Raw genomic sequence first — 138,430 nt, 5'->3', positions numbered from 1 at the left:
GGTTTGGGGTTTCATATTTGGTGTTTCGGGTTGGGACTTCGGGTTACGGGTTTCCGGTTTAGGGTTTCGAGTTACATGTTACGTGTTTCGGGTTTCGGGATTCATGTTTCAGGTTTCCGATTTTGGGTTTCGGGTTACGGATTTTGGTTTACGGTTTATGGGTTTCCAGATTAGGGTTTCGAGTTACATGTTTCTGGTTTCGGGTTTTGGGATTCGGGTTTCGGGTTTCGAGTTTCGGGTTTCGAGTTTCGGGTTTTGGGTTTCGGGTTTGAGGTTTGAGATTTTGGGTTTCGGGTTTGAGGTTTTGTCTTTTGGGTTGGGCATTTCGAGTTTCGGGTTACGGCTTTTTCGTTTCGAGTTTTGAGTTTCAGATTGTGGGTTTGGAATTTCGGGTTTCGGGTTTCGGGTTTGAGGTTTCGGTTTTCAGGTTTTCGGGTTAGAGGTTTTGAGTTACGCGTTTCGAGTTTTGGGTTTGAGGTTTGGAGTTTCGAATTTCAGTTTACTGGTTTGGGGTTTCAGGTTTAGGGTTTGGGGTTTCAGGTTTGGTGTTTCGGGTTGGGGATTTCGTGGTACGGGTTTCGGATTACGGGTTTGCAGTTTAGAGTTTCGAGTAACATGTTTCTGGTTTCAAGTTTCGAGAGTCATGTTTCAGGTTTTTGGTTTTGGGTTTCGAGTTTCGGATTTCGGGTTACGGTTTCCAGTTTTGGGTTTCGAGTTACATGTTTCCGGTTTCGGGTTTCGAGTTACATGTTTCCGGTTTCGAGTTTTGAGTTTTTGGTTGAGTTCAGAATTTCGGGTTTCGGGTAGCGGGTTTCGGATTTCAGGTTTTGGGTTTGAGGTTTGAAGTTTTGGGTTGAGGATTTCAGGTTACGGGTTTCGAGTTTTGAGATTCAGGTTTCGGGTTTCAGGTTTCGAGTTACGTGTTTCGAGTTTCAGGTTTAGAGTTTGAGGTTTCGGGTTTCGGGTTTGAGGTGGGGTGTTTCGGGTTAGGGAATTCAGGTTACGGGTTTCGGGTTACGGGTTTCCGGATTAGGGTTTCGATTTACATGTTTCCGGTTTGGGGTTTTGGGTGTGAGGTTTGGGATTTCGGGTTTCGGGTGTGAGGTTTGATTTTTCGGGTTACGGGTTTCGAGTTTCGGGTTACGGGTTTTGAGTTTCGAGTTTTGAGTTTCTGGTTGTGGGTTTTGAATATCAGGTTTCGGGTATCGAGTTTCGGGTTTGAGGTTTTGGGTTTCAGGTATCGGGTTTGGGGCTTCGTGTTACGGGTCTCGGGTTACGGTTTTCCAATTCCAGGTTTCGAGTATCTGGTTTGGGGTTTCGAGTTTCGGGTTTAGGGTTTCAGATTTTGGGTTTCGGGTTTCAGGTTTTCGATTTTGGTGTTTGGGGTTTAGGGTTTGGTGTTTCGAGTTTCGTGTTACTATTTAGGGTTATGTGTTTGGGGTTTGGGGTTTCGTGTTTCGGGTTTGAGGGTTACGTGTTTCGGGTTTCGGGTTTGAGGTTTCGGATTTCAGGTTACGGGTTTCGAGTTACGCGTTTCGGGTTTCGGGTTTGAGGTTGGGAGTTTCGGATTTCGGGTTACGAGTTTTGGGTTTCAGGTTAAGGGTTTGGGGTTTCAGGTTTTGTGTTCCGGGTTGGGGATTTCGGGGTACAAGTTTCGGGTTACTGGTTTACAGTTTATGGTTTCGAGTTACATGTTTCTGGTTTCGGGTTTCGAGATTCATGTTTCAGGTTCCCGGTTTTGAGTTTCGAGTTTCGGATTTCGGGTTTCGGGTTACGGATTTCCGGTTTTGGGTTTCGAGTTACATGTTTCTGGTTTTGGGTTTAGGGATTCGTGTCCTGGGTTTCGAGTTTCGGTCAGTTTTCAGGTTTGAGGTTTGGGGTTTCGAGTTTCGGGTTACGGGTTTCGAGTAACGCGTTTCGGGTTTCAAGTTTGAGGTTGGAGTTTCGGATTTCGGGTTACGCGTTTTGGGTTTTGGGTTTAGGGTTTGGGGTTTCAGGTTTCAGATTTCGGGTTACGGGTTTTGGGTTTTGGGTTTCGGGTTTCTGATTTTGGGGTTTGGAATTTAGGGTTTGGTGTTTCGAGTTGAGTGTTACGGTTTAGGGTTACGGGTTTCGGGTTTCGGGTTTCGGGTTTGAGGTTTCGAGTTTCAGGTTCGGGATTTCAGCTTACGGGTTTTGAGTTTCGTGATTCGGGTTTCAAATTTCGAATTACAAGTTTCAGGTTTGGCGTTTGGAGTTTCGGATTTGGGGTTTCAGGTTTTCAATATGGGGGTTTCGCGTTTCGAGTTTTGGGTTACAGTTACAGGTTTCTGGTTACGGATTGGTGGTTTGAGGTTTCGTGTTTCGGGTTTCGAGATTTGTGTTTCAGATTTCGGATCACGAGTTTTGGGTTTCGGGTGTAGGGTTTGGGGTTTCATATTTGGTGTTTCGGGTTGGGACTTCGGGTTACGGGTTTCCGGTTTAGGGTTTCGAGTTACATGTTACGTGTTTCGGGTTTCGGGATTCATGTTTCAGGTTTCCGATTTTGGGTTTCGGGTTACGGATTTTGGTTTACGGTTTATGGGTTTCCAGATTAGGGTTTCGAGTTACATGTTTCTGGTTTCGGGTTTTGGGATTCGGGTTTCGGGTTTCGAGTTTCGGGTTTCGAGTTTCGGGTTTTGGGTTTCGGGTTTGAGGTTTGAGATTTTGGGTTTCGGGTTTGAGGTTTTGTCTTTTGGGTTGGGCATTTCGAGTTTCGGGTTACGGCTTTTTCGTTTCGAGTTTTGAGTTTCAGATTGTGGGTTTGGAATTTCGGGTTTCGGGTTTCGGGTTTGAGGTTTCGGTTTTCAGGTTTTCGGGTTAGAGGTTTTGAGTTACGCGTTTCGAGTTTTGGGTTTGAGGTTTGGAGTTTCGAATTTCAGTTTACTGGTTTGGGGTTTCAGGTTTAGGGTTTGGGGTTTCAGGTTTGGTGTTTCGGGTTGGGGATTTCGTGGTACGGGTTTCGGATTACGGGTTTGCAGTTTAGAGTTTCGAGTAACATGTTTCTGGTTTCAAGTTTCGAGAGTCATGTTTCAGGTTTTTGGTTTTGGGTTTCGAGTTTCGGATTTCGGGTTACGGTTTCCAGTTTTGGGTTTCGAGTTACATGTTTCCGGTTTCGGGTTTCGAGTTACATGTTTCCGGTTTCGAGTTTTGAGTTTTTGGTTGAGTTCAGAATTTCGGGTTTCGGGTAGCGGGTTTCGGATTTCAGGTTTTGGGTTTGAGGTTTGAAATTTTGGGTTGAGGATTTCAGGTTACGGGTTTCGAGTTTTGAGATTCAGGTTTCGGGTTTCAGGTTTCGAGTTTCGTGTTTCGAGTTTCAGGTTTAGAGCTTGAGGTTTGGGGTTTCGGGTTTGAGGTGGGGTGTTTCGGGTTAGGGAATTCAGGTTACGGGTTTCGGGTTACGGGTTTCCGGATTAGGGTTTCGATTTACATGTTTCCGGTTTCGGGTTTTGGGTGTGAGGTTTGGGATTTCGGGTTTCGGGTGTGAGGTTTGATTTTTCGGGTTACGGGTTTCGAGTTTCGGGTTACGGGTTTTGAGTTACGAGTTTTGAGTTTCTGGTTGTGGGTTTTGAATATCAGGTTTCGGGTATCGAGTTTCGGGTTTGAGGTTTCGGGTTTCAGGTATCGGGTTTGGGGCTTCGTGTTACGGGTCTCGGGTTACGGTTTTCCAATTCCAGGTTTCGAGTATCTGGTTTGGGGTTTCGAGTTTCGGGTTTAGGGTTTCAGATTTTGGGTTTCGGGTTTCAGGTTTCCGATTTTGGTGTTTGGGGTTTAGGGTTTGGTGTTTCGAGTTTCGTGTTACTATTTAGGGTTATGTGTTTGGGGTTTGGGGTTTCGTGTTTCGGGTTTGAGGGTTACGTGTTTCGGGTTTCGGGTTTGAGGTTTCGGATTTCAGGTTACGGGTTTCGAGTTTCGAGATTTGTGTTTCAGATTTCGGATCACGAGTTTTGGGTTTCGGGTGTAGGGTTTGGGGTTTCATATTTGGTGTTTCGGGTTGGGACTTCGGGTTACGGGTTTCCGGTTTAGGGTTTCGAGTTACATGTTACGTGTTTCGGGTTTCGGGATTCATGTTTCAGGTTTCCGATTTTGGGTTTCGGGTTACGGATTTTGGTTTACGGTTTATGGGTTTCCAGATTAGGGTTTCGAGTTACATGTTTCTGGTTTCGGGTTTTGGGATTCGGGTTTCGGGTTTCGAGTTTCGGGTTTCGAGTTTCGGGTTTTGGGTTTCGGGTTTGAGGTTTGAGATTTTGGGTTTCGGGTTTGAGGTTTTGTCTTTTGGGTTGGGCATTTCGAGTTTCGGGTTACGGCTTTTTCGTTTCGAGTTTTGAGTTTCAGATTGTGGGTTTGGAATTTCGGGTTTCGGGTTTCGGGTTTGAGGTTTCGGTTTTCAGGTTTTCGGGTTAGAGGTTTTGAGTTACGCGTTTCGAGTTTTGGGTTTGAGGTTTGGAGTTTCGAATTTCAGTTTACTGGTTTGGGGTTTCAGGTTTAGGGTTTGGGGTTTCAGGTTTGGTGTTTCGGGTTGGGGATTTCGTGGTACGGGTTTCGGATTACGGGTTTGCAGTTTAGAGTTTCGAGTAACATGTTTCTGGTTTCGGGTTTCGAGAGTCATGTTTCAGGTTTCTGGTTTTGGGTTTCGAGTTTCGGATTTCGGGTTACGGTTTCCAGTTTTGGGTTTCGAGTTACATGTTTCCGGTTTCGGGTTTCGAGTTACATGTTTCCGGTTTCGAGTTTTGAGTTTTTGGTTGAGTTCAGAATTTCGGGTTTCGGGTAGCGGGTTTCGGATTTCAGGTTTTGGGTTTGAGGTTTGAAGTTTTGGGTTGAGGATTTCAGGTTACGGGTTTCGAGTTTTGAGATTCAGGTTTCGGGTTTCAGGTTTCGAGTTTCGTGTTTCGAGTTTCAGGTTTAGAGCTTGAGGTTTGGGGTTTCGGGTTTGAGGTGGGGTGTTTCGGGTTAGGGAATTCAGGTTACGGGTTTCGGGTTACGGGTTTCCGGATTAGGGTTTCGATTTACATGTTTCCGGTTTCGGGTTTTGGGTGTGAGGTTTGGGATTTCGGGTTTCGGGTGTGAGGTTTGATTTTTCGGGTTACGGGTTTCGAGTTTCGGGTTACGGGTTTTGAGTTTCGAGTTTTGAGTTTCTGGTTGTGGGTTTTGAATATCAGGTTTCGGGTATCGAGTTTCGGGTTTGAGGTTTCGGGTTTCAGGTATCGGGTTTGGGGCTTCGTGTTACGGGTCTCGGGTTACGGTTTTCCAATTCCAGGTTTCGAGTATCTGGTTTGGGGTTTCGAGTTTCGGGTTTAGGGTTTCAGATTTTGGGTTTCGGGTTTCAGGTTTCCGATTTTGGTGTTTGGGGTTTAGGGTTTGGTGTTTCGAGTTTCGTGTTACTATTTAGGGTTATGTGTTTGGGGTTTGGGGTTTCGTGTTTCGGGTTTGAGGGTTACGTGTTTCGGGTTTCGGGTTTGAGGTTTCGGATTTCAGGTTACGGGTTTCGAGTTACGCGTTTCGGGTTTCGGGTTTGAGGTTGGGAGTTTCGGATTTCGGGTTACGAGTTTTGGGTTTCAGGTTAAGGGTTTGGGGTTTCAGGTTTTGTGTTCCGGGTTGGGGATTTCGGGGTACAAGTTTCGGGTTACTGGTTTACAATTTAGGGTTTCGAGTTACATGTTTCTGGTTTCGGGTTTCGAGATTCATGTTTCAGGTTCCCGGTTTTGAGTTTCGAGTTTCGGATTTCGGGTTTCGGGTTACGGATTTCCGGTTTTGGGTTTCAGGTTAAGGGTTTGGGGTTTCAGGTTTCAGATTTCGGGTTACGGGTTTTGGGTTTTGGGTTTCGGGTTTCCGATTTTGGGGTTTGGAATTTAGGGTTTGGTGTTTCGAGTTGAGGGTTACGGTTTAGGGTTACGGGTTTCGGGTTTCGGGTTTCGGGTTTGAGGTTTCGAGTTTCGGGATTTCAGCTTATGGGTTTTGAGTTTCGAGATTTGGGTTTCAAATTTCGAATGACAAGTTTCAGGTTTGGCGTTTGGAGTTTCGGATTTGGGGTTTCGAGTTTTCAATATGGGGGTTTCGCGTTTCGAGTTTTGGGTTACGGTTACGGGTTTCTGGTTACGGGTTGGTGGTTTGAGGTTTCGTGTTTCGGGTTTCGAGATTCGTGTTTCAGATTTCGGATCACGAGTTTTGGGTTTCGGGTGTAGGGTTTGGGGTTTCAGATTTGGTGTTTCGGGTTGGGACTTCGGGTTACGGGTTTCCGGTTTAGGGTTTCGAGTTACATGTTTCTGGTTTCGGGTTTTGGGATTCGGGTTTCGGGTTTCGAGTTTTGGGTTTCGAGTTTCGAGTTTCGGGTTTTGAGTTTCGGGTTTGAGGTTTGGGATTTTGGGTTTCGGGTTTGAGGTTTTGTGTTTTGGGTTGGGCATTTCGAGTTTCGGGTTACGGCTTTTTCGTTTCGAGTTTTGAGTTTCAGATTGTGGGTTTGGAATTTCGGGTTTCGGGTATCGAGTTTCGGATTTCGGGTTTCGGGTTTGAGGTTTCGGTTTTCAGGTTTTCGGGTTAGAGGTTTTGAGTTACGCGTTTCGGGTTTTGGGTTTGAGGTTTGGAGTTTCGGATTTCAGGTTACTGGTTTGGGGTTTCAGGTTTAGGGTTTGGGGTTTCAGGTTTGGTGTTTCGGGTTGGGGATTTCGTGGTACGGGTTTCGGATTACGGGTTTGCAGTTTAGAGTTTCGAGTAACATGTTTCTGGTTTCGGGTTTCGAGAGTCATGTTTCAGGTTTCTGGTTTTGGGTTTCGAGTTTCAGATTTCGGGTTACGGTTTCCAGTTTTGGGTTTCGAGTTACATGTTTCCGGTTTCAGGTTTCGAGTTACATGTTTCCGGTTTCGAGTTTTGAGTTTTTGGTTGAGTTCAGAATTTCGGGTTTCGGGTAGCGGGTTTCGGATTTCAGGTTTTGGGTTTGAGGTTTGAAGTTTTGGGTTGAGGATTTCAGGTTACGGGTTTCGAGTTTTGAGATTCAGGTTTCGGGTTTCAGGTTTCGAGTTTCGTGTTTCGAGTTTCAGGTTTAGAGTTTGAGGTTTCGAGTTTCGGGTTTGAGGTGGGGTGTTTCGGGTTAGGGAATTCAGGTTACGGGTTTCCGGATTAGGGTTTCGATTTACATGTTTCCGGTTTCGGGTTTTGGGTGTGAGGTTTGGGATTTCGGGTTTCGGGTGTGAGGTTTGATTTTTCGGGTTACAGGTTTCGATTTTCGGGTTACGGGTTTTGAGTTTCGAGTTTTGAGTTTCTGGTTGTGGGTTTTGAATATCAAGTTTCGGGTATCGAGTTTCGGGTTTGAGGTTTCGGGTTTCAGGTATCGGGTTTCAGGTATCGGGTTTGGGGCTTCGTGTTACAGGTCTCGGGTTACGGTTTTCCAATTCCAGGTTTCGAGTATCTGGTTTGGGGTTTCGAGTTTCGGGTTTAGGTTTTCAGATTTTGGGTTTCGGGTTTCAGGTTTCCGATTTTGGTGTTTGGGGTTTAGGGTTTGGTGTTTCGAGTTTCGGGTTACTATTTAGGGTTATGTGTTTGGGGTTTGGGGTTTCGTGTTTCGGGTTTGAGGGTTACGTGTTTCGGGTTTCGGGTTTGAGGTTTCGGATTTCAGGTTACGGGTTTCGAGTTACGCGTTTCGGGTTTCGGGTTTGAGGTTGGGAGTTTCGGATTTCGGGTTACGAGTTTTGGGTTTCAGGTTAAGGGTTTGGGGTTTCAGGTTTTGTGTTCCGGGTTGGGGATTTCGGGGTACAAGTTTCGGGTTACTGGTTTACAGTTTATGGTTTCGAGTTACATGTTTCTGGTTTCGGGTTTCGAGATTCATGTTTCAGGTTCCCGGTTTTGAGTTTCGAGTTTCGGATTTCGGGTTTCGGGTTACGGATTTCCGGTTTTGGGTTTCGAGTTACATGTTTCTGGTTTTGGGTTTAGGGATTCGTGTCCTGGGTTTCGAGTTTCGGTCAGTTTTCAGGTTTGAGGTTTGGGGTTTCGAGTTTCGGGTTACGGGTTTCGAGTAACGCGTTTCGGGTTTCAAGTTTGAGGTTGGAGTTTCGGATTTCGGGTTACGCGTTTTGGGTTTTGGGTTTAGGGTTTGGGGTTTCAGGTTTCAGATTTCGGGTTACGGGTTTTGGGTTTTGGGTTTCGGGTTTCATGTTTCAGGTTTCCGATTTTGGGTATCGGGTTACGGATTTTGGTTTACGGTTTATGGGTTTCCAGATTAGGGTTTCGAGTTACATGTTTCTGGTTTCGGGTTTTGGGATTCGGGTTTCGGGTTTCGAGTTTCGGGTTTCGAGTTTCGGGTTTTGGGATTCGGGTTTCGGGTTTCGAGTTTCGGGTTTCGAGTTTCGGGTTTTGGGTTTCGGGTTTGAGGTTTGAGATTTTGGGTTTCGGGTTTGAGGTTTTGTCTTTTGGGTTGGGCATTTCGAGTTTCGGGTTACGGCTTTTTCGTTTCGAGTTTTGAGTTTCAGATTGTGGGTTTGGAATTTCGGGTTTCGGGTTTCGGGTTTGAGGTTTCGGTTTTCAGGTTTTCGGGTTAGAGGTTTTGAGTTACGCGTTTCGAGTTTTGGGTTTGAGGTTTGGAGTTTCGAATTTCAGTTTACTGGTTTGGGGTTTCAGGTTTAGGGTTTGGGGTTTCAGGTTTGGTGTTTCGGGTTGGGGATTTCGTGGTACGGGTTTCGGATTACGGGTTTGCAGTTTAGAGTTTCGAGTAACATGTTTCTGGTTTCGGGTTTCGAGAGTCATGTTTCAGGTTTCTGGTTTTGGGTTTCGAGTTTCGGATTTCGGGTTACGGTTTCCAGTTTTGGGTTTCGAGTTACATGTTTCCGGTTTCGGGTTTCGAGTTACATGTTTCCGGTTTCGAGTTTTGAGTTTTTGGTTGAGTTCAGAATTTCGGGTTTCGGGTAGCGGGTTTCGGATTTCAGGTTTTGGGTTTGAGGTTTGAAGTTTTGGGTTGAGGATTTCAGGTTACGGGTTTCGAGTTTTGAGATTCAGGTTTCGGGTTTCAGGTTTCGAGTTTCGTGTTTCGAGTTTCAGGTTTAGAGCTTTAGGTTTGGGGTTTCGGGTTTGAGGTGGGGTGTTTCGGGTTAGGGAATTCAGGTTACGGGTTTCGGGTTACGGGTTTCCGGATTAGGGTTTCGATTTACATGTTTCCGGTTTCGGGTTTTGGGTGTGAGGTTTGGGATTTCGGGTTTCGGGTGTGAGGTTTGATTTTTCGGGTTACGGGTTTCGAGTTTCGGGTTACGGGTTTTGAGTTTCGAGTTTTGAGTTTCTGGTTGTGGGTTTTGAATATCAGGTTTCGGGTATCGAGTTTCGGGTTTGAGGTTTCGGGTTTCAGGTATCGGGTTTCAGGTATCGGGTTTGGGGCTTCGTGTTACGGTTTTCCAATTCCAGGTTTCGAGTATCTGATTTGGGGTTTCGAGTTTCGGGTTTAGGGTTTCAGATTTTGGGTTTCGAGTTTCAGGTTTCCGATTTTGGTGTTTGGGGTTTAGGGTTTGGTGTTTCGAGTTTCGGGTTACTATTTAGGGTTATGTGTTTGGGGTTTGGGGTTTCGTGTTTCGGGTTTGAGGGTTACGTGTTTCGGGTTTCGGGTTTGAGGTTTCGGATTTCAGGTTACGAGTTTCGAGTTACGCGTTTCGGGTTTCGGGTTTGAGGTTGGGAGTTTCGGATTTCGGGTTACGAGTTTTGGGTTTCAGGTTAAGGATTTGGGGTTTCAGGTTTCAGATTTCGGGTTACGGGTTTTGGGTTTTGGGTTTCGGGTTTCCGATTTTGGGGTTTGGAATTTAGGGTTTGGTGTTTCGAGTTGAGGGTTACGGTTTAGGGTTACGGGTTTCGGGTTTCGGGTTTGATGTTTCGAGTTTCGGGATTTCAGCTTACGGGTTTTGAGTTTCGACATTCGGGTTTCAAATTTCGAATGACAAGTTTCAGGTTTGGCGTTTGGAGTTTCGGATTTGGGGTTTCGGGTTTTCAATATGGGGGTTTCGCGTTTCGAGTTTTGGGTTACGGTTACGGGTTTCTGGGTACGGGTTGGTGGTTTGAGGTTTCGTGTTTCGGGTTTCGAGATTCGTGTTTCAGATTTCGGATCACGAGTTTTGGATTTCAGGTTACGGGTTTCGAGTTACGCGTTTCGGGTTTCGGGTTTGAGGTTGGGAGTTTCGGATTTCGGGTTACGAGTTTTGGGTTTCAGGTTAAGGGTTTGGGGTTTCAGGTTTTGTGTTCCGGGTTGGGGATTTCGGGGTACAAGTTTCGGGTTACTGGTTTACAGTTTATGGTTTCGAGTTACATGTTTCTGGTTTCGGGTTTCGAGATTCATGTTTCAGGTTCCCGGTTTTGAGTTTCGAGTTTCGGATTTCGGGTTTCGGGTTACGGATTTCCGGTTTTGGGTTTCGAGTTACATGTTTCTGGTTTTGGGTTTAGGGATTCGTGTCCTGGGTTTCGAGTTTCGGTCAGTTTTCAGGTTTGAGGTTTGGGGTTTCGAGTTTCGGGTTACGGGTTTCGAGTAACGCGTTTCGGGTTTCAAGTTTGAGGTTGGAGTTTCGGATTTCGGGTTACGCGTTTTGGGTTTTGGGTTTAGGGTTTGGGGTTTCAGGTTTCAGATTTCGGGTTACGGGTTTTGGGTTTTGGGTTTCGGGTTTCTGATTTTGGGGTTTGGAATTTAGGGTTTGGTGTTTCGAGTTGAGTGTTACGGTTTAGGGTTACGGGTTTCGGGTTTCGGGTTTCGGGTTTGAGGTTTCGAGTTTCAGGTTCGGGATTTCAGCTTACGGGTTTTGAGTTTCGTGATTCGGGTTTCAAATTTCGAATTACAAGTTTCAGGTTTGGCGTTTGGAGTTTCGGATTTGGGGTTTCAGGTTTTCAATATGGGGGTTTCGCGTTTCGAGTTTTGGGTTACAGTTACAGGTTTCTGGTTACGGATTGGTGGTTTGAGGTTTCGTGTTTCGGGTTTCGAGATTTGTGTTTCAGATTTCGGATCACGAGTTTTGGGTTTCGGGTGTAGGGTTTGGGGTTTCATATTTGGTGTTTCGGGTTGGGACTTCGGGTTACGGGTTTCCGGTTTAGGGTTTCGAGTTACATGTTACGTGTTTCGGGTTTCGGGATTCATGTTTCAGGTTTCCGATTTTGGGTTTCGGGTTACGGATTTTGGTTTACGGTTTATGGGTTTCCAGATTAGGGTTTCGAGTTACATGTTTCTGGTTTCGGGTTTTGGGATTCGGGTTTCGGGTTTCGAGTTTCGGGTTTCGAGTTTCGGGTTTTGGGTTTCGGGTTTGAGGTTTGAGATTTTGGGTTTCGGGTTTGAGGTTTTGTCTTTTGGGTTGGGCATTTCGAGTTTCGGGTTACGGCTTTTTCGTTTCGAGTTTTGAGTTTCAGATTGTGGGTTTGGAATTTCGGGTTTCGGGTTTCGGGTTTGAGGTTTCGGTTTTCAGGTTTTCGGGTTAGAGGTTTTGAGTTACGCGTTTCGAGTTTTGGGTTTGAGGTTTGGAGTTTCGAATTTCAGTTTACTGGTTTGGGGTTTCAGGTTTAGGGTTTGGGGTTTCAGGTTTGGTGTTTCGGGTTGGGGATTTCGTGGTACGGGTTTCGGATTACGGGTTTGCAGTTTAGAGTTTCGAGTAACATGTTTCTGGTTTCAAGTTTCGAGAGTCATGTTTCAGGTTTTTGGTTTTGGGTTTCGAGTTTCGGATTTCGGGTTACGGTTTCCAGTTTTGGGTTTCGAGTTACATGTTTCCGGTTTCGGGTTTCGAGTTACATGTTTCCGGTTTCGAGTTTTGAGTTTTTGGTTGAGTTCAGAATTTCGGGTTTCGGGTAGCGGGTTTCGGATTTCAGGTTTTGGGTTTGAGGTTTGAAGTTTTGGGTTGAGGATTTCAGGTTACGGGTTTCGAGTTTTGAGATTCAGGTTTCGGGTTTCAGGTTTCGAGTTACGTGTTTCGAGTTTCAGGTTTAGAGTTTGAGGTTTCGGGTTTCGGGTTTGAGGTGGGGTGTTTCGGGTTAGGGAATTCAGGTTACGGGTTTCGGGTTACGGGTTTCCGGATTAGGGTTTCGATTTACATGTTTCCGGTTTGGGGTTTTGGGTGTGAGGTTTGGGATTTCGGGTTTCGGGTGTGAGGTTTGATTTTTCGGGTTACGGGTTTCGAGTTTCGGGTTACGGGTTTTGAGTTTCGAGTTTTGAGTTTCTGGTTGTGGGTTTTGAATATCAGGTTTCGGGTATCGAGTTTCGGGTTTGAGGTTTCGGGTTTCAGGTATCGGGTTTGGGGCTTCGTGTTACGGGTCTCGGGTTACGGTTTTCCAATTCCAGGTTTCGAGTATCTGGTTTGGGGTTTCGAGTTTCGGGTTTAGGGTTTCAGATTTTGGGTTTCGGGTTTCAGGTTTTCGATTTTGGTGTTTGGGGTTTAGGGTTTGGTGTTTCGAGTTTCGTGTTACTATTTAGGGTTATGTGTTTGGGGTTTGGGGTTTCGTGTTTCGGGTTTGAGGGTTACGTGTTTCGGGTTTCGGGTTTGAGGTTTCGGATTTCAGGTTACGGGTTTCGAGTTACGCGTTTCGGGTTTCGGGTTTGAGGTTGGGAGTTTCGGATTTCGGGTTACGAGTTTTGGGTTTCAGGTTAAGGGTTTGGGGTTTCAGGTTTTGTGTTCCGGGTTGGGGATTTCGGGGTACAAGTTTCGGGTTACTGGTTTACAGTTTATGGTTTCGAGTTACATGTTTCTGGTTTCGGGTTTCGAGATTCATGTTTCAGGTTCCCGGTTTTGAGTTTCGAGTTTCGGATTTCGGGTTTCGGGTTACGGATTTCCGGTTTTGGGTTTCGAGTTACATGTTTCTGGTTTTGGGTTTAGGGATTCGTGTCCTGGGTTTCGAGTTTCGGTCAGTTTTCAGGTTTGAGGTTTGGGGTTTCGAGTTTCGGGTTACGGGTTTCGAGTAACGCGTTTCGGGTTTCAAGTTTGAGGTTGGAGTTTCGGATTTCGGGTTACGCGTTTTGGGTTTTGGGTTTAGGGTTTGGGGTTTCAGGTTTCAGATTTCGGGTTACGGGTTTTGGGTTTTGGGTTTCGGGTTTCTGATTTTGGGGTTTGGAATTTAGGGTTTGGTGTTTCGAGTTGAGTGTTACGGTTTAGGGTTACGGGTTTCGGGTTTCGGGTTTCGGGTTTGAGGTTTCGAGTTTCAGGTTCGGGATTTCAGCTTACGGGTTTTGAGTTTCGTGATTCGGGTTTCAAATTTCGAATTACAAGTTTCAGGTTTGGCGTTTGGAGTTTCGGATTTGGGGTTTCAGGTTTTCAATATGGGGGTTTCGCGTTTCGAGTTTTGGGTTACAGTTACAGGTTTCTGGTTACGGATTGGTGGTTTGAGGTTTCGTGTTTCGGGTTTCGAGATTTGTGTTTCAGATTTCGGATCACGAGTTTTGGGTTTCGGGTGTAGGGTTTGGGGTTTCATATTTGGTGTTTCGGGTTGGGACTTCGGGTTACGGGTTTCCGGTTTAGGGTTTCGAGTTACATGTTACGTGTTTCGGGTTTCGGGATTCATGTTTCAGGTTTCCGATTTTGGGTTTCGGGTTACGGATTTTGGTTTACGGTTTATGGGTTTCCAGATTAGGGTTTCGAGTTACATGTTTCTGGTTTCGGGTTTTGGGATTCGGGTTTCGGGTTTCGAGTTTCGGGTTTCGAGTTTCGGGTTTTGGGTTTCGGGTTTGAGGTTTGAGATTTTGGGTTTCGGGTTTGAGGTTTTGTCTTTTGGGTTGGGCATTTCGAGTTTCGGGTTACGGCTTTTTCGTTTCGAGTTTTGAGTTTCAGATTGTGGGTTTGGAATTTCGGGTTTCGGGTTTCGGGTTTGAGGTTTCGGTTTTCAGGTTTTCGGGTTAGAGGTTTTGAGTTACGCGTTTCGAGTTTTGGGTTTGAGGTTTGGAGTTTCGAATTTCAGTTTACTGGTTTGGGGTTTCAGGTTTAGGGTTTGGGGTTTCAGGTTTGGTGTTTCGGGTTGGGGATTTCGTGGTACGGGTTTCGGATTACGGGTTTGCAGTTTAGAGTTTCGAGTAACATGTTTCTGGTTTCAAGTTTCGAGAGTCATGTTTCAGGTTTTTGGTTTTGGGTTTCGAGTTTCGGATTTCGGGTTACGGTTTCCAGTTTTGGGTTTCGAGTTACATGTTTCCGGTTTCGGGTTTCGAGTTACATGTTTCCGGTTTCGAGTTTTGAGTTTTTGGTTGAGTTCAGAATTTCGGGTTTCGGGTAGCGGGTTTCGGATTTCAGGTTTTGGGTTTGAGGTTTGAAATTTTGGGTTGAGGATTTCAGGTTACGGGTTTCGAGTTTTGAGATTCAGGTTTCGGGTTTCAGGTTTCGAGTTTCGTGTTTCGAGTTTCAGGTTTAGAGCTTGAGGTTTGGGGTTTCGGGTTTGAGGTGGGGTGTTTCGGGTTAGGGAATTCAGGTTACGGGTTTCGTGTTACGGGTTTCCGGATTAGGGTTTCGATTTACATGTTTCCGGTTTCGGGTTTTGGGTGTGAGGTTTGGGATTTCGGGTTTCGGGTGTGAGGTTTGATTTTTCGGGTTACGGGTTTCGAGTTTCGGGTTACGGGTTTTGAGTTACGAGTTTTGAGTTTCTGGTTGTGGGTTTTGAATATCAGGTTTCGGGTATCGAGTTTCGGGTTTGAGGTTTCGGGTTTCAGGTATCGGGTTTGGGGCTTCGTGTTACGGGTCTCGGGTTACGGTTTTCCAATTCCAGGTTTCGAGTATCTGGTTTGGGGTTTCGAGTTTCGGGTTTAGGGTTTCAGATTTTGGGTTTCGGGTTTCAGGTTTCCGATTTTGGTGTTTGGGGTTTAGGGTTTGGTGTTTCGAGTTTCGTGTTACTATTTAGGGTTATGTGTTTGGGGTTTGGGGTTTCGTGTTTCGGGTTTGAGGGTTACGTGTTTCGGGTTTCGGGTTTGAGGTTTCGGATTTCAGGTTACGGGTTTCGAGTTTCGAGATTTGTGTTTCAGATTTCGGATCACGAGTTTTGGGTTTCGGGTGTAGGGTTTGGGGTTTCATATTTGGTGTTTCGGGTTGGGACTTCGGGTTACGGGTTTCCGGTTTAGGGTTTCGAGTTACATGTTACGTGTTTCGGGTTTCGGGATTCATGTTTCAGGTTTCCGATTTTGGGTTTCGGGTTACGGATTTTGGTTTACGGTTTATGGGTTTCCAGATTAGGGTTTCGAGTTACATGTTTCTGGTTTCGGGTTTTGGGATTCGGGTTTCGGGTTTCGAGTTTCGGGTTTCGAGTTTCGGGTTTTGGGTTTCGGGTTTGAGGTTTGAGATTTTGGGTTTCGGGTTTGAGGTTTTGTCTTTTGGGTTGGGCATTTCGAGTTTCGGGTTACGGCTTTTTCGTTTCGAGTTTTGAGTTTCAGATTGTGGGTTTGGAATTTCGGGTTTCGGGTTTCGGGTTTGAGGTTTCGGTTTTCAGGTTTTCGGGTTAGAGGTTTTGAGTTACGCGTTTCGAGTTTTGGGTTTGAGGTTTGGAGTTTCGAATTTCAGTTTACTGGTTTGGGGTTTCAGGTTTAGGGTTTGGGGTTTCAGGTTTGGTGTTTCGGGTTGGGGATTTCGTGGTACGGGTTTCGGATTACGGGTTTGCAGTTTAGAGTTTCGAGTAACATGTTTCTGGTTTCGGGTTTCGAGAGTCATGTTTCAGGTTTCTGGTTTTGGGTTTCGAGTTTCGGATTTCGGGTTACGGTTTCCAGTTTTGGGTTTCGAGTTACATGTTTCCGGTTTCGGGTTTCGAGTTACATGTTTCCGGTTTCGAGTTTTGAGTTTTTGGTTGAGTTCAGAATTTCGGGTTTCGGGTAGCGGGTTTCGGATTTCAGGTTTTGGGTTTGAGGTTTGAAGTTTTGGGTTGAGGATTTCAGGTTACGGGTTTCGAGTTTTGAGATTCAGGTTTCGGGTTTCAGGTTTCGAGTTTCGTGTTTCGAGTTTCAGGTTTAGAGCTTGAGGTTTGGGGTTTCGGGTTTGAGGTGGGGTGTTTCGGGTTAGGGAATTCAGGTTACGGGTTTCGGGTTACGGGTTTCCGGATTAGGGTTTCGATTTACATGTTTCCGGTTTCGGGTTTTGGGTGTGAGGTTTGGGATTTCGGGTTTCGGGTGTGAGGTTTGATTTTTCGGGTTACGGGTTTCGAGTTTCGGGTTACGGGTTTTGAGTTTCGAGTTTTGAGTTTCTGGTTGTGGGTTTTGAATATCAGGTTTCGGGTATCGAGTTTCGGGTTTGAGGTTTCGGGTTTCAGGTATCGGGTTTGGGGCTTCGTGTTACGGGTCTCGGGTTACGGTTTTCCAATTCCAGGTTTCGAGTATCTGGTTTGGGGTTTCGAGTTTCGGGTTTAGGGTTTCAGATTTTGGGTTTCGGGTTTCAGGTTTCCGATTTTGGTGTTTGGGGTTTAGGGTTTGGTGTTTCGAGTTTCGTGTTACTATTTAGGGTTATGTGTTTGGGGTTTGGGGTTTCGTGTTTCGGGTTTGAGGGTTACGTGTTTCGGGTTTCGGGTTTGAGGTTTCGGATTTCAGGTTACGGGTTTCGAGTTACGCGTTTCGGGTTTCGGGTTTGAGGTTGGGAGTTTCGGATTTCGGGTTACGAGTTTTGGGTTTCAGGTTAAGGGTTTGGGGTTTCAGGTTTTGTGTTCCGGGTTGGGGATTTCGGGGTACAAGTTTCGGGTTACTGGTTTACAATTTAGGGTTTCGAGTTACATGTTTCTGGTTTCGGGTTTCGAGATTCATGTTTCAGGTTCCCGGTTTTGAGTTTCGAGTTTCGGATTTCGGGTTTCGGGTTACGGATTTCCGGTTTTGGGTTTCAGGTTAAGGGTTTGGGGTTTCAGGTTTCAGATTTCGGGTTACGGGTTTTGGGTTTTGGGTTTCGGGTTTCCGATTTTGGGGTTTGGAATTTAGGGTTTGGTGTTTCGAGTTGAGGGTTACGGTTTAGGGTTACGGGTTTCGGGTTTCGGGTTTCGGGTTTGAGGTTTCGAGTTTCGGGATTTCAGCTTATGGGTTTTGAGTTTCGAGATTTGGGTTTCAAATTTCGAATGACAAGTTTCAGGTTTGGCGTTTGGAGTTTCGGATTTGGGGTTTCGAGTTTTCAATATGGGGGTTTCGCGTTTCGAGTTTTGGGTTACGGTTACGGGTTTCTGGTTACGGGTTGGTGGTTTGAGGTTTCGTGTTTCGGGTTTCGAGATTCGTGTTTCAGATTTCGGATCACGAGTTTTGGGTTTCGGGTGTAGGGTTTGGGGTTTCAGATTTGGTGTTTCGGGTTGGGACTTCGGGTTACGGGTTTCCGGTTTAGGGTTTCGAGTTACATGTTTCTGGTTTCGGGTTTTGGGATTCGGGTTTCGGGTTTCGAGTTTTGGGTTTCGAGTTTCGAGTTTCGGGTTTTGAGTTTCGGGTTTGAGGTTTGGGATTTTGGGTTTCGGGTTTGAGGTTTTGTGTTTTGGGTTGGGCATTTCGAGTTTCGGGTTACGGCTTTTTCGTTTCGAGTTTTGAGTTTCAGATTGTGGGTTTGGAATTTCGGGTTTCGGGTATCGAGTTTCGGATTTCGGGTTTCGGGTTTGAGGTTTCGGTTTTCAGGTTTTCGGGTTAGAGGTTTTGAGTTACGCGTTTCGGGTTTTGGGTTTGAGGTTTGGAGTTTCGGATTTCAGGTTACTGGTTTGGGGTTTCAGGTTTAGGGTTTGGGGTTTCAGGTTTGGTGTTTCGGGTTGGGGATTTCGTGGTACGGGTTTCGGATTACGGGTTTGCAGTTTAGAGTTTCGAGTAACATGTTTCTGGTTTCGGGTTTCGAGAGTCATGTTTCAGGTTTCTGGTTTTGGGTTTCGAGTTTCAGATTTCGGGTTACGGTTTCCAGTTTTGGGTTTCGAGTTACATGTTTCCGGTTTCAGGTTTCGAGTTACATGTTTCCGGTTTCGAGTTTTGAGTTTTTGGTTGAGTTCAGAATTTCGGGTTTCGGGTAGCGGGTTTCGGATTTCAGGTTTTGGGTTTGAGGTTTGAAGTTTTGGGTTGAGGATTTCAGGTTACGGGTTTCGAGTTTTGAGATTCAGGTTTCGGGTTTCAGGTTTCGAGTTTCGTGTTTCGAGTTTCAGGTTTAGAGTTTGAGGTTTCGAGTTTCGGGTTTGAGGTGGGGTGTTTCGGGTTAGGGAATTCAGGTTACGGGTTTCCGGATTAGGGTTTCGATTTACATGTTTCCGGTTTCGGGTTTTGGGTGTGAGGTTTGGGATTTCGGGTTTCGGGTGTGAGGTTTGATTTTTCGGGTTACAGGTTTCGATTTTCGGGTTACGGGTTTTGAGTTTCGAGTTTTGAGTTTCTGGTTGTGGGTTTTGAATATCAAGTTTCGGGTATCGAGTTTCGGGTTTGAGGTTTCGGGTTTCAGGTATCGGGTTTCAGGTATCGGGTTTGGGGCTTCGTGTTACAGGTCTCGGGTTACGGTTTTCCAATTCCAGGTTTCGAGTATCTGGTTTGGGGTTTCGAGTTTCGGGTTTAGGTTTTCAGATTTTGGGTTTCGGGTTTCAGGTTTCCGATTTTGGTGTTTGGGGTTTAGGGTTTGGTGTTTCGAGTTTCGGGTTACTATTTAGGGTTATGTGTTTGGGGTTTGGGGTTTCGTGTTTCGGGTTTGAGGGTTACGTGTTTCGGGTTTCGGGTTTGAGGTTTCGGATTTCAGGTTACGGGTTTCGAGTTACGCGTTTCGGGTTTCGGGTTTGAGGTTGGGAGTTTCGGATTTCGGGTTACGAGTTTTGGGTTTCAGGTTAAGGGTTTGGGGTTTCAGGTTTTGTGTTCCGGGTTGGGGATTTCGGGGTACAAGTTTCGGGTTACTGGTTTACAGTTTATGGTTTCGAGTTACATGTTTCTGGTTTCGGGTTTCGAGATTCATGTTTCAGGTTCCCGGTTTTGAGTTTCGAGTTTCGGATTTCGGGTTTCGGGTTACGGATTTCCGGTTTTGGGTTTCGAGTTACATGTTTCTGGTTTTGGGTTTAGGGATTCGTGTCCTGGGTTTCGAGTTTCGGTCAGTTTTCAGGTTTGAGGTTTGGGGTTTCGAGTTTCGGGTTACGGGTTTCGAGTAACGCGTTTCGGGTTTCAAGTTTGAGGTTGGAGTTTCGGATTTCGGGTTACGCGTTTTGGGTTTTGGGTTTAGGGTTTGGGGTTTCAGGTTTCAGATTTCGGGTTACGGGTTTTGGGTTTTGGGTTTCGGGTTTCATGTTTCAGGTTTCCGATTTTGGGTATCGGGTTACGGATTTTGGTTTACGGTTTATGGGTTTCCAGATTAGGGTTTCGAGTTACATGTTTCTGGTTTCGGGTTTTGGGATTCGGGTTTCGGGTTTCGAGTTTCGGGTTTCGAGTTTCGGGTTTTGGGATTCGGGTTTCGGGTTTCGAGTTTCGGGTTTCGAGTTTCGGGTTTTGGGTTTCGGGTTTGAGGTTTGAGATTTTGGGTTTCGGGTTTGAGGTTTTGTCTTTTGGGTTGGGCATTTCGAGTTTCGGGTTACGGCTTTTTCGTTTCGAGTTTTGAGTTTCAGATTGTGGGTTTGGAATTTCGGGTTTCGGGTTTCGGGTTTGAGGTTTCGGTTTTCAGGTTTTCGGGTTAGAGGTTTTGAGTTACGCGTTTCGAGTTTTGGGTTTGAGGTTTGGAGTTTCGAATTTCAGTTTACTGGTTTGGGGTTTCAGGTTTAGGGTTTGGGGTTTCAGGTTTGGTGTTTCGGGTTGGGGATTTCGTGGTACGGGTTTCGGATTACGGGTTTGCAGTTTAGAGTTTCGAGTAACATGTTTCTGGTTTCGGGTTTCGAGAGTCATGTTTCAGGTTTCTGGTTTTGGGTTTCGAGTTTCGGATTTCGGGTTACGGTTTCCAGTTTTGGGTTTCGAGTTACATGTTTCCGGTTTCGGGTTTCGAGTTACATGTTTCCGGTTTCGAGTTTTGAGTTTTTGGTTGAGTTCAGAATTTCGGGTTTCGGGTAGCGGGTTTCGGATTTCAGGTTTTGGGTTTGAGGTTTGAAGTTTTGGGTTGAGGATTTCAGGTTACGGGTTTCGAGTTTTGAGATTCAGGTTTCGGGTTTCAGGTTTCGAGTTTCGTGTTTCGAGTTTCAGGTTTAGAGCTTGAGGTTTGGGGTTTCGGGTTTGAGGTGGGGTGTTTCGGGTTAGGGAATTCAGGTTACGGGTTTCGGGTTACGGGTTTCCGGATTAGGGTTTCGATTTACATGTTTCCGGTTTCGGGTTTTGGGTGTGAGGTTTGGGATTTCGGGTTTCGGGTGTGAGGTTTGATTTTTCGGGTTACGGGTTTCGAGTTTCGGGTTACGGGTTTTGAGTTTCGAGTTTTGAGTTTCTGGTTGTGGGTTTTGAATATCAGGTTTCGGGTATCGAGTTTCGGGTTTGAGGTTTCGGGTTTCAGGTATCGGGTTTGGGGCTTCGTGTTACGGGTCTCGGGTTACGGTTTTCCAATTCCAGGTTTCGAGTATCTGGTTTGGGGTTTCGAGTTTCGGGTTTAGGGTTTCAGATTTTGGGTTTCGGGTTTCAGGTTTCCGATTTTGGTGTTTGGGGTTTAGGGTTTGGTGTTTCGAGTTTCGTGTTACTATTTAGGGTTATGTGTTTGGGGTTTGGGGTTTCGTGTTTCGGGTTTGAGGGTTACGTGTTTCGGGTTTCGGGTTTGAGGTTTCGGATTTCAGGTTACGGGTTTCGAGTTACGCGTTTCGGGTTTCGGGTTTGAGGTTGGGAGTTTCGGATTTCGGGTTACGAGTTTTGGGTTTCAGGTTAAGGGTTTGGGGTTTCAGGTTTTGTGTTCCGGGTTGGGGATTTCGGGGTACAAGTTTCGGGTTACTGGTTTACAATTTAGGGTTTCGAGTTACATGTTTCTGGTTTCGGGTTTCGAGATTCATGTTTCAGGTTCCCGGTTTTGAGTTTCGAGTTTCGGATTTCGGGTTTCGGGTTACGGATTTCCGGTTTTGGGTTTCAGGTTAAGGGTTTGGGGTTTCAGGTTTCAGATTTCGGGTTACGGGTTTTGGGTTTTGGGTTTCGGGTTTCCGATTTTGGGGTTTGGAATTTAGGGTTTGGTGTTTCGAGTTGAGGGTTACGGTTTAGGGTTACGGGTTTCGGGTTTCGGGTTTCGGGTTTGAGGTTTCGAGTTTCGGGATTTCAGCTTATGGGTTTTGAGTTTCGAGATTTGGGTTTCAAATTTCGAATGACAAGTTTCAGGTTTGGCGTTTGGAGTTTCGGATTTGGGGTTTCGAGTTTTCAATATGGGGGTTTCGCGTTTCGAGTTTTGGGTTACGGTTACGGGTTTCTGGTTACGGGTTGGTGGTTTGAGGTTTCGTGTTTCGGGTTTCGAGATTCGTGTTTCAGATTTCGGATCACGAGTTTTGGGTTTCGGGTGTAGGGTTTGGGGTTTCAGATTTGGTGTTTCGGGTTGGGACTTCGGGTTACGGGTTTCCGGTTTAGGGTTTCGAGTTACATGTTTCTGGTTTCGGGTTTTGGGATTCGGGTTTCGGGTTTCGAGTTTTGGGTTTCGAGTTTCGAGTTTCGGGTTTTGAGTTTCGGGTTTGAGGTTTGGGATTTTGGGTTTCGGGTTTGAGGTTTTGTGTTTTGGGTTGGGCATTTCGAGTTTCGGGTTACGGCTTTTTCGTTTCGAGTTTTGAGTTTCAGATTGTGGGTTTGGAATTTCGGGTTTCGGGTATCGAGTTTCGGATTTCGGGTTTCGGGTTTGAGGTTTCGGTTTTCAGGTTTTCGGGTTAGAGGTTTTGAGTTACGCGTTTCGGGTTTTGGGTTTGAGGTTTGGAGTTTCGGATTTCAGGTTACTGGTTTGGGGTTTCAGGTTTAGGGTTTGGGGTTTCAGGTTTGGTGTTTCGGGTTGGGGATTTCGTGGTACGGGTTTCGGATTACGGGTTTGCAGTTTAGAGTTTCGAGTAACATGTTTCTGGTTTCGGGTTTCGAGAGTCATGTTTCAGGTTTCTGGTTTTGGGTTTCGAGTTTCAGATTTCGGGTTACGGTTTCCAGTTTTGGGTTTCGAGTTACATGTTTCCGGTTTCAGGTTTCGAGTTACATGTTTCCGGTTTCGAGTTTTGAGTTTTTGGTTGAGTTCAGAATTTCGGGTTTCGGGTAGCGGGTTTCGGATTTCAGGTTTTGGGTTTGAGGTTTGAAGTTTTGGGTTGAGGATTTCAGGTTACGGGTTTCGAGTTTTGAGATTCAGGTTTCGGGTTTCAGGTTTCGAGTTTCGTGTTTCGAGTTTCAGGTTTAGAGTTTGAGGTTTCGAGTTTCGGGTTTGAGGTGGGGTGTTTCGGGTTAGGGAATTCAGGTTACGGGTTTCCGGATTAGGGTTTCGATTTACATGTTTCCGGTTTCGGGTTTTGGGTGTGAGGTTTGGGATTTCGGGTTTCGGGTGTGAGGTTTGATTTTTCGGGTTACAGGTTTCGATTTTCGGGTTACGGGTTTTGAGTTTCGAGTTTTGAGTTTCTGGTTGTGGGTTTTGAATATCAAGTTTCGGGTATCGAGTTTCGGGTTTGAGGTTTCGGGTTTCAGGTATCGGGTTTCAGGTATCGGGTTTGGGGCTTCGTGTTACAGGTCTCGGGTTACGGTTTTCCAATTCCAGGTTTCGAGTATCTGGTTTGGGGTTTCGAGTTTCGGGTTTAGGTTTTCAGATTTTGGGTTTCGGGTTTCAGGTTTCCGATTTTGGTGTTTGGGGTTTAGGGTTTGGTGTTTCGAGTTTCGGGTTACTATTTAGGGTTATGTGTTTGGGGTTTGGGGTTTCGTGTTTCGGGTTTGAGGGTTACGTGTTTCGGGTTTCGGGTTTGAGGTTTCGGATTTCAGGTTACGGGTTTCGAGTTACGCGTTTCGGGTTTCGGGTTTGAGGTTGGGAGTTTCGGATTTCGGGTTACGAGTTTTGGGTTTCAGGTTAAGGGTTTGGGGTTTCAGGTTTTGTGTTCCGGGTTGGGGATTTCGGGGTACAAGTTTCGGGTTACTGGTTTACAGTTTATGGTTTCGAGTTACATGTTTCTGGTTTCGGGTTTCGAGATTCATGTTTCAGGTTCCCGGTTTTGAGTTTCGAGTTTCGGATTTCGGGTTTCGGGTTACGGATTTCCGGTTTTGGGTTTCGAGTTACATGTTTCTGGTTTTGGGTTTAGGGATTCGTGTCCTGGGTTTCGAGTTTCGGTCAGTTTTCAGGTTTGAGGTTTGGGGTTTCGAGTTTCGGGTTACGGGTTTCGAGTAACGCGTTTCGGGTTTCAAGTTTGAGGTTGGAGTTTCGGATTTCGGGTTACGCGTTTTGGGTTTTGGGTTTAGGGTTTGGGGTTTCAGGTTTCAGATTTCGGGTTACGGGTTTTGGGTTTTGGGTTTCGGGTTTCATGTTTCAGGTTTCCGATTTTGGGTATCGGGTTACGGATTTTGGTTTACGGTTTATGGGTTTCCAGATTAGGGTTTCGAGTTACATGTTTCTGGTTTCGGGTTTTGGGATTCGGGTTTCGGGTTTCGAGTTTCGGGTTTCGAGTTTCGGGTTTTGGGATTCGGGTTTCGGGTTTCGAGTTTCGGGTTTCGAGTTTCGGGTTTTGGGTTTCGGGTTTGAGGTTTGAGATTTTGGGTTTCGGGTTTGAGGTTTTGTCTTTTGGGTTGGGCATTTCGAGTTTCGGGTTACGGCTTTTTCGTTTCGAGTTTTGAGTTTCAGATTGTGGGTTTGGAATTTCGGGTTTCGGGTTTCGGGTTTGAGGTTTCGGTTTTCAGGTTTTCGGGTTAGAGGTTTTGAGTTACGCGTTTCGAGTTTTGGGTTTGAGGTTTGGAGTTTCGAATTTCAGTTTACTGGTTTGGGGTTTCAGGTTTAGGGTTTGGGGTTTCAGGTTTGGTGTTTCGGGTTGGGGATTTCGTGGTACGGGTTTCGGATTACGGGTTTGCAGTTTAGAGTTTCGAGTAACATGTTTCTGGTTTCGGGTTTCGAGAGTCATGTTTCAGGTTTCTGGTTTTGGGTTTCGAGTTTCGGATTTCGGGTTACGGTTTCCAGTTTTGGGTTTCGAGTTACATGTTTCCGGTTTCGGGTTTCGAGTTACATGTTTCCGGTTTCGAGTTTTGAGTTTTTGGTTGAGTTCAGAATTTCGGGTTTCGGGTAGCGGGTTTCGGATTTCAGGTTTTGGGTTTGAGGTTTGAAGTTTTGGGTTGAGGATTTCAGGTTACGGGTTTCGAGTTTTGAGATTCAGGTTTCGGGTTTCAGGTTTCGAGTTTCGTGTTTCGAGTTTCAGGTTTAGAGCTTTAGGTTTGGGGTTTCGGGTTTGAGGTGGGGTGTTTCGGGTTAGGGAATTCAGGTTACGGGTTTCGGGTTACGGGTTTCCGGATTAGGGTTTCGATTTACATGTTTCCGGTTTCGGGTTTTGGGTGTGAGGTTTGGGATTTCGGGTTTCGGGTGTGAGGTTTGATTTTTCGGGTTACGGGTTTCGAGTTTCGGGTTACGGGTTTTGAGTTTCGAGTTTTGAGTTTCTGGTTGTGGGTTTTGAATATCAGGTTTCGGGTATCGAGTTTCGGGTTTGAGGTTTCGGGTTTCAGGTATCGGGTTTCAGGTATCGGGTTTGGGGCTTCGTGTTACGGTTTTCCAATTCCAGGTTTCGAGTATCTGATTTGGGGTTTCGAGTTTCGGGTTTAGGGTTTCAGATTTTGGGTTTCGAGTTTCAGGTTTCCGATTTTGGTGTTTGGGGTTTAGGGTTTGGTGTTTCGAGTTTCGGGTTACTATTTAGGGTTATGTGTTTGGGGTTTGGGGTTTCGTGTTTCGGGTTTGAGGGTTACGTGTTTCGGGTTTCGGGTTTGAGGTTTCGGATTTCAGGTTACGAGTTTCGAGTTACGCGTTTCGGGTTTCGGGTTTGAGGTTGGGAGTTTCGGATTTCGGGTTACGAGTTTTGGGTTTCAGGTTAAGGATTTGGGGTTTCAGGTTTCAGATTTCGGGTTACGGGTTTTGGGTTTTGGGTTTCGGGTTTCCGATTTTGGGGTTTGGAATTTAGGGTTTGGTGTTTCGAGTTGAGGGTTACGGTTTAGGGTTACGGGTTTCGGGTTTCGGGTTTGATGTTTCGAGTTTCGGGATTTCAGCTTACGGGTTTTGAGTTTCGACATTCGGGTTTCAAATTTCGAATGACAAGTTTCAGGTTTGGCGTTTGGAGTTTCGGATTTGGGGTTTCGGGTTTTCAATATGGGGGTTTCGCGTTTCGAGTTTTGGGTTACGGTTACGGGTTTCTGGGTACGGGTTGGTGGTTTGAGGTTTCGTGTTTCGGGTTTCGAGATTCGTGTTTCAGATTTCGGATCACGAGTTTTGGGTTTCGGGTGTAGGGTTTGGGGTTTCAGATTTGGTGTTTCGGGTTGGGACTTCCGGTTTCGGGTTTCCGGTTTAGGGTTTCGAGTTACATGTTTCTGGTTTCGGGCTTTGGGATTCGGGTTTCGGGTTTCGAGTTTTGGGTTTCGAGTTTCGAGTTTCGGGTTTTGAGTTTCGGGTTTGAGGTTTGGGATTTTGGGTTTCGGGTTTGAGGTTTTGTGTTTTAGGTTGGACATTTCGAGTTTCGGGTTACGGGTTTTTCGTTTCGAGTTTTGAGTTTCAGATTGTGGGTTTGGAATTTCGGGTTTCGGGTATCGAGTTTCGGATTTCGGGTTTCGGGTTTGAGGTTTCGGTTTTCAGGTTTTCGGGTTAGAGGTTTTGAGTTACGCGTTTCGGGTTTTGGGTTTGAGGTTTGGAGTTTCGGATTTCAGGTTACTGGTTTGGGGTTTCAGGTTTAGGGTTTGGGGTTTCAGGTTTGGTGTTTCGGGTTGGGGATTTCGGGGTACGGGTTTCGGATTACGGGTTTGCAGTTTAGAGTTTCGAGTTACATGTTTCTGGTTTCGGGTTTCGAGAGTCATGTTTCAGGTTTCTGGTTTTGGGTTTCGAGTTTCAGATTTCGGGTTACAGGTTTCCAGTTTTGGGTTTCGAGTTACATGTTTCCGGTTTCGGGTTTCGAGTTACATGTTTCCGGTTTCGAGTTTTGAGTTTTTGGTTGAGTTCAGAATTTCGGGTTTCGGGTAGCGGGTTTCGGATTTCAGGTTTTGGGTTTGAGGTTTGAAGTTTTGGGTTGAGGATTTCAGGTTACGGGTTTCGAGTTTTGAGATTCAGGTTTCGGGTTTCAGGTTTCGAGTTTCGTGTTTCGAGTTTAAGGTTTAGAGTTTGAGGTTTGGGGTTTCGGGTTTGAGGTGGGGTGTTTCGAGTTAGGGAATTCAGGTTACGGGTTTCCGGATTAGGGTTTCGATTTACATGTTTCCGGTTTCGGGTTTTGGGTGTGAGGTTTGGGATTTCGGGTTTCGGGTGTGAGGTTTGATTTTTCGGGTTACGGGTTTCGAGTTTCGGGTTACGGGTTTTGAGTTTCGAGTTTTGAGTTTCTGGTTGTGGGTTTTGAATATAAGGTTTCGGGTATCGAGTTTCGGATTTCAGGTTTCGGGTTTGAGGTTTCGAGTTTCAGGTATCGGGTTTGGGGCTTCGTGTTACGGGTCTCGGGTTACGGTTTTCCAATTCCAGGTTTCGAGTATCTGGTTTGGGGTTTCGAGTTTCGGGTTTAGGGTTTCAGATTTTGGGTTTCGGGTTTCAGGTTTCCGATTTTGGTGTTTGGGGTTTAGGGTTTGGTGTTTCGAGTTTCGTGTTACTATTTAGGGTTATGTGTTTGGGGTTTGGGGTTTCGTGTTTCGGGTTTGAGGGTTACGTGTTTCGAGTTTCGGGTTTGAGGTTTCGGATTTCAGGTTACGGGTTTCGAGTTACGCGTTTCGGGTTTCGGGTTTGAGGTTGGGAGTTTCGGATTTCGGGTTACGAGTTTTGGGTTTCAGGTTAAGGGTTTGGGGTTTCAGGTTTTGTGTTCCGGGTTGGGGATTTCGGGGTACAAGTTTCGGGTTACTGGTTTACAGTTTAGGGTTTCGAGTTACATGTTTCTGGTTTCGGGTTTCGAGATTCATGTTTCAGGTTCCCGGTTTTGAGTTTCGAGTTTCGGATTTCGGGTTTCGGGTTACGGATTTCCGGTTTTGGGTTTCGAGTTACATGTTTCTGATTTTGGGTTTAGGGATTCGTGTCCTGGGTTTCGAGTTTCAGTCAGTTTTCAGGTTTGAGGTTTGGGGTTTCGAGTTTCGGGTTACGAGTTTCGAGTAACGCGTTTCGGGTTTCAAGTTTGAGGTTGGAGTTTCGGATTTCGGGTTACGCGTTTTGGGTTTTGGGTTTAGGGTTTGGGGTTTCAGGTTTCAGATTTCGGGTTACGGGTTTTGGGTTTTGGGTTTCGGGTTTCCGATTTTGGGGTTTGGAATTTAGGGTTTGGTGTTTCGAGTTGAGGGTTGAGGGTTACGGTTTACGGTTACGGGTTTCGGGTTTCGGGTTTCGGGTTTGAGGTTTCGAGTTTCGAGATTTCAGCTTACGGGTTTTGAGTTTCGAGATTCGGGTTTCAAATTTTGAATGACAAGTTTCAGGTTTGGCGTTTGGAGTTTCGGATTTGGGGTTTCGGGTTTTCAATATGGGGGTTTCGCGTTTCGAGTTTTGGGTTACAGTTACGGGTTTCTGGTTACGGATTGGTGGTTTGAGGTTTCGTGTTTCGGGTTTCGAGATTCGTGTTTCAGATTTCGGATCACGAGTTTTGGGTTTCGGGTGTAGGGTTTGGGGTTTCAGATTTGGTGTTTCGGGTTGGGACTTCGGGTTACGGGTTTCCGGTTTAGGGTTTCGAGTTACATGTTACGTGTTTCGGGTTTCGGGATTCATGTTTCAGGTTTCCGATTTTGGGTTTCGGGTTACGGATTTTGGTTTACGGTTTTGGGTTTCCAGATTAGGGTTTCGAGTTACATGTTTCTGGTTTCGGGTTTTGGGATTCGGGTTTCGGGTTTCGAGTTTCGGGTTTCGAGTTTCGAGTTTCGGGTTTTGGGTTGAGGGTTACGGTTTAGGGTTACGGGTTTCGGGTTTTGGGTTTCGGGTTTGAGGTTTCGATTTTCGGGTTCGGGATTTCAGCTTACGGGTTTTGAGTTTCGACATTCGGGTTTCAAATTTCGAATGACAAGTTTCAGGTTTGGCGTTTGGAGTTTCGGATTTGGGGTTTCGGGTTTTCAATATGGGGGTTTCGTGTTTCGAGTTTTGGGTTACGGTTACGGGTTTCTGGGTACGGGTTGGTGGTTTGAGGTTTCGTGTTTCGGGTTTCGAGATTCGTGTTTCAGATTTCGGATCACGAGTTTTGGGTTTCGGGTGTAGGGTTTGGGGTTTCAGATTTGGTGTTTCGGGTTGGGACTTCCGGTTTCGGGTTTCCGGTTTAGGGTTTCGAGTTACATGTTTCTGGTTTCGGGTTTTGGGATTCGGGTTTCGGGTTTCGAGTTTTGGGTTTCGAGTTTCGAGTTTCGGGTTTTGAGTTTCGGGTTTGAGGTTTGGGATTTTGGGTTTCGGGTTTGAGGTTTTGTGTTTTGGGTTGGACATTTCGAGTTTCGGGTTACGGCTTTTTCGTTTCGAGTTTTGAGTTTCAGATTGTGGGTTTGGAATTTCGGGTTTCGGGTATCGAGTTTCGGATTTCGGGTTTCGGGTTTGAGGTTTCGGTTTTCAGGTTTTCGGGTTAGAGGTTTTGAGTTACGCGTTTCGGGTTTTGGGTTTGAGGTTTGGAGTTTCGGATTTCAGGTTACTGGTTTGGGGTTTCAGGTTTAGGGTTTGGGGTTTCAGGTTTGGTGTTTCGGGTTGGGGATTTCGGGGTACGGGTTTCGGATTACGGGTTTGCAGTTTAGAGTTTCGAGTTACATGTTTCTGGTTTCGGGTTTCGAGAGTCATGTTTCAGGTTTCTGGTTTTGGGTTTCGAGTTTCAGATTTCGGGTTACAGGTTTCCAGTTTTGGGTTTCGAGTTACATGTTTCCGGTTTCGGGTTTCGAGTTACATGTTTCCGGTTTCGAGTTTTGAGTTTTTGGTTGAGTTCAGAATTTCGGGTTTCGGGTAGCGGGTTTCGGATTTCAGGTTTTGGGTTTGAGGTTTGAAGTTTTGGGTTGAGGATTTCAGGTTACGGGTTTCGAGTTTTGAGATTCAGGTTTCGGGTTTCAGGTTTCGAGTTTCGTATTTCGAGTTTCAGGTTTAGAGTTTGAGGTTTGGGGTTTCGGGTTTGAGGTGGGGTGTTTCGAGTTAGGGAATTCAGGTTACGGGTTTCCGGATTAGGGTTTCGATTTACATGTTTCCGGTTTCGGGTTTTGGGTGTGAGGTTTGGGATTTCGGGTTTCGGGTGTGAGGTTTGATTTTTCGGGTTACGGGTTTCGAGTTTCGGGTTACGGGTTTTGAGTTTCGAGTTTTGAGTTTCTGGTTGTGGGTTTTGTATATAAGGTTTCGGGTATCGAGTTTCGGATTTCAGGTTTCGGGTTTGAGGTTTCGAGTTTCAGGTATCGGGTTTGGGGCTTCGTGTTACGGGTCTCGGGTTACGGTTTTCCAATTCCAGGTTTCGAGTATCTGGTTTGGGGTTTCGAGTTTCGGGTTTAGGGTTTCAGATTTTGGGTTTCGGGTTTCAGGTTTCCGATTTTGGTGTTTGGGGTTTAGGGTTTGGTGTTTCGAGTTTCGTGTTACTATTTAGGGTTATGTGTTTGGGGTTTGGGGTTTCGTGTTTCGGGTTTGAGGGTTACGTGTTTCGAGTTTCGGGTTTGAGGTTTCGGATTTCAGGTTACGGGTTTCGAGTTACGCGTTTCGGGTTTCGGGTTTGAGGTTGGGAGTTTCGGATTTCGGGTTACGAGTTTTGGGTTTCAGGTTAAGGGTTTGGGGTTTCAGGTTTTGTGTTCCGGGTTGGGGATTTCGGGGTACAAGTTTCGGGTTACTGGTTTACAGTTTAGGGTTTCGAGTTACATGTTTCTGGTTTCGGGTTTCGAGATTCATGTTTCAGGTTCCCGGTTTTGAGTTTTGAGTTTCGGATTTCGGGTTTCGGGTTACGGATTTCCGGTTTTGGGTTTCGAGTTACATGTTTCTGATTTTGGGTTTAGGGATTCGTGTCCTGGGTTTCGAGTTTCAGTCAGTTTTCAGGTTTGAGGTTTGGGGTTTCGAGTTTCGGGTTACGAGTTTCGAGTAACGCGTTTCGGGTTTCAAGTTTGAGGTTGGAGTTTCGGATTTCGGGTTACGCGTTTTGGGTTTTGGGTTTAGGGTTTGGGGTTTCAGGTTTCAGATTTCGGGTTACGGGTTTTGGGTTTTGGGTTTCGGGTTTCCGATTTTGGGGTTTGGAATTTAGGGTTTGGTGTTTCGAGTTGAGGGTTGAGGGTTACGGTTTACGGTTACGGGTTTCGGGTTTCGGGTTTCGGGTTTGAGGTTTCGAGTTTCGAGATTTCAGCTTACGGGTTTTGAGTTTCGAGATTCGGGTTTCAAATTTTGAATGACAAGTTTCAGGTTTGGCGTTTGGAGTTTCGGATTTGGGGTTTCGGGTTTTCAATATGGGGGTTTCGCGTTTCGAGTTTTGGGTTACAGTTACGGGTTTCTGGTTACGGATTGGTGGTTTGAGGTTTCGTGTTTCGGGTTTCGAGATTCGTGTTTCAGATTTCGGATCACGAGTTTTGGGTTTCGGGTGTAGGGTTTGGGGTTTCAGATTTGGTGTTTCGGGTTGGGACTTCGGGTTACGGGTTTCCGGTTTAGGGTTTCGAGTTACATGTTACGTGTTTCGGGTTTCGGGATTCATGTTTCAGGTTTCCGATTTTGGGTTTCGGGTTACGGATTTTGGTTTACGGTTTTGGGTTTCCAGATTAGGGTTTCGAGTTACATGTTTCTGGTTTCGGGTTTTGGGATTCGGGTTTCGGGTTTCGAGTTTCGAGTTTCGAGTTTCGAGTTTCGGGTTTTGGGTTGAGGGTTACGGTTTAGGGTTACGGGTTTCGGGTTTTGGGTTTCGGGTTTGAGGTTTCGATTTTCGGGTTCGGGATTTCAGCTTACGGGTTTTGAGTTTCGAGATTCGGGTTTCAAATTTCAAATTACAAGTTTAAGGTTTGGCGTTTGGAGTTTCGGATTTGGGGTTTCAGGTTTTGAATATGGGGGTTTCGCGTTTCGAGTTTTGGGTTACAATTACGGGTTTCTGGTTACGGATTGGTGGTTTGAGGTTTCGTGTTTCGAGATTCGAGATTCGTGTTTCAGATTTCGAATCACGAGTTTTGGGTTTCGGGTGTAGGGTTTGGGGTTTCAGATTTGGTGTTTCGGGTTGGGACTTCGGGTTACGGGTTTCCGGTTTAGGGTTTCGAGTTACATGTTACGTGTTTCGAGTTTCGAGATTCATGTTTCAGGTTTCCGATTTTGGGTTTCGGGTTACGGATTTTGGTTTACGGTTTATGGGTTTCCGGATTAGGGTTTCGAGTTACATGTTTCTGGTTTCGAGTTTTAGGATTCGGGTTTCGGGTTTCGAGTTTCGGGTTTCGAGTTTCGAGTTTCGGGTTTTGGGTTTCGGGTTTGAGGTTTGAGATTTTGGGTTTCGGGTTTGAGGTTTTGTGTTTTGGGTTGGGCATTTCGAGTTTCGGGTTACGGCTTTTTCGTTTCGAGTTGAGTTTCAGATTGTGGGTTTGGAATTTCGGGTTTCGGGTATCGAGTTTCGGATTTCGGGTTTCGGGTTTGAGGTTTCGGTTTTCAGGTTTTCGGGTTAGAGGTTTTGAGTTACGCGTTTCGGGTTTTGGGTTTGAGGTTTGGAGTTTCGGATTTCAGTTTACTAGTTTGGGGTTTCAGGTTTAGGGTTTGGGGTTTCAGGTTTGGTGTTTCGGGTTGGGGATTTCGGGGTACGGGTTTCGAATTACGGGTTTGCAGTTTAGAGTTTCGAGTAACATGTTTCTGGTTTCAAGTTTCGAGAGTCATGTTTCAGGTTTCGGGTTTTGTGTTTCGAGTTTCGAATTTCGGGTTATGGGTTTCCAGTTTTGGGTTTCGAGTTACATGTTTCCGGTTTCGGGTTTTGGGATTCGGGTTTCGGGTTTCGAGTTACATGTTTCCGGTTTCGAGTTTTGAGTTTTTGGTTGAGTTCAGAATTTCGGGTTTCGGGTAGCGGGTTTCGGATTTCAGGTTTTGGGTTTGAGGTTTGAAGTTTTGGGTTGAGGATTTCAGGTTACGGGTTTCGAGTTTTGAGATTCAGGTTTCGGGTTTCAGGTTTCGAGTTTCGTGTTTCGAGTTTCAGGTTTAGAGTTTGAGGTTTGGGGTTTCGGGTTTGAGGTGGGGTGTTTTGGGTTAGGAAATTCAGGTTACGGGTTACGGGTTACGGGTTTCCGGATTAGGGTTTCGATTTAAATGTTTCCGGTTTCGGGTTTCGGGATTCATGTTTCAGATTTTCGGATTCAGGTTTTGAGTTTCGGATTTCGGGTTTCGGGTTTCCGATTTTGGGGTTTATGGTGTAGGGTTTGGTGTTTTGAATTTCGGGTTACGGTTTAGGGTTTGAGGTTTCGGTTTTCGGGTTTGAGGTTTCGGGTTTCGGGTTGGGGATATCGGTATACGAGTTTCGAGTTTCGAGTTTCATGTTTCGGATTTCGGATTTCGAGTTTCGGGTCTGAGGTTTGGAGTTTCGAGTATCGTGTTTCGAATTTCGGATTTCGTGTTTCGGGTCTGAGGTTTGGAGTTTCGAGTTTCGTGTTTCGGGTTTCGTATTTCCAATTTTGGGGTTTTAGGTTTGCAGTTTGTGGTTTCGGGTTTGAGGTTTGGTGTTTCGGGTTTGGGATTTCGGGTTACGGGTTTCGGGTTTCAAGTTACATGTTTCCGGTTTAAGGTTTCGGGATTCATGTTTCATGTTTTCGGTTTCAAGTTTCGAGTTTCGAATTTCGGGTTTCGGGTTTCGAGTTTCAAATTTTTGGGTTTGGGGTGTAGGGTTTGGTGTTTCGAGTTTCGGGTTACAGTTTAGGGTTACATGTTTCGAGTTTCGTGTTTCGGGTTTCGAGTTTGAGGTTTCAGGTTTCGAATTTCGGATTTCGAGTTTCAGGTTTTGGGTTTCGGGTTTTGGGTTTTGGGTTTTGGGTTTTGGGTTTCAGGTTTCGGGTTTCTGATTTTGGGGTTTGGGGTTTAGGGTTTGGTCATTCGAGTTTCGGGTTACGGTTTAGGGTTACGGGTTTGGGGATTGGGCGTTTCGGGTTTGAGGTTTGGAGTTTCGGGATGGGGATTTCGGGTTACGGGTTTCGAGTTTCGGATTACGGATTTCTGGTTTCGAGTTTCAGGTTGTGGGTTTGGAATTTCGGGTTTCGGTTATCGAGTTTTAGATTTCGGGTTTCGGGTTTCAGATTACGGGTTTCAAGTTACGCATTTCGGGTTTCGGGTTTGAGGTTTGGAGTTTCAGATTTCGGGTTTTGGGTTTGGGGTTTCAGGTTTGGTGTTTCGGGTTGGGGATTTCGGGTTACGAGTTTCAGGTTACGGGTTTCCAGTTTAGGGTTTCGAGTTACATGTTTTCGATTTCGGGTTTCGGGATTCATGTTTCAGGTTTCCGATTTCGGGTTACAGATTTTGGGTTATAGGTTTCCGGTTTAGGGTTTCGAGTTATATGTTTCCGGTTTCAGGATTTGGGATTCGAGTTTTAGGTTTCGAGTTTCGGATTTCGCGTTTCGAGTTAACGATTTCATGTTACGGGTTTCCTATTTAGGGTTTCGAGTTACATTTTTCTGATTTCGGGTTTCGAGATTAATGTTCTGGGTTTCGGGTTTCGTGTTTCGGGTTTCAAGTTTCAGATTTCGGGTTTGAGGTTTGGGGTTTGGTGTTTGGGTTACGGGTTTCTAGTTACGCGTTTCGGGTTTCAAGTTTAAGGTTGGAGTTTCGGATTTCTGGTTACGCGTTTCGGGTTTCAGGTTTTCGTGTTTCGGGTTTCGGGTTTCAGATTTCGGGTTTCAGGTTTCGAGTTTTGAGTTTTGGGCTTCGTGTTACGGGTCTCGGGTTTCGGTTTTCCAACTCTGGGTTTCGAGTTTCGGGTTCGGGGTATCGGGTTTTGGGTTTCGTGTTTCGGGTTTGAGGTTTCGGGTTTCGGGTTAGGGATTTCGGGTTACGGGTTTCGAGTTTCAAGATTCGTGTTTCGGGTTTCGGATTTTGGATTTCGAGTTTCAGGTTTGGAGTTCCGGGTGTCGGGTTTCCGATTTTGGGGTTTCGGGTTACAGTTGCGGGTTTCTGGTTACGGGTTTGGGGTTTGGGGTTTCATATTTCGGGTTTCGGGTTTCGAGATTCGTGTTTTGGATTTTAGGTTGCGAGTTTTGGGTTTCGGGTGTAAGGTTTGGGGTTTCCGGTTTGGTGTTTCGGGTTAGGGATTTCGGATTACGGGTTTCCGGTTTAGTTTCGAGTTACATGTTTTCGATTTCGGGTTTCGGGATTCATGTTTAAGGTTTCCGGTTTTGGGTTTTGAGTTTTGGATTTTGGGTTACGGATTTCGGGTTACGGGTTACGGATTTCCGAATTAGGCTTTCGAGTTACATGTTTCCGGTTTCGGGTTTTGGGATTCGGGTTTCGAGATTTCGGTTTCGAGTTTCGGATTTCGGGTTTGAGGTTTGGGATTTCGGGTTTCGGGTGTGAGGTTTGGTTTTTCGGGTTACGGGTTACGGGTTTCGGGTTACGGGTTTTGAGTTTCGAGTTTTGAGTTTCTGGTTGTGGGTTTTGAATTTCAGGTTTCGGGTATCGAGTTTCGAATTTCAAGTTTCGGGTATCGGGTTTGGGGCTTCGTGTTACGGGTCTTGGGTATCGGGTTTCCAACTCCGGGTTTCGAGTATGCGGTTTGGGGTTTCGAGTTTTGGGTTTGGGGTTTCGGATTTTGGGTTTCGATTTTCAGTTTTCCGATTTTGGTGTTTAGGGTTTAGGGTTTGGTGTTTCGAGTTTCGGGTTACGTGTTTGGGGTTTGGTTTTCGTGTTTCGGGTTTGAGAGTTTCGTGTTTCGGGTTTCGGGTTTGAGGTTTCGGATTTCAGGTTACGGGTTTCGAGTTTCGAGATTCGTGTTTCGGGTTTCGGATTTCAGATATTGAGTTTCAGGTTTGGGTTTTGGAATTTCGGGTTTCGGGTTTCTGATTTTGGGGTTTCGGGTTTCGAGTTTCGTGTTACAATTACAGGTTTCTGGTTACAGGTTTGTGGTTTGAGGTTTCATGTTTCGGGTTTCGAGATTCGTGTTTCGGATTTTGGGTTGCGAGTTTTGGATTTTGGGTGTAGGGTTTGGGGTTTCAGGTTTGGTGTTTCGGGTTGGGGATTTCGGGTTACGGGTTTCTGGTTTAGGGTTTCGAGTCATGTTTCCGGCTTTCGGTTTCGGGATTCATGTTTCAGATTTCCGGTTTCGAGTTTCGAGTTTTGGATTTCAGGTTTCTGGTTGCGGATTTCGAGTTACGGGTTTCCGGATTAGGGTTTCGAGTTACATGTTTCCGGTTTCGGGTTTTGGGATTTGAGTTTCGGGTTTCAACTTTCGGATTTCGAGTTTCGCGTTTGAGGTTTGGGATTTCGGGTTTCGGGTTTGAGGTTTGGTGTTACGGGTCGGAGATTTCGGGTTACGGATTTCTAGTTTCAAGTTTTAAGTTTCGGGTTGTGGGTTTTGAATTTCAGGTTTCGGATTTCGGGTTTTGGGTTTGAGGTTTCAGGTTTCGGGTATCTGTTTACCGGTTTCGAGTTACACGTTTCAGGTTTGAGGTTTGGAGTTTCAGATTTCGGGTTACGGGTTTTGAGTTTCGAGTTAGAGTTTGGGGTTTCAGGTTTGGTGTTTCGGGTTGGGGATTTCGGGTTACGGGTTTCCGGTTTAGGGTTTCGAGTTACATGTTTTCGGTTTCGGGTTTCGGGATTCATGTTTCAGGTTTCCGGTTTCGGGTTTCGAGTTTCGAATTTCGGGTTACGGATTTCGGGTTACGGGTTTCCGGTTTAGGGTTTTGGGTTACATGTTTCTAGTTTCGGATTTTGGGATTCGAGTTTCGGGTTTCGGGTTTCGGGTTTCGAGTTTCGAGATTCGTATTTTAGGTTTCGAGTTTCAGATTTCGGGTTTGAGGTTTGGCGTTTCGGGTTTGAGGTTTGGTGTTTCGGGATGGGGATTTCGGGTTACGGGTTTCGAGTTTCGGATTACGGATTTCTGGTTTCGAGTTTCAGGTTGTGGGTTTGGAATTTCGGGTTTCGGTTATCGAGTTTTAGATTTCGGGTTTCGGGTTTCAGATTACGCGTTTCAACTTACGCGTTTCGGGTTTCGAGTTTGAAGTTTGGAGTTTCAGATTTCAGGTTACGGGTTTTGGGTTTCAGGTTTAGGGTTTCGAGTTTGGTGTTTCGGGTTACGGGTTTCGGGTTACGGGTTTCCAGTTTTGAGTTACATGTTTTCGGTTTCAGGTTTCGGGATTCATGTTTCAAGTTTCCGGTTTCGGATTTCGGGTTTGAGGTTTCGGGTATCGGGTTGGGGATTTCGGGTTACGGGTTTCGAGTTTCGAGATTCGTGTTTCGGGTTTCGAGTTTCGGATTTCGGGTTTCGGATTTAAGGTTTCGGGTTTCGGATTTCGGATTTGAGGTTTGGTGTTTCAGGTTGGGGATTTCAAGTTACGGGTTTCGGATTTGAGGTTTGGTGTTTCAGGTTGGGGATTTCGGATTACAGGTTTCGAGTTTCGAGATTCAGGTTTTAGGTTTTAGGTTTCGGGTTTGAGGTTTTGGGTTTCGGGTTTGGTGTTTCGGGTTGGGGATTTCGGGTTGCGGGTTTCGAATTACGAGTTTTCGATTTAGGGTTTCGAGTTACATTTTTCCGATTTCAGGTTTCGAGATTCATGTTTCAGGTTTCCGATTTCGGGTTTTGGGTTTCGGATTTCAGGTTACGGATTTCGGATTACAAGTTTCCAGTTTAGGGTTTCGAGTTTCAGGTTTTGGGATTCGGGTTTCGAATTTCGGGTTACGAATTTCAAGTTACGAATTTCCGGTTTAGGATTTCGAGTTACATGTTTCCGGTTTCGAATTTCGGGATTCGTGTTTCGGGTTTCGAATTTCGAGTTTCGAATTTCAAATTTCGAATTTCGAATTTCAAGTTTGAGGTTTGGGGTTTCGGGAACGACAAAACTTATTTTTCAAACTTCTTCATCATGAGTTTATGTTTGTTCAATCTAATCAAACCAGAGTTTATGTTTGTTCAATCTAATCAAACCAGACAATCACCGTCAATAATTTGGTGGATTACATATCACATGGGGGATGGTTAACTTTATAGTTCAGACCCATCCAACCAAGTCAAAAACTCCCCTAAGAAGATTTACACAGGCATAATATATAACATAGTAACATGTCATTTAAAAAAACTAAAAGAAAAATCAAAGCGATAGCAGTTTCTATTACAATTTTGAATTTTCAGAGCAGGCTAAAAATTCTACCAAAATATGTCAACATGCATTTTACAAACTGACCATATTGCTTTGCCTTACATATTTAAGGCGGGCAAATCGTCTACAGCAGGCAAGAGTTGAACATAAAGGCAGTCTCGAAAAAATCATACGCGTCTTCCAAACATAAAAGAACATCAATAATCCTATACATTTTACGCCCCCTCTGCTAGAGTCCTCTTTGAGGTACTGATGTATAGAACTGCATCAAATAAAATAAATTTTCCAATTATTTCTTCAATCAAATATCTATTGTGAATAATAAACAATATCTCAATTTTCCATATATATGTGTGAGTCTGTGTGCGCGTGTTTATAATATCATTGCATTTCAAATATTAGTGTACCATTATTTCCTCGGATGAAAGCGTCACCATACTTGTTCTTCAGTTGTCCATTGACATATTCCTCTGTCTGCTCCATTGCAATATTCATATAACCATCTAGACAAGCAAGTATACCTGCGACATTTAGCCAAAAAGAGTGAGCCTACGTCATGCATACACAGAAGCATAACATAACAGATACAAACTATACAGTGGAGAAGACCAATAGGCAAATTCACAAAGTAAATCCTCCATTAAACATTGAATTTGATAATAAATTGAAGGTCATAATTTGAACTACTTTTCCTCGTTTTGTCACTTAAATAATCAATTCCTTTTCAAATACCCACAGAAACGTATCATAAAGTAAAAAACTATGATCTTCAATAGTTAGTGAAAAACGTGTCTATATGAAAAGAAGAACCCAGCGTTTGATATATATATAAAAAAGTAAGTAAATTCCATCCTTATTACTCCAAGTATGCAACAATTTTGGGCATGGCTCAAACACAGCTTGCCCAGAAACCTAAATCAATATACGAGATCAAAATCTAACAATAATTACCATTAGACTAAATGAAGAAGTTTCCTTCTCATCCAATCAACCAAATCATTAGATTTTCTCTCAACAAAGCAGAAAAAGCTGTGGCAAGAAAATATGGACCACGCACAACATATCGATGAATCATATCCAGCCCAGATATACCCATTAATTCACCAATATTTTAAAGAATCATGAGACAACGACTTGCACAAGCACACTAACCCATACATACCCCTTACAAAAATATGACAGAAAATAAACCAAAACATGTCGGCACTAACAGTCTCTAACTTTCTATCAACATTTAGCAAACAATCTTGATCAGCGTATCTAGGGAAGACGAAAAAAAGTAGTAAACGAAGAAAGAAACCTCGGTAATCAACACCGGAATTGAGCTTGACGACAACCGGCCTTCCACGAATGGATTTGAGGAAATCAGCTGGGGTTTTTGTGGTTCCTGATCCTCCTTTCTCTGTTCCACTCATTTTATCTCAACTTCAAAAACCTGACGGAAAAAGAGAATAACTTTAATCAATTACACACTCTGGCACCGTATAAGGCATCCAAGTTCCCTCCTGACTGAAGCATTTTCACAAACAGCTTACGGGGAGTTAAAAAAAAATGGAGTACGCTGGTAATTCTCTCTCGAAATTCTAATTGACCCTCTCTAATTCGGTCTCAAATTAAAGCTCTGGAATTTGACCTCAGCCAGGTGCATAAAAAGGCTACGTAATCCAGATTCACAAAAAGAAGATAATATACAAGAAAAGTAAAGAAAAGAAACAGAAAGAAGGAACAGTGTTGTGATAGTGAGGGTTAAAATTTGAAGAATGGTTTAGAAGGGCGTACCTGAGATGAAGTGAATTGATTTTACACAGCGATCCACTCTCTATTCTCTTCCTCAGATGCTTTTGAAAACAGAGAGATGGCAAAATAAGAAGACACAAGAAACGTGAAAAAAGCCCAAAAAAACCCTAGGGTTTCAAAATCAACCAATCTAATTATCTAACGCTCCTCCCAAACAGTGTGAAAAAGGAACTCAAAATATAAATAAATTTATATTATCTAATTATTTTTTTTCAATCATATTATTGGTACCAGTTTTATTTATGTAACTACAATATTTGAACTTGATAGAAGCTATATATCAACCACTATTAATTTTTTTTCTCAAATAAAATATTATTATGATATAAAAAATATTAGTTTTAAACCGTTAGAAATGAAAACAAGGCCCTATGTCGTCTCTGTTTTCTTCAATTCAAAATTTAACCTTCGTGTCGGAAGTTAACTGTAATAATAATTTAATAAAAATTAGACAAATCATATTTTATCTTGTAAATCAAGCTGAAATTATATGTTTCAATTCAACTCTTTGTCTTTATAATTTTTTTAATATGCAAGCTTAATTTAATTAAATTTTAATATAGAGTGTGGAAATACATTTCTTTTTTAGCATTTTAAAGTCAAACAAGTCTAGTCTATCTTAAGTTAAATATCATCTAATTATTAATACAGAATACTAACATGTTATTTTGCGTATTAAATGATAATAATTATTATTACTACCTCTACTTTATCAGTACCGATTCAACTACAGTTTAATATGAAAAAACAGAACTTTTTTAGTTTCTAAAATCTGAAATTTATATGTTTTTGGTTTAAGAAATTAAAAATTATTGGTAAGAAAATAAAGACGAGAATAAAACATAGAAAAAAGAATAGTTATAAACACGACACAAGTGTCACCTTTATTTTCACAAGTAAAAAAATTGAACCATTTTGGTTTGTAAAATATCAAGTATATATACAATGGAAGTGTTCTATGATCAAATTGATAACGTTCAGAATCAAACAACCACATTTTATCATAACTCAACACAAATGAGATATATGAACTCAATTTTTATAAGCTTGATAAGTTATTGACGTCATCTCCAACTTACAATCTTAACATAATAATTTTATGAGTTTTTATATTCAATTTTCCCATCTCTACTTTATTAAAGAATTATAAGCATGCAAATTAAATTTCAATGACTTGGGGATTGCAAGTGCCGTCTACAATATCCAAATCCAAAAGGAAATCGGTGAACATGTTTTTGTATTTTGTAAAGACATACTTTGACACTGTTCATAAGTAATTACTTTTCTTATACTAATAATTTCTTTGAACAACTTTTACTTGTAATATTCTTATAGCATTCCCACCTTTCACTAGTGTAAAATAGGCTTTTTATACCGATTATAAAAGGCTTTTTATACCGGTTCTAGCATAGGTATAGATGCAGGTGGTATAGAAAGTTTGATCTTTTCTACATCGGTTCCATGACAGGTATAAAAAATTATATTTTATACCATTTCTAAAACCGGTATAGAAAGTCCTCTTGGAAATGGAAAGTCATGTAAGAAAAAATGACTTATTATATCGATTATAGTTCCAACCGGTATAAAACATTACACATTTTACACCAAGTATGACCTCAACCGGTATAAAAAGTGATTTATTATTTTTTTATGAAGAATTCGTTTATGCTTCTTACCACATACCAAACCTGTATATAATTACCCAAAACATCCAGAAAACAAATCTCATTCAATCTAATATTTACTTGAAATAAAATCTAATGTTTATATGAAATATAATACTACTCCAAAACGAATATAAGTCATAAAACACCTAACATCATCTTATATACTGTATGTAATAACCCAAAACATCCAGAAAACAAATCTCATTCAATCTAATATTTACATGAAATAGAATCTAATGTTTATATAAAATATAATACTACTCCAAAACAAATTACTATATAAGTCATAAAACACCTAACATCATCTTATATAAACACTTAAAAGAAACGAAGCCCACTGCTCACGAACTTCCTTCAAGACTCCTTGATCCATTGGAGATGTGTCATTGAAAATCTACACAATGAATAGTTGAGTCAACAATCTTTTAGTGATAAATACTTAAGATGTGATTTATAAATTGTACATATTACCATATCCCATGAGTCAACAATGTTTGCGGATATGATTCTATGCATGTGCCTCATGGTATAATATCCACACTCATAGCTTCCCGGTTGACGTGAGCACTACAAGTTAAATTCATATAATATCATAAATTTGATAATTGTATTTCAACAGTTTGAAGATTAACTACTTACAGTTGGCGCAATGAACTGTAACTTCTTTCTAGAAGTGATTTGTTGTCCCTGCAACCTAGAATGAGCCTCAACCGCTCTGTAAAATTTAATGTATATTGAAATTTTGCCTAATATGGAACTTAGTAAAATTAAGTTATATAACACAAAAAATAAGTTAATAAAAAAAACTTACGCTTGTAAAGTACTTTTAATTTTCAGAGTGTTAGGCTTCTTGTGTAATGAACACAAAAGAACCACAACAAACTTCTGAGGAAGAATTACCAACAACTGCCAATGACCCCTACAGATTCAAATACCATTATATACAATTAAGTTCTACATAAATATAATTTAATGTATAAAAGACATTCTTACTGCTGCAAATAAGGCGCTAAGTACACTTCTTTTTTCCCAACATCAAATGCCTCTAATAGGTACTTTTGAACCTCTTCACTTTTATTCCCAACACCTTGAATGGCAATAGGATCAATAAATCCATATATGTGATCATTCTTCTTCTCAGTGCATCTACGATGTAAATACCTTAAACATTGAAAATAAATAATATAAGAATAACATATTGAATATATTCAAACTTCATAAAAGTAATAAAAGTTTACTTACAACAACCAAAGTTGTATTACTGATATACATAACATATCAGTGCCAGAGAGAACTTCAAAAATATCCTTTTGACATATAAAAAAAGGGGTGTTGAAGGTCCTATTTGTGGCTTGGGGAGACATTTCTAATTGTATAGGTTGCAAGGCGATAGTCGCTGCCATTGCACCAAGTCGTTCTAGAATTGTCTGTTGTGGTAATGATTCATTCACATCTTCCTTTTCTTGTACTCTAATCTGCTATACATATTTAAAGTATTAAATAACATTAGTATACACCGATGTAAATAAATGCATAATTAAAACAAGTAAGGACAATTACCTCCTTTGCAATTACTTTTGCTAATCTAACTGGCCAAAGGATAAAATTTCCAGGGGCCTGCCCCACTGTCTTAACCTCTTGAGTGGGCACTGGGACTGGAGCAGTAGCATCTCGAACATCTACAACCACTACTCTCATCATATCATCTGCAATGGTTGCATGGTGTATGGTTGACCCCAATGCATACATTTTACCTAAGGTAACCAAATAATATTTGTAAAATAAATAAGACAATATAGTTAGGCTAAAACAAATACATGCAAAACAATATAATTAGACAAATTACCTAAAGCCACCAAGGACTGCAGGAGATCATCAATGAACAACTCGTAATCTGCATCACCAATGAGAGAAGCCTCTTCAAGAGGAACATCACAACTCCCCTTTGTGCTTACACAAATAATAGAAGGTTGTTGATGAGGATTACAAGGTTGGGCTGAGGGAGAGGCTAACTCTGCTCTCATGTCTGATAACAATTGTGCCTTCATATCAAAGTACTCTTTCTTCATCTCCTTCTTAATCTCCTCCCTAATTTCTTCCCTCATTTGTTCTCTCATTTCTTCTTTGATGGACATGATAACTTCCTCATTGATATTTACTTTATTATGATTAGCTGATGGAGGACCAAAGAATTGACGGATGCCTACAAATTTTCCAACACCACGAACACGTCCAGGATGCTCTGGACGACCAATGGCAACTGCCAATATGTCCTCACGCCCCTGTGGAATGAATGATCCTTGTGTGCTTTGCTCGACCAGTTCATCCTACAACACAAAAACTTTAAGTTAAGATTAAAAAAAATATATTAATACACATCTAAAAATAAATTAGTTTGAGTTACTTACAATACGCCTAGCTACGCTTTCTGTTTCTGCAGATATGTAATCCCCTGTTGGTTTTTGACGAGCTCTTTTCCATTTATCATGGCGAGGAGGATGAGTAACAGTAGTCCCACTGGAATTAGAGGCAGATGCCTCTTTCATCATCTTCTGCTCCAATTTATCATAACCCCCACGAGACAATCTATGGGGGTGGACATTCTTTCTTGCTATCTCTTGTGCAGCTTTCCTCTTAGCCTATGAGCACCAAAGTATAAAGAATGATTTATTTTAGCAATATGTTCAATTAAATAGTTAAACCTACATATAATATGAATTTACCTGAAAGACAGGATTTAATCGCCTTTCCTTAAAAGCCTGCCATGTGTCTTCATCAAGGAACGGATACTTCTCACAAGGGTTTTTATCACTTAAGGGACCATAGATATAACGACTTGTAAGGTCCGTCTTAAAACCCTTCCATCGTTCCCCAGCAAATGAAATCCATTTCGTCCTCAACAGATTACTATTTGGGACATCATATGTGACCTGTATAATAAGAATGGATTACATATGTTAAATATCAGTTATATGTACGTAATAAATTATATAAGTTAAGATTTCATACTTGGACACTTAGCCAAATCTGATTCTTTACTGTCTCTGGAACATGGTCCCAATCATCTATAAGAATGGATGACTTGCTCCTACCAAGCAAGGCCACATAGCTGGTGAATTTTGTGCTATTATCTCCCAAAGCTTTACCAGTTTGCATATCAAATTGGATAGGCAATCTTTGATCCGCACTACGACTGACTGTTAACTCCCTCAACCTAGTTCCACGCCTACCATTTTTTTTGGTACATGTATGAATCTTGTCCCCACCTTGTGAAGGTGGAAGGTCACCAAATGGTGTGTCACCGGGCATTTCCCTATTCAAATAAATAATTGTTAGTGAAAATTAATAAATAATTTCTATTTAACATTTACATGCATCAATTAGTCTCCAGCTAAGTCATCCACAAACTCAATACAGTGAATCATCAACAAAAGTAATGAAACTCGGGGTATTCCCTCAAACTGATAATAAATCAAGTCAATAACTTTTCTTTTCAATTTCACAAACTAAACTTAATCTCTGTGCCAGATTGTAGCTGCATTAGCAAAAAACTGTTCAGTAATCGGGGAGAGTTGTGACTATGTAGGTCAAAAAGTAAGTGACAAATAAGCATGACAGATGATTCTTCAAAATGAATTATAAAGAAGTACTGCTAACATTTTTACGTATCAATTTAGACATTTATAAAAATGTTACTAGAACATTTTGTTAGGGGAAGATGTAGGAAGGCAAGTAAAAAAGTTTAAAACTAGAACATATAAGCATAAGTAAATGAACAGGTTTTGAACTGTTAGCAAAGGATAAAAATTTTGCTATTGAAGTGATTTGTACACAAGTCCAAGGCTAGAAACACATTGGTAATTGTCATCATGCACAGGTGTAGATCATGATGTCGTTGAAAATTTTATTTTGAGAAATAAATAGATGAAATTGAATGACAAAAGGATACATAATGAACAATAGACTTATAATATCAATTTCAAAATTTACATTGGATGTAACAGAGGAATCAAGACAAGAAAAATGATTAGAGTTGTGTACTTACTATCAACTGGGATCTAATGTGCTTAAGAGATGAGAAGTCTTTATTTGGATGGATTCTGGAAACTTCAATGAAAATAATTTAATAAACGAAGATAAAAGTACATTTCAATTATCAGCAAAAGAAAAACCATCTGCAAGAGAATCGAAAAGAGAATAAGAGAAACAAATAAGGATATGTTAGAGGGTGTGGGAGTGTTTATTTTTGTTTTAACTCGTACTCTCAATTTTGATAAGCATGCATACAATGATACAAATGCATGGCAAAACTTAATCATGAGAAGCTTAGTAAAAACAGTAATGGTGAGTTAGAGCATGATTGTGCTCTTCGGTCTTCTTCCGTACTCAACCTGGTGAAAATTTTAGTCTAGACATTGAAACATCTTAAGCCCTGTTTTGGGTGATTGTGAGTTTTCAATTCAACTGCAATTTTCAAAACAAAATGCATTTAGCCAAAATGGAGCTGGAATAATTTTTCACTTAATTTTGAAACACATACACTATCATCATTATTGCTACTACTACTATCGTTATTTCTGCCAAAATAATCATCATCTCTACTACTAATATTGTCTTTGTTTCGAGACTTACAACTGAAAACAGTGCTGAAAAACTAAAATCCATTCTGAATGAGGCCATAGGACATTCGTTCAAATTTTAAAAGAACTTTGTCGGTGACTTTTTGCAGTCTTAGCACCTTATGATGATGTTTGCAATTAAAAACACTGCAACTGGCATGATTGGTATATTGAAATATTGATATTTTAGAGAGGCTGTAGAAATAAAGAAGCGCGTGGATAATTATTATTGTCGTTATTATTATAATTTTAAAAGTTTACTTCATGTTGTAACAACAAAAAGAACAATAATATTATAATACCTAAATTTTGATAATTTTCTGAATTGATATATTTTAAAAGTAAGTTTGGAATATAGAAAAAATGAAAAATTACTTAAAAAATATTAAAAAATAATAACTTAGATCGTAAAATAAAGTTGTGAAAGTATAATTTTCTCATTAAAAATTGAAAACTTTTATCCTTTATCATTGTCTCATGTTGGCTAGCCCACCATGTTTCAACTTTTAAGCCATAGACACAAAAATTCATATTCAGATTCATCACTCTCTCTCTCACACAGAATGGTTTTGTGTTGTGGGCTCCCATTCCCATTCCCAACAAGTTAAGCCTCACGGACACCATCATCACCTTATCTCTCTTCCTTCTTTCTCTTCAGATTTAAATTTCCTATTACATTATTATGAATTAGTGTTTTCATAGTTGCATGTAATCTGAAACTAATGGACTTAACTTTGTTTCTATATTCAACTTAGGTATATTAAATTAATATACATATTTTATGTTAAAAGGTAGTACACGTACTTAGATGTAACAGTTTCTATATATTACAAAAAATCTTTGATCATATTATAATTTTTTTACAAAATATTATCACCAGATTGTAATTTATTTTTTATGTATAAAAGACAAAACTGCCGGGAAACAAGAAAAGAGTTAACTGGTGAATAAAAAAAGATGATTGCATCATCATCAGCCATGAAAGAAAATATGAGAAACATGACATCCCATGTTTTGCCAAACTATCTGTGCTGGGAAATTTGTCTCCCAGAATATGTGTTCCTCAGAAATTATAAACCTCTGATTTCATCAACTAGCTAGAGCATATATATATATATATATATATATATATATATATATATCTTAGGGCTAAACCACATAATCTTAGTTGAACTCATATTATCTACCTACCTACCTTCCTATTTATCTATCTGCTATCTATATATTCACATAAAAAATTGATATGCAACTTTAAGGTTTTAAAGAATATTCACGTAATCATATAAAAAAAGTAGAATATAAAAGTTACCTGAAAGCAATGGATATTAGGTTATCTTGTTTGTAATGGCTTCAGATCAAAACTTTGAACCTACCCACCTATGAAGAATATGAAAGAAATAAAGATGAAGTGAACCACATGAATCGTAGTTTTTAAAACAATGAACAAGAAGGGATAAAATGTACCAATTAACTTGAACTGAGAAAGATGAAGAGCGTGAAGAAAAGTCACACACAAGTTTATGTGCACATAAATAAATGGGTCAAGTTAGAATGTTCTCCCATAACCCTTCATTGTGGCCATCACGTACGGCATGAACATCATCTACATCATTGTCGACATTCAAGGTCGGCATATTTGATGAGAAGGATGGAGTTTTGCTAATATCAAGTATCAATTCATCATTGTAATCAGTATAATGTAGGGTTCTGCCTTGGAGAACCACTGACCATCTTTTGTTAGCGGGATCAGTGACATAAAACACTTGTTTTGCTTGAGATGCCATGATGAATGGCTCTTTAGTATAACCTTCCTTTTCTAGGTCAACCAAGGTAAAACCTAGATCATCAGTCTTCACGCCAGTATTACCATCAACCCACTTACATTTAAAAATAGGTACTCTGAAACTTGTGTAATCTATTACCCAAATATCTTCAATTACACCAAAGTAGCACATTGAGGCCATAATCGGATATTTATCCTTTGAACTTGAGAAATGCATTGATTCAGCTACAACCATTACTCCACTATTCTGTGTGGTGCTTTTTTCATCTTCGTCTTTTGTATGAAATGTATAATTGTTTATATCATACCCACTCCAGCATAAGACATCATAGTTTGGCTCACTTGCTAGCCAATTTAATGTATCAGAAGTTGTGTTGTCATTTTGAACCTATTGTTTGAACCACTTCAAAAAAGTTTTGTTGTGCTCATTAATGACCCACTTTTGAGACATTCGTGGATTATTTCTCTTCACAATATCTTTATGAGCACTTAAATAAGGGATGACTTCTTTAGTGTTATTCAATAGATATAAATGTGCTTGGAGAACTTCATCTCTACTCAGAGTTCTAACTTTTGCACTTCGAGTACCCTTACCAGCACCTCTTTCATGGTAACGAGACTTCGGTACCCCTATAGCTTCAACTTGTGATAAGTAGTTTGTACAGAACTCAATAGCTTCCTCTGCAATATATCTTTCAACAATTGATGCTTCTGGACGATATTGGTTCTTTACATACCCTTTCAATATCTTCATGTATCGTTCAATAGGGTACATCCATCGTAAGAATACTGGACCACAAATTCTAACTTCTCGGACTAAATGAATAATCAGATGGACCATAATATCAAAGAATGATGGAGGAAAGTACATCTCCAACTAACACAATATGAGTACAGCCTCATTTTCTAACTGATCCAACTTCTCAATATCGATAACCTTACTACATATTGCATTAAAAAAGAAGCACAATCTTGTTAAGGTATATCTAACATTCTTAGGCAATATGCCTCGAATAGCCACTGGTAGAAGTTGTTGCATCAATACATGACAATCATGAGATTTTAACCCAAGTAATTTTAGATCTTTCATGGATACAAGTCTTTTAAAATTGGAAGAGTAACCTAGTGGAACTTTCACACCTTGTAAAATCTCACAAAAACTTCTCTTCTCTTGTTTAGACAATGTGTGACATGCTGGAGGCAAGTATGTTCGCTTACCATATGATTGTGGAGCTAATTGTTCTCTTATACCCATTTCAACTAAGTCCAAACGAGCATTTAGACCATCTTTCGTCTTGCCTTGAATATTGAGGAGTGTTCCGATAATACTATCACACACATTTTTCTCTACATGCATAACATCTATACAATGTCTCACATCAAGCACCCTCCAATATAGGAGATCAAAGAAAATTGACCTTTTCTTCCCCAATGTCTTTCACACGCTCATACACTTGTGACCCACTTAAAACCATTGGAGCTAATTCATTTTCTTGACACCCATTAAATGCTTTCTTCAATTTACGATATGGATGGTTTGTACTAAGAAATCTCTGATGTCCAAGGTATACTGTTTTCCTTCCATGTTGTAGTTGATGGTGACATGTGCCTTCTTCACATATAGGGCATGCTTTGTGACCCTTAATGCTATATCCACTTAAATTACCATATGCTGGAAAGTCGTTGATTGTACAAAATAACATGGCATGCAACTTGAATGAATCACTAGTGTACCCATCAAACATATCAACACCCTCCTCCCATAACATCTTCAAATCTTCAACTAATGGGGTTAAATAAATATCAATGTCGTTTCCTGGTTGTCTTGGACCCGAGATCATCAAGGATAACATAACATATTTGCGTTTCATGCACAACCAAGGAGGTAAATTATAAATCACTAATAGAACAGGCCATGAACTATGTTTACTGCTCAAGTTACCATATGGATTCATTCCATCTGTAGCAAGTCCAAATCTAATGTTCCTTGAATCATTGGAGAAATTTGGGAACATGGAATCAATTTTCTTCCATTGCAAACCATCTGCCGGATGTCTCAAATGGCCATCTGTTGTACGTCCATCTGCATGCCATCTCATGAGTTTTGCATCATTTGCATTGCTGAATAAACGTTTCAACCGTGGAACTACAGGAAGATACCACAAAACTTTTGCTGGAGGACCCTTACTATCAGATTCAAACTCACTATGTTTCTGTTTGTATCTTGACACCCCACATCGTGGACATTGATGTAACATGGCTAACTCCTTCCTGTACAAGACACAATCGTTTGGGCATGCATGAATTTTTTGATACTCCATACCCATCGGACACAATATCTTCTTCGCATCATAATTGCGTGTTGGCAACGTGTTACCTTTAGGAAGCATGTCACTCAACAACTCAAGTAATTCTGTGAAGCTTTTATCAGTCCACCCATTTCTTGCCTTCACATTGAACAATTTTAATACCGCTGACAATCGAGTATACTTAGTGCATTCTGCGTACAGAGGTTTTTCTGCGTCATTACACAAATTGTCATACACATTCGCACGTTGAAAGGAATCATGTCCAATATCATGAATCATTTCCTCCATTCGATCATCCATCTCTAAATCAACTTCTTCTGCTTCAGACACATCTACACTTGGCATGTCTATTAATTCACCATGCCATATCCACTTTGTGTAGCTCTTTAAGAAACCATCACAAAGAACATGCTCCCGAATAATGTCAGTTGGTAGTTTTCTCTCATTCAAACAATTAACACACGGGCAGTAGAATTTTCCATTATTATCCAGAACATTCATATTTGCAAATTCAAGAAATTCTTCCACTCCGTTCTCATATTCATTTGTTGTGCGTAAAAAATTTATCCAACTCCGATCCATTGTTGTGTGTATAAATTAACACCACTGCTTTTGGTTAGAGCTCAGAAACAGCCAAACACGTAGTCCAATCTGTGAACTCAACACTACCACCATTTAATATAACATAACAACTCATTTGACTTTGGAACAGTTCACACAAAGGAATTCTAAGCAACAAAAATTCTATGAGCACAAGTTATATAACTCATTAATGAAGATAGAACAAAAGAATCTCTCAAACAGTTCAACTACAATTTTTATTGATAGTAGACATCATAATTATGGGTCAATAATCCAATTATAGGTAACTGATTTGACTCCTATGATATATCAATATCTAAATTATTTTCTGTTTTATTTAAAAGATATATGAATTATTATAAATTTCAAAAATTGTTATTATTATTGTTGCTATATATCTTTTATCATAATGGTTATAATAAAACCTATATAATAATATATTTATAAAAGGGGAGTATTACAAAAAATTTAGATTCGATCTGTATAGTATTTTTGTTTAATGTAACTCTCTTATTAATTCAATTAAAGATGATAAATTATGTCATTTCAGATCCTTTCAATTCACTATTAACCCATCACAAGTGAGATGGGGAAAATAGACTTATTACAATTATGTGAACTTAATTTTGACTCGCAACCAAATTTCAAAAAATAAAATTGTTATTTTTTACTTAATATATATATATATATATATATATATATATATATATATATATATATATTATAAGACTTCAATTTATAATTAATATTTTTAATAAGATAAATTAAAAAGATTATTGTCTTTACATATTAAATTAATTCATAATTAATAATAGAAAATTAAATTAAAGGTGTTGATTAATACAAATTTTTTTAACTATTTTTTATATTAAGGTATAGTTGAAAATCATCCAACTCTCTCAAGTTGGCAAGTTATTGTTAGGTGAGTTTATTTGACACTTCTATATTTAAGCAACAGCTAAACACTTCAGTATTGTTGAAATTTACTTATTATTTATTTACTCTTTTTATTGATGATAAGTATTGTTTTACTTCATTATAGTTTCTCACACCCTCAGATGGTTTCCATAAATTTAAAAACAGATTGAATTTTTTATATTTTCTAATTTTTTTAATTAGTTTGTACCATTACTAATAGTAAATTTCTAGAAACTTTTTATTTTATTTGCAGTAAGAAATTATAGTAGCGTGTTTTCCTATGTAGGTGATGATTATGAACATGTGTTGTTTATTAAGACCTAAAATAAGTGGGTGGTGCATATTAATGTATAAATACTGCTAGACCACCCTTTTACTTTCTTCTTCTTTCAATTACTTATTTACCCCATTGAGTTAATTTAATTAATTTCATCAACCGTAAAAAATTTCCTGTACCAGACTTAATTTGCTTTAGTTTCACTAAAATAAAGGCATAGAAGTAAAATGTCAGTGACAGTGATTATTGGCAAAATGTCACAAAATCAGAGGCAGAGAAACAAGATATTACGCTTGAGTTCAAAGTATATATACATATAGGAAGCTACCTCAAGTCTCAATCTCAAGTGTTAATCACAACAACTTGTCATGGCTCTATACAGGTTCTTTGGAAAGCACAGTGGGTATTATTGGGGGTGGTGTTTGTTTGATGAACTCAACTAACAGGAAAACGAGCAGTGTTTCTCTGAATCTGTGTTTGTGCTGCAATCTATCCCAACTTTGTTTTGAATTGTAGTTTTCATCATGTACCGAGAAAAAGGTAGGATGATGAATCTTTTGCTTCTAAAAAGACTTGGTCTCTATAGTCTCAATTCCCGTGAGAGTGAGCTATACTCATTGTATCCGATACAGAAAAGCAGTGGATACACATATACATATATACTAACTAGTTCGTTTTCAGCTTTTTTTTTTTCCTTTTGCCTCTCTTCCAACAAGTACCCTGTAGCTACCACTTCGAAACTGTTTCTATCACTCTCCCCAAACAATGCAATGAAACTGAAACAGTCACACCCCCCTCTCCCTCTCTCATATAAACTGCATCTACATTCACATTCACAACAACTTGCATGCATATATATAAATTTTAATAAAATGTTCTATTATTATTCATTGTTTAAACCAATAGAATTGAACTAGTCTTGGTATTCCTCCATTGATGTGAAGTTGAGCAAGAAGAGACTGTATTCAGAGTATCTTAGTATTATTCAGCCTCAGGGCTGTTGCGGGAGACTGCATTTTGCTTTTGGGAATGCCTCAGGGCTCATCCACTATTCTCTGCTTTTAGGTGTTTAGTCCTTTATTTTTAATTTCTTAAGTTTTGCTACCCATGTTATTTTTAAGTTTTATATTCTTGGTATATTTCATCACAGAGAGACATAGCTCTATCAGGTTTCAAATAGACCTGGGTGAGGGTGACTGCGAATAAAATGTTATGAAGAGGAATGTACTATAGTTATAAAGTTGCAGAAAGGTCATGAATTATTGAAGGTGATAAGAGGATATGTTTATTTGCAGAAAGGTCTATCATTGCTGAAGATTCAAATGGATAAATGTGACAGTACTAATAATGTAAGCAGAGTGACTCATAGGGGACAAGATTTTGTATATGCTTCCTACTTTTTATGTTGCTGATGTTAGTGAATATGAGCCAGTTTTTATCTAATTTCAAATATTCAGCTACCTTGTTGCACAAAAGGAAGAAAAAAAGAAAAGAGATTCAGGGACAAGAGATATACAGAGTAGTTATATGAAAATTTTACCAGTTTACACCTACCACTAGGATAGTGGCATCACAACTCCTGCAGATATCCCCCAACCAATGTCTGAACAGGTGAAATTGGACGCTTAGCCCCTACAGAAGCTGACCCCAAGGCTTTCAAGTTATTCAATGCTTCTTCCTTGATTGATTTCACTCCTTAAGACTTGAATTTCTAAAACCACAAAAGTTAGCAATTAATAAAAAATAAAAAAACTCAGGAGAATTTGGACTTTTAAAAAAATAATACATACATTCTTATATACTGTCATCTAACCATCAAGCATTGAAGAAAACAATATTGCTTCAGGAACCATGATAAAACTATGGCGTGATTGAAGAAATTAAATATTGAATAAACTGATTAAGGGAATTCTATTATCTTAGCATAGATTCTATAGAAACAACAACTTGTGTGGACAATCATCAACATCATTATGTTTCTTCTTTACTAAGTATATAGTTGATATTAATTCAGGCTAGCAACATGAACAGTTAGGGTTCCATCAGTTAGCAGTAATTAACTAAAGCTAGTGATATTACTTCAAGCTAGCAACATGATGAACAATTAGGGTTCCATCAGTTAATAGTAATTACCGGTTAGCAACATGATGCTAGCAAACGAAGAGCACATAAACAACACGCGAGGGTGACGAGGTGACTTCACATGGTGACGGCGACTTCGTAGGCGACTCCGCACGGTGATGGCAACTTCGCAGTCCACTTCGCAAGCGACTTCGCAAGCTACTTCGTAGGCGACCGGTGACGGTGATTGTTGGAAAGTGGAAGCGACAAATGTTGGAAACGAAGAACTGTGTTAAGGTATGCTGGAAACGAAGAATAAGGAAAGGGAAGCAACGAACTATGTTTGAAACAAATGTTAAGGAAAGGAAATGAACGAAAGAAATGGAAAATGAAAAACATACTATGCCGGTCAAAAGGTCAACAAGTATAATATCTTTTTTAAAAATTAAAAAAATAATATATATATATATATATATATATAAAATTTATACCAATTTTAGCTATAACCGATATAAAAAGTATTTTTCAATATTGCTAAAAATGTCATCGCGTTAATTTTTATACCAGTTGAAAGTATAATTGGCATAAAAGATCTCACATTATTTACAAAATTGTCATCCGTCTCTTGTTTTATACCTGATAGATTTGAACAGGTGTAATAATGTAGGTATAAAAAGCTTATTTTGCACTAGTTCGTTAATTATGATAGTGAAGACGGCAATTGATTCCAATCATGCAGTTGAAAAACCATAACATGATACATTGTAATTAACAAACATCCAATTAAGTGTTGTGTGTATTTCTTAATTCTTATTTTGAACAAAGAAAAAGGCCAAAGTTGGAGAATCACTGCTTATTAATAAGGTTCATCATTGTGATGAATTGAACGAACACACTGGTAGTAGAAAAAGTTATCACCTTGTAATTTCTGTGCAATGGGAGAGGAAGCAAAAAGGTTTAACTTTTGTTTCTGAGTATATTAGACTGACATCTGAGACTTTTGTTTAACTTAAGTTTTTGTATAATATTTTCAAACAACTAAGAACTAATGTAGGACAGAAAAAGAAAGAATATGAGAAGTAATTTGAGAAATTCTGAGAAAGTATCAATATGATTTACTCTTTTTTCTACTAGCTGAATAGACTTTCTAAGTTCTAAGCACATAGTAATTACTTTCTGAACTATCTTTCAGGTATGCTGTAGTGACTGGAGCAAACAAAGGGATTGGTTTTGGGGTGTGTAAGAAGTTAGCTTCAAATGGGGTTGTGGTTGTGCTAACAGCTAGAGATGAAGAGAGAGGTTTGAAAGCAGTTGAATCACTGAAAGAGTTTGGTCTCTCAGACCTTCTGGTTTTTCATCAGCTTGATGTGAATGACCCTGCTAGTGTTGCTACCTTAGCTCATTTCATCAAAACCAAATTTGGGAAACTTGATATCTTGGTTTGAATCATAATTGCTCATTTTTCTCGTGTTAGTGTAAAACTCTTTGATTGTCATACAAAGATACTGAGTTATACACCTGAAGTATTTAAAGTTCATATTACAGTCAGAATAATGTATCAAAATTTTAGGAACTTCTTCTTCACCATGTTATGCAAAATTTTCACTCTTTTGGTACTGATGCAGGTGAATAATGCAGCTGTTACTGGGGGTAAATTATTAGATGGTGACGCTTTACTTAGAATGGTTGGTTTGCTTCTTCTTCTGTTTCTGAATTAATACAATTCCATTTTATTAATCTATCTACTCCTGTTCTGCATCAAGCTATAAAATGTTGTACTCTAAAGTCAAGTATAACATATTTCTGAGTTAGCTAGCTAGATTAAGATCACTCTCCTCATTACTCAAAATCAACAAGTTATGTGTTCATTTCCTTGTTATAGAGCCATGTACAATGCAGGTATGTTCCATATATTAGTCTCTGTGTATTGTAATGGAGAAGAAACTAACTATAAATGTCATATTTGTTGTAGAGAAATGGTGAAAAAGTTGATTTGAGTGAAGTAGGGTATGCAACTTATGAGTTAGCTCAACAATGTGTAGAAACAAACTTCTATGGTGTGGAAAGGATAACAGAAGCTCTTATTCCCCTTCTACAGTTGTCTACTTCACCAAGAATTATCAATATTTCCTCAAGAGCAGGGTTCTTGAAGGTACATTTAGGCTGCAACTCTTCTACAGAAAACAAATTTATTGTTCTAATCTTATATTACTATTTTATATTTAAAATGGTTTTATTCTTTTAGTAAATAGAATAGAAATTGGAAAGTGACATATGATAGAGCATGTTAAGGTGGCTTATTATTTTTGTACTATGATTGTTTCAGAACATACCTAATGAGTGGGCTAGAACAGTGTTCAGTGACATTGAAAACCTTACAAGAGAAAAAATAGATAGGGTACTGAAAGAGTTTCAGAAAGATTTGAAGGAGGGGTTCTTGGAAATCAAGGGTTGGCCAACTTTTGCTCCTGCTTATACAATGTCAAAAGCAGCTTTGAATGCTTACACAAGAATTATGGCCAAGAAAATTCCACATTTTCACATAAACTCTGTGTGCCCTGGCTTTGTCAAGACTGATATGAACAACAACACTGGACAATTGAGCATTGATGAAGGTTCTGAAACTCCTGTAATGTTGGCACTGTTGCCAAATAGTCTTCCTTCTGGTTGCTTCTTTTATCAGGGTGAAGTAATACCCTTTTGATCATTGAAGTAAAATCCATTTATGTAGCAAAAAGTTCTGAATAAGAAGTAAGTAGATAGTCACGAAAACATTGATTTAGTTCTATGCAGAGTCTACATTAAGGCTATTTTCTACATCAAATTTATGTAGGTTCTGTTTCAGCAAGCAAGCTTGCAACATGTTTGAGGAATAAAATTTCTGTGCCTTCATGCTTTTCTGTGTCTTACAGTTTTCTTCAATACACACCAGACAGTGGAATTAATTAAGAACAACTTCTGCATAGAATTTCATTATTAACTTATTATTCCTAAGGAACCATGTAACAGTTGATGAAGGGACTGCAGTTACTGAGTGGCTGACCATGTAACAATAGATTTGAATGTGTAACTCTTTTAAATATGTTTAACATGATGATGTTTTTCAATCAAATAATGATAAGAACTTGAAATAATATATCTATTTAAATATTAAGTATATTATTATTACTATTATTATTAACTAGCGAACACATAGGCGCGACAGTACATGTGTATTCGTATTTTTTAATTTTTAAAAAATTTAAGTTGAGATAAATAATAAATATATAATTTTTAAAATAGTTGTTAAATATAAAATTAAAAAAAAATAAAATATGTAAAAAGAAAATTTAAATAGTGATTTAAGACAAAAGAGATTTGTAAAAAAATGATTAAAATAAATTATTTATAAAATAATTAATTTTTAAAATAACTAAAAGTAAAACGGATATTATGAAAAAATAAAACATTGCTATAGAATAGATAATAATAAATTTTAGTGTGATATAAAATAAATTGAGCGGTTAATTATGAAAAAATAAAACATTTCGCGTTTTATAAATCTGGGCACTTGTATGAAATCTAAGTAAATTAATTTCTAATATTTATTCACACGAAACCATTACTAGAATTTACTAATAATTTTTCAGTTTTGAGAAATAGGATGGAAGAAGTATAAACCAGAGATAACTTTAAGATGCCAAAAAGTTTTTTTGTTTTTGCAAATAATATTATCAAGTAAGGAAATTTTTTGTTTTCAAAATAAACACATTAATTTCTTAGAAAATAGTAAATAAATGGTGACTTTTTTTCCCAATATGAAAGTCAAAGTAAGTCAAAGTCCAGATGTGTCCTATCCAGAAGTAGTAGAAAACTTTGACATAAAAGAACAGAGCAGGTGAACTTACCTCTTAAAAAGTGGTGTTAAATTTCAAAAAGCTCACAAAGATTTGTTGCATCAACAATGGCAGCAGCAACAACAAGGTACACGTTTCTTCAAGTCTCAAATAATCCATATTATATGATGCCCAAATTTTAATCAATCATAGAATAACAAAGAATTTTAAGTGCTTATTTTTCCAAATTTTGATGGATTGATGTATGTTACAGGTATGCAGTTGTCACAGGAGCAAACAAAGGGATAGGATTTGGGATTTGCAAACAATTGGTTTCTAATGGTGTCACTGTGGTGCTAACGGCAAGGGATGAGAAAAGGGGTATTGAAGCTGTTGAAAAACTGAAAGAGTTTGGTGTGTCTGACCAAGTGCTGTTTCATCAGCTTGATGTGACCGACCCTAAAAGCATTGAATCCCTTGCAAATTTCATCAAAACCCATCTTGGGAAACTTGATATCTTGGTATGATTAAGTTTTACCATCGTATTATATGTTTCCACATCCTTTTTTCTTGTGCTTCTACTCGGATGTGACTTGATATATTATCCTGTGTGTTAAAAAGAGAACGCTATCACAAGATGAAGATTATTGTATGGTTGTATGGATTAAGATGGTAATACTGTAAAGAAGGGTTGGAATTTGACGTTTATGCAATGAGTTGGTGAAGTTTGGAGGATGAAATACAGTTTCAGCTATTGATATGAAAATTAACAGTTTAAATTATAACATCTGCAGAATTTGTTACACATGGACTGATATTTTGTTACAGTGTTAACCCTTAATTTCCAAACCAAGGATTATAATTGCATTTCTTCACAAAGCCAAGTCGTGAATGAGAAAAAGGTTATTAATATTGTAGTTTTTGGTAAAGAAAATGAAATCCATATTCTGGTCATTCTGTACAAATTTTAAAAGCAGGAAACAGATTGAAAATAATAATACTTTTATAATTAAGAAATGAAATTTAGTTTTTTGGAATGCTTAAAATCAGTTTCAAAAAATAAAAGTAAAATAAATTGATCGCATTTTTTAATCATTTTTGGAGATTTGGGTCCTCTCTTTAAGAAGAGAAAGACAATTTGTTTTTGTTATATGATCAACCATGCTAGTTTCTAGTAGGACATAAATTGTGTATTTTCTTTTTCCCAATAATCCGGCCATTTATGTTGTTTAAGAACAGGGGAGCATCCAAATCCTCATTTTTGGAAGTTCATTGTGCTTCATGACTTCATCCCTATTCATATTCATAATTGAAATTTATAGTTAACAAGCACTTGTCCTGCACCAACTCTTAGATCAGTTGGATCTTACTGTTCTTGTGCTGTGTGTTCTCTAGTATAGTTCATTTTTCTTCCCATTATCATACATACACTAATTTGGAATTTGGAATGAATATTGATTAATGTTTGAATTCTGATTAGGTGAATAATGCAGGAATAAGTGGAACTAATGTTGACCATGATGCTTTAGCTGCTGCACGGGTATGTATTCCTAGTTATATAGAATATTTCCTCTGTCTTCTAACCTGAAAGCTGAAAGTTTACTAGGAAATGTTAATCTATAGTAATTTGAGTGAAGGCTTGAGTTAGGACATAACTGATCTGTTGATCTAGTTTGTGAATGGTTTTCTGAAATGTGTTGTCTTCAGCTTTTTAGTGTGCATAGACCATAATGAGTCAAATTTTAGCACAATTTAACACTTATTAGCATAAGATCCATTATGGTTGAGCTTTTAATCATGATAATGGGCATAATCTAACGTAAGTTTCCAAACTATATACTCACTCTTAGAATTTGGATTTGGACTTCACCCTAAAGTTAGCATGAGAGTTTAGGGTTGTTCTTAATTTATATACGTTATTTTGATCATACCACCCCTAAGTTATTTTTCTTTGGTCAATGATATTCTCGTATCCATGTTTCTATGTCATGTCTGTTATAAACATTTATTTCTCCAAGAAACAACTGGGCTAACATATATTATATTCAAATTTCTTTGGATAGTACTTAGTCTTTGTTCTTGCAAAGGTTTATTCATGAAAAAGACATATTAATCATAAAAAGCCCTGTTTTTTTTTATTATTTAAAGATGTCTGCCCCTTTTTGCGATATGGAAAGAGGTTAACTTTCTTCTCTTTGACTACAGGAAAAAGCTGACAGTGTCGATTGGAGAAAATTCGCATATGAAAATTATGAATCTACAGAAGCATGCATTAGAACAAATTACTATGGAGCCAAATTAATGTGTGAAGCATTTATTCCCCTTCTAGAATTGTCAGACTCACCAAGGATTGTCAATGTTTCCTCCACCATGGGGAAGTTGGAGGTATATGTGACTAATATGCATGAACTTGTTACTGTGTCTGGAATCACAATCTGAGTAGCCAACTTTTGCTATGCACTGTTCTTCAATCATTGTGATGTATTTGATGCTGTTGTTCATGCAGAGAATACCAAATGAATGGGCTAGAGGAGTCCTAAGTGATGTTGAAAGCTTAACAGAAGAAAAAGTGGATGAAGTTCTGAAAAAGTTTCTAAATGATTTTAAAGAGGGTTCATTAGAAACCAATGGGTGGCCACCTGGGCTTTCTGCATATATAGTCTCAAAAGCTTCTTTAACTGCCTACACAAGGGTTCTTGCCAAGAAGCACCCATCTTTCTGCATCAATGCTGTTTGCCCTGGTTTTGTGAAAACTGATCTCAACTTCAATATTGGTTATCTTGGTGTTGATGAAGGTGCTGAAAGTGTTGTAAGGTTGGCTCTGCTACCTAATGGAGCTCCTTCTGGTCTCTTCTTTTATCGAAGTGAAGTTGCATCAGTTTGACAAAAGGTTTGCTAAGCAGTTGAAGAGAATGAATAAATAACAAGCTATGTGTCATGTTAGGACATGACACATTTCTACCCATCATTACTGAGAACAACCCTACAGTGAATTGCATCAAGCTATTCTGCATCAAGCTATTAAATGTTGTACTCTGAAGTCAAGTATAATATATTTCTGAATTAGCTAGCTAGATTAAAATCAGTCTCCTCATTACACTGCAGGTATATTCCATATATTAGGTCTCTGTGATGGAGAAGAAACTAATTATAAATGTCATATTTGTTGTAGAGAAATGGTGAAAAAGTTGATTGGAGTGAAGTTAGGGTATGGAACTTATGAGTTAGCTGAACAATGTGTGGAAACAAGTTCTGTTTCTGCAAGCAAGTTCGCAGCATGTTTGAGGAATAAATTTTTTACGCCTTCATGCTTGTGTCTTACAGTTTTCTTCAATACACACCAAATAGTGGAATTAATAATCACGAACAACTTCTGCATAGAATTTCGTTATTTATTATTCCTAAGGAACCATTTAGCAGTTGATGAAGGGACTGCAATTACTGTGAGTTTGACCATTCAACACTAGATAAAGGAATTTTATCTTGACATTGTTATGTGGAAAACAAATTCTCCGTTCTGATGAAGTTTAAGAGTCTAACAGATATGAATTTTTGGCACTGTAATCAAATAATTGTAATATACTTTTTAAGGATATATATATATATATATATATATATATATATATATATATATATATATATATAGTCGTAAGAACTATTTACATATTTAAATTTGAATACAATGAAAATATGAATGAAAATTATATTTAATATATTATTATTTATAAATTTGAGTAATGAATGCTATAAAATAAATTGAGTGATTAATGATGAAAAATAAAACATTACGCGTTTTATATATCTGTGCACCTGTATGAAATCTTAGTAAATTAATGTCTAACATTTTAGTAAACCTTAATTTCTTAAAAAATAATAAGTAAATGGTAACTTTTAGTCAAAGTCCAGACATATATCCTATGGTCCTATGGAGAAGTTGTAGAAAACTTGAACTCTAACAACAGAGCAGGTAAACTTTCCTGTTAAAAACTGGTGTAAAATTTCAAAATGCTCACAAAGATTTTTTGCATCAACAATGGCAGCATCAACAACAAGGTACACGTTTCTTCAAGTCTCATAAATAATCCATATTATATGGTGTCCAAATTTTAATCAATAACAGAATAACAAAGAAATTTAAGTGCTTATTTTTCCATAATTTTGATGGATTGATTTATGTTACAGGTACGCAGTTGTCACAGGAGCAAACAAAGGAATAGGATTTGTGATTTGCAAGCAATTGGTTTCTAATGGTGTCACTGTGGTGTTAACTGCAAGGGATGAGAAAAGGGGTATTGAAGCTGTTGAAAAACTGAAAGAGTTTGGTGTGTCTGACCAAGTGCTGTTTCATCAGCTTGATGTGACTGACCCTAAAAGCATTGAATCCCTTGCAAATTTCATCAAAACCCAGTTTGGGAAACTTGATATCTTGGTATGATTGAGTTTTAGCATCTTATTATATGTTTCCACATCGTTTTTTCTTGTTGATCCTGTGTGTTACAAAGAGACCGGATTAAGAGGGTAATATTGTGAAGAAGGGTTGGAATTTGATGTTTATGCAATGAGTCGGTGAAGTTTGGAGGATGAAGTACAGTTTCAGCTGTTGATGTGAAAATTAACAGTTTAAATTATAACATTTTCATAATTTGTTATACATGAACCGATATTTTGTTACAGTTTTAACCCTTAATGATCAACCATGCTAGTTTCTTCTAGTAGGACAAAAATTGTGTATTTTCTTTTTCCCAATAATACGGCCATTTATGTTGTTTAAGACTTCATGCATGTTCATATTCATAATTGAAACTTTAGTTAACAAGCACTTGTTCTGTACCAACTGTTAGATGGGTTGGATGTTACTATTCTTCTGCTGTGTGTTCTCTTGTATAGTTCATTTTTCTTCCCATTATCATATACACACACTTATTTGGAAATTGGAATGAATGTTGATTAATGTTTGGATTCTGATTAGGTGAATAATGCAGGAATAAGAGGAACTACTGTTGACCATGATGCTTTAGCTGCTGCTCGGGTATGTATTCCTAGTCATGTAGAATATTTCCTTAGTTCCTTAGTCTTTTAACCTGAAAGCTGAAGGTTCACAAGGAACTGTTAATTTATAGCAATTTGATATAAGGCTTAGGTTAGAACATAATTGATCTGTTGATCTAGTTTGTTAATGGCTTTCTGAAATGTATTGTCTAACATTTGTTAGCATAAGATCAATAATGGTTGAGCTTTTGATCATGATGATGTGCATAATCTAACATCTAACGTTAATTTTCTTCTCTTTGACTACAGGAAAAAGTTGAGAGTGTTGATTGGAGAAAATTCTCATATGAAACTTACGAAGCTACAGAAGCTAGCATTGGAACAAATTACTATGGAGTAAAATTAATGTGTGAAGCATTTATTCCCCTTCTAGAATTGTCAGACTCACCAAGAATTGTTAATGTTTCCTCCACCTTGGGGAAGTTGGAGGTAATGTTATGTGACTAATATGCATGAACTTGGTACTGTGTCTGGAATCACAATCTGACCAGCCAAATTTTGCTATTTACTGTTTCTTCAATCATTGTGATGTATTTGATACCGTTGTTCATGCAGAACATACCAAATGAATGGGCTAGAGGAGTTCTAAGTGATGTTGAAAGCTTAACAGAAGAAAAAGTGGATGAAGTTGTGAAAAAGTTTCTGAATGATTTTAAAGAGGGTTCATTAGAAACCAATGGGTGGCCAAGGCCTTCTGCATATATAGTCTCAAAAGCTGCTTTGACTGCCTACACAAGGGCTCTTGCCAAGAAGCACCCATCTTTCTGCATCAATGCTGTTTGCCCTGGCTTTGTGAAAACAGATCTCAACTTCAATAGTGGCTATCTTGGTGTTGATGAAGGTGCTGAAAGTGTTGTAAGGTTGGTTCTGCTACCTAATGGAGGCCCTTCTGGTCTCTTCTTTTCTCAAAGTGAAGTTGCATCAGTCTGATATAAGGTCTGTTGTGTACTTGAAGAGAATGAATAAATAACAAGCTATGTGTCTCAAATATGTATCTTGCACAACAAGAAAATAAGGCACATATCCACCCATCATTGCTGAGAACAACCTTAAGGTGAATTGCAGATATTACAGGATTATGTTGCCAATAGTGGCTAACTACAGACATTAATAATTTGAGAAATTTAATTGAGACACAGTTTATTGTTTGTTAAGTTATAATCAGTTTATGGAAGACTTGAATGATCTTTACTAAATTTGTGAAGCTGGTATGTTAGTACTTCTCTGTTTCAAAAATTGTTATGCTCTTACTATTTATGATCCTAACCAGTTGATGAAACTGAACATCCTCTAATGTCAGCGAACACTAAAGCCAGATATGGTAGCAACTTGCTTTCCAAGCCTTGTTTCTTTTAACACTAATCAAGTGCCGCAATTTTAGCTCAAAATATTTTTGTTTTCATCAGAGTGTGAGCAATATGAATACTCTTGTTAACTCTTTTTGGACTCTTACAGGTATATGATTCTTGTTGGAGACTAAGTTAACTATTGATTTATATGTCTTACAATAATCCTATTCAAATTTAATATGAAGTAAAAATGATTAGTTTTTAAAATATATATGACATTTTCATTACGTTAATGAATTTAACAGTTAAAATATCTTGAAATATAATGATAAACACAATATAACAGAGTCATGGTTAAAATACACAATGTAGTATCACCTTGCTTTAAAAAAAAGACCATATATCAACATCAATGTCTTAAACTATAATCCTTAAATAATGGAAAAAAATTATAAAAATATAATTTTAACCATTGAAAGGCCTTTTCTAACCTAAAATATTATAATATTTTAAAATAACTTAAAAGACTTTTATGTGAAAACAATAAAAAGGTGTTTCAATTCAACGCCCTTGTCCCTGTTGAAAGGTGAATTTGTATGTAAAATTTTCAAGTTTGAAAGCTTATTTCGAGGAAAATGGGAAGAAGTTTCCTTCCAACGTAAAGCCAAACTATACTTTGGCCTAAAGTATGCAAAATTTGGCTTATGAAAAATCATATATAGCATACACAAACACCTTAAATATTTGCCAAATTCTTTTGCTGAAAACATTTGAATAAGCCTTAATTGTATAATTTAAAAATATTTAACATTTGATTGTTTCTTACAAGTATGGACATTTTCACCTTTGCTTGGGAAAATAAGGATTTCTTGTTTTTGCATCAAAAGTAAATGTCTCCCATGGACTTTGCCAACTTTGCGTGCTCAATCCACAACCATTTCAATGACCAAGTTAAGGCTTTTGTGAGAAAGAAGAATATATAACTCAGCCATTGAATGAAATAATAAATACCATTTATGGTTATATAAGCCACATGTATAATAATTAGGTCAAACTTTAAATGTAATTTCTTAATTTTTTATTTTTCATATAAAGTTTGATTTTTATTTTATATTCTTTGTGGATCTCAATACAAAAACTTGTATGAAATATGCTAAAATAAAAAGCTTATCATGATAAGTGAAAAATAAAAATCCTTAAAATCCATATGAATTGGATAAACCGTTCTCTCTTTTGCACCACAATATATGAATTATTTTGTAAAACAAAAACCCTGAAAGACGTTGCAAAATTGTTGGATGAAAATGATCAACAAATTGCACATAAGTTGTTTTTTTTTTTTTTTCTCTGAAAGGTGAAAATTAACCCTAATCCTGCAAAAGAACAAGGATTGATTAACACACAATTCATGACAGAAAAGTAAGCAGCATCGACGTGATTGATGAATTCTTTTACATGTACGTCACTGATGAATTAGTTGTTGAAGCTTCACTTCGGAAAGTTTTAATGTTACGAGGCACATGTGTCTCCAACTTGTTGGTCCCACAGAGAGTTTCTTCCTCTGTCCATTTCCCTCGCAGATCTCAACCAGTTCTTATAAACCCCTTTGGAGATCTGCTTCAAACTCTGTCCCCTTCTTCAACTTCCTCACTCCCCTCACAGGCAAGTTCTCACCTTTCAACTCCAATCCTGCATTTGCATCAACTTGGATGGTGTATTTGTTTGAAGTTTGATAAAATAATGGTTTAAAATTTTTCAGGCTTTTGTGGATAAGAGAGAGAGCTATAATGGCTGCCCCGAAACCTGGTGTTATTGCTTTGTTTGATGTTGATGGGACTCTTACAGCTCCCAGGAAGGTATCTGTTTTCTCTAGAGCTAATTACAATCACTGGCTGTTATTTTGACTTTAAATTCAAGTTTTTGGGTTACCAATGGATGCGAACGCTCGCTGTCCTCGTCGCCGATCACTCGCCGCCGTCGTCACCGCCCTGGGCGCCACCCATCCCTGCAACTCTATTCTTCTACTCTGCTCCTTTTCTTTTTCTCCTCACGTCGCCTCTCTTTTTCTTTCCCCTTACGATCGTCGAGTTCGACAATATTGGTTACCATGGCCACAATTGTGGCTGCAACAGCGACAATTATTTGCAATTTTCTGCAATATCATAGCCACAATTATTTGCAATTTTATGCAATGTCAAGTTAAAACCTTCATTACTGAAAATGTGCATGCTACAATTTGATATAGTTCTAAGACAGATCTGTTACCAATATGCCACATGAGTTTATTCATAATTTTATTGATTATCAAATGCTGTTGTTCCCCTTGCCTACAAAACTAGAAAATCTGTTCTTTCTGATTGTTTAGTTTTGCATCACCTCTACTTATTGTTTCGTACTTGAATGCAAGGTGGCCACTCCAGAGATGTTGACATTCATGCAACAACTACGAAAGGTGTGTGATTTAGAATTTTTTTTTTTTTTTAATATACAGTGCATTTCATTACTTGGCGTTTTAGTTCAACATCTACTTGGCCACGCATAAATCTGTGCTGATATTCTGTCTTTTTTGTTGTTGAATTTTGTGTTGTCTGGGTACAGGTTGTAACAGTGGGAGTTGTTGGGGGTTCTGACCTTATAAAGATATCAGAACAACTTGGAAACACAGGTTAGCAATAGATTCATGTCACGACACTATAATGCTATAGCAAGTAGGAAGCTGCGTTGAGGATATTGATCTTAGCGTTTCTTTCATTCCTTCATATGTATTATTTTCATGTTCTAGTTGTACGTAAGTGAACTTATAATCATTGTTACAAACTTTTCCTTTACATTGTATTTGTTCTTCATTTCTTCTATTTCTGAAAAAGCATACATTATCTGCTTTGTAGATTAGCTATTAAAATGAAATAATGAAATAAAGAAACAAACAGGAGGGTTTATATTTGTGAATATTTGTCTGTTGCAGTTACCAATGACTATGATTATGTTTTTTCTGAGAATGGTCTTGTGGCTCACAAGGGAGGAAAACTCGTTGGAACTCAGGTACAATACATAAACCTGAATAACTGAAAGAAACGAATTGTCATGAGATGATCATGGATGTATCTTAATAGATTCATACTGATCCTTTGAGATATTTAAGAAAACATAACTAGTTCACTATGTTGTGACTTATAAGTAAATCAGGCATTATACAAATTTTATAAAGCCAGTAAAGCATGTAAAGTAAATTATATCCATTAAGACCTATTGAAAGTTAGCTGGTAAAGTTTTTCATTTGGCAACCTATCCCCCACCACACACACACACAAACACACTCGGTCACTCCTTTTTACCAATGTTATTTTTTTCTCTCTGATACACCATGACAAGTTGTGAATTGCCCTCTTTTCAGAGTTTGAAGTCATTCCTTGGAGATGAAAAGTTGAAGGTATGGCCTTATATGATGTTGACTACATCCTAAATTTGTTTTTGTTTGTTACTCTTCCAACCCAAAAAATTTACGGGGACAATGAAGTTTATCTGTAAGGTCATTTCAAGTAAGCTCAGAAGCCGTGAATAAAGAAGATTATACTTTTGTTAACTGCTTTTAAATTCAATAAAGTTGTGACTTGTGAGCATATATAAAAAACATTTGATATTAATAAATTCCTTTTAATAATGACAGAGTTGGTGATATTTTGCAGGAGTTCATTAACTTTACTCTTCATTATATTGCTGATTTGGATATCCCTATTAAGAGGTTAGTGGGATTCAGAGGCTAATATTTATTTTAAGGATTAGTTATATGAACCTGTTAATTTCTAATTGATATAACTATATTTTTAGGGGAACATTTATAGAATTCCGTAGTGGGATGCTGAATGTGTCACCTATTGGCCGAAACTGTAGCCAAGAAGAAAGAGATGAATTTGAGAGATATGACAAGGTTATTTATTTTGGTTTTTTTCATATTCACTAGAATTTTAACTATCCAAATTGAAATGTTAGGTGAATAATGTTATCCTAAAATTTTGCAATTTAAGCTCTCAGGTTCAAAATATACGCCCAAAAATGGTTTCTGTACTTCGCGAGAAGTTTGCTCATTTTAACTTAACTTTTTCCATTGGAGGACAGATAAGTTTTGATGTAAGTAATGATCCTCATGACATGATTTGGTGATTTTATTTCTGGTAAAGTGATAGTTTAACAGTGCTTAATTTGAATATACTCCGCAGGTTTTCCCACAAGGCTGGGACAAAACATACTGCCTAAGATACCTCGATGATTTCAATGAGATTCACTTCTTTGGTGACAAAACTTACAAGGTTAGTCCATAAGTTTATCATGCAGTCCTTGTTTGGAGTATCAAATCAACATCTTACATGTTCTCTGCCTCCCTGCATACATACGCTATCAGTATGTATTCTATGCAGTCTTCATAAGCACTCACATTTGTCTGAGTCTCCAATGTCACTTACTTTTATGAAAATCGTACAAGTGAGTTGAGGCAAAAGCTTTTTGTAGTAAGCGAGTTATTGGCAATATAATTACTGGCATAGTTACACGAGTCCTTTTCTACATTTTGAATATTTCAAATATTCAGCAAAATTAATGCTTAGTTTTTATATTTATTGATAGACTTCTCTTATTATAATCTTCACTTGTTTCCACTGCTAGATTTCTGGCTTCTAAAAGCATTGTTAGTGTAATTAGGCAGAAGGATTGATTAATGTCCTATAATTATTTTATTTTTGCTGTGCAGGGTGGAAATGATCATGAAATCTATGAATCTGAACGGACTATCGGACACACAGGTTAGTACTTTGACTTTGTTATCATTTGTGCAGGAAATATAATTGTTTCAGTGCCATGGGTTAACAGTTCAAATTCAATTTTTTTTTTTAATTAAGACCCAATTTGTTTCAGCTTATATTACTTCAAAAGCATTTTTCTTTAGGTTCTTTAGGAAAGGCAGTAACTGCTTCTCCATTTCTGGAATTACTTAAAAGATTTAAAAAAGAATCAGAATCTTCAAAAGAAAATCTTTTTTAACTTATTGTTCAAGAAACTGGAAGTGTACGTTTTTTTCTAAATCTCAAACAATAATAATTATAGTAACTTTTTTCAAAAGTTTGGTATATTTTTTTCTTAAATGAACCAACTAAAGTTGACAACCAAGCCAAAGTACGGTAAAAGAATTAACGGAATCATTATAATTTGCATTGGTTACGTGATCCTTATTACTTTGTATTTTTCTTTTCAGTTACAAGCCCAGATGATACTGTGAAGCAGTGTAAATCTCTGTTCCTAGAAAATTGAAGAAATTTGCAGCAACGTACTATTATTATTGAGAATTGCAGAGGAAGTGTACCCATACATGTTCTACATTGGACCATATAGGCTGTAATCAAAAACTCTGTATTTTGATTGTCTGTTCACATTTTGGTTTAATAACAAGTTTATCATTCCGTGAAATTTGATACGGGACTACTCAAAGATCATGCTACCAACTAGCATTCTTCTTATGAAAGGGTATTTATGTTAGAGAAAAAGGTTAAAACAATCAAAGTTGAAATAAAAACCGGTCAACTAAATTAAGTAGGATGCTTAAATTGTTATAAACACTCATAAACTGTGTTTAATTCTGACATATAAAAAAAAGGCTATAGCCGAAACAACATCGAGGCAAAGTCATTCAGCAAATAGTTGGATTCATAGTACCAATGCCTCACATTTAAGAAAATTTTGTTCTTTATCCATTATTAGTGAATTATAGGTTCATCCTTCATGTGCATATACGCATAGTATATATAATACGCTTCAAAATATGGGATTTCAAGCAAAATGCACCAACTTAAATGTCCTCCTCCACAAGCATTTTTATACTGTGATTTCTTATATGATTACTGTTATGTTTTCCCAATCAATTTTTATTTTGTAGCCACACGATTTTTGCATCATATGATGCAACTATAGGAAAGGAGAAGTTTTACACTGTCATCCTAAGCAACATTTTCTCTTATTATTTTGGCTTAAGGAAAAAACTCAAACCCCCCTCCAAAATGTTGAAAAAAGCTACCTTAAAATCCAAGAATCCCATAAACAAAAATTATAGACCCTTTTCACAATGTCATTCAAAATTGTGCACCCTCTTTGCAGAAATGAGTGTATTTTGGAGCAGCATTGCTATGGTCATTGGACCAACTCCTCCAGGGACTGGTGTAACGGCAGAGGCAACTTTTATGGCTTCTTCGTAACAAACATCTCCTACCAGTTTATAACCTCTGGGGCTATTTTGATCCTGCAAAATAAACCGATACATGCATTGCTCAAATAGTGTTGGTATTGAAATTGATACATTCTATATGAATTTACTTCTCAAATACATTAACAATCAAGGTGGAAGCCTGGAGGCATGGGAACTGATTCAATGACTTTTACATAACTTTGCTCAATTTTTAATTGGCTTGTTTTACATATATTTTTTTTAAAAATTAAAGTTGGTCATTTAACACATGAAAATTAAGAGAAGTTACGTGACTTTTTCCGGAAAAAAGTTACTAAATCCATCTCCCTGGAGACATTGCAAAAATGTAACCTTGATATAAATCTACTCACCTCTACTGGATTGATTCCAACGTCAATGATGACTGCACCAGGCTTTATCCAGCTTCCCCTCACCATGTTTGGTTTCCCAACAGCAGAAATGATAATATCTGCCTGTCTTATGATCTCTTCAGGGTTACTGGTTCTGGAATGGACAATACTGACAGTAGCATCTTCCCTCTGGTAACACAAGAGACATATAAAGAAGTAGAAACGCATAAGTTTGAAGCAAAAAATGAAAGAAGCAAGCAGAGACAAAGAAATAAAAATTAGTTTTGGAGTGCTAACTAAAAGTTTAAGTTCGGTTGAATGTAATCTTACTTGCAGCAATAGAGCAGCTGGCATTCCAACAATGTTGCTTCGACCAATCACCACAGCCCTCTTTCCTTTAATGGAAACATTGTATCTGTGCAGTAGCTCTATGCATCCCTTTGGTGTACAGGGAACAAATAGAGGGTCTCTTCCACGCATGGCAAGACGGCCGATATTTAATGGATGAAAACCATCTACATCCTTCTCAATTCTAACAGCATTCAAGACGTTTTGCTCATTCATATGCTGTCACAAGACCATGGAAAATTAATTAAACTTCCATTAAAAAATCTTATAGTTGTACTTTAGGTGCCAGCAAGTTAACTATAAGATTGAGTTATCAATGTATGTACCATGTCTGGAAAGCTTAACTAGCCTAAGGACCTAAATAGGAAAAAAGATTAATGATATATTTTGGCATACTTGGCCCCACAAAAGAAAATGAAGTTGAAGATCTAGAAGTATACCGAAGGCAAGGGCAACTGAACAAGGATGCCATGAACTGACGGATCATCATTGTAGCCTGAAATATAGTTCAAAACTTCCTCTTCTGTGGAATCCTCAGGCAGATTAGCTTCCAAAGAATTGATTCCAACAGATTCACAAGCCTTCTTCTTGTTACGAACATAAGTTGCAGAGTCCTTCCTATCTCCCACAAGAATTACAGCTAATCCTGGAATCACACCTGTAGCTTCTCTCATCCTGGAGACCTCAGCCGTTATCTCATCTCTGATTTGCTTTGCTACAGCTTTTCCATCAATCACCTTAGCAGAAGAATCCATAGCCATAGCAGCTGTACATATTATATAAATTCAGATGGAGGCACACGAGCACAGGCTAGTAAAACCTTATTCAGTCAATAGCAAGCAGAGGAAAGATAATTTGGCATGTACATGTAAGGGAATACATGTACATGCATAGCACTGACAAACATGTGTACAAGGTAACATAACAATCAACCGTCTTAAATTTACAAGTCATGACAACAGTAGGCAAATTAAAAAAAGAAATGAACCTTTGAAATTAGTGACATATCATAAGATTTTTTTCATAAATTCTCCCAAACACTTGTGTCAAAGAGGATAAAGTTTCCGCCAAGGCACCGCCATAAACAATTTTTAATAACACTGAGATAAACTTAAATAATTTGAAAAGAAGCTCTTCCCCTAACGCACCCTAAACCTAATATCTTGATCCAACATGCTAAGACCCCGCGAATTCTTCAAAGAAAAAACTATCATCTTAAATCTGACCACCGGGCAATTGAGGAAAAAGACTTCTAAAATCAACAGCAACCTAAGCAGAGAAACACTGTCACTAATACATACGCTGTAGCAACACAGCCCATGTCTCAACAAAGCCATAAATTACTAAGGGAGAACTGGAAGACTATATAATCATATAAAATCAGTGGTCTATAACTAATTCAAAAGTTTGCAACTAAACAGACCAAGGTTTTTCCAGCCTTTAACCTTGCACTTCCAACATACTCACACCACACCACAACCATAACAACAATAAGGACAAAAGTTGGATACAATCTACTGCTTAAAGCGTTATTCTATAAACAAAATTAGAGCTTCACCTCAATAACATATGTTGACCTCTCACGGAAATCTTTATTATGCCAATTACTGGGGTAAAACTAACTCAAATTCTGATTAGAGAATAGAATCAAAAGGACTACATCTGAGTTCCATGCTAACAACAAATGTAAACCAATTAGTAAGGAAACACGACCATGCATAAACTGAAAATTAAAGTAGTACAAATAAGCAGACAAATGACTGAGCACTGATTTTGCAGTGAATGGTAAACTCGGTACGAAAACCCTCCACTCAAAACTCAAGTCCACTGAGATAAAAATGAAAAACTCAAACAAAAACAAATTTTGGCACATTTTTATTTTTTGGAAAAAGAAGAGAACCCAGTGAACCCCAGAAGCCAAAAACTAGATAAAAAGTTGGCAAAGACAAAAAATGAAAGAAAAAAACAAAGTTAAGAGCTTTATCATACCAACGTTGGCAACATGGGAGGATGATAACCGGAGAGATGTGGGAGCCACACCCAGTTGACGGTGGAGGCGAAAAACGAGAGAAGAAGAAGAAGTAGAAGAAGAGTAGCAATGGGAATGAGTGAAGAACAACGAAGAAGCCATTGTTGAGATTCGGTGACTAAACCCTAAACAAAGATTCAGCAACCTATAAGTTCTGATGTGCTTTGCTATGTTTCTCCGCGTTTTGATTTACACAAAGAGAATGACAACGACAAAGAACAAGGCTATGAATTGGGTGTTCTCAGAGGACAGATTCTCTGTATTTTTTAAGACTTTAATCCGGCATAGCATTCATACTTTAGCTACTCTAACTTCTTAAGGTATTTTTTAGAACTAATTGTTGAGAACAATAATGATATTTATATTATCTATATTATTATATAAAAGGAATAAATGTTTTGAATTCTTTTTCTTTTGTCTTTATTAGCTACACAATTTTTTTATTAAATTAAAATAAATTTTGATAAAATATATAGTAGTAAAAATTATCTACCAAAAACTAATTGCTTAATTTCCTAACTTAAAAAATAAACGAATAACTTTTTTTTTATCCTTGAAAAATTGATTACTTTTTAATTTTTAAAATTAAATTATTTTAGTATAATAAAATTGTGAGTGGTCAAATATACAATTTATTGACTTAAAAATATTCGTGTAATTTTTTAAACTTTTATCTTTATAAAATTATTTACTTTTTTCTATTTTTAAAATCTTATCATTTTAATGCTATTGAAATGCATTGCATATGCGAGAATATGTGTTTTTAATAATAGTTTATAATGTAAAATAAATGTAAGTATGTTCATATTTTATTTAATTTTATGAAAAAAACACATTGACATTTTTCAAAGTTTTATCATTTCACTAAGATTTGTCATATATTCAAGGCCCAAAATATATTTTAGATATTTTATAAACTGATAATTATTAATAAATTATAGTTGGTAATAAAACCATGTGATTATTTTATTATATATTTAATGTAATATTAATTATATTAATTTTATTATTAAAATAATTATTTTATAGTTGTTTATACTTACGTAATTAATTTTTTAAATATAATTTTATTCTTACAATTAAGTAAATAGAAATACACTTTTATTATTCAATCTTTGATGTAACTTTTTGGAGTGTTTCACGTTTATGTTGACATATTTACATTTTTATGGTCAAATTATGGTCAAGTTTTCGGTACAAATTTTTAAGCTCGTTTCTCATACCAATGTCCATGCACTTGTAATTTTGTGGTCGAGTCTTGTATAATTTTTTATATAAGTGTATCTCATACTTTCATGTTGACATAATAATACTAATGAGAGTGTCAGGATATTAGGATTGAGCATTTACTAGGAATCCTACTTGGATTGTGACTTGATCTACCTGATATCCGTTTTGAGACAATTGTTCAACCCGCAATAATCTCTTCCTCAATAATTGTCCACCAGGAATCAAATTACTCGTGATCTTGATTCTGATATCAATTGTTAGGATCGAGTGTTTACCACTAGGCTAAAAGTTATAGTCATTAGTCAACCCACTTAAGAATGTAACAGCCAAAACGCTACAATTCAATTGTGATCCGGTCCACTTGACTTCCATCACGAAACATTTAATGCCACATGCACCAAAGAAAAAACCCTTGATGAAATTTTTTACATGAAGGCACCTTCTACAACCATGTAGGAGCAACCACACTACACCTACTATACATACGTGAACCTCTAATGTAGATGTTTATATGAACTATATTGATGTAATCATAACCCTCTGGTTAAATATCTTTGCAAGTTTGTAGTAAGTGTGTCTCTCACACACAAGTGGATAGACTCACTCATTTTGACATAGGATTAGCATAGTTCTAAGAGGAGTTTTGTGTTGAGAATATTACTTAATATTTTTTTATTTAAATTAGTTTTTAGAAAATATTTCAGTTTTAAAGATATGTTTCAGTTTTAGAAATTAGCTATTATTTTAGATTAGGAGTGAGATATTCTAAATATTTTATATTTGATATTCTGTTATATTTTGTTTTATATAGAGAGTATATCAATAAAATACAACAACATGTTCCTCCGTATAACATATCACATATATCTTTCGTATATCTCATATCTCTCATATTTTTAAAGGCCCTAAAAATCCCAACACTTTGATACCATAAAAGCCGGTGGAAAGCTTTCAAGAAAGATGACAAAAAAGGTTCTCCAATAAAAAATACACCTCAACATGCTTTAGAACATTACATAACAGATTTCATAACAGAATAAAACTGAATAAATTCTCTTAAAATTAAGGTTGATTGTCCTTTTGGAATTATGGTTATCCTATATTTCTTTTAAAAGTCACCTTTACAATGATCATTTTCAAAATTATGAAGGTGCAAAAGGAAAAAGCCCTTACAAAGACCATTTGCATTATATTCAAAGAAAGGTTTGTAATATATTTATATAATTTTTTTCTGTCCATTTCGAATTGTGTAATCCAAAAATAAAATAGAACTTTCGGATAGGCAATCCAAGAAGTCAAAATTAACTTCTAATTGTATAATTGAAAAGTTTTTTCTAAGGAAAAAAAAATGATCAAAAGTCATTTTTAGTTTTCAAATTATATAATCTAGAAGTTTGAATGTGAAAATGACTTTCAGATTACACGATCCTAAAAAGTTAAAAACGGATTTCTTTTATATTGGGATGTAGCGGGAAATTTATGGAGGTACAAGAACTGCCTTCATCACTTTCCTCAATCAGTCCTCTTAACTTTTTTGGACCCCAAGTCAAGTTATCTAGCTCATTCAAATTTCACATAAGAAAATGTTACAAATAATGTTAGTTTTATTGAAGTAACATTAAAAATCTTAAATAGGGAGAAACAGTTGATTTTATAAGTACTTACTCAAAGCAAGATAGTCGGGAGTGTTGCCAAAAGTTTGATGGTGTTTAGATGTGTCTAGAATACATACATTAAACTAATTATGGTTTACCATAAAAAATAAAGTCAAATAAGCAAAAATCAATCAAGCCAATGAAAGTTTGTACATAACAATTATCACCCTAGTTGTTGGGTATATTTGAGGTGCCTAACACTTCAAATGATCAAGCTTAAAATAGGACAAAGAATAAGTTCATCATAAGAAAATTTTACATACAATATATTCATGCCTAAAGCCAACACAAATTAAACAAATGTAAAAGCTTACATACAATTAATGATGAAGCCAAAACACAGCGACAAGGACTATACAATATCCTGTCTTTTCCTTCACTGTCTCACTCCCTGTCCTACTAGCAAGGGATGCTTTTCAAATTGTTACCACAAAAGACCAAACAATGTAATACATTATACATCAGCATCGAATCATTCTTCTCAGTTGCAGAATAAGGAAAATGGTGAAGAGGTGGCTTCATCGAACAAATCCAAGTTGGTCAATGCTGGATCACTTGTTTGCTTATGTGTTAAGATAAATAACTAATGTAAGTTACATCAAGGCTATCCAGTTTTCTTCCTTTTGAAGGCCGGATGTATTGTTGCATCTTTGTATGAATCAAACTTTTCAATTCTGGTAATGCAATCTTTCATCCTTTTCAAAACAATTGGCATAGCAGAGCAATTGCTCGAGATCTTTTCATTCAGTAATTTCAGTTTCTTGGCAGTCTCTGGGTCTTCTGGAGCAGATGAAGTTTCTTCTCTAGACATGTTTTGTTCTGATGCACCTAGACAATATAAAACCAGTCAACGAGTCAAATACACAGTAAAAAAAAACATTGCAGCTTGAAAGAGATAAGGAAATAAACAAAATATACAGAAGTCTTAACCACCAAAGTACAAGGATAATAGCTGAAAGACTGAAACTGATGCCGTTACCTTTCACTAGCACCAGGTGTGACTCAAAGTCACAGTAATGACATAGTCATTCAATACCCTTGGAAAAACAGTTACTACATCTAAGTCAAGAAAACAATGAAGGAAAGATGAACAGGACACTAGCAATCAAGGGAATACAAAACAAGCTTTATGCTCAATTTAACACAATGTCATCTGTAAATGGTGAATTCTTTAAATATTTGAAAAGCAGCATTTGTTTCTGCCCACGTGACAATATTCAAAATGCATTTTGAATTGTAATTAATTTTGATCATCACAATGCTAGCGATTTCTATAGGCCAAATTCAGTTTACAGCGCAGGAAATTGTAAACTTAAATCTCATTACTCAAAAAACCTGTTGGAAAATGAAGCCAGGCAAGTAGGTAAAGAATTGCTTCAGGAAAAACAATACAAAAAGAAAATATTACTCAGACAAGCTGATGATGCCAACAAAAATGTAATATTAGTTTTAGAAAAATGAAAGATGATTCAAACAATTTTATTTTTTATACATAAGATTCAAATGATAACAATTTCTCTTTATTGCTAATAGATCAACCAAGTAATGATTACTAAGTCATTATCTTTATGTTTTTATGTTCAGTTCTAAGCAAATTACAGCACCTCATAGTAAATAAGCTACTAGTTTCATTGCACAATGCACAAAAAAAATTTTACATCGCAAAACAACATGGCATTACCAAAACACAGATGATCAAAATCAGTAAAACCTTTTACTTTTCCTTCCTCCAAAACCAAACCAGAAGTTTCATGCATCTAATACCAAACGAGCTACATTTTTCATTCATCTAAGCACATCAGCATACTTGTATTACAAGTACCAGCTTAGAACTTACATACACTAATTCCTTATTTGAAAAAATTTCTTCATTAACACGTATAGGAAAAGAAAATAAGAATATAATTGAACTTCTCCCTCAACGTAAAATCAATGAATGTACCTTAGCTTCTGGAAAATTTAAATCAGATCTTCGACGAAAAGTAAGTGCAAAAGCTTATATGAAAATTGTTTGTATAAATTTCTCCGTAAACACTTTTAAGAGAATAAAATAAGGGGTAAAAGCCACATGAACTTCTCCTTAGCTTATGCATAAACTAATTTGTAGAAACTCGCTAGTATTAATTTTTCAAAAAGATTATTTGTAACTACTGCATAAAATAACTTTAACTTATAGATAAACTTATTTCACCGTTTGTTTTTGTTTTATTCTCCTCCAAGTGTTTATAGAAAAATTTATCCAAATAAACCACTTATGAGAAAAATTCAATTCAACTTTCCCTTCTTATCTCCTTCTCCCACATGTGCTTATGGAAAAGTTTATCCTACCATGACCAAATTTCAGTTTCGGTAATATGTGCCCAATAATAACCTCAATAAAATGACAACAAATACGCAGGGACATATGAGAGAAATGAAAGTCAGCTCTAAAACTCAGTTAAGTATTAAAAATACTGAAGCAAACTACATTACCAACAAGATCCAAACAGCACCCATTTCAAATCACATGATACTGAAAACTCACATGTCTAGACAAGAAAAAGAGGCCATCTTTCCTAAATCCCAAATAAATACAAATTGAAGAAACTAACTAAAACCACAGAACACCAAATAAACTCTATCCATCTTGAGGAGCATAAAATAATTCAAAATGAGCACATAGGTTTAGTCCACACCAAATTTCCCAAATTTAGAGCCACGAAAAGAAAAACCCTAGAAAGAGATGTACCCAGTGGGAAATAGGGTCTGTGGGCATCGAGAATCGAATGGAGCGTGGAGCTGAGCTGATCCGGAAGCGTTGTCCGGTATTCGAGAATCTTCTGCGCCATTTGCTTCAAATCAGATTCCAACTTCACCACTTCCGAGTTTTTTTCAGCTTCGTGAGTTTCCACCACTTCGGAAGCCATTGTTTGTAGAAATTGGAATACTTTTTGCGTTGGTGTGTTCACGGTTGGAGAAGATAAAGCAGAGAAGTAGTGTGAATAAGTAGTAAGAAGGGTGTGTTGTGGGTTTACGACTTTTGCTGGCGCACTTTCAAATTTTGAATCTACCATGAATATGTAGTGTAGGTGCACTGGGGAAATTATTGATTTCTAATTAGTTAGTTAAAAGTATTTATGAACCCACGCCACGCTGGTTTTATACACTGCTAAATTTGTAATTAAATATTTGTTTTTGTAAATGAAAAAAATTAGCTGAGAAATAAGATGTCACCATATGTATTTATAAGTTTACGGAAAATTATTCGTAAACAAATTTCGTGAATATTTAATATTAAAAATATAGTTGTAAATATTTTGATGATCATCACAACTAAAAGTTATATTTTTAACTTTTTTAATTTTTAGATAATTTAATTTTTGGCTATTCAAATTTAAAAATTAAATCTTTATAACTTTCAATTTATAAAAAAAAATGTGTAAATATTTTTGTCTATATTGATCAACATTTAATAATGTAATAGTAAAAAGCAAAATAACATTAAGTTAACATCTAAACTTGTTAATAGATAAATTAAAAAACTTTGGCTTAAATACACATTTGGTCCCTATTTTTGTCAAAATTATTCAATCTGGTCCCTATTTTGGTTGTTTGTTCAATTTAGTCCTCGTTTTGGTAAAATCGCATTCAATTAAGTCCTTTTGGCAGACGGAGTTAAAATTTTTAACGGCACAGTGACACGGTGTAACTGTTTGGCCTACGTGTAAGTTTTTTGAATACATGTTGACACAGTGTATCGTTAAAAATAAATTGGGGTGAAAAGTTAAATAAATTAAAAAGTTAAAACAATTAAAAATTTACAAATGGTAAAGTAAAAAACAAGGTAAACGTCGAGCACCCAAGTCTTAGGCAATCAAATGTGATTTTATTACAGCGAAAAGTGATAACGAAAGGGGATTAATCATTTGAGTGAAGTGGGAACGAAGGAGATCGTGGAGAACATTCGAGAGATGGCCTAGGGTTAGTCAGAAAGGTGAAGAAAATTAGGGTTTTTGCTACTGGAGAGTTCATCAGTTAGCAACCACCACCACCATCAAGTCAGCAGTCCACACAAGTAACACAACCTACACAACAACCACCACCATCAAGTCAGCAGACCACACAACCAACACAACCATCACAGCAGGAACATGAAGTCTCACAACAGACAGGGCAACCAAGCTGCAGGCAGAAATTGCAGATTCGAAGACCACCAACTTGAACAACATTTTCTGTGCTTTAATTAGGCCTACTTAGGAGACAACTTTTGATGTATTTAGGCCTGTTTTGGTAGTAATTTTGTAGTAATTGGTACTATGTTTGTTAACTTTTTTTGTCCAGCACACTTTTGTTGAACATTTGAATTCCATGACTTCAGCACATTTTGATTGCACTTGAATGAATATTGGTCTCCAAGATTGGAGTTGTGATTGGAATTTGGACTTGTGTGATTGGCAGGTTGTGTATGTTCAATATGGACTCAATTATATGTTGGTTTATTTTCCACTTCTATTTGGCAGGTTGTGTTATAGAACAGGGACTTTATTCAACAGTTTAAACTTAAAACAGGGACCAAATTAAACATTTTAAACTTAAAATAGGGACCAAATTGAACATTTTAAACTTAAAATAAGGACCAAATTGAACATTTTAAACATAAAATAGGGACCAAATTGCACATTTTAAACTAAAGTATGAACTTAAAATATGGAGTTAAATTGCACATTACTAGACCCTGCTTCATTACAAACAAACACAACATTCATAAGTTACAGCACTGCTTTTTTACATTCATAACTTCAACACCAACAAAACATCATCAACACCAACAAATCATCATCCTCAACTACAAACATTGAATCTTAAACATTATTGGCAGCATGACTACAAAGATTACAACAACAACAAAAACTAATCGTAACAAAAATTGATTCGTTTTCTTCATAGCCCTCACAGAAATCTCCAGTTCAGAAATCTTTATCCTTTGTTGGGCTATAATACCATCTCTTTCATCACAAAATTCTTCATCACACCACTTGAAGTAGTTACACCACACATTATCACTGCAAGCAGCACGCTTGAACTTAGAACAACCCCAAAATTGTCTACCATTATTCTTCAAAGTTCTTGCCACTCGAAGCACTGCAACTTCTCCACATTTGCAAATGGGGATTAAACCCATACCCTTGGAACCACGAATATGAGACCCACCGTAACTTTGTTGCCCCCAACTATTACAGCAAGAGCAGGAAGATGAGTGGTGACGAGACATACCTCTCAAACGCCAATTTCGAATCACACACTGGATGGAGTGAAACAGCTGGATTGGCCACAGTTTTGCTTCACACCTCTCAAACCCTAATTTCTTCCCCAAATCAATTTCCCTAAATTTTAAACTTCCAACGGCCATATAAGTTTACTGTGCCAACGTCATTGACCAAAAACTGACACGTAGGCCAAACAGTTACACCGTGTCACTGTGCCGTTAAAAATTTTAACTCCGTCTGCCAAAAGGACTCAATTGAATGCGATTTTACCAAAACGAGGACTAAATTGAACAAACAACCAAAATAGGGACCAAATTGAATAATTTTGACAAAAATAAGAACCAAATGTGTATTTAAGCCAAAAACTTTTCTTCAGATCGGCCTTTTAAGAGGCTCTTCCTATGTCTTTTATCCGATATCTTGAAATTTATTAGAAAACACAATTTTGATAAGTTTTAGTTAGGGGTGATAAAAATATTGTGTTCCTGAATATTCCTTGATACTTAATATTTGCTGGGTATTTATTATCCATAAGAACATATATTTTAATATTTTTTTATAAAGATTAGTCTGATTTGAAAATTAAAATTAAAATTTGTTTTAAATTTAAGAAAATAAAATTATATTTAACATTTATAACAAAAATAATTACAATTAGTTATTATGTAATGTATTTTTTTCTAATATGATGAAACTTATCCGTATTAAAAGTTTTATTCTATAAAATATTGCATTCACGTAGTACAATAACGAAACACGTAATAATTTTGAGATATAATATATTTGCAACCTCTAACAAGTTTAAATTTTTGTTTTTGTTTCTAATGTTCATTTTAGCTTTTCATTCTTGTTAAATTTTCTTTTATTTTTGTTCTTGAAAACATCATCTAAAAATAAATTTATCTTACCGTTCAAAGTGTTGTCCACATAAATAGGAGTCAAAAAAAACAATACGAAAGATAAAATTCCAAATAAAAACATATTTAAACTTAATTTTAATATTATTTGTTTGAAATAGACGTGAAAGAATGGTTATTCAATTTGTTTGTTAAGACGATGGTATTTATCCGACGACATTGTGAAAATGTTAAAAAGTTAAACAGGAAAGTGTTTCAAACTATAGTAACTAATAACACAATAATAGTTGTTGATAGAAATCAAGTTAGGAATATTCCTAACCGACAGTCAAATCTCTTCCGAGTGTGTGTGTGTATATATAATATATAACACACACAACTCGTAAATAAAGTCTTTATTCTAGAAATAGTAAAAAACAAATCGCAGTGAAATTACTTCTAAAGTCCAAGTATTTAACAAACGTACTGAAAAGATTGTTAGTGCATGCAAGGGATAACATTTCTTAACTTTTTAGCCTTGTATGCGGGCTGTAGCATATAGCTGAAAAAGAAACTAAAAAACGAAAGGAGGTTCGGGATTAGAATATCTGAGTAAAAATATGTAAGTACCAACTTTCCAATATAACAACAATAAAAAAAAATGAAGACAATTATCTACCTGCAAGAGTCGCCCTACTTGTCCAGGGCGTTGGCATGTTCATGTTAAGCAGGGGAAACATGACTGGACTTTTTTCTGGAGCCATGGCAAATGAAAACAATGCCAATGGTGCATATAACTACATCAACAGGGATATCACCCTTTAACAGAAATTTGAGATGCCCGGAACCAAAATTTTTCTAGGCAAAAAGAAAATAAAACTAATGCTTCTCCATCTATCCGGCTATATCTGTACATAACAATAGAACTAAAAATCTGCTATACATCTTTTGATCATTTTTTTCTAACTCGTTCTCTTCTGCCATCTACTTTTGTATATATGCAACACTCTTCATATTGCCAGTGTGCCTTCAGAAACCGGGGTCTCATCTAATGAATCCGTTGATTGGGATTTTGGTTTGCCCGCAATTTTATTATTATTATTATATCCATAACCTAGCGAATTTCCGCTTGCTTCACACAGCTGCACAGATAGATCAAGAACAACGTCCATTCAAATATCCAATATAAAAGAGTGATATAAACTGTGAATGTTTATGCACGAATTCAAAAGGAATATTACCTCTGAGAGCTCAGCCAGATGTCGAGATCTGAATTCATTTATAGTTGCTGCAATCTCCGACGTGGGGAGTTTGGCCTAAAGAAAAATGAAGATCACCCACCATTGTGTCATAATTTTCATAAATTATTAATAAATATAATAAAAAAAATTAATAGTTTACAAAGTAACGCCTAATTACACATCATCTGACATTTTCATTTTATTTTTTTCTTCTCATACTTACAATTTTATAAACGGAACAGCTAGTTCTGCCAACTAGATGTGAAGAATGCGTAAAAGAACAAAAGTTTGTTCAAACCATTTCTAAGAAAAGTTAATCAAGATTCAAGTAAACTAAATATAAAGAGAAATTAACGATAGTGAATGCACAGGATTCAATCGCAACAAGAAATAACCAATAATCATTTGCTACTAACTATGACAAATTTCAATATGACTATTAACATAAATACGAGAGAAGCGGGTTAAGGTATTTTCTATTAAATCAATATTTTGTTTCAATAAAAATATGATATTCAATGAAAATTGTAACCTGAGAAAGCAGAGCAGCTGCTAGTTGAAGACTTGGTTCCAAAGTCTCTGGGACGACCTGCAAGTAGAAGAAAGTTCTCTAGAGTAAGCATTTCACTAACCGTGTGTTTTTCTTTTAATTTTGCTACAATAAACAACAGCTTTTTTTCCTATGACAGCATTTGGTTGCAGATAGAATAGAGTAGAATGCCTATTCAGTTTTCTTGTTTAATCCTTTTAATGGATTCATAATTTACCAAACATTTTAATGCGATGACCAAATGCTACACTATCATGGAATTGTATCACCAGGTAATCAAACAGGAATACTAGAATAGGTACTAGAATATTACAGCAGTGGCTCCAGCCTTTTCTAAATTCAATCCATGATCAACGTCATGGGCACGGACAAAGGTCTTCACGTTTGGGAAGTACTTGCTCAGAGCCCAGACTGTTCTATAATTTGCACCAGGTGTATCGAGTGTTATTGCTGCAGCACATGCCCTTTCAGCTCCAAGTTTATGTAAGACCTAAACACACATCCCAGAAAGAATAAAGATAAAATCAAGTAAGAACTGTTATGCGACTAGTGTTGCTGAGGCGACGTGCACTACCTCTCTACTACCAGCATCCCCAAAATACACAGGAAGACCCAGACCACGGCCAACTGCCACTCTATCACTGAAGATAATAAGAAATATGATAAACAAGTTAGTTCATCATCTCTTTAACCTCTATCCAAAGCCACCCATATCTTACAAGCAAACCATATAAAAAAATAAAGATATGAAAACATTCTGTTCATGAGAAAAAAAATTATGAAAAAAATCATGTGAGAGTACTCCAATCTTCTGGGTATCATACAATATATGAATGTAAATTGCATATAGATCATTGCCAGAAACAATTGTGTCATGTCTTGTCAATTTATTTACTCATGTACAATCCAAGATTGTCTCTCATCCTAGACTTCAATTATCAGAAACATTGAACTAGAACTAACTATATATAGATGCTCCAATTAAGTATAAAACACTACACTCGAACAAACTATTGTGAAAAATTAAAACAAATATTATTGTGATAATTTTATTTTCTTTCCCCCAGGAGACAAGCCGGTATTGCATCTAACAATGTAGATATCAAATCATTCATCCACAGAGAATGAACAATAATTTCAATTAGCAAGTTGTTACCTTCTTACATCTAGTGCGACGAATGGAATAAGACGCTCAGAAAGAAGTTGGGCAATGATCTAAACATAATACAGAAGTAAGTCGTTACACCTAAATCAGTTATATAAAAAATAAACTATTTAATCAAACCAAAAAAGAGTTTACCTGTCCCACTCGTCCAAATCCACAAATAATAATATGATCTTGCAGATCATCTGTCTGTAAAAAGGTGTCATCCAAAAAGAACTCAGTCAACTACCAAATTTTCATGTTACTCTGAAATAAACGAATTACAAAATGGTAAATCCAAATGGGATAATTGCATCCACTACCCCATTCTGGTTTAGGAAGAGCTCTCCTTAAACTACTACATAGTTTTTAGCTATAAATGTCAACTAAATTGTTAATAATGAACCAATAACATTCGTGTCAACTGATCAAGATGAAAAAAGTTAATAAAGAACCTATAGCCCAAAAAATTGAAATGAAAGAAATAAGCACTCATAATGTCAAAAAGGTATGAAGGGTATCAAAGTTCGCCATTCAGACATAATTATCATTTCTCTGATTAAGAATTCTATCGAAACGTGCTATCCCTATGGAATCAGAACAAACTTTTAACAAGGGAGTGAGGACTTTAGTAACTATAGTTAACTGACTTCATAAAAAACTTCACCAACTGAGCTAGGTTTATAGTTTTCAACTTATTCCATCCCTACACTTTTCTGATAAGATATGTCAAACTAAAATGAGTTACCAAACTGAGCTCTGCGGTGCTTGGGCATGGTTATAAACCGACTCCAAAATATAAATAGGCATATATAGTGCTGTGTCATATTAGGTTTTGATATTCATTGACCAATGGTATAAATGTTGTTATTTACTATAAAGAAAAATTAAAAATTTTGAACAATAAATACAGCTAGCATTTTATGTTACCCATATTTTCAATCACATGAAGCACCAAGTGATGATCCATGTTCTTCTCATTCAGTCACCCACACAACATATCCCAATGATGAAAATTTCGGTTGACCACTATTTCTCATGAAAGGTATGATCTACTTGGAACCTCCATTCTATTTATAACTTTCTTGGTTATCATTGCTTGTCTCCCTCCTATCTCTCCTTCGTATTCTTTTTTTTTTTATTGCAATTACTAAAAGTATTCGTGAAAAACTTGGCAAATCTGATGGCGACAAGGGATTGATAAGATACATGTTTTTGAATGCAACGATACTTGAGATTTGGTGCTTGCTCCCCTTGAGAGAAAGGAAATTGGTTTGCAAGTGGGTGTATGCTATAAAAGTTGGACCAAATGGAGAGGTAGACATCTTAAAGCTAAGTTGGTGGCAAAAGGATATATTGAAATCTATGGTCTTGATTACATACTTCAGTAACATTCTTTCTCCTGTGGCCGAAATCACTACAATCCATCTCATTATTGTTATAGCTGCTATCAATCACTAGCCTCTTCATTAGTTAAATATTGAAAACGCATTTCATCTTGGTGAGCTTGAAGAAGAAATTTATTTAGAGCAACCTCATGGTTTTGTTATTCAGGAGGAGTTCTATTTGGTTTGCAAGCTCCATTGATCTCTTTATTGAGGAGGGAGAAATCGAGAAGGCACATGATGAATTTTGTGTGTTTAGACCAAAATGGAACTAACCTATTTATAGGGTAGATAATATAATTACAAAATATTCAGCTACCTTATTTTAGGCTAATAATAACATAAAAATAAAATCAATTTAATTGATCCTAATATTATCATATGTATAAGATTCTAACATACCTACACTCCCCTCAATCGATCTATATTTCGGGAAATTGAAGAATGATTAAGCTAATCCAATACTTATTTTATGTACTACTAGATAATAGTAGATGCCTCTTAGTTTTATTGGGATCTATGAATTGAGGGAATTTCACTTGCAAACTAGGATTAAGATAATTCAACTGAAATATGTTTTAAATGGCTGACTGAAAATCCATGACTCCATGTGGTCGGACATCAGTTTCTGCACAACTTTGATAAAGACCAAATACGACAACCACATTATACCTGCAGGTCCAAAATTCCTATACCTACGAAACATAAACAATTTATTTAGCTCTAAGAATTTGATAAAACAATGCCCAAATAAGGGTGCCCAATCATAGATACTTCTTAATCTAAAATTTCATGATCATTATTAACGAAGCTAACAGTCAGCTACTCGTGTAAGAGAATTTACCTCACTTTCTTCAGGTAATAGTCTTCTAACATCATTCTGCTCAAAACGGGAAGCAATCAGCTGGCCGCCTGCTGCTAGCCATGGTGTGATGGCCATTGAAATGCCCACAACCAGAAACAGCAAAGATGACAGCTGGGAAGACATTATGCCCTGCATAAATACCAATTAGTGGGGGTAAACAGCTCTTTCATTTGCAAACTATTAAGGAAAAACCCAACTCTTAGTGGTGACTAGTAAAGAGATTTTTATTTGCAAACTATTAAGGAAAACTCCAACTCTTAGTGGTGACTAGTAAAGTGATCTGCATTTTGTATTTTTCAACTTACAAGGAAGACCAATCATTAACAACTAAAGACAATACAAAATTCACAAAAACAGAGAACTTCATCTTAAACAAGAAACGTGCTAGCCAAGCCCCACACCCTACTTAAATATCATTCCCATAAATGTTGCAAGAGCTGAGCACCAGAAAGAACAAAGAAAGATATAATTCAGCCTAAGAAAAGGATATAATCATTCTCAGACTTTAGAAAATATCAAAGCTTCTATTCCAAGTAATAAAAATATAACACATCTCAATCTCAACTCATAGAACGTTATCGATATAATCTACCTAAAACCTCCCCGGCAATTGGAGGAAATCACCGGAGGTTAAGGCATGCATCAAAGCTTCCCAATAAAACCACATATTGTAATCCTATAATATCCAAGGTAACAAGCAATGCAGGAACAAATGTTCATGGATCTCAACTCTTACTACACGTCTTGCTAAAACAGAACTTATTTTATGAACATACGTTTAACCCAGAACCCATTATACATACATTTATTTAAGTAACTACAGAAAAGTGGCGTATTTTACATGAATATCAAGTCCTAGAGTAAACTACCACAAATAAAACACAACTCTTCACATAAAAAACAGTTTTAAGGACAAAAAACCTGATTAACGGCATCACCAAAAGCCACAAATGCAAACTCTCCACCAGGAGCAAGAAGAAGACCAGCTCTGATGGCAGAAATAAAGGAAATCCCAAACATTCTACCCATCAAAGAAACCAAGATAGTCTTGCCAAATATTAAGAGTCCTAGTGTAACTCCGATGACTGGGAAGTTTGATACAAGAAGTTTTGGATCTATTGACATTCCAACCTGAAAAGTCACAAAAACCAATTGTCATCGATTATGTAGATAAAAGCTGGCTGATCATTAAGACACAGATAGTAACAAAAAAATCAAGAAAAATTCACACTTAAGCAATCAAGATTTCCAATCAATATAGCATAATTGTTTTTGTCTAGATTCTAGATCGATCAAAGTTCAAAATGTTATAGGTATACAAACCCATTTTTTCTTTAGACAGAATTAGCTTTCTTTCAAGTAACAAAGCTATCCCCAAGTGGCCAAGGCCAGCTTGTGGGATAAGGCTTGGTTAATACTGTGTAAGTGTGCAAGTTCTAACTATAATAGACCATGGCATAACTAATGTTTTCCTATTGTCAGATCATCAGTACATAAGTAACAGCTACAGACAAAGAATTGTTCACATAAACATTCGCCCCTTTTTGTCAATTGTTATAGAACTAGCATACAACCCAACTAAAAGCAATACTTCAAACTAAATTATTTTCACAAAAAATTCAGTTACAGTAGAATCTAAAATTGAATATTCATTTTACAGAGTTATTAGTTGACTTTGTGCACGCCTAAATAAAGGAAATGGTTTGATCTCTAAAATATTCAACTTTGATTCAGTTTTTCTTCTGGTGTTTTTCTGCATAGAGAAAACTACTTTTAACTTCGATTTAGTGCTATGAAGTCCAGATGTGTGTCTGTGTGTGTATGTCCACCACTTCCCGCACAATTAGATACTAATGAAGATTTCCAACTCTTCAATTCATTGCTTTTAAATATTCTCATATGAATATATCTCGCACAAGTACTTGACTACATGCTTTTAAACTATGGCCACATATTGGCTTCAAAGAACTCCGAATCCACATATCTTGCTACAAGAACCATAACCCAAATTTTAAGAAAATAGATATGTTTCAGATGAACAAATAAAATAATACAATTAACAAATTTGTGAATTCCGATATTTAGAACCTACCGTCATAAAGAATAGCCCTAACAGAAGGCCACGATATGGAGCAATGTCAGATTCAACCTGTAACGAAAATTCAGTTTCTGCCAACAGTAAACCAGCCAAAAAGGCTCCTAATGCCATGGAAAGTCCTGCCTGTTTTATTTAAAGGAAAACAGAAACAAGTCAAGATCCAGTTAATGAACTAAAAAATATAGGATTTGAAAACTGGACCAATCACCAAACTAGGTCACAGTTTAATGGTTTAAGCATAGTTGAATCAGAAATATCTACATTCATCTTAGTAAATTATATCAAACTAAGTTTTATTTTATGGAATAGGATGAGTGAAATGTTATTTATCCACCCAACCCCACACCATGAACGGCTACTGATAGAACCAACCCAACTGGCCAATTGATTTCCAGGCAATGGCTGGACCAAACAATCAAACCTTCAGAAGCCTTATCAATCCCCAAAATGCTTATTTAAAACATGAAAAGTTGTTCGTTTCTACATAAACAAAAGCACAAGAATGAACTATTCAACCAGTTAAAACCCAAAAGAAAGGATAAGAATGAAAAGGAATAGGACAATCACATACCCTGGCCGTAAGAAGACTTGTGCCAAGAATAACAAGGAGTGTATTGGCTGAGAAAATTTCAGCATTTTGATTTTCTGCAACCTGCTTGTATATTGGTCGAAGGAGCTGTGAAGAAGAACAGAACATTCAGCACAAAGCATACTCTGCACCTTCAATTAAAGTACCACCTTGCAATATCTTCCAAATGAATCCCAACAGGATATCACTTGTCCTATGAACAAATCATTTTTAATGATATATATATTTTATGATTACCATCTCGAGTCCTTGAGACAATTATCACCAAATATAATAAATGGTCATTCTATTTAATGTATATAGAAACTTCCACTAAGATCACATAAGTTCAATCACTACAGTCCAAAATTTATCTCAAACTATGTAAGCAACCGAGTCTATGTATTTCATGTATGGTACCTTATTAGTAACTTCCATTAACATATCAGAATGTTTCAATTTCAAGGAATTATATATATATATCATGTGAGACTGACACCTAAGTAATAGAGAGGCTGCCCTAGCATCACGCTTTATGTAAATGCATGTCTTGAAAAGCATACAAATCAAGACTTAATTACATAAAATATAGTGACTAAAGAAGATTTCCCTCCAAGTAGAAAAATGTAAGCATCAGTTATCCTAATTAGAACTACATGTTAGTAACAGTTATACTGATGAGAGATTTCACAGTCCACTTCCGAATACCACTTACCAATCGTCCCCCTGCAATAATGGCAGTGATTGCAACTGCTGCCTTAACAGCAGCCATTCCAAGTGCTTCGGCAATTGCTTGAAAACCAACCTGAATATATAGATTGGTCTTTACAATGAATGAGGGGTTCAGAAGAACAAAGGCAGAATTACAGAGTAAACATGTAAGAAAAATAACAATGAAAACCTCAGAAGGTCACGTGCTGACCTGAATATAAATAAAATATGAAATTAATTGGCAGACCTATAAATAGTGATTAATTACCACATTCTGTTCCAGGCCAGTAGAAGGGAAATAATTAAAAAAGAACCTGTCATATGCAATGTGGTTATACTAAATTTATTGCTGAAATTTCTGCTTGCACTTTTATTTCATGTTTTCATACTTCTTTCAGCATGTTAAATTTAAGTGTTTCATGTCATATACTGTCTCTCAGACTTCACAGGAGTCTAGTCTACACAACTTAATCATGTTCTAAACAGCCAAACCTAGTGTCCAAGAGCTTAGAAAAAGATTACCCCTCCTTTGGAAGAATTAGGAGAAATAAGAGGTATGAGTATTAGCAACACCACAACAGCCAGATCCTGAATAGAAACATACAGAAAGTTTGTGTCAAAATATTGCATCCCCAATACAATAAGAAATAGAAGGCATTTAAGAGCTAATAACAAAGAATCAAAGTCAGAAATGGCAAATTCATATAACTATAACAATTGCCTGATACAGCAGACAAAGTAGAGAATGCTTGTTGAGGATCTCTACAGAAAAAAAAAAAAGTGCCTAAGGGACAAATGATTCATCCAGTCATCTGCCCCAACATCCAAATAGACATGATAATTTTACAGTTTAATCCTTGCTTGTTAGGAACATGCTTGTTTAGTGTCTCTCAAAACATGGTACAAAAATTCTAGACTGAGCAAAGTGCAAAGATAATATGCTCATCCAATAACATACAACTATTGGAAATCATGATTAATTTATCCAGAGCAGTAGCAGCAAAAGTATTGCCATACTAAAGAAAGAAACATATAACAATCATATGGCAAAGTTCAGCCATATGTCACAAGAATAATATTCTCCTTAAAATCTAGCACAACATTTAACAAAAGAAAAATCTTTCAGTATTTAAATAGATGGGTAAGGAATAAAATAACCTGAAAGAGTAACACAGAAAAAGTAGCTCGGCCATGCCGTGATGTGCTCTCACCTCTCTCCTGCAACACCTGCAGAACAAGTTCACTGAAATTATTGCAGCATGATAGACTCATCAAAAATAAAATAAAAAGTAGATAGAATGCACACTTCCTTTTTTTACCATTTGAATGTATGTATAATGTATTACTCATATAAGGGAGCCTTTCAATGATGTGCATTTGATACAGCTAAGGCATTAAGTTTTATTAAGCAGTAATAAGCATTAAAACGTCTATTATTAACAGATCCAAGCTACAACATAACTTCAGCAATCACTTACCTAGTATTTTCAGTTAATGTTAGTCAATATAGATAGATATTACTTAAACATGCAAGCTTAGGTTCTTTACCTGCAGAACAACAGCAGTGGATGATAATGCAAGGCCATTCCCAACAACAATAGCAGCAGGACCAGGTTGGCCACAGATAAAATGAACCACCAAACCAATAGCTACAGCAGTTGCCAAAACCTTCATTTGTTCATACAGTTGGTTAATACAGTACTACAGTATAGCTTGTGCTGAACAATAATAACGAAGGTGGGAGGGACGGGGTTTCCAATCACCTGTGCAGAGCCTAATCCGAAGACATATTTCTTCATTGAACTAAGCCTTTCAACAGAGAGCTAAAACAACAAAGAAAATAAGAGCGTCAATTTAGCTCTTCTAATAATGGTTATGGTCAAAGTAAACATAAACTGAATAAGAACCACCCACCTCTAGGCCAATATTGAATAGAAGGAAAACAACTCCAAATTCAGCTACTGCTTTTGTGCCATGTACGTGACGAATGATAGAGAGACCATAAGGCCCAATCAAGATACCAGCGGCCAAATAGCCAAGAACAGGACTGCCTAAACAATGTTGCGAGTAAGATAGAGGGCATAGAGTTGGCACAAAAAATATGTGAATATGTAAGGCAATTAATTTTATTGAGTATACCTTTAAAAGAAAATTAACATATCTAGGTAATCGTTCGATGCTTATGACAAAAGCATACTATTCAAACGTAAGTGAAAATTTTTCCTTTAACAGTTTCATATTGCCATAACCATAATTTTCAAAAAGCAAACATGGGTAAGATAAATGAACCAAGCCACCAGTTGGTCCAGTCAACCTAAAAAACTGTTAGAAATCCCATGTTCGAACTAGTGAACAACAGATCAAACCATGAAATCTGGACATGATTTTTCATTTTAATAATGATCATTTACAACAAAATGCCATTTACACTACGCCAAGTTTTATTTGTTGTTTAAGTGTCACAAGCATGGTTAATTTTAGAAAATATTATATTTTTTCTTTTTTTGTTTCTAGGCTTGATTACTAATTATATTATGCTATATCTATAAAAGTTTAAGAGGTGCTATATTTATTATAATTTTTTCAACTGTTTTTTAATAAAGTCACATATTTTGAAGAACATTTTGGTACTTGCAAAACCCAGTTCATCCTCGACCACACTCAAAACCTTGAATCTTTCTTATGCATGACCAGTCTGAGTTTGAAAAAATTGGCCATAACCATACTAAGAAACAAACCAAGAGCTAAAAGGAGTGGATATAATCTATGCATCGAAGTTTGATTGAACCAAAATATGTGGAGTTTGGTGCCTAATCACATTCTAACAAAAACATCTAGATCCTACACAACTTTGCCATACTTGGCAGACTATGTGCAATTCAACTCTATGAAAACATTGCAAAAGAGTTACCTCCAGGGATTTTCTGAAATATTGGCACAAATATAACACTTGCAAGTAATAGCCAAAGCATGTCAAAGAGGGAGGCTTCTTCCTCATTCACCTGGGAATGAAGTATAACATAGTCATATAATATTTATAAAATAGCGCACAAGACTAAAGGGGAAGAATGAAGAAAAACAAACCTCTTGATGAGGTAATGACGCAATGATTTTCTTGATTTTCTTGGGCAGTTTCTGTAGGTGTCTAACCAGCGGCTTTGCACTAGAGGAAACTTCTTCAACACTGGTCATGATAACGTCTGCCTGGGGAAGCAGCTGAGCATTCCTATCCACTTTATTAGCAAAGAAGGTAACCCTGAAGTAAAAATTCACCGTTTACTGAATACTATGTTAAATCTTTATATTAAACCTTTGCATGTAAATTTTTATATTATATGTCCTGGTCCAAAGTCCAAACAAAAGCAATTTAGCTTTCAAAAAATATAATCAAACAAGCCAGTGAATATTATGCCTAGATATTCTTAATCGTGTTGAGCAGAAAACTCAAAAATATCATATTAGTACTTTGTATCATTACTCCTATACCATACATATTATGCCAATCACATAATGTGTATATATTCACCTAGATAAATTGCTTTAGAAGGATAGAAATAAACGATAGCAATAAATGAAAAAGATGTAGCACGATTATACAGACCCTGCTCCCATTAACAAGACCCCAAATATCAGCTTGGGCAACTGCTTCCGTACAGATATTATAACGCCCTGAAAGACTGACGCTGGTGTGAACTCAGTCCCATCTTCATTAAAAGAAAAGTATGACGCAGAAAAGAATCGAGAAGACTTTTTCAATAATGCCTTGGGAGCAAAAGGTGAACTATCTTTGGCTAAATCTTTCTGTGTTTCCTGCTTTTTCGCTTGCACAGCATTCTCATTATCACTTAAATAATCAGACTGTGTTTTGTCTTCCAAAATTTGGTTGGCTTTATCAGATAGTGTTTCAGGTGATAAATTTGAAACCAAAGATTCATCATCAATTGACAAATCTTTGTCTCTTTCAACATTGGCATCACCAGAAAAAGAGTGAACCACTTTCTCCTCCTCAAGAATAGCCTCAACATCGGGTGCTTGGGTAGTTTCTATGGTATCAGTATTTGAATTAGAATTAGACTTATCTGCTCGTTGTAAGGCAATCTCTGCATCATTCACACGTTTTGTTGCCTCAAGTTCAAAGGCAACAGCTTGCTCAGCCAAAAGCATTATGTTTGTAACATCCTCCTCAGCTTTCACAGCATTCAGCTGAGCCTTTTCAGCAATTTCTTGCAATTTGCTCACTTCCTTCTGCAACTCTTCCTTCCTACTTTGCAAGCGCCTCAGCTCTGCCTCACAATTGGCTAAGTTAGCCTGGCATTCCTTGATATCTTCTTGAGCAAACAAAATAGCTTTCTCATGTTCCTCTATATCCTTATCACCATTGCTCTCATTAGAACCTTGTGCTGAATCAGGAACTTCTTTTGTGGGCTCCAAAGATTCTATGGCTACTTGAAGTCTTGCCTCAGCTAATGAAAGAGCCATTGTTGCAGTTTGGACAGCTTCTTTGGCCACAAGCTCTTCATTGTCTATTTCTTTGATGGTGTCAAGGGTAGAATTAAGAGCATTCAAAGAAATCACAGCTTCATCATGCAAAGAAATGGCAGTCTCTGATATTTTTTTAACCTTTTCCTCAAACATGGTACTATTTATTTGAGCTACTTCTAGCTCCTTCCTGGCCTTTTGCAATAGTTCTTTCAATTCATCCACACTTAGTTCGTCTGATCCTATTTCACTCCCTCCCTCTTTTCTTCCGGCTTGCTCTTCTTCTTCCAAAGGTGCATCAAGTTCAACACTAGAAACAGGCCCCAATCCTGCATCCTCACCCGAACCTTCCACATAATCAACAGTCCGACCGTTGCCAGTAACATAAGCTAAAGAATCATTACCCTGGCACTTCGACCAAACCACTCTAGACCCCGTAAAAAGACTATTATTCTTACAAGACAAACTTCTCTTAATATTCAAAACTTTAATCTCCCTACCAGTAAACACCCTGGAATTACTCCAACAAGCAGAAGCACTCATTCCACTAACACGAAATTTTGAAACACTTCTCGAGCTGTCAAAACCAGCACAACCAACACCTCTCCCTCTAAAATCAAAACAACCTAACTGACCAACTGATCTGTGTCTGTAACTCGTCCCCACACCTCCATGCAACACTCTTGACTGCGGCAAACCACAAGCCATATCCATATTCATACTCCTCAAACTATCACAACAGAGAGACAACACGTGTTCGTTCAACGCATTTTACGTACACCAATCAGCAAATCGCCAAAAACCTGTTCCGAAAAGGAAAACAAAATCAGAAACGCCTAATACGACACTCACTCCACAATCAGCTAAAACAAATAACTCACTCAATACAGCGAGATTGAAACCAAAACCGCATCTGCATTCAGTATATCCACACACACCAACACTGTTCAACACATTCCCCCAAAACTAATCAGCAATTAACCGTACACCGTACACCAAAATTATCCGAAGCAAAAAAATGAAAAGCCGCCAAATCCAACGCGATTTTCATAATAATCAGATGCAGAACACTTATTCGGCTCTTCAGCACAACATTAGATTGTAAGAGATTAACAGAAAGTACGCACGCAAGAGTGAGTGTGTATGCACATACCTGTGCATCGAAGGATAGGTGTTGGTTGTTTGGAAGTGGAAAGAAGAGTGTGTGAGGATTGATCACAAAGAACAGAGAATGACGAAAAACGAATCGGCAATGAACGCGGCGTAGTCTTCAAAGAAGTTCGAAAGGTTTTCTTGGCTTTGCCCGAAACGGTGAAATTTATTACAACATTTTATATTCCAACTTTTTTTTATTTATTTATTTATCCTTTCTTACACCTACCTACTACTACTCCTTGATACTACAACACTTACTCCGTGTTCGTTTGGGAAAAAAAAAATCAGAAACCCGGCGGAGGAAAACGTGCACTAGAACGAGGGAAACTTTTCTTTTTTCTTTTTTTCTTTCTTTTATAACAGGTTTAGCATGTGTTGTGGCGTTATTATAATGTGTCTTTGTGTTATTGGGATGAATGGCCCTTTTCATATTTTTGTGGGATGGCAACAAAAACGGCCATTGAGTATATGAGAGGGATATTCTTGAGGTCATTTTTGCATTCGCACACGTGTTCAAGTGGTTGTAGAATCGGACATGGTTAACAAATTTTTTTTGTATGATTATTGTTATTATTTTGGAAGAGAGGACAAGTCAATAAAATGAGTCACGAAGAGTGTGTGATTTCATGTAACATGTAAGGAGAAAGGGTAGAAGATCATGAGACGGGATGATTTGAGTGGTTTAAACTCGTACACACACTTTTCTTGGTGGTGTTAAATTTATGGCTTTTAATGTGTGGATAAAGAATTCAAATCTCTTGTGGTAAGTAACTCTTAAATGTTGTATGCGAAAATAAGTTAGCTTCTTTACTTGATTTGTCGGTAGTACTTTCAGATTTTTTTATTTATTTTTTACTATGTTTTATACACTAACTTTGGATTTCAAATTTTAAAAAAAAAAATCTAATTTATATGCTTAAAAGTTATTATTTTAGTTTTATTAATTTACTAGTTGAATTCATGACATGCGAAAAGAGTATATAATATATCCTGAGTTATTTTTAACTTATCTATTTCATTAAACTTTTCACCTAAAAATAGTGTATAATCTATATCTATGTAAAATCAGTTTAATCATATTTTCTCCTCAATTATGAAAACAATTTGATTCAATAAATACATATCCAATTAAGTCTAATTAAAACATTTACCAAGTGGCAAAACAAACAAGGTTAGACAGACTAGACTGTTAGCCTGTCCAAACAGATTTAATTGAAGATTTTACCATGTCAATTCGTTTTAGATCCATTCAACCTGTCAATTTGACATGTTAAAATATGGACCAATTCATTGACAGGTTGACTCGATTCTCTTTTTAAATTAAAAGTTAAAACAAAAAATAATTAAAAAATTATTTTTTTATATTATACTTTTTAAAAGAGTGTAAATATATAATAATATTGTAATTTAAATCATTAACACTTACACATAATTATAATTATTAGTTATAATAGGGTAATACTATAGTAATTATTTAGTTTTATCGAATTAACGACTTTAACTAATCAATTCAAAGTTTAAAAAAATATTTTATATGATTAAATATATTTTTAATAGTAATTTATATATATAAACAAATCTTAAAAACTAAAAAAATTTCAAAATTTGAAAACAAATTAAAAAAATTAAAACAAAAATTTTAAAAAAGTGATAGGCCAGCCTGTGTGGGTTACCATTATTGACCTGTGTCTGTTTGATGGGTCAGTCCAACCCACCTTATTTTTTACGAGCCATAGATGTTCTAGGTCAAAACGGACCGAGATATCCCATTTTGTCAACCCTACCCTTATCCAAATTCTAGCCAAGGTGAACCTCTGAAATCATAAAATTTAGAACTAAAATACGAAACAAACTAGATTAGAGTGATATCCTTAAACACGTGACCACCAATGTTAAATGCAAACTCACTAACAACCATTGTTATTGAAATAAACAAGATATCGCATGTTAATCTACAATTATTTGGATAGCGATGATCCTCCAATAACTCAAAACATCTAACTTTGAAAAAATATTTTGGCTCAAGTGGTGTTTTAGTTCAATATAAATCCAACTCAAAATTGTCAATTACATTCACATTTTAGGTTATATAATTGATATATTCCTACAACAATGTAATGCAAACATAAAAATTAGTCAATAAAGATTACATAATAATAAATGTCAGCCTTCACCCTAGCAGTCATGGGATGAATATTACTAGCGGGAGATGGCGATGAGGGAGAAGACAACACATAAGATGAAATAGTAGAGAATAAAATGTAGGAGACATTGCATACGGAGGAAAGATAGATTCTATAATACCCGTCAAGATGCTACTAAAACACTTAGGAGTTTTTAGCACATTTTCTAAACATATTTATTTCACATATTAAAAATATATGGAAGATAAAACTTTCATTTATTATAACAAATAAAATTTTTGCACTTACAAATTTGTTCAAAAACATATAACCATATTCGGTAATTAAAATTGTTCAAAATACATTTGAAATTTTTAAAAAAATATTTCTTCCCAATGCAACTCCAAACTCCTAACTAATGTGCATCCAGAACATCATTTGAAACCCATCTGTTTACGTATAACATAAGTTATTTGATGCAAATATTGTGTTAACTCCAAGGAATTAGAATTTGTAAGCTGGTGGTATGAATGTTTGAGTTGTGTTAAAAATATATTGCGTAAAGTATTACATTGAGTTGAGTTCATAAAATTCAACTCAAGTGAAATTTTGCCCCGATCAAGTAATATGACTTTAATTTAGTATATTTATGTTCAAAATCATATTTTTTGCGAAATTCGAATAAATGTTTTGTCATATTATTAGTTTGAATTTGTATAAATACACAATTAACTATACACGGATTTTCCAAATGATTATTTGCATGATCAGTGGTGGAACTTAGACAAAAATTCAAGGGGGCCAAGTTATATTTTTTATTTATAAATTATTTTTTCTAATTAAAAAAAAGGTTTTCATTTTTTTTCATCATTTTCTCTACTCAAAACAAACACACATGATAGTAGAATCAAACAAAATATGACAACAATATTTATGAAAGTGAAACATAAAGTTTATCATCAACAATAATATATTAAAAAAAGAAAAAACCACCTTTAGTCATAGTGTTGCTCTACGCTATTTCAATTACTTAAAATCTTCAATAACTGAATCAGAACTAAAACTTGTTACAATATCCCTTTTAATACAAATCATCATACTACTTGTTAAGAATTTAACCTCCATCTTATTTCTCAATCTGTTCTTGATTATTTTTATTATAAAAAAATATCTTTCAGTTGTAGCTATAGAAATGCAAAGAGTCATGATATAGACTCTATTTTATGTAAGTCATTCGTACCTCGTCAATTTGATTTGGTGTATATTATCAAATTTGAAGATATATCCCCAAATCACGAATCACGTTCTAAAGAATTTTATAATTCATTATATGTAACTGAAGTTTACTTGACGTAAATACATTTTTTTCGTCTTCATCAAAATTCTTTCTCTTGCAAAGAAAAATCAATTTTTTAATTCTTTATCATAATTTTTTTAATATGAATTTGTCACATCTCACATATCTAGGAAAAGAAAAAATTATGAATACTCCAACCTAAATTTCAAAACCAAAACTCAATATTTTAAGAAAATTAACAACTTCTAAAGATTAGCTTCCCTGACCTTGAATAGATTCACAATATTGCTCTTCCCTTACACAAGCTCTTCCCTTACACAACATCAAAGCCTAAAATAACTTCATCTACACAAGAAAGAGTTTGATCAATAACTAGATCATGTTTTTATTATCTATAACAAATTAAGATATTCCTATAATGTAGAAAAATCACATATATAAAATGAAAACATATTGATTCAAACAAAAAAAAAGGGTAAAAATTCAATCTACTCAAAAGATATTGTTTAGTCCAAAATATTCTTTAGCTTCTTAATTTCATCTTGATGTGATTTAATTTTGAAAACAATGAGAGATTAAGGATAAAAATTGATATTGAAAGAAAATGTGATAAAGAGAGGTACAAAAAAGAGAGAAAGCAAATAAAAGAAGAAAAATACATAGTTTTTAATTTTTAAAAAAGCTTTTTTAAACTAAATTTATATAAACAATAAAATAAAATATAAATATATTTTAAAAATATATATAAATTAAAAAAAAATCGGGGAACCTAACTCCCCGTCCCTTAAAAGGGCACCACTGTATACGATTTGGTACACTTATGAATAAGTTAACATGATTGAAGTTCGACGTAATTAACAATGCACTACGTGGACAATTATAAGATGAAAACAAACCGAACAATATTGAAAAATGGTGGCACTAAATTCATTAAGTCACCCAAATGATGAAAAATTGGGTATCTACCATGCTAATAATCTTCCATCCATTTCTCTTCGGAAATATAATTTGGTTTAATAATTTATTTGATCTTTGTTTTTGTCTAAAAATGTCAAGTTGGTCCTTTAGTTTTTTTGAGTTTCAATTTGGTTTCAATTTGTGAAAAAGTTGATGTAATTTAGTCATTATTTGTGAAAAATTGATTCAATTTTGTTATTTTCGTTAAATTTTTTGAAACGAAGAAAGGATGTAATTAATATAATCTTAGTGTCAAATTTGATAAAAAATCATTGATCTATTTTATGAAATTTATTGAAAATGATTAAATTGTATCAATTTTTAAAAAATCAAGATGAAATTGGATTAATTTACACAAATGAGAACCAAATTGAAACTAAAAAGAATTTAAGAATTAACTTAACATTATTAATCGAAGACATGGACCAAATGAGTAAGTAAACCATATAAATTTTATTCCTCTTGATCAAATGCTTCAATTATAAATGAGATAATGACGGTTAAAGTTTTTTTTTTTTAACTTCCTACGATTTTAATTTAATAATGCATTTTCATTTTCAAATTTGATGTTTCTTTTTACCTATTTTATCTATGTAATAATAGTTCCATCCTTAAAAAAATTTTACAGTTATTTTTAAAATTTAAAACAATGATAATCACTAAATTCAATTTACGTAAAAATAAAAATAAAAATTTAATATAATAGAGTTTTTAAAAATTAGTTTACATTATTTTTAAACTAACGAAAATATGAGTTGCCAAATATCTGCTTCACATTTTTATTATATTAAAAATATATGCAACTTTATATTTTAATTATTTTTATCAAATTATTTGTATTGAATTTTGTTTTGATATTTATTTTGTCTTTTCAATAATCAAAGTAAAGAATATAACTCATAAAAAGATCAACACTAGAAGAACACATACAAAGATCAACACTAAAACCACAAATATAAAGATAGAATTTTGTGGAAGTGTTTGGTTGATTAGGATCACAGGATTCACTTTATTCAACAAACTAATTTTTTTTAACTGTATAAAAGTTGGGAGTGGTGGGACTTTGGGGCGTATGCATTCCCGCGGGAAAAGATGAAGTCTTTAAACAGTGGGAGTTCACTTGATCCAGTATTATGTATAAAAATGTCAAAGAATCAATAAAACAAGTGTGCTTGAAGACATGCCCCAGAGCTTTCTACAACAAGAGATGTTCTGGTTGCCTAATAATTCTTTCTTAATATTTAAGCCTTCAACACGATCTCAACCAATAGAACAAGCGCAATCAGGCTAACATTTATTGCGCATATTTAAATACCAGAACGGATGTTTTGTATAATATAGTTGCGAGTCCTTGACCGAAGTTTCATGATAAACCATGCCTGCCAGAAGAGAAGAAAGTAAGAAAAAGATTAACACATAACTAATTACTCAAACCGGGTCATCATAGCAGATTCTAAACCATGAGATCAAGAAAAAACGATAGAGTAAATAAAATTTTAAGGTGATTCCCATACTTTTTCCTGTTCAAGTGCATCATTTGAGAGCATGAACACAACTCTGTTCTGCATTTCGAATAAACCCGGGCATGTTCCAGGATTGATTGCCTGGTACAAATTTTAGAGTGAGTTCATAATAATTGTAAAAAGGAATCAACAGAAGAAAAAGATTCAGCTATCTATATACGATTTTGTAGCGGCCACTCACGATTTTAGTGGGGCATTGTTTGCAACTTAGTCTAGCGACTAATACAAAATGAGCACATCGCTAGTACTAAAAGCACATTAGCAATTTAGGCATCATTAAACCTATGTCCTACTAATTCTCATTTTATGCTAAAACTTATCGAGTCAGTAACAATTACATTACCGTGAGCATAATCAGTCTCTAACCAGTGAACCGGAGAAAACTCGTCGCAAGACAAAATAAAACATATGCCCAATTAGCAATTCCATCCGTAATCCGTTATTAGAATCAAAGTAGTGCTCCATCAAAGGAAACTACTAGTTCTCCATCAAAGTAGTGCTCCATGGCATCAGATAAGAATTAGAATCAAGTCACTTGCTTGACAAATTGAAGTTGATAAGGCCATCAGGTCAGGTTCAAAATTTTCAGACCTTTTGGTTTATCCTGTACATTGCACGTGCTGTCCCAGAAATGAATTCAATTTATGAAGTAAAAAATGAATCTTCTAGAGAACAGTTAATTCACTCTTCTGTTGATGTTTCATAGAAGAATCTTGAGAACTGTTTGGACCATTTATTTCTATGAAACTGCTACCTGATGGTTTCTGAACATTACTCTTATCCATCAGTCCTCTCATTTTAACGACATCTTCCCATCTATTCGAGCCCGCATAAGTATTAGAGGAAAGTACATAGTTACCACTATTAGAAGGATCCAGTTCAAGAAGCTTCTTTGTGGCAATCTCAGCCAAGTGAACATTTCCGTGAACCTGAGAAGCGCTCAGCAATATCCTCCACACTACCACATCTGGAGTCACAGGCATCTCTTTTATGAATTCATATGCCCTTTGTAAATTTCCAGAGCGACTCAGAAGATCCACAACACATCCATAATGTTTCATTTCAGGTTTCAGTCCATAAATTTTTCCCATACTTTCAAAATATTCCAATCCTTTGTCAACCAATCCAGCATGAGCACAGGCTAGCAATACTCCAACAAAGGCACCATGAGATGGACAAACACCTTCCCTCAACATCCGGGAAAAATAATCAAGTGCTGAATCTGCAAAGCCATTAACTGCAAAGCCTGAAATGATCGAAGTCCATGACACTGAGTCTTTCTTCCTCATTTCTTTAAACACTTCCAATGCTTTCCCAACTACACCACATTTGCAGTACATATCTATCAAGGCATTGCCAACATAAACATCAGCTTTCACATCATATTTCCGTATGTAGTCATGAACAGCCTCCCCAACATCAAGTGAACCAATATGAGCACATGCAGAAAGCACACTGGCAACCGTTATTTCATCCGGTTTCACCTTAGCTTCCATCATTTCCTTGAAGAGCCTCACTGCCTCCGTAAACTGGCTTGCTTGAGAGTAACCCGTGATCATAGAAGTCCATGATATCACATCTCTCTGCAGCATAGAGTCAAACAACTCCCGCGCAGCAACCAAGTTTCCTACTTTCCCATAACCCATAATCATGGTATTCCATGAAACTAAATTTCTCCGTTCCATCCGATCAAAAACTCCACGAGCCAGGTGCACCAAACCGCGCCGTCCATACATGTCAATCAGGGTATTCCCCAAGTAAACATCCATTTCCACTTTATTTTCCTCAATGTAGTCAACCATGGCATCAGCAACACTCCACTCACCCAAAACAGAGCATGCAAGAACAACCTTCACCATCGTCACAGCATCACCCTTCACATCAGCCACCCGCATCGCTTCGAAAACACCCAACACCTCCCTAAACCTCTTACACTGACCATACCCACAAATCAACGAATTCCAAGAAACCAAGTCCCTTTCAGGCATTTCATCAAACACCTTCCGAGCAAAATCCAGATGGCCACAAGAGCCATACATATGAATCAAGGCGTTGGAAACAAAGAGATAGGGTTCAAACCCAAGTTTCAAAACGCGACCATGAAGCGTTGTACCGCAAGGAACATGAGGAACTCGAGCACAGGCCTTGAAGAGAAAAGGGTAAGTAAGGTTGTCACCCAACAGGCCTTGGCGATACATGAGGTTGTACAAGCTAATTGCTTCGATGGGTTGGTCACTGAGGGACCAGCCACGGATCATGAGGTTCCAAAATGACAAGGTGGGTCGGTGGATTTGTTGGAAGAGGTGGTGGGCTTTGAGGATGGTTGAGGGGGAAAGTGCGTAGGACTTGAGAAGGTTGTAAATGGTGGAAGGGTCTGTTCTGAGATTTGGGTTCATCATGTTTTGTTGATTTATGAACTACACCAAACTTCAAATACCAGTTATTTATACTCTTGCCTTCTTTCTTTCTAAACCTCGCCTTGGAGAAACCATGTTACTTGATTTCTGAACTCTAACAAATTCTTTTAACACAAATTTAGAATGTAATTTTACATTTCTGATTGACAAGTAAAAAAAAAGCCCTGTAAATGAATTTTTAGGTGCAGAAAACTACAGTTGAAATCACTAATTAAATTTTTTGTTAGAATATCTCAAAGGTGAAAAGGTAAGAGGTAGAATGAACTCCAATGCTTCAGTAGAAACCACTAAAAATTTTCTACATACACCTAAGCTACAAAAAATAAAAAAATCTTATTGCAGCTATTTAACTATCTTTGGAGTGCTAAAATTTTATACAGAGAATCGCGTGTTATTAAAATGATGAGTCAGAGTTACTTTGTCTTCTCACTTTGATTCTCCTCACAACTTTCTCCTAACATGGTTGCTCTAAGAAAAGAGACAACAAACTTCCATGTCCTAAAAAACACTATTTTTTTTTTCAATCTTTATTCATAAATAATAAATTTTAGTGACGTGAAAAAAATGATAATGTGGTGATTTTTGACATAATCATCATCCATCATGTTAACCATTAACATATCCAAACTGATAGATACTAATATTTTATGTTTTAAAACTTTAATTCTAATACTTTTTTCAAGTTTTAGCTTTAGATCATATGATATTTTTAAATAAAAAAATGGAAGTGGTTGTTACTTTATCAAAAATATAAAAAAAGTATAGATCTCATTTTATTAAAAATATAAAAGAAAAAGTTTTATTTTAAAATTAGAAAATTGTAAATTTCGTTTACGTGATTATCAGTTCAATATTAACATCCTCTTTCAATAACATTATTAAGAACTCAGTTCAACATTTTAAGGTGTAAGTGTTAGAATTTGTGACTCTTCAATATTTTTTAATATTCTGTCTTAATTTGGAGGTTATAAGTTGTCAACATTTTTAATAGCCATTACAATCAGCGCGTGCATATTACTACATCATTGAGATTTTCACATGAGAAAATCATGAAAGGGAAGAGGTACAAAAGTAAGATCTCATAAATTTTGGTCAACTATAATGATTACATATCCGCAAATTAACTTCCATGACAACATAAATCAGTAGAAACTCGAATTGTAATGTATAAATAACTAATCTTCAGAAGTAAACAAAATTTGAAACTTGAATAAAACTAAACAAAGGAAGTGCATCTATCTTGAAGTTATTTTCCATTACACACTTCCATTCAACTTGATACAAACAGAAACTGTAGAAAAAAAGAAGCAAATATTACAGATATAACTACTATCTATCTGGTCTTGCGTGATTTAGCCAACTTTTTCTTTCTTTTCTTAACAGCCTTAGGAACTTTAGTTTTACGTGCTTCTCTTTTCTCCTCCTTCACCTTCTTCTTATTATCTTTTCTAGCCTCTTTTCTAGCAGCTTTTCTATCTGCAGGATCCATTGTTTCACTTTCTGAGGATGAATCCTCCTCAGAATCACTTTCGTCATCTTGGTCCTCGTCAGATTGAACCTCAGCATCATCCTCCAAGTTGTTAGATTTATCATCAGAAATGTTCGGTGAATCTTTTGTGGCATTTGATTTCTGCTGGGAAGACTGAGTTAATGACAAGGCATGCTTAAGGCCAGTAATAGTCTGGTAGTATAAGTCTTTAGTGTCCTTCCCACTTGTTATCCGTTGTACATCCTCCTCAGCATTCTTAACATCTTCAAGTGTATTTGGAATGAAAGACTGTAACAAGAGTTCAAGAACTTAAACATGTAAGAATGAACAGAAAAGATTAATGTGTTCGTAAAACTCAAGCTCACACATACTCTTGGGAAAGTAAATAAGAATAAGAATGAATTTTGTACTCAAGCTAAAAGCATATACTACGGTCACGCTCTTAGATGTGGCTCACACATAAATTCAAATATGATATTTGAACAATAATAATAATATACAGTTTTTTCACCCATGACCAGAGCTTCTTGGTTTTTTCATTAAGGATAATAACTATAAAATGATGTTGAGATAACAAGGGAAGTTACCTGCACAAATACAGAGTCTGCAATCTCATCCTCTACAGATACATCTCCTCTAGCCAAAATTTTTTGTTGCATCTAGAAATATTTCAAAAACCAGTCAAGATCTCTTTGAAGCTGGTCAGCGATCATAAACCATAATATAACAAAGCCAAATACCTCTTCCAAGTAACTATCCACAGCATCATCAGCTATTGATGCATCAACAATAAAATCAAACAATTCTCTTATTGTCATGACCGCTACACCATGCTTTTTAAAGAAATCCTGCAGGCCAAGAAGCTACTTAATCACACTCTTTCCAAAAAAGTCAACAAGGAATCTATAATTACATATAACAATTGGAAGTACTTACAGATACATGAACACAATCTTCACGCAGAAAATCTAAGGCATGAGGATGTTCAGGATCGACAGCTTGAGAAACATCAATAATATACAAGTGACCCTGGCAAAAAAGGAACATGTGAATTGACTATTGGCAGATTGACATTCAATCAATGAAATATAAACTGGAGAAAGAATTGCTCACCTCATAATATAGTATATTATATTCACTCAGATCTCCATGTACCAATTTGCATTTCTGATACATAGTCCGCATTGCTATAATAATCTGAAACAAGAAATACTCAAATGATTTCAACCCAAAGTTTTGATTTTATGGAATAGAAACTAGAAAAACGTGAATGATAATCACTAAATAAATGGAACAGACAAAATTGTGATTTCTAATTAATCCCAACCCTAATAGAATGCACTCAAAACAGTGTTTTAAAAAGTGTGTTGTGTTGCAGGCATGTCTCTTCTAGACAAGTAACCTCAGTAAAAACTGTATACTATAGCATCCCAGCATCATAAGACACTCGTTAAAGGATTCTATGTACGAAACCATGCTAGCATCAGAAGAATACTGTAGTGATTGGACACACCTCAACATAGCCTTCCCGCAACTTGTCTAAAGATAAAGCAGCATCTTTAAGACGAGGGGCAGCCCAACCAGATTTTCCTTCAAAAAACAACAAAACCAGAGAATTTAAATAAAATTGTATTTGTATTTATTTTTTCTATCCTAAACTGCAGTCGGCATTAGAATCTGATGTTATATGCCGTAGCAAGAAATTGAAATTTCTATGAACGATAACAATAAATTTTTTAGTGCTGAGGTAACTACAAGTAGTTATACATACTAGTACAAAAAAACAAGTACACTATTCATCACACTCTTCATTCATTCTTCTTTTTTATTTTTTTTTTCTCAACAGTAGACATTATACACTGATATTCCATATATTCAGTGATAGAATAATAGACATTTGAGAGCAACAGATCACATATAAACAACTAGTCACATTCATCAGAGTAACATCAGATTATATTCTTGAATTCTTGAAATTCAGAACAAAATTAATACCTATAAACTCCATAACCAGAACATGTAGTCGCAGAATATATGCTGTAGGACACCTAATTCCTGCTGCCTTAAGCCTGCAATCCAATATAAACAGGGTAAAAGAAATAGTCCATGTAAGCATGTAATCAAACTTTTGTTTCTCTTATTGGAAACATCCAACCGAACAAATCCACAAGCACACAGAAGAGCCACCTCAACGGAAAAAGAAAAGGTAGTGCATGTAAAAATTGATGCACAAAACATTGCCTCTTCAGCACACATTAAAACTTGATACCTTTAAGACAAATACACAGTTCATAAAAGAATTTGCACCTAAAAATATGACTACACAAGTTCCTGATAAGTACAAGCCATAATAGAATACATCTAAGGTCCATAGTGCTTCAAATCATAACTTATAAATAAGAGGGTTAAGCAACAAAAACCCCAATGACGTATTCATTCTCTCTTCAAGTCCTTCCCTTGTTATTTTAACAGTCTAATTTAGTTCATTGTATTGTACTCCTTTTGATCTTGGATATAAGCAATAACAAAAAAAAAACTAATTCACACTGATTTAAAACGTTAGTAACTTTGAATTATACTAAACTTATTTAAAAAATAACCACTGTTCCTGATTTACCCTTCCTTATAACTTGATATCAAGAATAAAAGAGAGTCATTGGAAGTAAAGATTTCAATTAAATAAAGGGCTTTTAGAGATAGCTTCGTTAAATAGAGTAAAACTAGTTGAGATTTGCGTATACACAGAGGCTGGGGGGAGTACTTTGATTTTTACAAGAATTTTAGAAGAAGAGAAAGAAGTAAGAACAAAAGTGAACCTCATAAGATTCCTCATTTCTTTCTCTGCCCATTTTTGTACCATCTTTCTGGGATTATGCTTGCTGTATCCATTTCTAAACCGGAAGTCTCCTTGTACATATCTATCTCTATCCCTGATATCATAAGATAATAGAACGCAGTTCATAAAATAAAATAACTTGAATCAAGAAACTGTTTCAAGTAAATGTAGCAGAAGTATATTACAAGCTGCCTTTTCGCTGTGTGTATCTAATGAATAAATTAAAAAAATCCATCCAGAAAGTATCAATAATTCCTAGCCCAGGGCATTTTATAATTCTTCAACAATATATTATATAGGAAAACAGAGAGAATAGACAAAAACAATACGACAAGTACACCTGAATACAAATCCTACTTTTCTCCTTAAAAGAGAGAAAACAAAGGTATGATTGCCTATATAGTTCCGCTTAACATTTCAGCCTTCAAAACAATTGACAGTAACAGAAGAAGCTGAAACAAGCTAATATCTGATATACTTACTTAAATACCAAAATAGATGTTTTGTATACTTTTATTGCAAGTTCTTGATCACCAGATTTAGTTGCATGATAAACATTTGCCTGTTAGAAAACAACGTAAGAAACAGAAATATGGCTTAACATCACATAATCAATTATCCAAACCATGTTACTGTCATAGAACCTAAACAGTAAGATTGAGAGAAAAAAAGGAAATAAAAGCTCCAGGCACATCACATACTTCCTTGCCGGTTGAAATGCATCCATTGATATCATCAAAGACACCTCTGTTCATCATCTTATACAAAACCATGCGTGTTCTTTGATCAATTGCCTGGAGGAAACTTTAGAGTTACTTGCATAATAATTGTAAAAAAGGAATCAACAAAATAACAAGGCTCCATTTAGGTGCCACATTTGATGAAATCACCATTACTCACCTGTTCAACAGTTGCTCGGTCTGCTTTATCTGTAGTTTTAGTTTTCCCAACGGCACTTTCTCTAACACTTCCACGGATGGCTGTCGTCACAGAGTTTGACATGCCAATATTCATCCTCCCTTCCCACTCCTGCACCACCAACCACCTAATTTAAAAGTACAACAACACAAGCATACCCCACAGAATTCCAAAAACCACCATTCACCACACAACTTCAAATTCAAACTAGTCCATATTAAAGGAACACAAAAGACCCAATAAAACAGAAGTGAGAAGTCAAGATCATGCACCATGCTCACAATTTGAAAAAAAATATTATCTTTAATAGATAACAAAATGTCCCCAGTGGATAATCAAGAATAACACACATTAACAGTCACGAAAACAGCTATAATGAAGTAATCACGTTAACCCGCTAAGCACTGTAAATTTATCCCAAACTTCAGAAAACGAAATCAGCATTCCCCTATGCAAGTATCCTCCTTTTGGAACAATCATGTTCCAAAGATTGTCAAACACTAAATGTTAGCACATCTTCTAGCCAGTCAAGGTTCAAACCTTGACCTTGACTCACCACATTTAAGAAGATAGCCTTTCTGATAAACCCAACCTTCGGTTAATTAATTAACATGGTTCATGATCAGTCATGAAAAAATAAAATAAAAATCCAAACTTCAACTAACAAACAAAAAAATAAACAGTTTAGAACGAATGAGGGGATACCCATTTAGCTATTGACAATTATGAACAAAAAGAAGTAAAAGGACATGTAAGAAAACCTCCAAGGGTGAAGCTCGAATGTGGTGGGAGAACTTTTGGTTGCGATTGGCGAGAGGTTGGAGAGTTGAGGAATGGAGGTGGTGGCCACCGTGAGCATTGGGGCGCCTAGAAGTGAGGGAAAAGGAACCTTCATCTTCCTCCTTCGAATACAAACAGTCCAACACATCACCGATTTCAGAATCCGAAGAACTCAAAACCTCTTCATCTTCTTCGTCTTCAACTTCATCTTCTTGATCTTGTTGTTGTTCTGGGTGATTATTAAGCTTGTTCTCGACATCGTTTTCCATTAGTGAATGTGTGACGTTGCTAATCAAGTGAACGGCTTCCTCTGTACCCGGAGCGGCCATTGGAGGGTTGGAGAAAAAATAACCTACGCTTTCACTATGATTCAATATTTCTTTTCAGGATATTTAATATATGATTGAATACATATTTATTTTAGGAAGAACTAGTATTTTAGGACTTGAATTATATTTATTTTTATATACTAAACTAATAATTAATATAATTTTAGATAGATTATCGTAGAATAAAATTTATAGTGAAAAACATCATCAAATAACTAAAATATATCTTTTGTTTGCAGAAAACAATTTAAATTAAGATGAAGTAGCATGCTCTATCTATGTATTTTTCATATACGAATTATATTATATTAATAAAGGATAATAGTATAATATTATTAAGTTAATATATAAAATAAATATATATTTATTAAAAATAAAATAAAATGAATAAAAAAAAAAAAATAAACCATTTTATACAAAATTAGCGAATACACAGTCGTTTGATGTGTTTGTGTATTCATATTTTTTAATTTTCAAGAAATTTAAGATAAATAATAAAAATAATTTAAACAAAAATAATAAAAATAATTTAAACAAAAATAACAAAAATAAAAGAAGAAAATTTAAATAATAATTTAAAATAAAAGAGATTTGTAAAAAAATTATTAAAAGTAAATTATTTATAAAATAATTAATTTTTAAAATAAATAAGGAAAAACGGGTAATATAAAATGTGGACATGAAAGGAGAAATTCCCTTTATTGTTATAGAAGATATAGATAAATAGATAGATAGAAGATATAGATATAGATAGATAGATATATAAGATAGATAGATAAATAAAAATAACAATTAATTTTAAAAAATTTAATAAATAATTATATTATAAATGATATAATTAGTAGTATGAAATGTAAATATAAAAGAGATTTATATATTATTATAGATAAGTAAAAACAGATGATGTGTTTTATTTTTTGATAGTAATAAAAAATAATAATAATATTATTATTATTTCTGTTTTTATTATAATTATAAAATTAAACATAAGTAATTTTTATAATTTTATGGTAATAGTTTTTATTTATTTTATAAATAGTTTTACAATTACAAAAATAATTAAGTTAAAAAAAATTCAAATTAAAAAAAACAAAATTTTAAGAAACTGTCAATTAAATAGTAAATTTGATAAAATATTTAAATGGTAAGGAAAAATCTCTTTTATATATAGATATAAATTATATAAAATTTATTTTATATTAAAATATATTAAATAAAAATTATTAATTTATTGTGAATAATTAAAAAATTAACAATTTTTTTTTTCTTTTTTGATTTATTTATTGAGAATTTTTTACGGATGGATAACCCATTTATAAAAATAACTAATTTTTAAATATTAAAAAATTGTAAAACATATTATAATAATTTAATTTTGAATTTTTAAATAACAAATTTAAGGATAATTTGGTTATGAAAAAAAATTATTGGATTAATTTTGATAATATTGATGAAAGTAGAATTATATTTTGAAAAAACTATGAAAGGATAATTAACAATTAGATAAATGAAATTGATAAATTTTTTTATTTTTTATTTTTATAATGAATAAATTTATTTCATAAATAAATTATGTCAATAATATTAATAAATAAATGAATTTAAACAAGTATATATGTTGTTCTAGCATAAACTCCAAAGTTTTAATGTTATTCATTTTCACTCCAAAGAAATGATTGGTTTTTGAATTAAAATTTCTTCAGAAGAGTTTAGAATTTTTGATAATTTGATCGGTCCAATCTTATTTCATGAGTAAAAAAGTCTTATTCTAGACTTTGCTTGATGAAAATTTATTCAGCCATCAAATTTAAGGATTTCGAATAGCAAATCTCATTCGGAGAATGATAAGGCAATTTCTTATTCAATTTTGCTTGGTGAATTAAATTTAAATCTACTAATATCCTCTTAAGGTAATATGTTATAGTAAAGATGCATGAAAAGTGTTTGATGGAATGCCTTTACAAGATGAGGGCTAATGATGTTTCACAGCTTGAAAATCATGCCCTTTAATGCTTTCCCTAAACATTTGAATATCTCAGTATGCTTTCTTTCAGCATAGTGTAAGTGCATATATAGAGATTTTCCTAAGTTCTTGCATTTGTCATGTCTACCATCCTCAGAAATGTCATTAACCTGATGAAGTATCATTCCCAAATGAAGTGAAAATGGGTAGAAAAAATTGTGAACCATATTAGATTGTGTCCCGTAAGTTATTATTACATAGTAGTGATATGATATGATATCAAACGAGGAGAAAAATCTCCGATAAAGAATATCTTGTAGTGAACAACTCTTTGTTTAAATACATAAATAAACCTCTCAAATTAGCTTACAATAAACTAATTTGTGAAAAAATGTCAGAAAGTGGAATTTAACCAAACAAGAGTGAGCCAAGTGCCAAGACTCGAACGAAAGAACTTTCTATAGTATATCCCTGAAAGAAAGGGAGGAAGCAACTCATATTTTCTATGCTTCATTTAGGATTTTTCTTCTGTTTCTTCCTCTTCAGGTTCCTTTGGCTTTGGTGGTTCTTCCTCTTCGACTGGTTCAGGAGGTGGTGTGACATTCTTCCTGTTTGCAGCAGCTTGGAGTACGTGATGGTAGTTCCCTTTCTCCATGAAAAGCTGTTGGAAATGGTGCCTGCAGTAGAGGACACCGTCTAGGGCAGCATAGGAGGAATGTGTGAGGTGGCAACCTGCATGAGCACACCTAAAGCAAGTCTTGTGATAGCATTCCCCTTCCAGTGTCATCTATTCAGCAAAGCAACAATCATTTAGCTACTTCAGTTCAATCAAAATTCTAATCCAGGTGACCACAAATAGTTTAAAAACAAGCTAAAATGTGAAATCTTTTTCTGGATTTTTCAACCAGGCAGACCAACCACAACCAGCATCCACATGTTTCAGGCTCAATGCTTTAAGGAAGTGAGGACTATTCTGCCATTTCCTTTGTATCAAACATATAATGGAAAAACAAAATCTTATTTCAAATTGTTCGGTGAGATAGTATTTCAGGCTCAGCGCTTGAAGGGTTGTGAGATGGTCTTCTGATAGATACTACAAACCTTTTCCAGAGGATAGACTGTTTTTGAGCAAACTGAACATTTGTCTAGAGTTCCACTGAACATGGACGAGAGTCGGTTGGGGGTCTTATTCTGAAAATGAAGATTCTTGTTATTGACACGTTAGAAAATCACACAAGAATATTTGAAAGAAAAAAATTATGTAGCTCTTTTTGATGCCTTAAGCTTATTAAAGCTAAGGTCTTAATAATGATGATGATGATGATTTCCAAGTGTATACTCAAACTGGGTAGTGAGCGTACCATCTCATTTTGTTTTTCAGAAGATCTTGCTGTGCCGCATTACAATCATGAAAAAAACGCATAGCATGTTAGCCAAGCCAATAGAAAGTTACTGGTGCAAATGAATCTGCACTTACTGAGATTGTGGCTAAAAAAGGTGCTGACAGAAGATGGTAACATGTTACCTGTCTGAAAGTTCTTGCTGAAATTGCCAGATTCCTTGAAAAGCTGTTCAAAGTGTGGCTTGCAGTAGAGGACACCGTCCATTGAAGAGTATGTACTCATCTAACCAAAATATAATTGCACCATTGGCACCAAAGTTAAGAACAAGTTTAAACTACACAAATTGATTTTTCTTGAATCAATTCATATCAAAGTACAAGATTGGTCATTTATGTCATTACAAATTTCAAATTCTAGCACCAGGATTCCAAGATCAAAACTAGTTTCCACACATTTCATGAATGAGTTGTGCAAGTAATTAGCTCAGTAATTGCATGCTTCTATTCTATATGATTTTGATGACAAAACTGCATTGTTGGTATTTGGTTAAACAGGTCTCATATTAACACTATAAGAATGAGAGAAAACAACAAACATATTCAGAAGACATGAATATGGCATCAAAAGAACTGAAGATGAAGAAAAAATGGCGTGGAAGAAGCATCATATACCGTGAGGTATCCCTTGCAGTGACTGCATCGGAAGCAGTTCTTATGGTAAGGTATACCTTCAAGAGTTAACAAGTCAACCACATAAACAGTCTTATCACAAGCCTTGCATTTATCAAGAGTTCCTGTGAATGACATTTTGGCTTTCCTCCTCAAGAATGATGCAAAACAAGGCTCAGGAATTTTCTGGCTGGTGTTTCTGTTTTTCCCTTAATCCAAGATCAGAGGATTAAAGAGAAGTTCAACAAGAGAGAACAGCACACATTACCTTGCACCTCAGACAAATAAGGATTGAATAAAGTCTTTGGTATGTCTTAGCAAAGTAATTTAAATCAGATTATAACGTATTTGATTGCTATGGTAAATGGTTGGCAAGTGATTAGAGACCTCAAAATATTAAGCAAACGATGGGAAATCCTTACCGTAATTTGTGGATGAAAAAAATTTATTGTGTGGAGTGAAAAACATTGACCATTTCAACAACATATACAACAAAATAAAAAATAACTCATTCCAACTATTCTTGAATTTAACTTTTTTATATTTAACTAGCCAAGTAAAGAAAATTTTCATATTTAAGATGCTGAAAAAAGTTAAATCCAGAATAATCCAAAAGAAAAAATTAAATCCACATAAAGCAGTTATATTTTTAGAATCTGATAAATTAAGAGGACTTTGCATTCCTTGTAAGAAAAAAAAAACATCTTTTTCTCTCATAAATTTCACTCTGTTGGTCTCAACCAATTTGAACCTTGCCACGTTCCTTCTGTAAATCTGTTTATGGTAAAAAAAATCTTTCTAGCTTTTATTTTAAGTATTGGCTAAACAAAATTATATTAGTTTCGTATAAATACTAATTTATTTTAGTAATTTATAATATTTTGATTGTTATAATTTCAGTACATTAAACTTTAAAACTCAAAAAGCAGTTAATTTGCTACCTTATACACATATTCAACAGCAATTAGTTTACTACCATATATACGTTAAACATTAATTAATAGTGTCAAAAAATGAGAGAATGAAATTGTCTGTGATAACATGATTCACAGTGAGAGAAGAATTTACATTACCTCTCTACCATCAATTGTTTTAATTTTTCTAAACATATAACATTATATTTTGTTAATGGATTGTGATTTGTGCCACAAACAAAAGGGTTATCTCTTAATCTTATTTTATTGCGGTTTTAATAGTCTCAATTATTTTTGTTTTAATTTTTTTATATATACTTTTGTTAGGAATCCAAGTGTGAGTCTAAGTCCCACATTGACCATAATTGAGAAAGTAGAGCACCATATAAGGATCAAGGCCCATAAACCCATTGCCTTAAGGTTTTGGGTTGAGAGTGGTGTCGGTATCTTATGTAGTTGGGCTCAGATCTAATTGGTGTTGTTCTCCCCAGTGAAAACCCCTCTGTAAAACCTGACAAGTGGCATCAGAGCTCTTGGTTGGGCTATATTTACTTGCTTGAATGATGGAGGCAAATGCAAAGATGGTTGCTTTGAATGGTACAAATTATCAATGAAAGATTTATTATTTGTCAAGAAATTGCATCTTCCGGTCTTTACTACACAGAAGCCAGATTCTATGTCTGAAGAAGAATGGGACTTTGAGCACCAACAGGTATGTGGTTTTATTCGGCAATATGTGGTTTTATTCGGCAATATGTTGAAGATAATGTTTATAATCATATTGCTAATGAGACACATGCTAGAGCTTTGTGGGAGAAGATTGATGTTAAATTGCTTGATGAATTTGAGGTACAGGGAGAATTCAGTTTGATGACGAAGTTATGGGATTATGGTTGCTTAATACTCTACCAGAGTCTTGGGAGGTATTTCGGGTTTCAATTACAAACTCTGCCTCGAATGGTGTTGTTTCTTTTCAGATGGCAAAAAGCGGTGCTCTTAATGAAGAGATGAGAAGGAAGGCACATGGTTCTTCATCTCAGTCTGAGATGCTTGTTACAGAAGCTAGGGGGAGAAGTCAGAAAAAGGAACATAAAGGTGGTAGAGAGAAGAGTGGGAGCAAGTCCAAGTCAAGATACAAGAATTTAGAGTGCCATTTTTGTCATAAAACTGGGCACATTCAGAAATACTGTTTTAAGTGGAAAAAGGAGAACAAAGACAAGAAGGGCAAACAGAGAGAGAATGATCATGATGATGATGATCGTGTCACTACTGCTACAGATGGTGATCTTGTTCTTCTTCGTGACTTTGAGTCCGTTAATCTTGTATCTGATGAGAGCATGTGGATTATTGATAGTGGTGCTACATTGCATGTTACACCTAGGAAGGAGTTCTTCACATCTTACACTTCTGGTGATTTTGGAGTGTTGAAGATGGGTAATGATGGTGAGTCTAAAGTGATTGGTGTTGGTGATGTTTGCCTACAAACCAACATGGGAGTGCAGTTGTTGCTTAAAGGAGTCAAACATGCTCCAGATGTCCGTTTTAATTTAATCTCTGTGCAGTTGCTTGATGATTGTGGTTATGACAATCACTTTGGTTCTAGTAAATGGAAGCTCACTAAAGGTAACTTGGTTATGGCCAGAGGGGAGAAACAATCTAAATTGTATTGGACTAAAGCTTTGGTTGCTAAAGACAGTGTGAATGCTATGTATATGGAGGCATCTTTGTGGCACCGGAGGCTTGGTCATATAAGTGAGAAAGGGCTTAACTGCTTAGCTAAAAAGGATGTGCTTATGGGATTGAGAAATGCAGAATTGGAGAAATGTTCTCATTGCATGGCTGGTACACAAACCAGAGTATCTTTTAAGAAGCATCCACCCTCAAGGAAGTCAGAATTGCTTGAATTGGTGCATTCTGACGTTTGTGGCCCATTAAAGGTAAAGTCATTTAGTGGTGCACTTTACTTTGTTACTTTTATTGATGATTGTTCCAGGAAGCTATGGGTCTATGCTCTTCAGCGGAAAGGTCAAGTACTTGAAAAGTTCAAGGAATTTCATGCTATGGTTGAGAGGCAATCAGGCAAGAAGTTGAAATGCATCCGTAGTGATAATGGTGGTGAGTACCGTGGACCTTTTGATGTTTATTGCAGGCAGCATGGTATTAGACACGAGAAGACTCCTCCTAAAACTCCTCAGTTGAATGGTCTAGCGGAGAGGATGAACAGGACCTTGGTTGAAAGGGTTATATGTATGGTTTCGGAAGCAAAGTTGCCTAAGCACTTTTGGGGAGAGGCATTGCTTGCAGTTGTGCATGTTATTAATCTCAGTCCCGTAGTTGCTTTGAATACTGAGGTGCCAGACAAAGTTTGGTTTGGTAAGAATGTTAACTATGATCATTTGCGTGTCTTTGGTTGCAGGGCATTTGTTCATGTTCCTAAGGATGAAAGATCCAAGTTAGATAAAAAGACAAGGCAATGTATCTTTATTGGCTATGGTGAGGATGAATTTGGCTACAGGTTTTATGATCCTGTTGAGAAGAAGCTTGTTAGAAGCCGTGATGTACAATTCATGGAAGACCAGACCATTGAAGACATTGATAAGGTGGAGAAGACCACACCCGAGAAAGACAATAATCTCACTAATGGTAATCCGATGAGGTTGTCCGCTCACAATTTGGAGAATGTTGAAACGGAAGCTCAAGACAATGAGCAACATGGTGATGTTGATGATCAACAGTTTGGAAGTGGAGTAGAGGTTCTAATTGATGATGCTCAAGAGGAACATGATGATGATGATGATCTTGGTGATATACCTGAATCACCTCAAGTCCAACTCAGGAGGTCTAATAGACAGAAACAACCTTCTACAAGGTATTCTTGTGATGAGTACATAACCTTGACTGACGGTGGAGAACCTGAGTGTTTTGAAGAGGCTTTGGATAATGAAGAGAAGAAATAGTGGCTGGATGCAATGCAAGATGAGATGAAATCTTTGCATGATAATCACACTTACGACTTGGTGAAATTGCCTAAGGGCAAAAGGGCATTGGAAACTAGGTGGATTTTCAGGGTGAAACAAGATTCAAATTCTACGCTTCCAAGGTACAAGGCCAAATTAGTGGTGAAAGGTTTCAGACAGAAAAAGGGTGTTGATTTTAATGAGATTTTCTCACCTGTGGTGAAAATGTCATCCATCAGAACTGTGCTAAGTTTAGCTGCTACTCTTGATTTGGAGGTTGAGCAGATGGATGTGAAGACAACTTTCCTTCATGGTAATTTGGAGGAAGAGATATACATGAAGCAACCTGATGGTTTTCTTGTTGAAGGCAAGGAAGATTATGTGTGTAGGCTAAGGAAGAGTCTATACGGTTTGAAGCAGGCTCCAAGGCAGTGGTATAAGAAGTTTGAGTATTTTATGTGTGAGCAGGGTTACAAGAAGACTACTTCTGATCATTGTGTCTTTGTTAAAAGTTTTTCTAATGATGACTTTATTATCCTGTTATTATATGTTGATGACATGCTTATTGTTGGGAAAGATATTTCCAGAATTGACAGGTTAAAGAAGACACTTGGCGAGTCTTTTGCCATGAAAGACTTGGGAGCTGCTAAAAGGATTCTTGGCATACATATCTCACGTGATAGGAGAGAAAAAAAGATTTATCTATCACAAGAGCAATACATTAGGAAGGTGTTGCAGAGATTCCAGATGGAAAATGCTAAAGCTGTGAGTACTCCTCTTGCTACTCATTTTAAACTGAGTGTTAAACAGAGTCCTTCAAATGAAGTTGAGAAGACCAATATGAGTAGAGTTCCTTATGCATCTGCGGTGGGCAGTTTGATGTATGCGATGGTGTGTACAAGACCAGATATTGCACATGCTGTTGGTACAGTTAGTCGATTTTTGTCAAACCCAGGTAGAGAGCATTAGAATGCTGTGAAATGGATTTTGAGGTATCTTCATGGTACAGTTGATATGAAGCTTTGTTTTGGAGGTGATAAACCTACTTTGATGGGTTACTCAGACTCAGATATGGCTGGGGATATTGATTCCAGAAAGTCCACTTCGGGCTATTTGATAAAGTTTGCAGGAGGAGCTGTGGCTTGGCAATCAAGACTACAAAGGTGTGTAGCGTTGTCTACTACAGAGGCAGAGTTCATTGCTATTACTGAAGCATGCAAGGAGGTGTTATGGTTGAAGAAATTCTTGCAGGAGCTTGGTTTTAGGCAAGATAACTATTCATTGTTTGTTGATAGCCAAAGTGCTATCCATCTTGGTAAGAATCCAACTTTTCATTCTAGATCCAAACATATTGATGTGAGGTATCATTGGATACGTGATGCTTTGGATGCTAAGTTGTTGGAGTTGGAAAAAGTTCATACAGATGATAATGGTGCTGATATGATGACTAAAGCATTGCCAAGAGGAAAGTTTGAAGTTTGTTGTGAAATCGCCGGTTTGGCGGTTATCTCCACATAGTTGTGAAAGGGAGATTTGTTGGGTATTGGGCTCCCTTCCTATGTGGAGAAAAGGTCCAAAATTTGAGAAGCCCATGTCTCACTTAAACCTAGTGGAGAGGAGGCTATAAAATAAAGAGAGAGGCAGAACAATAGAGTCAGAATACACTGAAAGCCCTAACACATAGAGGGAGAGGTAGAGGGAAAATTTTGTTCACGTTTTTCATAGAGCTGTCGCAGTAAATTCGGCGCTGCGGATTCGTTCACCGTTGGATCGGGCTGAAATTTTTACAGCAGGTTTTGAACTCATTGCTCTTCATTCTGACCGGTCGGATCTTTGATACGAGGTCTGAGTTGGGAGATATTAATTTCGCACTACAGCAGTGATTTGTAGAGGTTTTCCCCTCTTGTTCTTCTCTATTTGAAAGCTTTGTTGCTTTGTTATTTGGTTGGGTGTTGGCACTAATTTGTGCTATTGATTGAGACTCTTTTGTACTTTTGTTGATCATAGTGGAGCTATTTCTTTGGTCTGGACGACTCGTGGTTTTTACCCTTGATTTGAGGGGTTTTCCACGTTAAAAATCTTGGTGCCTTTATTTGTGCTTTTGGTGATTTATTATTGCTGCTATTTGATTATTGCTCCTCATAGATTCTTGCAAGTTAGGGGAAATTATATCCGCTGCATTCTCTGGTATATTGTTTGTTGTTGTTTTCCCCATCAGAGTGGTATCACTTGTCAGGTTTTTACAGAGGGGGTTTCACTAGGGAGAACAACACCAATGAGATCTGAGTCCAACCACATAAGATACCGACACCACTCTCAACCCAAAGCCTTAAGGTTTTGGGTTGAGAATTGTGTCAATGTCTTATATGGTTGGGCTCAGGTCTCATTGGTGTTTGTTCTCCCTAGTGAAACCCCCTCCTTATAAACCTAACAAGTGGTATCAGAGCCGATGGTTAAAAACCGGCTTAGACGAGTGCAGGTCCCTGTATCGAAAGTCTTCCTGGCAAGGGTTCCAGGTAAGCGTGTCCCGTTAAGATGAACGGCGGTACGAGAAGGGGTACTCGTGGTTGGGAATGCTTCCGCTGGAGGGGGAGTGTACCAATGTGATTGAAGGGACTCATCCTTGAGGGGGAGATTGTTAGGAATCCAAGTGTGAGTCTAAGTCCCACATTGACCATAATTGAGAAAGTAGAGCACCATATAAGAATCAAGGCTCATAAACCCATTGCCTTAAGGTTTTGGGTTGAGAGTGGTGTCGGTATCTTATGTGTTGTGAAAATTCACTCACTTTTAGAGCAATATAATAAGAATTAAAAAAATATTGTATATTATGATTTGTAATTAAATTTAATAAAAATAGTAACACTCAAAAATATTTAAATGGCATAGTTACCTTAAACATGAATAGAGAAGCAAAGAAAGAAGAAAACCATTTTTTTTAATTTCCTTAGCTTCTTTAATCGATGTTTCCTTTTCCTTTCTTAGTCAAAAACTGGAAAGCGAGGACAAAAATAGATTCTTTGATTAAAAAAGATAAAAAATAAAAATAAAGTTTAACAATAATTTGATTGATGTGATATTTTTATGATAAATAATATATTTAAAATATAAATTAAATATTTATAAAATTATGAAATTATGAAATTATGAAAAAAGAAATTAAAATCAATAAATTAAAAATAAATTATTGCATAAAATAATAATGCTAAAATTTGTTTGTTTATTTTAATGTTATTTTGATGACTTTAGATGTTTGAATTTGAAATACACGTTGTATACAATAATTTGGCTCAAGATCCATATTCCATTTTGTTAGATCCTATTTTTCAAAGAGAACTTATATGTTGTTTTTTATGATGTTCATGTGAAAATGATAGCTTAGGATAGTTGAAATTCAAACATGACATAGATGTGTGTATGAATTTGATGTGAGTCAAGCTAAATGTGTTAAATCATTCATGTTTAATTGATTAGAATGTTAATATAATCTATTAGGCCATGTTTGGTGTGTGTGTGTGTGATGTTTAAATTTGTTGTCTTGTCGTGCTAGCTGATTAGAATATTAATTTAGTCAACTAGATTAAGTCTGGACTATGGTCTTTAGCATTGTGAACAAAGTAATCAATCAGGTAGATAACCTAGTCAATTAAATACACCAGTAATTGTCCCTGTTTTTAAAAACCAGATCAATGCATCTGTTGGGTGACATTTTTGAAGCACAAGATTTGAGAAAAAAAAATTGTTGAAGGATTCTTGGAGAATTTTGCGATTGTTCTTCATTGTTCATCAAAGTTATTCATCAAGAATTCAAGAAAAGTGTGTGATTGTGATACCAAGCTTTACATTGATTAAGGTGTTATTGTTCCATCACAAGTTCATCTTCAACATATCACTATTATTGTTGTTTACTGTATTTTCTGGTTTCTTGGTCTTGAAATTGTGTGTTTCTATCACTATGATTGTGATAGGTGTTAGTAATTGCATGTAGCATTACTACTTTGCATTTCTTGAATGATTATTTCAAGTGTATCTAGAGTGTAGGAAGTACATAGGTGGATTTTGTATTGTCCTAACTCTTCATCTTTAAATGGAATGTTTGACGTTGATAGTTAAAGACTGGATGTAGATTCGATTAAATCGAACCAGTATAAAACTTTGTGTTTCTTGTGCTGTCTTTTCTTTATCTTTTACATTTTGTTTAATATAAAGGTTAAACAATATGCATTCTTAAACACATATTGTAAATTGGTTAAAGACCTCTTTAAAACTGGTTTTAGAGTAAAATGAAAAATAAAAGATTTGCGAAACCAATTCACTCCCTCTTGGTTGTAAAATATTGGTGTATCAAATCTATCACATTTTATCATCAAGTGATAAAACTAAAATAAAGTGTGAAAAATATAATACATGCTTATTATCAACCTATAATTAGGTTAAATGTGTTTTTTTATTTTTAAATTATTATAAAATAATTGTATTTTTTTAAACTAAATTATAAAGTACTTTGTGTTTATATTTATCAAAAGTCATATAAAATATTATTTCTATTAGGGTTAAATATAATTTTAATTTTGAATTTGAATATTAAATAAAAAATAGTTATTATCTCAACCTTCAATGCAAGTAAATATTTTACATTATAATTAATTATGTTATGGAATTAAATATTTAAAATATCATTCTTAACAATACAATACGTAGAATTTATAGTAAAACTTTATTTATCACATGAAAAACATTATTTGTTATAAGCAACGATATTTTACAAAACTTTCATAAAATAAATAGATTAAATATTTTATAATTTAATTTATAGACAAATAAAATTCTTTATTTTATATATATATATATATATGTATTAATTTTAATATTTTTCGATAAATTTAATTTGATTACATAGAAAACTTCATTCGTTAATTGGTTAACCATAAACATGAATAATACTTAAGTCAAGTAGAATGATGAATATAAATAAAATCTCATGTTGATATTCTCTTTTTTCAAATTAGTAAGACAATTTTATGTTCTATTTTAAAATTTAGGACACTATAATTTCTTATTCAATGTAATGTAAGTCTTATATATTCAATGAATAATATTATAGATCAACCATAAGTTTGCTCCTCTTTGTTCTTATTCTTATCTTTAAACTTAACACACTTTCTTTCTTATACTTTTAATCATTTTCTTCAATTAATTTCATCTATCAATTTTCTTCACTTCTACAATTAACCTATCAAGGTCAAAGTGAGTTTAATTCTCCCAACAATGTCATCTAAAAAAAGGTATAACCATAAATAAAATGCATGAGAAATTTTGGTGTCTTTCAGGGTTTAGACTATTTTTGTTTTCTAATATTTTGTACTCACTCATTTCTAAGGTTAAAATTAGTTAAACCGTTGAAAACAATGTGTTATTGGAGGCTTCACCTTGTTTCGAGGAACTTTTGTAAACTATAAATACTAAGGCTTCCTCTGTTTTTTCTGCACTCACTTTTTTTTTCTGCACTCATTTCTTTTCTGCACTCTGTTTCTCAATCCAAGCAAGGGCAATGGAACAGCCTCAATCAAAGCCCGAAACTATCCCTGCTTCGGCTCTGGTTGTGGCTGAGGTGGCTCCGGTTGTGGATGAGGTGGCTCCGGTTGTGGATGAAGTGCCCTCAGACGATGCCGTTGCAAAGGAAGCTTCTGGAGCAGAGGAGTCCAATGATGTCCTTGTTAAACCTGAGAGTGAGTTTTGCATTGCACGTGTTGGTGTTCATGTTTTCATTCTCTGATGATGACCACTTTCATGGGACAAAATTCGTGGGTTTTTGTCAAGTGATTGTTTGATAACCTTTTCCAATGATTTGTTTTCAATTTTGGTGATTTCTCTGTGTTTTATCTGTGATCATGATTCTGATCATTCTCTTGATGATATTTCTTCAATTAGTCATATCTTCTTAATGGGATTTCATAGATATTTCATTTTCTTGATTCGACAGACACAGTAGTTGCAAACAAACCAAGCTGGAGAAGGTCTCTCGACAGAGGTTAGTGTTAACTCTTCTCATTTAAATTTAGAATTTAACGTTGGATATTCAACCTTAACTACATATATATAACTAACTTATAATATATAATTAGAAGTAAATCTCACTTTACATGTTAATTCTACGAAAATGAATTTAGTTTGGAGTACAAGATAGAAGGTACTAGTAAGAACAGAAACTTACACAACCTAATTAAAGATCTTTAGCTGACATTAATGTCTCTTCCTTGGTAACATGAATATGTGTTAGTAATCACTTTTTTCTGAATGGCGTTCATTGATTTCTAAGCTATTCACTTATGTTATAAACAGATATCGCTCAGGCAGAAGTAGTGAGAGATAAAAAGTTGTCCTATGTGAAGGCATGGGAAGATAGTGAAAAGACCAAAACAGATAATAGGTAATACTTTTATGCACTTTAACTGTTTATGTATATGCCTAACACACACTCATGCGTTTCAAAGTCTGTAGGATATATAAATTTGTGAACCCTTTTGTATATTACAAATTTCCAATACAAAATCACCTAAATCATTTGATCTGTTAACAGAGCTGAAAAATATCTCTCAGCAATTGCCGCTTGGGAAAACAAAAAGAAGGCAGCTCTTGAAGCTGAGTTGAAAAAAATAGAGGTAATACTTGATTTACCTGTTCACTATCTATTTTAACATGATGCATTTCTTGTATATACATGCTATGTAGCAACACCGGACTGAAGAAAGAGTTCCTTTCTTTACATCAAACAATCTAATAAACTTGATATGTTAGGGAAGATGCAAGGTCTATGTTAGTCTGTAATATAGTATACAAGTGGATGCAAATATAATCAACTGTGGTTGTGCTTGTGAACAACATAGAAGTATTGTGGTTGTGCTGAATAATATAGCTTTGAAGAACTTGGTATGTGAGCAGGAACAACTGGAGAAAAAGAAAGCAGAGCAAAGTGAAAAGATGAAAAACAAGATGGCTTTACTTCACAGGGCAGCAGAGGAGAAGAGGGCAGTAATTGAAGCCAGGCGTGGAGAAGACATTCTTAAGACAGAGGAAATGGCTGCAAGATACCGTGCAACAGGAACAACTCCAAAGAAGACCATGGGCTGCTTTTAATTTATCTTTTTGCCTTTTGGTCTGATGAGATTTGTTATAGTTTCACCTCTCTTTGTTCTCAATGATTGTTCCAAAGAGAAAAAGAAAAACAAAGTTTTGTAAATGCCTCTTGTTTTTTTCATCTTGCTTGGGGTGAAATGTTCAATGTAATGCTCTTTTTCTCTTGAGAGAACTTCTCTACTTATCAAGTAATTCAGTTTCTCTGTTCATTCTTTTCTATCACCATTTCCCATTGGATCATCACAGTTAGTCTAGAATTTAAAAGCAAAGTACACAGAAATTTTTTTCTCTCATCCTTAAAAAAACAAGAGTTAAATTTTGTTGGGGAATTATGGCATATGACATCAGGTAACTGCATCTCTTCTCCTATTCTCCTTCATTCCTCTTTCAATTAATAATGGACTCAGTAAAAATTTTAGGCAACAAAAAAACAACCATAGACCAATAATAGAACACACAACACAAAAAACAAAAAAGAAATAGAATCCATCAACATAAATCTCAACAAAAAAACCTTGTTCATTTTTCATCAATTTCCAATTGTCCTTTCTAGAAAGAGTGACTCATTACCCACTTCAAAAGAAACCTGTTTATTGAATAAATTACTTATAATTAAAAGGTATTAGACATCTTCTATTTTTTTGATAAAGTTGAAAAAAAAACTATTATAACTAACCTATTTCGATAATTATTTAGAATTAAAATGTATTAGTAACGTTTAATACGGTTAAGAACAACCTAAAATTTACAAACAATGTAAATATCTTGGGTGCAAATCTAACATGAGTTATGTTTAAGTGACGAGTATTATCTTACTATCTTTTTTTTTTCATACATATAGTGTGTTTTACTGCTATTATATTATATTCTATGTTAAAATAGATTGAAAATATGAAGTCATTTTTTATCATGCTAAATAGTGTGATGATATCTTAAAATATAATATTAAAATGAAAAAAATAATTAGTGTCATTGTTAAATTAAAAAGGCTAATAAAAGTCATATTCAAATGTCAATAATAGTAATATAGACCTATGCAAAGTGGATTAGACTAGGTGATTAGGCTCCAATTACATTTCTTTTAACTAATTATTTAGGTTTTAGATATTTTTTTTTTTAATTTTAAAGTTATTGAAAATTTAAAATAACAGTTCACTTGTCTTGTCAGTTTATTTTATAAATGTAATATCTGTAATATTAATAAAAAAATCATATTCAAATCAAATTTAAAGTAAAACATTGAAATATGTCAGAACTAAATTTATACTTTAATTAGTTTTCTATTTTTTTAATCATAAATAAAAAGTTTGCTCCTCTTTGTTCTTATTCTTGTCTTTAAACTTAGCACACTTTCTTTCTTATACTTTTAATCATTTTCTTCAATTAATTTCATCTATCAATTTTCTTCACTTCTACAATTAACCTATCAAGGTCAAAGTGAGTTTAATTCTCCCAACAATATCCTCTAAAAAAAGGTATAACCATAAATAAAATGCATGAGAAATTTTGGTATCTTTCAGGGTTTAGACTATTTTTGTTTTCTAATATGTGTAACATGTTTGTGCTCACTCATTTCTAAGGTTAAAATTAGTTAAACCGTTGAAAACAATGTGTTATTGGAGGCTTCACCTTGTTTCGAGGAACTTTTGTAAACTATAAATACTAAGGCTTCCTCTGTTTTTTCTGCACTCACTTTTTTTTTCTGCACTCATTTCTTTTCTGCACTCTGTTTCTCAATCCAAGCAAGGGCAATGGAACAGCCTCAATCAAAGCCCGAAACTATCCCTGCTTCGGCTCTGGTTGTGGCTGAGGTGGCTCCGGTTGTGGATGAGGTGGCTCCGGTTGTGGATGAAGTGCCCTCAGACGATGCCGTTGCAAAGGAAGCTTCTGGAGCAGAGGAGTCCAATGATGTCCTTGTTAAACCTGAGAGTGAGTTTTGCATTGCACGTGTTGGTGTTCATGTTTTCATTCTCTGATGATGACCACTTTCATGGGACAAAATTCGTGGGTTTTTGTCAAGTGATTGTTTGATAACCTTTTCCAATGATTTGTTTTCAATTTTGGTGATTTCTCTGTGTTTTATCTGTGATCATGATTCTGATCATTCTCTTGATGATATTTCTTCAATTAGTCATATCTTCTTAATGGGATTTCATAGATATTTCATTTTCTTGATTCGACAGACACAGTAGTTGCAAACAAACCAAGCTGGAGAAGGTCTCTCGACAGAGGTTAGTGTTAACTCTTCTCATTTAAATTTAGAATTTAACGTTGGATATTCAACCTTAACTACATATATATAACTAACTTATAATATATAATTAGAAGTAAATCTCACTTTACATGTTAATTCTACGAAAATGAATTTAGTTTGGAGTACAAGATAGAAGGTACTAGTAAGAACAGAAACTTACACAACCTAATTAAAGATCTTTAGCTGACATTAATGTCTCTTCCTTGGTAACATGAACATGTGTTAGTAATCACTTTTTTCTGAATGGCGTTCATTGATTTCTAAGCTATTCACTTATGTTATAAACAGATATCGCTCTGGCAGAAGTAGTGAGAGATAAAAAGTTGTCCTATGTGAAGGCTTGGGAAGATAGTGAAAAGACCAAAGCAGATAACAGGTAATACTTTTATGCACTTTAACTGTTTATGTATATGCCTAAGACACACTCATGCCTTCCAAAGTCCGTAGGATATTATAAATTTGTGAACCCTTTTGTATATTACAAATTTCCAATACAAAATCACCTAAATCATTTGATCTGTTAACAGAGCTGAAAAACATCTCTCAGCAATTGCCGCTTGGGAAAACAAAAAGAAGGCAGCTCTTGAAGCTGAGTTGAAAAAAATAGAGGTAATACTTGATTAACCTGTTCACTATTTATTCTAGATTTAAAATACATATAATCAAATTATACTTGTTAGAAATGGGTTTAAAACCTAATTCAATCTCATAAAATCAGCTTATAAAATAAGGTTTGCACCTCATTTATATACTATAGAATTGTCTTATCTTTAATAGACGTGAGACTTAAAAAATACTAGAGAAAGGACAGGTTTTTCCGCATGAAATAAATGGCAATGAACATGGAAGTATTGTGGTTGTGCTGAATAATATAGCTTTGAAGAACTTGTTATGTGAGCAGGAACAACTGGAGAAAAAGAAAGCAGAGCAAAGTGAAAAGATGAAAAACAAGATGGCTTTACTTCACAGGGCAGCAGAGGAGAAGAGGGCAGTAATTGAAGCCAGGCGCGGAGAAGACATTCTTAAGACAGAGGAAATGGCTGCAAGATACCGTGCAACAGGAACAACTCCAAAGAAGACCATGGGCTGCTTTTAATTTATCTTTTTGCCTTTTGGTCTGATGAGATTTGTTATAGTTTCACCTCTCTTTGTTCTCAATGATTGTTCCAAAGAGAAAAAGAAAAACAAAGTTTTGTAAATGCCTCTTGTTTTTTTCATCTTGCTTGGGGTGAAATGTTCAATGTAATGCTCTTTTTCTCTTGAGAGAACTTCTCTACTTATCAAGTAATTCAGTTTCTCTGTTCATTCTTTTCTATCACCATTTCCCATTGGATCATCACAGTTAGTCTAGAATTTAAAAGCAAAGTACACAGAAATTTTTTTCTCTCATCCTTAAAAGAACAAGAGTTAAATTTTGTTGGGGAATTATGGCATATGACATCAGGTAACTGCATCTCTTCTCCTATTCTCCTTCATCCCTCTTGCAATTAATAATGGACTCAGTAAAAATTTTAGGCAACAAAAAAAAAAAAAAAAACAATAGACCAATAATAGAACACACAACACAAAAAATAAGGAAAGAAATAGAATCCATCAACATAAATCTCAACAAAAAAACCTTGTTCATTTTTCATCAATTTCCAATTGTCCTTTCTAGAAAGAGTGACTCATTACCCACTTCAAATGAAACCTGTTTATTGAATAAATTACTTATAATTAAAAGGTGTTAGACATCTTTTATTTTTTTGATAAAGTTAAAAAAAACTATTATAACTAACCTATTTCGATAATTATTTAGAATTAGTAACGTTTAATAAGGTTAATAACAACCTAAAATTTACAATGTAAATATCTTGGGTGCAAATCTAACATGAGTTATATTTAAGTGACGAGTATTATCTTACAATCTTTTTTTTCTTCATACACACAGTGTGTTTTACTGCTATTATATTATATTCTATGTTAAAATAGATTGAAAATATGAATTCATTTTTTATCATGCTAAATAGTGTGATGATATCTTAAAATATAATATTAAAATGAAAAAAAAATAGTGTGATTTTTAAATTAAAAAGGCTAATAAAAGTCATATTCAAATGTCAATAATAGTAATATATAGACCTATGCAAAGTGGATTAGACTAGGTGATTAGGCTGCAATTACATTTCTTTTTAACTAATTATTTAGGTTTTAGATATATTTTTTTTTAAATTTTAAAGTTATTGAAAATTTAAAATAACAGTTCACTTGTCTTGTCAGTTTATTTTATAAATGTAATATCTGTAATATTAATAAAAAAAATCATATTCAAATCAAATTCAAAGTAAAACATTGAAATATGTCAGAACTAAATTTATACTTTAATTAGTTTTCTATTTTCTTAATCATAAATTTTGGTTGAAAGTTCACTAATCCTTTTCTTAAATGGGATGGAGCAATATTTTCATCCCACCACCAAATTCTCATTGAAACCATTCAAAATAGGTTATATTTTCTTTTTCTCGTCCTACCTAATATTGTCTATCAATATTAATAAGCATAATGTTTAAGAAAATAAATAAATATCACAATATGGTATCCGGTAAATAAATATTATAAATTGTATAATGAACAAAAGTGAATAATAAAATATAAAAATATTTAAAATAATAGTAAAACTAACATAAAATAAACTTATTATATATATACCATATGTAACAAAAGGTGGAAAGGAAACAAAAATCCAAGCTATTATAGAAATAAGTTTTAAAGCCTAACTCAACCCCACAAAACCGACCACTTATATATAGGGGTGACAATTAGGGTCTGGTTCGGCAGACTGGCCCACAGGCCCGCATAAAATACACGGGGCAGGCCTAGAAGTTGAACCTGCAAGCCCGTCAGAGCTCGGCCCAGCCCACAAGCCCGCATAAAAGAAATCTTGCACTTGTATATATTAGTTACTTTTTTATGGATTATTGCATTAACGTTTCCAATTCTTTTATAACTGAAAAAGACAAATATTATGTATTTTTTAATGTGTCAAAATTTTAAGAATACATTGTGTATGTCATAATATGAATATGAATATGATGAAAATGTTGAATTATCAATTTATCATCCAACAACTCCCCAGAGTCTTTACTTAATTTTGTGAACTTCTTAAAGTTTCACAATTTTTAAACATGGAAAGTTTTATTATAAGAATTTAAAAAAAAAAGTGGGTCAGCCTGCACGCCCACGGGCCAAGTGATGTGCGGGACGGACCAGTGATTGCAGCCCGCATAAATTGTGCAGGACGAGGCAGGCTAGCCCGCGATTGCGGACCTTATGCGGACTGGGCCTATACGGCCCGGCCCGGCCCGCATTGTCATCCCTACTTATATACTCGTGGAACAAAATGTTCAAAAAATTTCGTTAGTGAGGTTTGCACCTTACTTATATATCGAGAATTGTGCGTAACTAAATCCCATAAAACCGACTTGTAAAGTGAAGTTTGTACCTCACTTATATATAAAGAATGGTCCTTATCTCTAGCCGATGTAAGGACTTTCAACGTAAGCTTGTGAATAGAGAAAGAAAAAACAACCTATATAAACAAATCCAACCTTTTGAATACAAAAAGCAAAACAATACGTGTGTAAGGTTTGAGAGAGAGAAAAAAATCATCACCACATAAATACATTGATATAAGTTTATGTTTATCATTACCTCAATCACTGTAGCACAGTTAACGTATAAATTTATCTTAAATATTTAAACTTAAAACTATTATTCTGAGTAACAATATTTTCTATTGTAACTGCTAACAATAGTCTAAAAAAAAACTAAAAAAAAAAAATCAATATCAGATACAAGACAATATTTAGCTTACATTAATCTGATTATGGTGCATTCAATCCTTCATTTACAGTACTTAATATTGATATTTAATATTTTTTTTTCATTTTGTTAACTTTCGTCTTTTTCCTCCTTGTTGGTCATGTTGGGATGTAATGAAAACTGAAAAGGTTGTGGCTAAGAGCTGTTTGATTGGGTTGTTCAGAATGAACGCTCCATGTATATATATATATATATATATATATATATATATATATATATATATATATATATAAACCTGAGTAGGACAGTTACTAGATGATGCATAGGTGTGAGTGTGGACCAGTGTGCTTCTATCACTGGCCAGGGATGTTTCCCTAACAATCTATTGTTCAGTACTGTTCATATTTTAATATATGAAAAATGATTCATGACACTAAAAAGGTACCAATAAGCATTGACCTAACAGCAACTCATTGCAGTTAATTGGTTCTTATGAAGTCATCTGCAGAATCTACTTCTAAAAAACTACAACCAAAGATCATGAAAAAATATTTTTGAAGTCAAAATAGAGGTTCTTGTGTAACAAAGAGATAAATAGGACTCATTCAAAATAAGAATTTCAAGTTTGGATCACACCAGAACTCATCAAATAAAGTATTACAATTGCCAAATTTTTGAATAGTTTTCCTATTTGCCATTGTTAATGTGCTTTTTTGTGTACAGAAATCTGACAAAGATACTCAAAACATGATCATTTGTAATCAACATTTACTATATTCATACTAAGACTTAAACTATAAAAAATCCACAATAATGGCTCACCTATCATAGGGACCATATTCAGCTAATTGCCAAGTCATGTCATTCTTCTCCTACTTGTTCAAATGCTTATACAGACAGCAATATTACAAAACACCTAACCAAAAGGTACATGCAAATGCACTAAAGGGGACACATAAAAGAGTTTCCTTCTAAGAAGCTCATGTCATTGTTTATAGGAAAATCTAACAAGAGCTGCAAAGCAGTGTCTGATGAATCCTCCATGTCATTAGAGCTTGAAGAATCAGATCCACGAATCCTCCACTCCAACTCTTGTTTCACAATGTTACAGGGCGTGGTTTCTTGTGCAATGGAAGCCAAATCTGCGTTTATTGCAACTGACTCACACTTGTTTGAAGATGATCCTGCAGAGAGGGGACTGGGGCAGGAGCTGGTAGTGGTGATTTTGTTGTCATCAGCTTTGTGATGAACAACAACATTGCGAAATGCCTCTCCAACTTCAGAGTTCCAAATGCGGAGAAAGTAGTCAGAGTCGGTGGTTTTGGTATCTGAATTAGGATTGGTGGTGTTGTGGCTGAACCTTGTTGACTCATTTGAGAGCCTGGCCTCAGCTTCAAGCCTAGCACTCTCCCACTGAGCCATGTGGCGTGTGGACACAGATGCATGTGCCTTGTGGAAGGGGTAAGATGGAGATGAGACCAATGGCTCGTGAGTTCTAGGGTCAAGTCCCATGCTTTTGAGACGCTTCTTCAAGTGGGTGTTCCATAAGTTCTTTATCTCATTGTCTGTTCTTCCTGGTAACTGAGAAGCTATTGCAGCCCACCTGAAAATTTGTTCTTCATTATCTTCTCTTGTGCATTCAAAGTAAGAATTTGAACTGATATCAGATAGTTCAAAGAACAAACCAGAAACTTTTATGTACTGTGTACAGTAATTCACCAAAAAGATCTATTCTTTATTATGAAGTATTGCAAAGATAATCCTTAGAGAGATTAACAGTCACAAAATGAGTGGATCTTGCAGAAGACAGAAAAGTTTGTTTTTTTTTTTGTTTTATGTTATGTGGGGAATTCCAATATCATGGATTTGTGAGGCAAAAAACAAAAAGGTTGTGCTTTGAAAATGTATAAAACTTCCATTCAATATTATCATCCCAAATGGGTTTCTAAACTCACAAAGATCCAAATTGCTGTATGTTTGGTTTAAGAGTTTTTTGTCTGTTGTCATATTTTTACCTTTTGTTTATTAATATTTGTGTTGGAAATTTTAAACAAGATTTATCTTTGTTTCTTTTTTTAATATCTATTCAAATAAAAACATTGAAAAAACAGAAATGTAAAGGTCAATAAATTGCTTACCTATTTCCTAGGATGCCATGAAGCTGTATGACTAGTTTTTCTTCCTCTTGAGTAAAGGGACCACGCTTGATGTCAGGTCTGAGATAGTTTGTCCACCTAAGCCTGCAACTCTTGCCACAACGAAGAAGACCTGAAAAAGACAGATAATCTTATAACCTATGGAAACATGGAGATCATGTTATTGAGTTGAGAAACAGTATAAATGGTTAAGCATTGTTTCACAAGGCTATGAAAAAAATAAAAAGAACAAAGATTTTGCGAGGAAAAAGAGTCCAAAGTGGAGGGGTCATGGGGCATGTGGTTACAAAGTCCGCAATAGAAATCTAATGAAGTCAAAAGGTAGCACAAGTTTTGGTCAGGATTAGGATACAGACAGAAAACAACAGAGAAAAAAATAAGATCGTAGCATAACATGAAAAAGGGTAATGTAAACATGATACAGAATGCTCCAAGTACTGCATTAAATTTCTCTTGCACTTAATTACTTGCCTATTTATATTCCTGCCTTTTAACATTTAAGAACTTGAAAAAGAAGAGTGGAGGAAAAGGTAAAAAGGAGTCAAGAGGTGTATCTTCTCTTCACTTGTTCAATAGTTGTTAAATTGGTATATGATATCATAGCAGCACATCAAGAATGTGAATGCAGCCACAGAAATGTAAAAGGGTGTAAAAGGGCAAAACAAAACACCATTCAAACCACTTGGAAACAAGGATTAAAGCTGATTTTAAAGTAAAAAAAGTTATGTTAATATATCTATATGCTCTATATCATTAAGAACACAGGTTGAAACTAAAGTGGTTGTTGAAGTTCAGTTTAGCTGATTTTAACAGAACAAAAACTAAGTACCAGCAAAAGAGCAAAACCTGCCATCCTTGGAAGAGAACGCCAGCTTCCATGACCACCATTTTTCTTGATATAACTAGCAAGAATTTCATCTTCTTCAGCAGTCCAAGGTCCCTTCTTCAAACCCTTCTTGTCACAACATGGTGTTCTTCCCATTCTCTTTCAAACTCTCAGCAAACACACACACACACACCACAACACATGAACAAAGTAAGTATATATCAGAAGCAGAAAACTTGGAGAAGCCTTTGATGCAGACAAGTCCTCTCTGAATTTCCACCACTACAGAAACACTCAAAGCAATGAGAGGAGAAATAAATAGTGAAGGAGTTGGAGATGTTGAAGAATTGAAAAGTTGATTTGAGGTGGCATTGCTATTGGATGGGGGCTTGCTTGCAAGTATGATCAGCGAGTTTCAAGCTGAGACAAGCAATAAATGCGTGTGCTGTAGCATTGAGAAGTTGCATCATCATTGAGGCGAAGAAGTTGCACAAACAATGAAAGGGGAGGGTCTTTATGAGGGTGTGCGTTTTCCATTTTTTGGTTTTTATTTTGCACAGAAGTGGGGTGAGAGAGAAGCAGATTGCAGTGAAGATGACAGTGACAGCATTAAATGTGGAGAGTGTGGAAATGAAAAAATAGAATGCATTAATGGCGGATTCTCTTCCAGAAAAGTCAGTGCAGGATTAAAAACCAACAGAGACAGTTAAAGGGAAGGACATGAACATTAATGGGGGTCCAATTAATGACATGCATTGCAGGGTACGAACACACACCAGGAAATGAATGAATGCTACTACAACACAACACATGATGTTTCTCTTTCTTCTTTATTGCAAACAACACCTTATTCTTATTTTTCATAATTAGAAACAGAATAATTGTTCACTATCTACTCCATTCAAAGTTTGCTTCAATCAAGCATAAGGAATAGCATGATCCGAACTTAAAAGAGTTTAGTGACAGTAATTAACACAGGCTTTAATTTATGAAACTGTGTATGAGAATCAAGGGCTTGTGTATGGTTTTAAGTTGTGGTTATATTTAGTCACAGATCTTTAATACTGCAGCAAATAGTGGAAAAACATTGTGGATGAGGTCACAGTTACCGTCACACAAATAGTTGCAGTAAATTGAAAATCTTTTACCTCATAGTCAAAGCAAAGGTTTGATTTGGTGTCTGATAAAAGTGGATTTTGTGATTTACACTGCTGATAAATAACTTCCATTCTTTACATTTGAATAACTTTTAAATAATCATAATCAAAATAAAAATCCATATTTATTGAAAACCACAACATCAACCTAACATAGGTTTTGTCCTCCAATGCAGTAATGTACTATTTCACTCATAATTAGAGTTACATGCATGCTGATTATCTTGGTAAGGAGTGAATGCTGAGAAAGACTGATGATAAAAGGAGTAAGAATTTGAGATGTATAAATTACATATTGTGTAATCTTAACTTGTTGATAATCTCATACCCTTTTGTGAATGTTATTGTTTTATCAGTGAATGGAAAATATAGTTTTTTTTTTTTCTAATAACTTATGTATTTTGATAAAAAGATTTTGAGGAGTAAAATCCAATACATTTATAAGTTGATTTGCATATAAAATAATTCCACAATATATATCATGCAATTACACATTCTCACCTTATTTAATGATTGAATTTATTGAATACATGTAACTTGTCAGATTCATAAAATAATGTGATGTTACATTTGTATAAAATTTGTGTACCAAACTGCAACAGAACTGAATTATAAATAATTATATAGTTGAGTTACAGTTCTTCTTTTATTTTAAGAAGAGAAATCACATCAAATCCTATTTGAACATATAAATGACAATATAGGGGTCATCTCAAGCTCAACTAAGGAACATGCAACATCAAATATAAATTTATCTATAAAGAAGAAAGTAATTAATAGTTTTATAAATGAAAATGACTTTATGTGTAATTTTTTTTTAATTTATAAATCTTTTTTACATATTTCTATAAATAGTTAGTTTCTGTTATCCAAACAGACTATAAGTTAAAATGAGTTCTTTCCTCATTGTCACCTTCCAAGACACATTCATCATAAGTTCTCCTCTTACAGTAATTGGTGATTAAATTAACTGAATGTAAGCATATATGTTAACCTTATTATTGTGTTTATATTTTAGGTTTAGATAGGTTAACTCCATGCAAGGCCAGGAAGAATCATCACCCACAATCCAATGAGAATTTAGGGTAAAATAACAGATAAAACAAGTCACATTTCTGCAATAGGATCATGTTTTATCGAATCAACAAATAACTATTTTTGTTTCTGTCATGATTTTTATTATTATTTTTGTATGTTATGATTCTCTATCAGCAAATGAAACATATCAGAGATGAGTCAATTCCTTAGAGGTATGCATGAAGAAAGGTGATAGATAATAATTTTTTAAGTTTTTGAAGCCTTTTTGTTTGGTAAAAGATTTGGTATGTTGACTGGGAAAGTGAGTTGCAGAAAGGTGAATGGAAGAAGGAAGGAAAATGAAGGAATGGTCAAATAAATCCACAGACAGAAACAGTGACACTCTAATGCAATGATCTTCTGATAATAAATGCAGTCAAACAATTCAACGTAAAGATATATATAGTGCTGTCAAAAGTATGTTTTTACTATCTATGTTGAATACTTTTCTTTTCAATTTCTAAGATATGATCCTTTATTGTGAATCCTTAGGACTATTTACTACAAATTCTTTGAGCACTTGTGTGTGAAGATGGACAAGATAACTATATTTAATATAATAAATCTAAAAATTATACGTAATTATATATTATATATAGTTAGAGTTTTTCTTTTCAGATATAAATCTATTTTATTTAAATTAAACAAATAATCACTTTCAAATTTTTTTTACACAAATACATTCTTTTACGATTTGTAAATTCGGAAAGTCAAATTTTGACATTTAAACAACATTCTTCCACAAACGAGTAATTTACACTACTAAAAAAATTCATATTTTCGGTCAATTTGATTTTGAATTTTTTTTTTAGAAAATATTTATAAATTTTATTATAAATTTTGTTATGAAAAAAAGTTTGTAGGAAATTGCTGTCAATTTTTTTATAAAATATTTTATATAAAACATTTTTCGTAACAAATTTTGTAAGAAATATTTACGAATTTTATAATTTTATAGGAAATAATTATCTAGAAAGAAATTATCTGTTAATTAAAATTCTTAGAAAAAATAGCAGAAAAAAATCTTTTCTTACAAATTTTTTTAACAAATTTGCAAGAAAATTCCTATGTAATATGAAAATTTTTAGTAGTGTTATAGGTATTTTGATAAAGATGATCACTATTGAATTTTATCCGGTAAATGCTACAGTTATCATGTGTCTAGGTGGGAGTTGTGGATCAATTATTTTGCAACAATTTTTTTTAGAAGTAAATATTCCTTCCATACATCTTATTGACGTCTTCTAATACACTATAAATGTTTTAGTTGGAGTTTCCCTTAAGACATAGTAGTGGTGAAACTGTTGTGCAAAAGTTCAAAATAGGTCACCAACCAATTAATAAGTCAGTGGCCACCAATTATTCCTTCCAGAGTTATCATATATAATATAGATTTTATCGATGAAGGTGGCTTAGGTGGATAAAAGAATGTGCAAAATAACAACAATGTCATACATGAATTAAAAAATAATCAAAATTTATTAATTATGTAAAAAAAAAAAACTGAAAAATGAAGTCGTCATATATGAAGACGACTTCACCTTTTTCCCGTTCTTATAGAGGACGACATTGCTTTTTTGAGAAAAAAAATACAGAAACAGACTGGATGAAGGACGACTTCACCTATAATAACTTGATCTTATTTGACAAAAAAGAATTTAATTGAGTCATGTTTACAAATTATGCTTCAAATAGACCTCAAATACAAATTTGCCTATTTTAACAAAGGAGACAATCTAGAAGGCGTTATTATTCAAAGTACTTAATAGGGAGATACAAGATTTAGTAACACAGACAAATCATATTTATTGTTTCAACATAGTGTAAATAACATAATATTATTCAGAGAACGAATTAAACAATATGCACAACATTTTACAGCATGAAGTCCTATTAATCTGCCCATTGATGTTGAAGGTATGAAATGTTTGAGACTTGTTTAACTTCTACATATCTCAGGTCAGGAAAGTATGCTTTCAAATCGTCTATGTCCACGTTCAACTGCTTAAGGTACTTCAGACGCAGTGATCCCATTCTCCATTCAAGATCTTCTTTCATACTTTCCAGTTTTCCTCCCGTTATCTTTATGTCTAACAA

General features: G+C 36.1%; 16 protein-coding genes across 26 annotated transcripts in view; 5 read left to right on the top strand and 11 right to left on the bottom strand.

The window, feature by feature from the left end:
* Positions 1–36,967: 36,967 nt before the first annotated feature.
* Positions 36,968–39,077, bottom strand: LOC114183860 (sm-like protein LSM6A). Its single transcript, XM_028071019.1, has 4 exons — positions 38,906–39,077; positions 38,427–38,561; positions 37,534–37,647; positions 36,968–37,388 (listed from the first exon to the last, which is right to left on the bottom strand). Exons 2-4 carry the CDS (start codon positions 38,539–38,541, stop codon positions 37,342–37,344), a joined length of 276 nt encoding a protein of 91 aa, XP_027926820.1. The 5' UTR covers positions 38,542–38,561; positions 38,906–39,077; the 3' UTR covers positions 36,968–37,341.
* Positions 39,078–40,834: 1,757 nt separating this feature from the next.
* LOC114184316 lies at positions 40,835–53,487 on the bottom strand. 8 transcript variants are annotated; one of them, XM_028071622.1, is made up of 15 exons: positions 53,212–53,487; positions 52,619–52,789; positions 46,519–46,586; positions 44,636–44,697; positions 43,600–43,903; positions 43,314–43,520; positions 42,999–43,229; positions 42,437–42,917; positions 42,151–42,344; positions 41,833–42,068; positions 41,584–41,751; positions 41,402–41,509; positions 41,230–41,305; positions 41,062–41,157; positions 40,835–40,984 (listed from the first exon to the last, which is right to left on the bottom strand). In XM_028071622.1, exons 5-15 carry the CDS (start codon positions 43,897–43,899, stop codon positions 40,892–40,894), a joined length of 2,190 nt encoding a protein of 729 aa, XP_027927423.1. In that variant the 5' UTR covers positions 43,900–43,903; positions 44,636–44,697; positions 46,519–46,586; positions 52,619–52,789; positions 53,212–53,487; the 3' UTR covers positions 40,835–40,891. The 8 variants fall into 8 exon arrangements, with proteins under 8 accessions (XP_027927423.1, XP_027927420.1, XP_027927424.1 ...); XM_028071619.1 differs by having other exon boundaries at positions 44,636–44,690; XM_028071623.1 differs by lacking the exon at positions 44,636–44,697.
* Positions 48,396–49,883, bottom strand: LOC114183085. Its single transcript, XM_028069938.1, has one exon. The coding sequence runs from the start codon at positions 49,881–49,883 to the stop codon at positions 48,396–48,398; it is 1,488 nt and encodes a 495-aa protein (XP_027925739.1).
* Positions 53,488–54,308: 821 nt separating the features above from the next.
* LOC114183082 ((+)-neomenthol dehydrogenase-like) lies at positions 54,309–55,843 on the top strand (the record flags this gene model as incomplete). The annotated part of the gene is made up of 4 exons (XM_028069935.1): positions 54,309–54,578; positions 54,765–54,824; positions 55,112–55,291; positions 55,466–55,843. Coding segments are annotated over 4 exons (888 nt in total), but the record flags the coding sequence as incomplete, so codon positions are not given.
* A 1,117-nt stretch (positions 55,844–56,960) lies between these two features.
* LOC114183079 lies at positions 56,961–63,157 on the top strand. Its single transcript, XM_028069927.1, has 10 exons — positions 56,961–57,102; positions 57,229–57,475; positions 58,435–58,494; positions 59,160–59,339; positions 59,461–59,832; positions 60,913–61,007; positions 61,137–61,383; positions 61,924–61,983; positions 62,253–62,432; positions 62,559–63,157. Exons 1-10 carry the CDS (start codon positions 57,083–57,085, stop codon positions 62,931–62,933), a joined length of 1,836 nt encoding a protein of 611 aa, XP_027925728.1. The 5' UTR covers positions 56,961–57,082; the 3' UTR covers positions 62,934–63,157.
* Positions 63,158–64,647: 1,490 nt separating this feature from the next.
* LOC114183632 (phosphomannomutase) lies at positions 64,648–68,799 on the top strand. Its single transcript, XM_028070713.1, has 12 exons — positions 64,648–64,954; positions 65,052–65,148; positions 65,700–65,744; positions 65,891–65,957; positions 66,258–66,334; positions 66,687–66,722; positions 66,979–67,034; positions 67,121–67,220; positions 67,325–67,420; positions 67,510–67,599; positions 68,037–68,088; positions 68,538–68,799. Exons 2-12 carry the CDS (start codon positions 65,080–65,082, stop codon positions 68,591–68,593), a joined length of 744 nt encoding a protein of 247 aa, XP_027926514.1. The 5' UTR covers positions 64,648–64,954; positions 65,052–65,079; the 3' UTR covers positions 68,594–68,799.
* Positions 68,800–69,133: 334 nt separating this feature from the next.
* On the bottom strand, positions 69,134–72,569 carry LOC114183087 (bifunctional protein FolD 4, chloroplastic-like). Its single transcript, XM_028069941.1, has 5 exons — positions 72,209–72,569; positions 70,660–70,985; positions 70,202–70,438; positions 69,893–70,060; positions 69,134–69,575 (listed from the first exon to the last, which is right to left on the bottom strand). Exons 1-5 carry the CDS (start codon positions 72,348–72,350, stop codon positions 69,405–69,407), a joined length of 1,044 nt encoding a protein of 347 aa, XP_027925742.1. The 5' UTR covers positions 72,351–72,569; the 3' UTR covers positions 69,134–69,404.
* A 2,771-nt stretch (positions 72,570–75,340) lies between these two features.
* On the bottom strand, positions 75,341–78,223 carry LOC114183999. Its single transcript, XM_028071227.1, has 2 exons — positions 77,862–78,223; positions 75,341–75,961 (listed from the first exon to the last, which is right to left on the bottom strand). The coding sequence occupies exons 1-2, from the start codon at positions 78,184–78,186 to the stop codon at positions 75,738–75,740; spliced, it is 549 nt and encodes a 182-aa protein (XP_027927028.1). The 5' UTR covers positions 78,187–78,223; the 3' UTR covers positions 75,341–75,737.
* Positions 78,224–81,817: 3,594 nt separating this feature from the next.
* LOC114183951 (K(+) efflux antiporter 2, chloroplastic-like) lies at positions 81,818–95,753 on the bottom strand. Of its 2 annotated transcripts, XM_028071158.1 has the most exons (22): positions 95,410–95,753; positions 95,138–95,199; positions 93,379–95,059; positions 92,862–93,033; positions 92,689–92,779; positions 91,692–91,828; positions 91,541–91,600; positions 91,326–91,445; positions 90,936–91,004; positions 90,300–90,365; positions 89,782–89,871; positions 89,070–89,174; positions 88,493–88,621; positions 87,322–87,531; positions 86,380–86,529; positions 84,307–84,360; positions 84,163–84,221; positions 83,581–83,647; positions 83,320–83,496; positions 82,989–83,045; positions 82,457–82,531; positions 81,818–82,357 (listed from the first exon to the last, which is right to left on the bottom strand). In XM_028071158.1, the coding sequence occupies exons 3-22, from the start codon at positions 94,974–94,976 to the stop codon at positions 82,226–82,228; spliced, it is 3,618 nt and encodes a 1,205-aa protein (XP_027926959.1). In that variant the 5' UTR covers positions 94,977–95,059; positions 95,138–95,199; positions 95,410–95,753; the 3' UTR covers positions 81,818–82,225. The 2 variants fall into 2 exon arrangements, with proteins under 2 accessions (XP_027926959.1, XP_027926958.1); XM_028071157.1 differs by lacking the exon at positions 95,138–95,199 and having other exon boundaries at positions 95,410–95,752.
* Positions 95,754–100,763: 5,010 nt separating this feature from the next.
* LOC114185118 (pentatricopeptide repeat-containing protein At2g22410, mitochondrial-like) lies at positions 100,764–103,956 on the bottom strand. The gene is made up of 3 exons (XM_028072646.1): positions 101,655–103,956; positions 101,303–101,392; positions 100,764–101,167 (listed from the first exon to the last, which is right to left on the bottom strand). The coding sequence occupies exon 1, from the start codon at positions 103,708–103,710 to the stop codon at positions 101,977–101,979; it is 1,734 nt and encodes a 577-aa protein (XP_027928447.1). The 5' UTR covers positions 103,711–103,956; the 3' UTR covers positions 100,764–101,167; positions 101,303–101,392; positions 101,655–101,976.
* Positions 103,957–104,870: 914 nt separating this feature from the next.
* Positions 104,871–110,130, bottom strand: LOC114185119 (serine/threonine-protein kinase rio1-like). Its single transcript, XM_028072647.1, has 12 exons — positions 109,733–110,130; positions 108,954–109,082; positions 108,755–108,847; positions 108,536–108,615; positions 108,034–108,147; positions 107,213–107,286; positions 106,731–106,807; positions 106,331–106,414; positions 106,154–106,246; positions 105,958–106,065; positions 105,805–105,876; positions 104,871–105,505 (listed from the first exon to the last, which is right to left on the bottom strand). Exons 1-12 carry the CDS (start codon positions 110,078–110,080, stop codon positions 105,062–105,064), a joined length of 1,716 nt encoding a protein of 571 aa, XP_027928448.1. The 5' UTR covers positions 110,081–110,130; the 3' UTR covers positions 104,871–105,061.
* Positions 110,131–112,086: 1,956 nt separating this feature from the next.
* On the bottom strand, positions 112,087–114,352 carry LOC114186118 (LIM domain-containing protein PLIM2c-like). The gene is made up of 5 exons (XM_028074146.1): positions 114,058–114,352; positions 113,569–113,668; positions 113,405–113,433; positions 113,145–113,234; positions 112,087–112,830 (listed from the first exon to the last, which is right to left on the bottom strand). Exons 1-5 carry the CDS (start codon positions 114,190–114,192, stop codon positions 112,558–112,560), a joined length of 627 nt encoding a protein of 208 aa, XP_027929947.1. The 5' UTR covers positions 114,193–114,352; the 3' UTR covers positions 112,087–112,557.
* A 9,049-nt stretch (positions 114,353–123,401) lies between these two features.
* On the top strand, positions 123,402–125,281 carry LOC114186003 (remorin-like). The gene is made up of 5 exons (XM_028073994.1): positions 123,402–123,654; positions 123,909–123,956; positions 124,268–124,355; positions 124,506–124,587; positions 124,868–125,281. The coding sequence occupies exons 1-5, from the start codon at positions 123,477–123,479 to the stop codon at positions 125,060–125,062; spliced, it is 591 nt and encodes a 196-aa protein (XP_027929795.1). The 5' UTR covers positions 123,402–123,476; the 3' UTR covers positions 125,063–125,281.
* A 1,456-nt stretch (positions 125,282–126,737) lies between these two features.
* On the top strand, positions 126,738–128,631 carry LOC114184206 (remorin-like). The gene is made up of 5 exons (XM_028071484.1): positions 126,738–126,991; positions 127,246–127,293; positions 127,605–127,692; positions 127,844–127,925; positions 128,218–128,631. Exons 1-5 carry the CDS (start codon positions 126,814–126,816, stop codon positions 128,410–128,412), a joined length of 591 nt encoding a protein of 196 aa, XP_027927285.1. The 5' UTR covers positions 126,738–126,813; the 3' UTR covers positions 128,413–128,631.
* Positions 128,632–131,833: 3,202 nt separating this feature from the next.
* On the bottom strand, positions 131,834–134,565 carry LOC114184205 (transcription factor MYB41-like). The gene is made up of 3 exons (XM_028071483.1): positions 134,120–134,565; positions 133,256–133,385; positions 131,834–132,720 (listed from the first exon to the last, which is right to left on the bottom strand). Exons 1-3 carry the CDS (start codon positions 134,253–134,255, stop codon positions 132,060–132,062), a joined length of 927 nt encoding a protein of 308 aa, XP_027927284.1. The 5' UTR covers positions 134,256–134,565; the 3' UTR covers positions 131,834–132,059.
* A 3,549-nt stretch (positions 134,566–138,114) lies between these two features.
* LOC114184806 (disease resistance RPP13-like protein 4) overlaps positions 138,115–138,430 on the bottom strand; it is a 5,620-nt gene continuing 5,304 nt past the window's right edge. For all 3 annotated transcript variants that reach the window (XM_028072112.1, XM_028072111.1, XM_028072113.1), the window contains exon 3: positions 138,115–138,430. This exon is cut by the window's right edge and continues 1,525 nt beyond it. In XM_028072112.1, coding sequence (XP_027927913.1) covers positions 138,227–138,430 — 204 coding nt within the window. In that variant the 3' untranslated portion in view covers positions 138,115–138,226.

Source organism: Vigna unguiculata, chromosome 5, assembly GCF_004118075.2.
Source record: "Vigna unguiculata cultivar IT97K-499-35 chromosome 5, ASM411807v1, whole genome shotgun sequence".
Taxonomy (NCBI): domain Eukaryota; kingdom Viridiplantae; phylum Streptophyta; class Magnoliopsida; order Fabales; family Fabaceae; genus Vigna; species Vigna unguiculata.
Note: the sequence above shows the minus strand (reverse complement) of the source record. Positions and strands in the feature narration are given on the sequence as shown.

Coding starts and splice junctions, on each gene's coding strand:
- LOC114183860 (XM_028071019.1), bottom strand. CDS start 38,541: ATGAGTGGAACAGAGAAAGGAGGATCAGGAACCACAAAAACCCCAGCT. Junction 37,648..38,426: donor TTCCGGTGTTGATTACCGAG/GTTTCTTTCTTC, acceptor TAAATGTCGCAG/GTATACTTGCTTGTCTAGAT. Junction 37,389..37,533: donor TTTCATCCGAGGAAATAATG/GTACACTAATAT, acceptor TATTTGATGCAG/TTCTATACATCAGTACCTCA.
- LOC114184316 (XM_028071622.1), bottom strand. CDS start 43,899: ATGCCCGGTGACACACCATTTGGTGACCTTCCACCTTCACAAGGTGGG. Junction 42,345..42,436: donor GCAGTCCTTGGTGGCTTTAG/GTAATTTGTCTA, acceptor TGGTTACCTTAG/GTAAAATGTATGCATTGGGG. Junction 41,306..41,401: donor ATTAAAAGTACTTTACAAGC/GTAAGTTTTTTT, acceptor TAAATTTTACAG/AGCGGTTGAGGCTCATTCTA.
- LOC114183085 (XM_028069938.1), bottom strand. CDS start 49,883: ATGGATCGGAGTTGGATAAATTTTTTACGCACAACAAATGAATATGAG.
- LOC114183079 (XM_028069927.1), top strand. CDS start 57,083: ATGGCAGCAGCAACAACAAG. Junction 58,495..59,159: donor ATGCTTTAGCTGCTGCACGG/GTATGTATTCCT, acceptor CTTTGACTACAG/GAAAAAGCTGACAGTGTCGA. Junction 61,008..61,136: donor ATGGCAGCATCAACAACAAG/GTACACGTTTCT, acceptor TTTATGTTACAG/GTACGCAGTTGTCACAGGAG.
- LOC114183632 (XM_028070713.1), top strand. CDS start 65,080: ATGGCTGCCCCGAAACCTGGTGTTATTGCTTTGTTTGATGTTGATGGG. Junction 66,723..66,978: donor TTGGAGATGAAAAGTTGAAG/GTATGGCCTTAT, acceptor GATATTTTGCAG/GAGTTCATTAACTTTACTCT. Junction 67,421..67,509: donor GAGGACAGATAAGTTTTGAT/GTAAGTAATGAT, acceptor TATACTCCGCAG/GTTTTCCCACAAGGCTGGGA.
- LOC114183087 (XM_028069941.1), bottom strand. CDS start 72,350: ATGGCTTCTTCGTTGTTCTTCACTCATTCCCATTGCTACTCTTCTTCT. Junction 70,439..70,659: donor TTCAGTTGCCCTTGCCTTCG/GTATACTTCTAG, acceptor GTCTTGTGACAG/CATATGAATGAGCAAAACGT. Junction 69,576..69,892: donor TTGGAATCAATCCAGTAGAG/GTGAGTAGATTT, acceptor TTTATTTTGCAG/GATCAAAATAGCCCCAGAGG.
- LOC114183999 (XM_028071227.1), bottom strand. CDS start 78,186: ATGGTAGATTCAAAATTTGAAAGTGCGCCAGCAAAAGTCGTAAACCCA. Junction 75,962..77,861: donor CAGACCCTATTTCCCACTGG/GTACATCTCTTT, acceptor TATATTGTCTAG/GTGCATCAGAACAAAACATG.
- LOC114183951 (XM_028071158.1), bottom strand. CDS start 94,976: ATGAATATGGATATGGCTTGTGGTTTGCCGCAGTCAAGAGTGTTGCAT. Junction 91,601..91,691: donor TATTCAATATTGGCCTAGAG/GTGGGTGGTTCT, acceptor TTGTTGTTTTAG/CTCTCTGTTGAAAGGCTTAG. Junction 89,175..89,781: donor TTATTGCAGGGGGACGATTG/GTAAGTGGTATT, acceptor TCTTCTTCACAG/CTCCTTCGACCAATATACAA.
- LOC114185118 (XM_028072646.1), bottom strand. CDS start 103,710: ATGATGAACCCAAATCTCAGAACAGACCCTTCCACCATTTACAACCTT.
- LOC114185119 (XM_028072647.1), bottom strand. CDS start 110,080: ATGGCCGCTCCGGGTACAGAGGAAGCCGTTCACTTGATTAGCAACGTC. Junction 109,083..109,732: donor TTCGAGCTTCACCCTTGGAG/GTTTTCTTACAT, acceptor TTGGTGGTGCAG/GAGTGGGAAGGGAGGATGAA. Junction 107,287..108,033: donor GAAATGAGGAATCTTATGAG/GTTCACTTTTGT, acceptor ATTGGATTGCAG/GCTTAAGGCAGCAGGAATTA.
- LOC114186118 (XM_028074146.1), bottom strand. CDS start 114,192: ATGTCATTCACAGGAACTCTTGATAAATGCAAGGCTTGTGATAAGACT. Junction 113,434..113,568: donor CAGCAAGAACTTTCAGACAG/GTAACATGTTAC, acceptor AATGCGGCACAG/CAAGATCTTCTGAAAAACAA. Junction 112,831..113,144: donor CAGTCTATCCTCTGGAAAAG/GTTTGTAGTATC, acceptor TTTGCTGAATAG/ATGACACTGGAAGGGGAATG.
- LOC114186003 (XM_028073994.1), top strand. CDS start 123,477: ATGGAACAGCCTCAATCAAAGCCCGAAACTATCCCTGCTTCGGCTCTG. Junction 123,655..123,908: donor TGTCCTTGTTAAACCTGAGA/GTGAGTTTTGCA, acceptor TTGATTCGACAG/ACACAGTAGTTGCAAACAAA. Junction 124,588..124,867: donor CTGAGTTGAAAAAAATAGAG/GTAATACTTGAT, acceptor GTATGTGAGCAG/GAACAACTGGAGAAAAAGAA.
- LOC114184206 (XM_028071484.1), top strand. CDS start 126,814: ATGGAACAGCCTCAATCAAAGCCCGAAACTATCCCTGCTTCGGCTCTG. Junction 126,992..127,245: donor TGTCCTTGTTAAACCTGAGA/GTGAGTTTTGCA, acceptor TTGATTCGACAG/ACACAGTAGTTGCAAACAAA. Junction 127,926..128,217: donor CTGAGTTGAAAAAAATAGAG/GTAATACTTGAT, acceptor TTATGTGAGCAG/GAACAACTGGAGAAAAAGAA.
- LOC114184205 (XM_028071483.1), bottom strand. CDS start 134,255: ATGGGAAGAACACCATGTTGTGACAAGAAGGGTTTGAAGAAGGGACCT. Junction 133,386..134,119: donor TTCTCTTCCAAGGATGGCAG/GTTTTGCTCTTT, acceptor TGTCTTTTTCAG/GTCTTCTTCGTTGTGGCAAG. Junction 132,721..133,255: donor CATGGCATCCTAGGAAATAG/GTAAGCAATTTA, acceptor ACAAATTTTCAG/GTGGGCTGCAATAGCTTCTC.